Here is a 144179-nt window from a genome sequence, read left to right on the forward strand (position 1 = left end):
GTAGAATATTGCATATTCTATATGTTCCTTTTCAAATACATATTAAGGTGTGGCTGTCCAATGGGTTATACAGAACAGATGGTGTTTGCTATTCTATACCATGAGGTCTCTGGAATGTGCTGTAGAAGAGATTTGGGGTGGTCTTTATATGGAGAATTTCCTTATATGGCTAGTCTAAACTAAACGTTATGACGTAATTTGGGCTATAAAGGGCAGAGGACAAAGGACCACGTGCTCTTGCTCTCCCGGCTACGATTCGGTTTGCTCTCCTCTCTGATGTCCTGAGTTGCTGATACAAAGACGACTCTCTGTAACTTCGTTAAGAAATACCATCTGTTAAGTATATTCCATGTTTGCTATTGAAGAAGAATAAATGCTTATTTTTTATAAAGAACATCAGATTGTGTATTAGTACTTTTCAATAATATAGACATTATTGTGGCGAGCATTTGGCCCAAGACTATATATATAAAAGACTTATTCAACTAAATAAACACACAGCCAGATGTTACATCAAACATAACAGGTACTCGGTAACATTATACACAGCGACATGTTTATTATCAGCGTATAGATACTCGGTAACATTATACAGAGAGACATGTTTATTATCAGCGTATAGATACTCAGTATTATTATACAGAGCGACATGTTTATTATCACTTTATAGATACTCAGTATTATTATACAGAGCGACATGTTTATTATCAGCGTATAGATACTCAGTATTATTATACAGAGCGACATGTTTATTATCAGCGTATAGATACTCAGTATTATTATACAGAGCGACATGTTTATTATCACTTTATAGATACTCAGTATTATTATACAGAGCGACATGTTTATTATCAGCGTATAGATACTCAGTATTATACAGAGTGACATGTTTATTTTCACTTTATAGATACTCAGTATTATTATACAGAGCGACATGTATATTATCAGCGTATAGATACTCAGTATTATACAGAGTGACATGTTTATTATCAGCGTATAGATACTCCGTATTATTATACAGAGCGATATGTTTATTATCAGCATATAGATACTCAGTAATATTATACAGAGCGACATGTTTATTATCAGCATATAGATACTCAGTAATATTATACAGGGCGACATGTTTATTATCAGCATATAGATACTCAGTAATATTATACAGAGCCACAGGTTTATTATCAGGGTATAGATACTCAGTATTATTATACAGAGCGACATGTTTATTATCAGCATATAGATACTCAGGATTATTATACAGAGCGACATGTTTATTATCAGCATATAGATACTCAGTATTATTATACAGCTACATTTTTCTTATCAGGGTATAGATTCTCAGAGCAACATGTTTATTATCAGTGTATAAATACTCATTATTATTATTATACAGAGCGACATGTTTATTATCAGCCTATAGATACCCAGTATTATACAGAGCGACATGTTTATTATCAGCGTATAGATACTCAGTATTATTTTACAGAGCGACATGTTTCTTATCAGTGTATAGATACTCAATATTATTATACAGAACGACATGTTTATTATCAGCGTATAGATACTCGGTATTATTATACAGAGCGACATGTTTATTATCAGGGTATAGATACTCTGTATTATTATACATAGCGACATGTTTATTATCACTGTATAGATACTCAATATTATTATACCGAGCAACATGTTTATTATCAGCGTATAGCTACTCAGTATTATTATACAGAGCGACATGTTTATTATCAGCGTATAGATATTCAGTATTATTATACAGAGCGACATGTTTATTATTAGTGTATACTCAGTATTATTATACAGAGCGACATGTTTATTATCAGTGTATAGATACTCAGTATTATTATACAGAGTGACATGTTTATTATCAGCGTATAGATACTCAGTATTATTATACAGAGAGACATGTTTATTATCAGCATATAGATACTCAGTATTATTATACAGAGCGACATGTTTATTATCAGCGTATAGATACTCAGTATTATTATACAGAGCGACATGTTTATCATAAGCGTATAGATACTCAGTATTATTATACAGAGCGACATGTTTATTATCAGCGTATAGATACTTGGCATCATTATACAGAGCGACATGTTTATTATCAGTGTATAGATACTCAGTATTAATATTCAGAGCGACATGTTTATTATTAGTGTATAGATACTCAGTATTATTATGTGGATACTGTTGTGTATACCAGAAGTCCCCTCTAGGGGAGCTTTGCACAATGCACAGATTTTCCCTAACCAGCTCCTGTAGTAAGTGTGCAAGGCATGCTGGGATGGATACACCCCCTAGATTTGCTCTCTTCCCAGTGTGTGTATGGAGTTCGGTCATGTTGGGTGTATGTTACAGCTGGAAAGTGTATATCAACAAAGGGATCGAACATAATATGTGACTTGTGATCAATAAATCCTGGCTGATTAATAGACGGTATGTTATTGTAAGTCAGCTATCATCAAACATAACAGGTACTCGGTATTATTATACAGAGCGACATGTTTATTATCAGTGTATAGATACTCAGTATTATTATACAGAGCGACATGTTTATTATCAGCGTATAGATACTCAGTATTATTATACAGAGTGACATGTTTATTATCAGCGTATAGATACTCAGTATTCTTATACAGAGTGACATGTTTATTATCAGCGTATAGATACTCGGTATTATTATACAGAGCGACATGTTTATTATCACTGTATAGATACTGAATATTATTATACAGAGCGACATGTTTATTATCAGCGTATAGATACTCAGTATAATTATACAGAGTGACATGTTTATTATCAGTGTATAGATACTCAGTATTATTTTACAGAGCGACATGTTTATTATCAGCGTATAGATACTCGGTATTATTATACAGAGCGACATGTTTATTATCACTGTATAGATACTCAATATTATTATACAGAGCAACATGTTTATTATCAGCGTATAGATACTCTGTATTATTATACAGAGCGACATGTTTATTATCAGCGTATAGATATTCAGTATTATTATACAGAGCGACATGTTTATTATTAGTGTATACTCAGTATTATTATACAGAGCGACATGTTTATTATCAGCGTATAGATACTCAGTATTATTATACAGAGAGACATGTTTATTATCAGCATATAGATACTCAGTATTATTATACAGAGCGACAGGTTTATTATCAGGGTATAGATACTCAGTATTATTATACAGAGCGACATGTTTATTATCAGCATATAGATACTCAGTATTATACACAGCGGCATGTTTATTATCAGTGTAGAGATACTCAGTATTATTATACAGAGCGACATGTTTATCATAGGCGTATAGATACTCAGTATTATTATACAGAGCGACATGTTTATTATCAGCGTATAGATACTCAGTATTATTATACAGAGCGACATGTTTATTATCAGCATATAGATACTCAGTATTATACACAGCGGCATGTTTATTTTCAGTGTAGAGATACTCAGTATTATTATACAGAGCGACATGTTTATTATAGGCGTATAGATACTCAGTATTATTATACAGAGCGACATGTTTATCATAGGCGTATAGATACTCAGTATTATTATACAGAGCGACATGTTTATTATCAGTGTATAGATACACAGTATTATGTGGATACTGTGGTGTATACCAGCATTACCCTCTAGTGAAGCTTTGCACAATGCACAGATTTTCCCTAACCAGCTCCTGTAGTAAGTGTGCAAGGCATGCTGGGATGGATACACCCCCTAGATTTGCTCTCTTCCCAGTGTGTGTATGGAGTTCGGCCATGTTGGGTGTATGTTACAGCAGGAATGTGTAAATCAACAAAGGGATCGAACATACTATGTGACTTGTGATCAATAAATCCTGGCTGATTAATAGACAGCATGTTATTGTAAGTCAGCTATCATCAAATGTAGAATATTGCATATTCTATATGTTCCTTTTCAAATACATATTAAGGTGTGGCTGTCCAATGGGTTATACAGAACAGATGGTGTTTGCTATTCTATACCATGAGGTCTCTGGAATGTGCTGTAGAAGAGATTTGGGGTGGTCTTTATATGGAGAATTTCCTTATATGGCTAGTCTAAACTAAACGTTATGACGTAATTTGGGCTATAAAGGGCAGAGGACAAAGGACCACGTGCTCTTGCTCTCCCTGCTACGATTCGGTTTGCTCTCCTCTCTGATGTCCTGAGTTGCTGATACAAAGACGACTCTCTGTAACTTCGTTAAGAAATACCATCTGTTAAGTATATTCCATGTTTGCTATTGAAGAAGAATAAATGCTTATTTTTTATAAAGAACATCAGATTGTGTATTAGTACTTTTCAATAATATAGACATTATTGTGGCGAGCATTTGGCCCAAGACTATATATATATAAAAGACTTATTCAACTAAATAAACACACAGCCAGATATTACATCAAACATAACAGGTACTCGGTAACATTATACAGAGAGACATGTTTATTATCAGCGTATAGATACTCAGTATTATTATACAGAGCGACATGTTTATTATCACTTTATAGATACTCAGTATTATTATACAGAGCGACATGTTTATTATCAGCGTATAGATACTCAGTATTATTATACAGAGCGACATGTTTATTATCAGCGTATAGATACTCAGTATTATTATACAGAGTGACATGTTTATTATCAGCGTATAGATACTCGATATCATTATATAGAGCGACATGTTTATTATCAGCGTATAGATACTCAGTATTATTATACAGAGCGACATGTTTATTATCAGCGTATAGATACTCATTATTATTATACAGAGTGACATGTTTATTATCAGCGTATAGATACTCAGTATTATTATACAGAGCGACATGTTTATTATCAGTGTATAGATACTCTGTATTATTATAAAGAGCAACATGTTTATTATCAGTGTATAGATACTCAGTATTATTATACAGAGCAACATGTTTATTATCACTGTATAGATACTCTGTATTATTATAAAGAGCAACATGTTTATTATCAGTGTATAGATACTCTGTATTATTATAAAGAGCAACATGTTTATTATCAGTGTATAGATATTCAGTATTATTATACAGAGTGACATGTTTATTATCAGCGTATAGATACTCGGTATTATTATACAGAGCGACATGTTTATTATCAGTGTATAGATACTCAATATTATTATACAGAGCAACATGTTTATTATCAGCGTATAGATGCTCAGTATTATTATACAGAGCGACATGTTTATTATCAGCGTATAGATATTCAGTATTATTATACAGAGCGACATGTTTATTATTAGTGTATACTCAGTATTATTAAACAGAGCGACATGTTTATTATCAGGGTATAGATACTCAGTATTATTATACAGAGTGACATGTTTATTATCAGTGTATAGATACTCAATATTATTATACAGAGCAACATGTTTATTATCAGCGTATAGATGCTCAGTATTATTATACAGAGCGACATGTTTATTATCAGCGTATAGATATTCAGTATTATTATACAGAGCGACATGTTTATTATTAGTGTATACTCAGTATTATTATACAGAGCGACATGTTTATTATCAGCGTATAGATACTCAGTATTATTATACAGAGTGACATGTTTATTATCAGCGTATAGATACTCAGTATTATTATACAGAGAGACATGTTTATTATCAGCATATAGATACTCAGTATTATTATACAGAGCGACAGGTTTATTATCAGGGTATAGATACTCCGTATTATTATACAGAGCGACATGTTTATCATAGGCGTATAGATACTCAGTATTATTATACAGAGCGACATGTTTATTATCAGTGTATAGATACACAGTATTATGTGGATACTGTGGTGTATACCAGCATTACCCTCTAGTGAAGCTTTGCACAATGCACAGATTTTCCCTAACCAGCTCCTGTAGTAAGTGTGCAAGGCATGCTGGGATGGATACACCCCCTAGATTTGCTCTTTTCCCAGTGTGTGTATGGAGTTCGGCCATGTTGGGTGTATGTTACAGCAGGAATGTGTATATCAACAAAGGGATCGAACATACTATGTGACTTTTGATCAATAAATCCTGGCTGATTAATAGACGGTATGTTATTGTAAGTCAGCTATCATCAAACATAACAGGTACTCGGTATTATTATACAGAGCGACATGTTTATTATCAGTGTATAGATACTCAGTATTATTATACAGAGCGACATGGTTATTATCAGTGTATAGATACTCAGAATTATTATACAGAGCAACATGTTTATTATCAGAGTATAGATCAATTGTAGTCAACCTTTTTCTACCTACCGCCCACTAATGCATCTTTTTGGTTGAAAAAATTTCCTTACCGCCCACCAGTTTTCGCGCAAATGCAGAATATTTTTAAGAAAGGAGGGTGTTTTTTAAAAAAAATAAATGTACGTACATTTATCTTTTTATTTCTACTTAATGCAGGTTTATAAGGTTTTTAACTTTATAACGTTTAATGAGAAAACAATAAAGTAAATTGAAATTACCTTTACTATTGATTAATGAGATCCTTGAGGTTGATGCTGCAAGACTAAATATTTGATATCTGGTTCGATTTTCGTAAGGAACAAACGAAGGTCTCTTTCAGTGATATTCAGACGACTTCTCTGTTTGCGCATTTGTGCGTCAGCTCATCTCCTCTCCCTCCTCAATTCCCCTCCCCACCTTTTTCCCCCTTTTTTCTATTTTTTAACCGTCCTTATAGCAATGCCCAGTAGGAAGGCTGAGCTAGGTAGCCCACTTACTATAGTCCACTATAACAGACAGACACACACACACAAGACACACACAAGACACAAGACACACATACAGACACACAGATAGGCACACATACACACATACAGATACACAGACAGGCACACATACACACATACAGATACACAGGATACACATACAGACAGGCACACATACACACACACAAGACATATACATACAAACAGACAGGCACACATACAAACAGACATGCACACACACATGCAGACACACACATAAGACATACATAGACACACACATGCAGACACACAAGACACACATACAATGACACACACACACATATATATACAGACACATACAGACACATACGACACACACACACACACACAGAAATACACGACACACACAGAAATACACGACACACACAGAAATACACGACACACACAGAAATACACGACACACACAGACATACAAGACACACATACAGACACACATACATACACACACAAAGACACAGACAGGCACACATATACACACACACAAAGACACAGACAGGCACACATACACACACACACACACACACAAGACACATACATACAAACAGACAGGCACACATACACACAGACATGCACACACACATGCAGACACACAAGACACACATACAATGACACATACATACAAAGACAAGACACACATACATACAGACAGACACACACACATATATACACAGACAGACACATACACACACACAAGACATACATACAAACACATACAGACAGACACACACAAGACATACCTACAAATACACACACACACAAACAAACACATTATATTTAAGTCACCCTCCTGTTTCCTACCTTTAAGGTGCAGGAGGGTGACTTTCCCTGGCGTCCAGTGGTGGCTCAGGTGGATGGGAGTCAGAGTTCCCACTCTGGCTCCCTGGTGTTCCTCCCGCGCGGCTCTCAGTTCTAGCTGGGAGGAGTGACCGGGGAATCACTTCCTCCCAGCTCTGATGTCATCACAGGGGGCCCGATCGCGCTGTTAAAGCGCCCAGCGCTGACCAGGCCCCCTTACAATCCGCATCCATCGGGTGGCCCTGACAGCATGGGCCACCCGATGGACACTTTGGAAGGCGGCCCCGGTGGTTTACCGGGCGGGCCGGAGCCGCAAATGGTCACGGCGGTACCCAGTCGCACGGGTACCGCCGGCTCGCACCCGCCCGCCCGATCAACCTGGAAATCCCCACTGCCCACCTGGAATCCTGAAACGCCCACTAGTGGGCGGTAGGGACCTGGTTGACGAACCATGGTATAGATACTCAGTATTATTATACAGAGCGACATGTTTATTATCAGTGTCTAGATACTCAGTATTATTATACAGAGCGACATGTTTATTATCAGTGTATAGATACTCACTATTATTATACAGAGCGACATGTTTGTTATCAGTGTATAGATACTCAGGATTACTATACATAGCGACATGTTTTTCAGTGTGTAGATACTTACAGGTTATACTCAAAAAATTTGAATATTGTGCAAAAGTTCATTTATTTCAGAAATGCAACATAAAAAGGGAAACTAATATATGAGCTAGATGCATTACAAGCAAAGCAAGATAGTTGAAGCCGTGATTTGTCATAAGTGCGATGATTATGGCTTACAGCTTATGAAAACCCCAAATCCACAATCTCAGTAAATTAGAATATTGTGAAATGGGGCGATATTCTAGGCCCTGAGGAGTCAGCATAGCTAAACTCCTTATATTTATATTTAAAAGAAGAAAAACTACCACAACAAGAGGACATAGTCTTAAATTAGAGGGACAAAGGTTTAAAAATAATATCAGGAAGTATTACTTTACTGAGAGGGTAGTGGATGCATGGAATAGCCTTCCAGCTGAAGTGGTAGAGGTTAACACAGTAAAGGAGTTTAAGCATGCGTGGGATAGGCATAAGGCTATCCTAACTATAAGATAAGGCCAGGGACTAATGAAAGTATTTAGAAAACTGGGCAGACTAGATGGGCCGAATGGTTCTTATCTGCCGTCACATTCTATGTTTCTAAACGGACATGGGCACATGTATGAGTGTTGGGATGGTGCTAGTGATTGGCTGTATGTGTTTAGGGGAGTGGCTGTATGTGTTTAGTGGAGTGGCTGTATGTGTTTAGGGGAGTGGCTGTATGTGTTTAGGGGAGTGGCTGTATTTGTTTAGGGGAGTGGCTGTATGTGTTTAGGGGAGTGGCTGTATGTGTTTAGGGGAGTGGCTGTATGTGTTTAGGGGAGTGGCTGTATTTGTTTAGGGGAGTGGCTGTATGTGTTTAGGGGAGTGGCTGTATGTGTTTAGGGGAGTGGCTGTATGTGTTTAGGGGAGTGGCTGTATGTGTATATGGGGAGTGGCTGTATGTGTATATGGGGAGTGGCTGTATGTGTATATGGGGAGTGGCTGTATGTGTATATGGGGAGTGGCTGTATGTGTATATGGGGAGTGGCTGTATGTGTATATGGGGAGTGGCTGTATGTGTTTAGGGGGAGTGGCTGTATGTGTTTAGGGGGAGTGGTTATGGGGTTGTAGTGTTGCAGGGATCATCTTACCTCAGTGCCTTTTGGGATTCTGTCCAGCAAACAACTTCCCACCCACCATAATTTTCTGTTTTTGTTCCGTTTTTTTACTGTAAGAACAATCAGGATGTGGAATTCTCTGCCTGAAGAAGTGGTTTTATCAGAGTCCATACAGATGTTCAAACAGCTACTAGATGCATACTTGCAAAGACAGAATATTCAAGGATATAATCTTTCAATGTAGGGTAATAACTGCTTGATTCAAGGATAAATCTGACTGCCATTCTGGGGTCAAGAAGGAATTTTTTGTCCTAGCTTGTTGCAAAATTGTGCTTCAAACTGGGGTTTTTTTTTTTTCCTTTTGGATCAACAGCAAAAAACAGGTGTGAGGAAGGCTGAACTTGATGGACGCAAGTCTCTTTTCAGCTATCTAACTATGTAACTATGTAACAGCTAGCGGGGAGCGTGTCCTTGCCAAAAGGGTTGGGGAGCAGATGGAATGTCAGGAGATGGACATGGTGGGTCTCAACCTCCCCTGCTCTGTAAGGTAAACTTTTAAGTTACCGAATAGGACGTGCCCACCGAGCAAAAAGCCGGCTGTTGGTAAAGCATGTAAGATGATGGGAATTTTTGGTTTGGACGAGGGGGGAGGTGAGACACACTAGTGTTGGTGCATAGGCACCTGGTTAAGTTCGTTGGCAAGGATGGTTATTTAAGTTGGAGGCTGTAGGGCAATAAATGTAATTTATATGTTAATTTTGGTATGTGTATATATATTTATGTGTTTATTTATATTTGAATTAAAGAAAAAGAATAAAATTTGGATGAGTCCTACAGTTGTAAGTTTAAAAACTGCTGTGGCCTGTTTCATCCAATATTCGTTGTTTGTCATTATAATTGGGGTAGTCTCCTTACTCTTAGTCACACCACATTCCCCTCTCCGTGCATACAAGGCTCACAGTGTCCCTAATCAGCTAAGTAAGCCATAACACCTGCAAAGGGTTTCTGATCCTTTAAGTGGTCTCTGTCTGGTTCAGTGGGAATCACAATCATGGGGAAGACTGCTGACCTGACAGTTGTGCAGAAAACCATCATTGACACCCTCCATAAGGAGGGAAAGCCTCAAAAGGTAATTGCGAATGAAGTTGGATGTTCCCAAAGTGCTGTATCAAGCACCTTAATAGAAAGTTATGTGGAAGGGAAAAGTGTGGAAGAAAAAGGTGCACAAGCAGCAGGGATGACCGCAGCCTGGAGATTGTCAGGAAAAGGTCATTCAAATGTGTTGGTGACTTTCACAAGGAGTGGACTGAGGCTGGAATCAGTGCATCAAGAGCCACCACACAGACTGATCTTGGACATGGGCTTCAGATGTTGTATTCCTCATGTCAAGCCGCTCCTGAACAACAAAGAATGTCAGAAGCGTCTTACCTGGGCTAAAGAAAACCAGAGCTGGTCTAAAAGTCCTCTGTTCTGATGAGAACAACTTTTGCATCTCATTTGGAAACCAAGAACCCAGAGTCTGGAGGAAGAATGGAGAGGCACATACTGCAAGATGCTTCAAGTCCAGTGTGAAGTTTCCACAGTCTGTGTTGATTTGGGGATACATGTCATCTGCTGGTCAATTGTGCTTCATTAAGTCCAGTCCAGGCCTGGACTGACCTGACCTGAACCCCATAGAGAATCTATGGGGCATTGCCAAGAGAAAGATGAGACATGAGACCGAATAATGCAGAAGAGCTTACGGCCGCTATTGAAGCATCCTGGTCTTCCATAACACCTCGGCAGTGCCACGGGCTGATATCTTCCATGCCACATTGAGGCAGTAATGGCTGCAAAAAGGGCCCAAACCAAGTACTGAGTCCAAATGCATGCTTATACTTTTCAGAGGTCCGATATTGTTCTATGTACACTCCTTGTTTTATTGATCGCATGTAATATTCGTATTTACTGAGATTGTGGAATTGGTGTTTTCATGAGCTGTAAGCCATAATCATCGCGCTTATGACAAATCACGGCTTGAACTATCTCATATATTAGTTTCCCCTTTTACGTTGCATTACTGAAATAAATGGACTTTTGCACGCTATTCAAATCAACTGTATGTTGTTTCCCCAAATCGGGGCTATCAGGAGATATAACTTTTGTGGGGTTATGTGAGTTTTGGGGATACTCTCGGGTTACCTGTAAATTGTGTTCTTTTTCACCTAGAGATAATTAAGTTAGTACAGTATCAATCTCAATTGTCACTCAGGTAGAAGGGAGGGATTATGTGATTATGAGAGTGATAAACATCTGAACATCACTGTCATTGGTCTATGTCTGTATCTTGTAAGTTCCCCACAAGGTCCATGTGGGAGTACCCCTTGCATGGGGAATTGCATGAAAGGCCAGTGTGGCACCATTAAAATGAATTTCCTTGCTTACCCTCATCATAGAGTCTCATCTGTACAGAGCTATACTATCCTGGGAAATCGGAAAGCATCACTCTGGACAGGGGGAAAAGAACGTCTCAGGCGGCGAAACCCCTCATACTCTTGGGGTAGCCGCAACAGTAGATCTGCGTAGTCTTAAATGTGTGATATCTAGTATTATAGGGTAGTTATATGGCACACTTGTTTATATCACAGACGCTCATGTTGGTTGGAGCAACAGTTTGCACTTTTTTCACATCAAGCACTTTATATGTCATCATTTTTCATGCACTGTACAACTGTCCTTACTTATGATCCATGGCTGCGTTCCCCAGCCTTGATTATTTTCACATTGAAGATTTTTTCATATTTGCGAATAAGGTATATTCACCATATTTATTTTAAAATAGTAGAGTAGTAAAGTTAGGTCTTCAGCACTTTATGGTAGTGGTGTTATATAACATTACATTTAAACTATTTCAAACATTACACTCAAAACAAGGTAAAGTGAAAAGGTTTCCCTAAAATCTAATATATATATAAAAAAAACAGGTTTTACACAAACAACTCAGTGCAGCTAAGAAAAACACGCAAGTGCTTTGTCACTAAAAACACTTAATACATACGTAGGAATAGGAAAATGGATAAGGTTATTGCGCACACTGTGATGTAAGATGTTATTGATATACGGTAGCTGATATATCCTATGCAGTGTAAACATAAAAAACTATCAGGGCAATATGGACACCTAAAACAACAAGTAAAATAAATAAGAACACTCACAATTTTTACAGCCCTTATGAGTTGGCTCTAAACTGTGCAGGCATTTCATCGGTATAATGATGTAAAAGTGGAAGGTTTTTTATTTGTAATTTCTTGAATCCCTTTCCAACAAAGCCACATTGGTTTCAATGTGTTTCTTTACATAGAAACATAGAAACATAGAATGTGACGGCAGATAAGAGCCATTCGGCCCATCTAGTCTGCCCAATTTTCTAAATACTTTCATTAGTCCCTGGCCTTATCTTATAGTTAGGATAGCCTTATGCCTATCCCACGCATGCTTAAACTCCTTTACTGTGCTAACCTCTACCACTTCAGCTGGAAGGCTATTCCATGCATCCACTACCCTCTCAGTAAAGTAATACTTCCTGATATTATTTTTTTTTTTTTTGACAATCTTTATTTTGCGTTTTCACAGACAGGAAAATACAGAAAGAAGAGCACAATAGCTTTGAGTTAGTGTCACGTTCCAAGGGTACAATCAAGAACCAGCATAGAAATCACATTTATAATACAGTTCTATCTATAAAACAACTGTGAAATACAGCCCATCTGACTCCTTTATACCTTACTATTCTTATTGTTTGTTTTCGACATTCTTCAGTTATCTGTTATTTTCCAGGATAAATGGGGATGTAGGAGAGAATAGGGAAAGGAGATTAGTCAGGGGTAGGGGAGTCGCCTTAACCATAGCGAACACCAAGGGTCACAGGATCCGTACGTTCAATTCTGTCCCTCTTTTAGCTACTTGCGATTATCTAGATTATATCGGCATGAATAGAGTCTGTTTGCGTGTCGCCACTTTTTTTTTTTTTTAATTAGCGTTGTACGCGCATTTCGAATGTAGTGGTTCTCGTCAACGTTTGAGACGGTCGGCCGCTTTTGTATGGTCCCTGCGCCTGTCAAGTGTGTTCGTCCTGGTGGAGGGGTGTCAGTGCGTGGGTTATACGGGCAGGAGTGCCTATGCGTCTGGTCCTACTGCGATGTCCCCAATATGTGTAGTTATAAGTCTGTGGGCATCTAGGGGGACTTAGGCGTAAGCGGTATTATAGTCTGAGTATGTGGGTCTTTGTCTGTTAGCCCCCCCCATCGCCTGCTTAGGCTGTGGCGTCTGTGCGTTGATCTGTCAAGGCATGTATGTCCTGGTCCATATCTAGGAGTGAGTTAGGCTGGCCCAGCAATGGTCCGGTTGGGTGGGGGACGGGGATGAGGGAGAAGGGAAGGGTGTAGGGGAGGGGCGGGAGAGAAGAAGGGGGTATGTATATTCTAATAGGAAGAGGTGTGAGTATAGTAGCTGGGGGGAGGGAAGAAGAGGGGCAGGTTGAGGATGCTTTTGTTTTAGGGTACAGTTCTGTCCGCAGCAATGTACAGGAGCCAGGGGGTCCATGTCAGGTTATATTTTTCTGTGCGGCCCTGGATGGCTGCCGTCATGCTTTCCATGGAACGAATTTCTCCTACTCTATCTACCCACTGCTGGAAGGTGGGGGTTGCCATTTGTTTCCACAGTGTGGGTATCAGGGATTTTCATCAGGTGTTTCGTCAATGATTTCTTATAGGTCTTTAGTGTCATGCTCGTGTGGTGTAGTAGCATGGGGAGGGGCTGGAGCGGGAGTTCCGGGTCCGATATTTCGCGTATTTTGGCATTTACCATTTCCCAGAAGGGGGCGATGGATGAGCATGTCCACCAGATATGGAGCATAGTGCCTTTCTCCTCTCTGCACCGCCAACATGTATCTTCCATATCTGGGTTCATGCGGTGTAGCACGTCAGGTGTTCTGTACCAGGTAGTTAACAGCTTGTAGCTCATCTCTTGAAATTTTGAGCTAATAGAGCTTTTGTGTGTGAGTAAAAATATCTTGTCCCAGTCCTGGGCTGTCAGGGATTCTCCGGTTTCTCTTTCCCATCTGGCGATAAATTTCGGAGGCGGCTCATTTCTCCCACCTATAAGCATTGTGTATAGGGTCGAAATCCCCCGCTCCATGTGCCGCCTACTTGCGCAAAGTGTTTCAAAGTGCGTGAGATCACGGTGAAATTGTTGCTTGGCTACCGTGGTTGAGTAGTACGGCCTGACCTGCAGGTATCGGAACTGGTCTAGGACCGTGGGGATTGTGTCAGGGAGCAGATCCGTCAGGGTTTTGAGGGTGCCATTGTCGCACCATTGGCGCATGTAGATCCAGTCTGATCTGGAGAAATTTGTTAGGTCCCCTGGCATCATTACTCCTCCCACTTCTGGGTTACATGAGATGGGCGTTAGTGGGCTGGTATGGGTAGTCAGCTGCTGCGGATAGCGAAGAGTGCACCATAGCTTCACGGTTGCGTCAATGAGGGGGTTCCCCGTACGGAGGGCGTTGTGTGAGATTCCCGACCTCCATAGTTGCGCAGGGATCTTTCCCTCTGCCTGTGTTATCTCGGCCCGTACCCATAGTTTGTCAGTCGATTGGGTGTGCCAGTCTACAACTCTCAGCAGGTGCGCCGCTCGGTAATATCCCGTGATCGATGGGAGTCCGGCTCCTCCTCTGTGTTTAGGTTGCTCCAGTCGGTCTTTACTGATTCGTGGCGTTCCCCTCTTCCACACCAATCTCCGAATCGCCGTGGATATAGCGTGGAAGAAGTCTCGTGGTAGGGATATCGGGAGCGTCTGAAATAGATAGAGAAGACGCGGTAGGATGTTCATCTTAATCGCGTTTATGCGCCCAAACCACGAGATGTAGAGGTCTGTCCATCGTTGCATATCGGCCTGGATGGTGGTCAGGATAGGGACAACGTTTGCCTGGTAGAGGTGTGCGAGCTTTTTAGTCAACCAGATACAGAGGTATTTTAGTTTAGCCTCGCACCATTTGAACTTGAACTGGGATCGAAGGTGCAGCGCAGATTCGGCAGGGACCGAGATGTTAATGGCCTCTGACTTCTCTGTGTTGAGTTTCAAGTTCGAGACCCTCCCAAACTCTCGGAGGAGCCCCAGCAGGTTTGGCATGGAGATCAGCGGCCGCTCAAGGAAGAAGAGCATATCGTCGGCGTAAGCCGCAACCCTGTGCTCCGTTCTCCTTATTCTATGTCCCACGATTCCCCCGTCAGCTCTGACCGCCTCTAGGAGCGGCTCCGAAGAGAGGGCGAACAGAAGGGGGGACAAGGGGCACCCCTGTCTCGTGCCATTCCGAATGGGAAACGGGTCTGAGAGGGCGCCGTTAACTCGGATTCGCGCCGTCGGATTCGTGTATAATGCTGCTATCCAGGTCCTTATGTTGGGACCGAAGCCCATGTGCTGTAGCGTGGCTGCGAGGTATGCCCAATCCACTCGGTCAAAGGCCTTTTCCGCATCAGTGGATAGGAGGACCAGTCCCTCTCCCCGCTCTCCGGCCGAGTGGATGATGTTTAGCGCCCGGATAGTATTGTCCCGGGCTTCCCTGCCCGGGACAAAACTCACCTGGTCCGGGTGCACCAGGTCAGGGAGCACCCTGGCCAGGCGGAGAGCCATGGCTTTCGCAAATAGTTTCAGGTCTGCATTTAAGAGGGAGATGGGGCGGTAACTTGCACAGCATGCTGGGTCTTTCCCCTCTTTCAGCAAGACCGTTACCACTGCACGGAGCGAGTCGACCGGAAAATTCCGGCCCTCGAGGATCGAATTCAGGCCTGTCAGTAGGTGTGGCAGTAGTACCGTATATACTCGAGTATAAGCCGACCCGAATATAAGCCGAGGCCCCTAATTTTTCCCCAAAAAACTGGGAAAACTTATTGACTCGAGTATAAGACTAGGGTGGGAAATGCAGCAGCTACTGGTAAATTTCTAAATAAAATTAGATCCTAAAAAAAATATATTAATTGAATATTTATTTACAGTGTGTGTATAATGAATGCAGTGTGTGCGTATGAGTGCAGCGTGTGTGTGTATGAGTGCAGCGTGTGTGTGTATGAGTGCAGCGTGTGTGTGTATGAGTGCAGCGTGTGTGTGTATGAGTGCAGCGTGTGTGTATGAGTGCAGTGTGTGTATGAGTGCAGCGTGTGTGTGTGTGTGAATGCAGTGTGTGTGAGTGCAGTGTGTGTGTATGAGTGCAGAGTGTGTATGAATGCAGTGTGTGTATGAATGCAGTGTGTGCAGGGCCGGTGCAAGGATATTTGCCCCCCCCATATGTCCTGACCTCCCCTCCTCCTCCCTCAGTGGTCCTTAACTCCCCACCCCCGTGTTCCTTCACCCCCCTCCCCCAGTGGTCCTGACTCACCCCTCCCCTAGTGGTCCTTACTTCCCCCTCCCCTCCCCTAGTGGTCCTTACTTCCCCCTCCCCTTCCCTAGTGGTCCTTATCCCCCCCTCCCTCCCCTAGTGGTCCTTATCCCCCTCCCTCCCATAGTGGTCCTTATCCCCCTCCCTCCCATAGTGGTCCTTATCCCCCCCTCCCTTCCTCCCATAGTGGTCCTTATCCCCCCCTCCCTCCCATAGTGTTCCTTTTCTCCCCCCCCCTCCCTCCCATAGTGGTCCTTATCCCACCCCCCTCCCTCCGATAGTGGTCCTTATCCCCCCTCCCTTCCATAGTGGTATAGTGGTCCTTATCCCCCCCTCCCTCCCATAGTGGTCCTTATCCCACCCCCTCCCTCCCATAGTGGTCCTTATACCCCCCCCTCCCACAGTGGTCCTTATACCCCCTTTTTTTTTTTTTTTTTTTTTTTAATTATTATTATTTTTTTTTATTATTATTATTTCTTATTTTATTTTTTTTTCGTCCCCCCTCCCTGCTTGATACATGGCAGGGAGGGGGGCTCTCCTTCCCTGGTGGTCCAGTGGCAGTTCAGTGGGGGGGAGAGGGGGGCTGGCAGAGCTGTACTTACCTGTTCTGCAGCTCCTGTCAGCTCTCTCCTCCTCTGCGCCGTCCGTGCAGCTCCCTCTGTCAGCTCCCAGTGTAAGTCTCGCGAGAGCCGCGGCTCTCGCGAGACTTACACTGGGAGCTGACCGAGGTGCTGAACGGACGGCGCGGAGGAGGAGAGAGCTGACAGGAGCTGCAGGAAAGGTAAGTACAGCTCTGCCAGCCCCCCTCTCCCCCGGTCTGTATTATGGCAATGCAAATTGCCATAATACAGACTATGACTCGAGTATAAGCCGAGTTGGGGTTTTTCAGCCCAAAAAATGGGCTGAAAAACTCGGCTTATACTCGAGTATATACGGTATATCGTTAAAAGTGCGAAGGTAACTTGCGGGGAGGCCGTCTGGTCCCGGCGCTCTGTTGGATTTGGTCAGTTTGAGCGCCGCATATAGTTCCTCGCGAGACAAAGGTTGTTCCATGTCTGCAGCTTTCTCTGGGGTGATTTTCCGGGAGACATGTCTGGAAAGAGATTCTGTCAGGTCTCGGCCGTGTCTTGTTGGGTCGTGTGCGCTAGCCGTATCAGCCAGGTTATAGAGGTCCGTGTAATAGTTCCTGAACGCTTGCATAATCTCTGCCGGGAGTCGCGTTTCTTGCCGGTCTTTTGTGTTGATTTTGTGTATGTGGTTTTGCCTCTGCCTCTGTTGCAGGGTTCTGGCTAACATTCTACCGCATTTGTTGGAGTACTCATAAAAATAGCGGTTAGACCTGCGGATCACGTTAAGTAGTTTCTGGGAGAGTACGTCCTTGAGTTGTCTTCTTGCATCCGTCAGTTGCAGATATATGTCTGAATCCATGAACCAGTTTAGTAGCTCTTCTTTGAACTCTCTCTAAGGTATCAATATCCTTCTGAAGATAGGGTCTCCAGTACTGTGTACAGTACTCCAAGTGAGGTCTCACCAGTGTTCTGTACAATGGCATGAGCACTTCCCTCTTTCTACTGCTAATACCTCTCCCTATACAACCAAGTATTCTGCTAGCATTTCCTGCTGCTCGATTACATTGTCTGTCGACCTTTAAGTCATCAGAAACAATCACCCTTAAATCCCTTTCCTCAGATGTTGAGGTTAGGAACGTATCAAATATCCTGTACTCTGCCCTTGGGTTTTTACGTCCAAGATGCATTATCTTGCAGTCACCCACATTAAATGTCATATACCACAACTCTGACCATTTTTCTAGTTTACCTAAATCATTTTCCATTTGGCTTATCCCTCCTGGAACATCAACCCTGTTACATATCTTAGTATCATCCGCAAAAAGACACACCTTACCTTCAAGACCTTCTGCAATATCACTAATAAAAATATTAAAGAGAATGGGTCCAAGTACAGATCCCCGAGGTACCCCACTGGTGACAAGCCCAAGCTTCGAATATATTCCATTGACTACAACCCTCTGTTACCTGTCACTCAGCCACTGCCTTACCCATTCAACAATATTGGAATCCAAACTCAAAGATTGTAGTTTATTGATAAGCCTTCTATGTGCAACAGTGTCAAAAGCCTTACTGAAATCTAGGTAAGCAATGTCTACTGCACCACCCTGATCTATAATTTTAGTTACCCAATCAAAAAAATCACCCAATGGTACATACTGAGAAATGTACCTTTCTAATATTTGTTTGAAGATATTCCATTTATCCTCTGTGTTCTTTTCCCTAAAGAGTTTGTCAGTCAATATATTGTAAACCTGCCCTTAACTTTTTTTTTTACTGAAATTGGCCCTTTTAAAGTTATATGTTTTGGTATACCCCATGTGATTTTCCTTTTTTTTTTTTTAATTCTTTATTTTTGTTGTGCGTGGTATAACAATGGGCTTGGTCAGCCACAATAGCATTTCCAAGCAATAATGTAATAAACAGTTATAACAGAACGTGGCATAGGAGTATACAGCACATTTTTAGTTTTGGATGATTACATGTTAGGGTCCAGCGCTTCAACATTAAATATAGAGTTAAACAGGTTAAACAGAGGTATTGGTAGGTACACAGCTTTTTATATCAATTATGTTATTACGAAAGCATGCTTAGTACAACTAATGAGTTCCATGCAATTGTTCCAGCTTAGTAGGGTATTACAGGAGAACGTCTCGAGTTAAACAGGCTGGGTGTTTGTGTGTGAGTGGGTACCAGTCTTTTTAAGCCGGTCGACAAGTAACCTCATATGTTAATTCGCTTGGATAGTTTAAACCGCACTATATTTTAGTTTCAAAACATGGAGTTAACAAGTTAAACAAGGAGCGGTACTTTTCTGTGAGGTGCAACGCTCAGAACAAAGAGTGGTGAAAAAAAATGAGTGGTGCCTGTGGCTATGCGGCTATCTGGTATTGTTTTGATGCATACGCGGTAAGTTGCTACAGGTTGTAGAAGAGTTGATGTGTCTATTTGTGGTACATGTAGCGAGGGCTTTCCCTTCGAGCATAGGACATTGGAAGTGTCTTGTGGTGTCTAGCTTTGTGGCGTAGTGTCCCTTATGACTATGTCGTCTGAGGGTGTATGTGTCATTGTTAGGGCTTTTACAAGCGGCCGTAGGCTCTAAAGGGGTGGTTAAGTGTCCCCATTATGTGATGGTTGCAGCGGTGCTTCGGCTTAGAGCCTCTGAGGCCATATAATCCAGCGAGTACAGATAAAATGCAGGTAATAAGTAATAAAATCCTTAGCCCGTATATGATGAGCAGGAACAGTGTTTGCCAGACTGTTTGTTTTCTGGCCAGGGAGGTTTTTGGTTAAGATTGCGTGCATGTAACACCCTGTTCCCCATTTGTGAGATGCGCGTTTTAGGTATGTGCAGTAATGGTATGTTTAAGCTAGAGTAATGTCGGGCCCAGCGTTGAAGGCAGGTAGGCTAGTGGGTGCAGTAATGTTTTGAAGGGTATGGCAGGGCCTATGTGCGTGTCTGTCAGCATGTATGAGTTAATCGAGGGCCTAACTTCAGCCCTGCGTCAATAGCAGCGTGACCAATATAACAAGCCTATAGTAAACTGGACATCAAGCTGTCTGTAGTATAAACTTAGTAACACGCTAATCTAGCGCCAACATTAAAGTGAAACTGATGCAAGTTGTATGGTACATTTCTAACCAACGTTTTTATACCCCTAAACCCCGCCACCCCACGTTTTGGTGTGGTGTCGGGTCCAGCCATCGCTGCCCACTTCAGCGGAAAGTCACTGCTGTAGGTCACCATCCCAATTCGATCGGGGGGCCTCTGGTCCAGCCGTCCAAACTGGCTGTGCATGTCCTAGAGGGAAGAGCGGACATTGTCCCTGCTAGCCTCCCGACTCAGGAGGTAGACTGTCCCAATCGGGTTTTTTTCCAAAGTCAGTCTATTTGCTTTAAGGAGGCGTGGGGTTGGCCGAGAGTTCTGCTTCGGGTCTGTGTGGCCACTGTCGGTCGAAAGCAACAAAGTCACTAGTAGTGTCACCGTGGTTTTTATCTGCCACTATCTATTGTATTTGTAGGCTAATCAACCAGGGCAGTGGTTGTCACTCGGAAGTGGCTGGGCAATAAATTCGAGGGTACCTTCTTCGTCGGGGTCTCATTTGTGCGGCATGTCAAAAAGGCTATTGGGCAACCCGTTCTTCCATCCCATTTGTCGGGAAGCCTTAAGTGGTGACTGCCGCGTAGGAGTTTGGCGTAGAGCCGTGCGGTATGAATGGAGTGACCCTCGTCGGATCCCAGGTGCGGGTTGGGGAAATGTTGTTGGGTGGTCCCTCTTGGGGGAGAGGATCTTGCGGCAGGCCCAGAGATCGTAGTATGGCTGGGGCGTCTTGGATATCTTGGACGGTGTGTGTGTTGGTCCCCTCCAGCACTATCAGGGTTCGGGAGGACCGCCAGCGGTATGTGATCTTGTGCTGTTGTAGGATGGAAGTGAGAGGGCGCAGCGACCTCCGCCAGGCGAGGGTGCCGCTGGATAGATCTGCAAAGAAGGCCAGGTCCATGGCTTCGAAGCTGAAGGGGGTTTTGCCCCGAAGGGCTGAGAGGACCGCCACTTTATCCCTGTTGTTGCGGAAAGTGACTATTACGTCTCTTGTGCCGGTGGCCGGGGCCCTCTGTGGTTTGGGGACTCTGAAGGATTCCTCTGGGGTGATCGGCTTGCCCTGTTTGTGCGGCAGTATTGCTGTCAGCACGCGCCCCATAACTTTCGGCAGCTCAGCGTCCGGTATCCCCTCAGGTACCCCCCTAACCTTAAGATTGAGCCTGCGCCTGGAGTCCTCTTGGGCCGCCATGCGGCGTTCATGTTGTAGGGACTGCAATTGTAGGTTTCTGCACTGTTTGTTGTAGCGCAGCAATGTCCTGGGCTTGGGAGTGTGAAGTTCCCTCCAACTTTGTGATGCGGCCTGTCAGGCCTTTCAGGTCCGCCCGTATCGCCATGACATCCTCGTGGATGTGCTTTCGGAGGTCCGCCAACATCGCCTTTAGGGCTTCTGTAGTTACCGGTTCCGGGCTCGCTCCTGTGCCGCTTCGTTTTGCCCGTTGTACCGGGGTGGGAAGCGGTCGGTCTGCCTCCTCTAAGTCATCAGACATGTCTTCTGAGAAGTCGGAGCAGCCGCCATGCATCGCCGCCATGTTGGCTTCACTGGCGCCTCGTGCGTGGCTCCACATCTCCCCGATCGTGAGCCCCGGGGCAGGCTTGTTTGGTAATGTTTTTTTCCCCTTACGCCCCATGTATCGTCGTTATGACTTGTGGTCGTTTTTAAGGGGTGGCAGGGTAGGGTTATACGAGTTTTTCTCCGTTTGTTGCTCGGAGCGACCTGCTCGTGCGACCGTTCTCTCCTGCGGTCAGGCTCCGCCCCGTGATTTTCCTTTTTTAAATAAATTTCAAAAGACACTATATTATGATCACTATTTACCAAGTGCACACCTATTTTAATGTTGGTCATAAGATCAACAGTGTATTTTAGAAGCAGGTCCAGACTAGTTGGTGCTTGTACAAGTTTTAACATGAAGGTATCATTTTAACAAGTTAAAAAACCTAATTCCCTTTGCTAAACTACTAGTCCCAATTTGCCTCCAAATTCCCTAGATCTCAATGTGATTGAGCATCTGTGGGATGTGTTGGAACAACAAATCCGATCCATGGAGACCCAACCTTGCAACATGCAGGACTTACAGTGTTGTGGATCAAACCAAGTTTTTGTTTATTTGAATATCTGCCCCTGTCCAAATGATTTAAAATGGATGCGTGCACGCTCTGAAGTACCTCACACCAGACACAAGGTATCGGGCTAATGAAAAACCTCAGAATCTTTAATCAGGGAGGCAGGGAGCCCCTTATGAAGGCATAAATACATCATATGCAGAAAGCAAGATAATACATATTTAATTGGTCAAGTGTTAAGTGTCTTCTCTAAAGCCCAAGTGTGATGTCACCAGCATCCTGGATGTAGTCTCCTCTGGAGACGCCATCTTAGTACATGACATTCTTTACAACACAATGGGAGGGGTGCTTTGGCAGCCATTTTGAGCAGTTAATGAACACCGGATGCGAGGGGGTGCTCTAGCAGCAACCATTTTAAGTAACTACTGATTAAAGGTATACACAGTAAATAGACATTTTACTAACATTCATTTCTATCCATAACAGGCTCTGCTGCCAGAAGTGTCAGGTCCCCTGCCCCCGCACCGCTCACAGCTACCTTGCTTACCTCATCACAGCGAGCAGAGTCATCTTGTCCCTGTCTCCAGACTGGCCACGCTCCAGAGCAGCTTCCTTATATGTGTGCTGCACCCGGTCATGTGTGTATATAAGCTAACCTCTCCCTTGCCTCAGTGCCCTGTTGTGGTCTTTGGTTTACCATTAAGCGTTGCAATTGTTATTTGGATTTCCTGGTTTCTGATATTTGGCTTTGTCGTTTTTCCGTCTCTCTTTTTCTCATTCTAAGGATCGATATTGCAATTCTCTCTACGCTGTCCTGTCAGGACACGTTCAGAGGTCTTGTTGAGTCCATGCCTCAATGACACAGAGCTGTTTTGGCAGCATGAGGAGGACTTACAAGATATTAGGCAGATGGTTTTAATGTTGTTGCTGACAAGTGTATTTTGTATGGCAGTGTACTATAACATTATACATCTGAAGGCCATAAAATAAGTTCAAATGTTTCCAAGAGACCTGCAATTATAATTTCAGTACCCCTTATATAGTCCATTCATATCTTGCTCTATTAATTATTTGCTGGTAAAGGGGCATGCAACAAGGGCCAGATTAAGAGCCCATTGGACCTGGTGTTGACCATTATGATGGGCCTAATTACAAAATGTTAATGAGAGAAAACACTAACAGTCATATCCCAAGCATCATGTATCTGGCGGAGGTGGTAATGTAGGGAAACTCACAGAATGCAGCTATATGAAAACACATACATCTCTCGCTTTCATCTCTCAATTAAATCCTTACCCCCTAACAGCAGGTTTTGTGAAGCAGAATATCAGTGGGTGGGGTAAAAAGGTGGACCACTTACACAAGTCACGTAACTAGTACCAACATGCCCAAAAAAGGAGGCATGTCTGCCTGAAGAATTAGGTTAGCCAGGTGTGAATGCATGACTGGCTGCCTGCCAATCATGTATGCTGGCCAACAAAGGGCATACTATGCAAACCGCACCCTGAGCTTGGCATAAATGCGTCTAATGATGCACTTTCTCCATGCTTCCTAAGGATTGTCTCCTAGCACTCACTTGTCCACTCCTCTCCTTACCTTCTTACTAGCATGCAGAAGCTCTGTTTTACAGTCTGGAATATAGAAAAGGTGTATGTAGTGAGTGTAGAAGAAAGGGACCATGCCACAGTGTTGGAGAGACTGAAGCAGCATTTGTATAGTGCGCAAAGTCAGCTTTAACTTAACTAATTTCATTGTCAGCCAATCTACACAAGTGTTATTCCCTGATGAATGTGTGTCCAGGTTACATGAGCTGGTCCAGCAGGAATTGTGGCTTACCGGGCCTTACGGTGGTATGTGGTCCTGCAGTACCCATGGCTAGCAGATGCCTGTAGCGGAGAGCTGGACTCTCACAGACTTCTCTCGCTAGAAATCCAATTGTGGCTCACGAACAAGTAATAAAACCAAAGAGAATAGTATCCACAGCAAATACAAGAATATCCCATCACCTTTCCCAATGACTGGACTGAGGATTTATTCCATACATTTGCCTTCTAAACATTTCTCCCATGCAAGAGAGACACCCACAATAATTAGGACAGTAACCAATAGCATGTACGTTACCATCCACCTTCCTCCTCCCATATGCATGACACATCCCACTAAACAGGACACAGTTCTCCCCAGTTTCTAAATGTACCCCTTTTACTAGGCGTGAGCAACATACTCAAAAATCACCCAAATAGGACCAGGGGTTCGGGAAATCTGTGGAGGTATTAAAAAGACTTCCGCACCAGAGGTAGCAGCCGATGTTGGGTCCATACGTTTCTGCGCGTTCGTCTGCAAGATGGCCGCTGCCACATGTTCAGCTCCCGAACGGTGGCCACACAGGGAACAAAGCATACATTTACACTAATTGCCAATTATAGGGTTGAAACAGTGTTGTGAGAGGTAATAGGAGGCATACTTCACTCTGGGGTGGTCTGGTTGTTCGGTAGTCTGTTCGTATGCCGAACAACCAGACAAATGCTACATACACAGAAAATCTTGAAACACAATACATAGTAACCTTAATAACCTGGGACAGCCCAATGCAATTGTAGCGGATGGCCCTAGGCTGTCCTGAGAATTTCATGTATTTTAATGCATTCGTGTGAAAACCGCAAAGTTGTATGTATTTAATGTATTGTATTCGTCTGAATGTTAGGTAGTTTCATTCCCTTAGTTTGTTCGAATGAAACTACCGAACAGTCAGAACTCCCCTGTGTGAAGTGTGTCCTCAATTACCCGTTGCAACATTGCTGTGAACGGGTAATTGACAAGTTAAGTAGCCGTCCTTTGTTCTCGGGGGTGGCCGCCATTCGAAAAACGAACACGTGGCGGTGGCCATTTTAAAACTCCCGAACAGCGGTGTTTTGCCGTCGAGTGTCTGGAACTCAAATCGGACACTCGACTAGGCGAACACCGCTGAAACCTCCACAAGCCCGGTCCGTTCGGTTACTAACTACCGAACAGCCCCTCGTTCGGTAGATAGAAAGAACCGAACGAGGGGATTCAGGTGAACTCTCCCTAGCCTCTATAGCTAGAGGTTTTCGTGCCATTTATTCCCTGACTCCAGGACCGACCGCAGGGCCCATTCACATGGAACCGCATTCGGCTGTTTCACCCAGTGCGGTCTGTCATTTTATTCCCTCCATAAATTTCCCGAACCCCTGGTCTGATCTGGGTGATTTTTGGATATGTTGTTCACCCAGATCAGGGCTACCAGGGGATGTATGATTTAAAGGGGTACCCCTACGTTTAGGGGTACATCCAGAAACGGGGGGAATTGCTGTACTGGATAAGGGGATTATGATGCCGGCTGAGGGGAGGAGATGTGTGGGAGGTTACCAGGACAGGATTGACTACTGTATTAATGAATGTAATCCCTCCCTTGCATGGGAGCATGCTTTAAAAGGCCAGTGTGGAATAAAGCTTTCAGTTCTGCTCCTGAAACTGTGTGTCGTCCAGTTATTGGGGTTGCTGCTGGGATACTGCTGTTATTTTGCCTGCGGGAAACCTTGCCTGTGGATTCACAATTTACTTGTTCCTGAGCCTCACTTGGATTATAAGTGGAGATAACCTGGGGAATATTGCATCTCCGCTACAACGATTTGCTACAATGCTGACCCTCCAGAAGGTGATAACTATGATGACTGTTGTGGGATGTCTTTTGAGGATAATATTGTTTGAGAGTCCTGAGGAGTTTAGAATCTGGGACATCCATAACAATAGGGAAGAATTGCAGGATCCCTCAGAAGCTACCGAGCTTGGACCAGATCTATCCCATCTGGCTACCATAGAGAGTGAGCTTTAACAGGATTACAGGCATCTGTTTGACTCTGTAGAGCAGCGGGCCCCAGAGACTAGGGATCTAGTTGACTTAAAATCTGAGGATGTTGACCAGGTCAGTGTGGAAGGAACCTTGTTCCCACATCTAAATCACAGAGATGCTGGGCAGTCACATCTAAAACACAGGAATGCTGGGGACCCTTGTCGCCAGCAACAGAGCAATTACCAGGATTACCTGGGAGAGGAACACACAGCACACTCACTCTGTGGCAGAATAAGTACCAGGGAGGGAAGGGAGATCAGCAAGTTCACTCCCCAACAGAAGAAGATGTTCCATGGTGGAAAGGCCAGATTCTCTGAACTGGACGCCATTTCGACAGTGAGGGCGCTCAGTGACGAGCTATCTGGGGACATAAAAATGTCACCAAGGAGGAGGAGGTTGTCAATCTCCATCCTGAATAGCACATCATTGCTATAGGGGGGAGCTTTGTCCAAGAGACTGCTAGGGTTTATATACTTTTTTGTGTCTGGTTAAATGAATAACTTAGGCACAGACCGATTTGCGGTCTGGTAACTGGTTAGTCTACCCTTGGACGGGGGTGGGGAGCAATATGTGATGGAAGCTCCAATGCCTTGGCCTTTTGGAGACATGTGAAGGCCAGCCTCCTGTCCACAGACTATTGGCCTGGTCCCAAGAGCCACTAAAGTGCTATTGTCACTATTAGTAGGTTTTATGGTGATCCCATGGGTGCTTACTCTGCCTCTCAGCCTGAACTGAGGACCTCTAGGGATCGCCTGGATCCATTCTGCTCACCAATCATGTGACTGGGAGACAGACTGAAACACTCTGGAACTGTTCACTGGATAACAATCCTGACCCAGCAAACTGGTCGAGTGTTTCAGGGTATCTCCCAAAAATAGCACTTTTTGGGATCTTGGGACCACTTTTTTATAATTTCATGTGTGAAGTGTGCCTTCCATTACCAGTTGCAACAATGTTGCGAACTGGTAATTGGCAAGCTATGCAGTGGGTCCTTTGTTCTCGAGGCAGCGGCCATTTGAAACTCCCGAACAGCGTTGTTTTGCCGTTGACCTCCACACGCACGGTACGTTCGCTTCCAAACCACCGAACGGCCCCTCGTTCGGTAGAAGGAAACAACCGAATGAGGGGATTCAGGCGAACCCTCCCTGATCTCTGTAACCGTAGCATTTCGTGCTTTTTGTTCCCTTATATTGTGACCGACCGCAGGGCCCCATCGCATGGAATCAGATTCGGCTATTCTCTCCAGCGCGGTCGGTCTTCATTACCTCCACAAATTTCATGAACCCCTGGTCCGATCTGGGTGATTTTTGGATATGTTGCTCACCCAGATCAGGGCTACCAGGGCCATTTAAAGGGGTACCCCTAGGTTTAGTGGTACATCCAGAAACTTGGGGAATTTGTGTACTGTATAAGGGGATTATGAGTCAGACTGAGGGGAGGAGATGTGTGTGAGTTTACCAGAATATGATTGGACACTGTACTAATTATTGGAAATCCCTCCCTTGCATGGGAGCATGCTTTAAAAGGCCACTGTGGAAATAAGTTTAGTTCTGTTTCTGATGCTGTGTGTCATCCAGTTATTGGGATTGCTGTTGGGATATTGCTATATTGTTTTACCTGCTGGAAACCTTGCTTTATGGGTTTATGACTACTGTTCCTGAGCCTGTAAGGCCAGTCGGGGGGGTTGGGGGCTGCCCCACCGAGATTTGGGCAGCCCAGCTCTGTGCAATGCCACCACTGCCAGAAGTGGGGGCATTACAAGCGAGAATGCCCACAGCTAGGAGACTGGTCCACCTGGATGCGACAAGGACCACCACCACCACAGAGAACAGCCGCCCACTACTATCAGGAGGAAAGCACGACCCCATATGGTGCGGCAGTCCCCATCACAACTATAGAGCAATGGCAAGTACTTCACAAAGCCGATCCAGTACAGGCCAATGCTGACAATCGTCAACACCATAGACAAACTGTGTATTTGGAGGGTAAAGTGGTCCAAGGACTACGTGACTAAAGAGCCACTATCACCCTGGTAAAAAGTCACCTGGTCTCAGAGAAAGCCAAGACCAACAAAACTGTAGCCATCAGGGTAGCCGGGGGAGCTGTGTACCGGCTACATACAGCAAGGGTTCATTTGCATTGGGGAGCGGGGTCAGGAAACATGGACGTGGGGTTGATAACGCAGTTACCGGGGGAAGTTTTGTTGGGGAATGATCTGGGGAGGCTCACGTCTGCTTTTGAGCCCCAGATACCCACCACAGGGGAAGCTCATCCTGTGGTCACCCGACAGCAGGCCCGCACTCAGGACCACAACATACTCCCGGAGGTTCAGATAAGAGACCCTTCCCCTTCCTTAGAGTGTGTACCCTGGGCCCCCCTAATGAATTTGCAGCTGAAGTAATAACTGACCCTACGCTGCAAGTCTATAGGGACAAGGTTGTCACTGACTCACCCAGGGGGAGGGAGAGAGATTTGTCTGGGACAAGCAGCTTCTATACAGGGAGTCTGACAAGCAGATAGCTGGGTCAGAACCGATAGTGATGAGGCAGTTAGTGGTACCGCAGCGGTACCGTGCAGAGTTACTCCGGATAGCGTATGATATTCCGCTATCCGGACATTTAGGGGTCAGTCGCACTAGGTACAGACTGACCCAAAGTTTCTTCTGGCCAGGGATCAGCCAGGAAGTGCGCAAGTATTGCAGCACGTGCGACACCTGCCAGAGGGTAGGAAAAAGGGGAGACCGAAGAAAGGCGAAACTACATCCCCTACCCATAATTAAAAAACCCTTTAGCAGAATAGCCGTAGATTTGATAGGTCCCCTCAGGAAAGCTAGCCCGTCAGGCAAAAGATACATTTTGACTGTGGTAGATTATGCCACTAGATATCCAGAGGCGGTGGCTCTGACCAACATCCACGCAGAAACGGTCGCGGATGCCCTCATGCAGATCTTCTCCCGGATGGTGTTACTCAGGGAGATCATCTCGGATCAGGGTACCCAATTTACCGCAGAAGTCACCCAACACCTCTGGAGGATCTGCGGCATTAAGCCTATTATCAGTGCCCTTTACCATCCCCAGACTAATGGACTCTGCGACCGGTTCAATGGTACATTGAAGCAAATGCTCCGAACCTTCGCAGAGACCCACAAGGACTGGGAGCGATTCCTGCCACACCTCTTATTCGCTTACCGGGAGGTGCCACAAGGGTTTCCCCGTTTGAACGGTTATTTGGGAGGGGTAAAAATACAAAAATAAGTGCTCTCTAACTGTGAGTAAGCTGCAGTTCACCAACAAGGTGTTCCCTCAACCTTGTGAAAAACAAGACAAATATATAGAAAAAAGGTGAACAGCGCTAACAGTATACAAAATATATCTATTACATACGTTATAGAAGATACTTCTCGGTGGTATAGCTTAAAAAGAGAAACAAAGTGCGATAATAGTGCAATATATTTTGACAATACAGTGGATGATGGAGGAATATATAATTCTCACTCACACTTTGAAGAGCTTTATAAGCTCAATTTCAAGGGCCTGGACGCAATAATCCCCGTCTACGGATTTATTGGTGTGCAGTCTTCTAGGTAAGCTTATAGATATGGATTTTTTGTGGTATATAGAACGAAAAAAATAGAAAGAAACCAATGGTATAGATAGTAGGTATATATAAAACGCAAATAGAAAAGATCCTACTTACATATACTAGAGCAATGGACCTGCTCTAGTTTAAACAGCTTCAGGTGGAACAATCCCCACCTAGGGATGTGATGGACCCAAATGTAGCAGCAGCAAGATGGAGTAGGAAGTAGGACTAGGGTAGACTGGGTATATATAAAAATGTATATACTTTATTTTTTAACAAATATTTTAAAAGTGAAATAACAAATATATAAAATACCAGTCTGAGTAAAAAGGTCCGTGGTTCTTCCTCACTTAACGCGTTTCGCCGTGGCTTTTTCAAAAAATATTATCTGTTAAGAGCCTCAGGCGGCTGCAGCTGCTTCTCTTCTCTTCTCTCCTCCCCACCCCTCCATTCCCTTCCCCTGTAGCGTGGCCAAGCTGCTCTCCGGTCCGCGGTGCCCATCCGGAGTGATAGGAAGGTGCACACTCAATGTGCACTTCCTGTCAGTCCGGCCGGTTACAAGAAACAGAAACTCCTGTTCCGCGTGGAGTTTCTGTTTCCTGTACCCGGATGGACTGACAGGAAGTGCACACTGAGTGTGCACCTTCCTATCACTCTGGACGGGCACCGCGGACCGGAGAGCAGCTCTGCCACGCTACAGGGGAGAGAGAGTAAGTGAAAGGGGAGGGGGGAGAGTAAGTGAAGGAGGGGGGTAACAGAAGGAGTAGAAGGGGGTATGAAAAACGGGGGGTAAGAAGAACACAAGGAGGAGGGGGGAGAGAGGATGAGGAGAAGGGGGGGACTGAGGAACACAGGGAGGGTGGGTGGTGAGGAGGACACAGGGAGGAGAGGGGGTAAGAAGAACACAGGGAGGGGGGAGGTGAGGAGAGCATGGTGAGTGTGAGAAGAGACCACTAAGGGGCAGAGGAGAGCTCTAAGGGACAGAAGGGACAGCTCTATAGGACAACGGGCAAGACAGCGAGCTCTTTCACAGTAGGCGTACACACACACACACACACATACATACACAGAAACACACAATGCATCCCTACACACAGAGAAACATAACATGCTTCCCTTACACACAGAGAAACACACAATGCATCCATTACACACACACACAATGCAACCCTTACACACAAAGACAATGCATCCTTTGCACACATACACAGAAACACACACATGCAAACACACACACACTGCTTTTCTTACATACACACAGAAACACAATTCATCTCTTACACACACTCAATGCACACACTTACAGATACACACCTTGCATCCCTTATGCATACAAACACAGATTCATGCAATCCATCCAATATACACAAATACACACTGCTTCCACTACACACAAACACACTGCATCACCTGCACAAACTGGTATCCCTATACACTACATACAATATGCACACATTAGATTCTCTACAATAACACATAACACATCCCCTACACACTCCACTCCCTGTGAGCGTACTCGTGGGTGCAACATATAAGTGGACTTATGAGTGGGCCTTATTTGTTTAGAAAAAAAAAAGGAGAAAAAGAAACAACTACTTTTAAAAATACTTGAAACTTGAAAAAAGGGGATATAGTACCTAAACCAAAATTTTGCACATATTTCTATATGTAATAAGAAATTGCCTAAACAAATGAGCTGCCATGAAATGAGTGCTAAATACCCCCATTTATGTAGGGGTGTATATGTTTTTTTTTCCCTAATTAGGTTTTTAGACGGATTTTTAGTAGTATTATGAGAATGTGTGCTGCCACTTTAACCCCTTAAGGACACATGTCATGTGTGACATGTCATGATCCCCTTTTATTCCAGAAGTTTGGTCCTTAAGGGGTTAAGAAAATAAATTGTCTTTTTTTATTTAGAATTTGTGTGTGTAGTTACTTAAATTCATAATGCTAATTGAGTAAAATAAGTTTTTGTAGAGTTTCTTATTGCCCACAGAAATATGTGAAAAAAATCGATTTAGGCAATATACCCCATTTTGGTTCCACGTTTTAAATTTTTAAATATGTTTTTTATATATATATTCATAGTTTTAAATATCTGAGACCCCTTTTCTATCAGTTGGCACTGGGATCAGCAGTGCTACTAATAAGTAGAGATGTCGCAAACTATCCGCCGAACTGTTCGCGAACTGTCCGCCGGCAAACAATAGCGTGTTCGCGTTGGGCGAACATATACGATTTCCGGTCCGCCCCCTATACGTCATCAATGAGTAAACTTTGACCCGGAACCTCACAGTCAGCAGACACTTCCTGGGAGGGAGGGTCTGCTGCTGATTGGCTGTAATGTGTCTGCTGACTGTGAGGTTCCGGGTCAAAGTTTACTCATTGATGACGTATAGGGGGCGGACCGGAAATCGTAAATGTTCGCCCAATGCGAACACGCTATTGTTCGCCGGCGGACAGTTTGTGACATCTCTACTAATAAGAGACTTATTTTGGACTCTGAAATGTTGATGAGAATGTTTGTATTGATTTTAAAATGGTTGGTAACATGGACTGGGGTATATAAGACACAGGATAGTGGGAGGAAGCATCAGCCGTTTGACAAAGCCCTGTGGGTGGGGCGAAATGCATTACGGACCCGGAACCAGGAAGTGATTTGGAGACAGTCGGCAACAGCAACCAGGATAGCAGCTGGAAGATTTTTTTTTACATTACATAAGTATATGGAACTTTCTTTGCGTTTTCCTGAGGCTGGTGAGCGGACTAACTAACTCCACAACAAGTTTTGCTGTTTTTAAATTTAAATTAATAAAGTATACTTACCTGAGATCCGGATTGCAAGCTTTCTTTCCACGGATCCCACACACTCTAGGGGCTGATCCTCCCTGAGTGCTATAGCAACGAGTGGTGCTTTTACCACTCCAATCTTGTGAGTGTAACACCTAAAGGGCACCTCTGTTTGCTTTATTTTATATATTTATAAGTAAATTACTACGCTGCACTAGGAGCTCTCTTTCTGTTTTTGTCTCCTTAATAGGTGTCAGAGTGATTTCCATGTTTGCAAGTATACCTACAGATTGTGTTTTGTTTTACCACAACCACTGTTTGGTTTTAAAGTATTTATAATATTTCCACTCTGTAAACACCTAATTTTATGTACACAGGGTTACTTTCGCTTTCTAATAAATACCTTTTTAATGTAGACGAACCTTGTGTAATATAAATATATTAATTTGGTGATTTACCACAGTCTGGGTGAGAAGCAGAGAATGTACTTCAAGTTAGGTATTAAGTCCCAGGGTGAGTCTTCACCATTGTTTGTGGCTGTCTCTGTTAGTCCCAGGTTGTGGCTAGGAAGGGGCCGGAGCTGGATGCCGCCGGGTTACATGGCTGCCATTGCGGTCTGTGTACCGTTGTTTGGTGCCTGAGGGAGTGGATAAGGCCTCTTGCCTTCGCATGCCTTGGGACTTTCTTCTCCACTCCGTCTCCCCCAAGCCTACGTCCACTGTGTGGTTGCTGCCACTGACCTGTTCCACCACTCGTTCAGTCGTTGGTTTCCCTGGTGTGTGAGACCGTGTTGCTTGTGGGGTTCGTCATGTTATAGACCACCGCCATCTTAGGTAAGCAGGGTGTTGTTGCTTCCTCCTGCCTGTGGCCTTGTGAACATGCTGTGGTGGACTGCAATGACCCCCAACAGTCCAAGGGGGTTTTTGTATCTGCAGGACTTTGGGGCTGGTGGACCGGCCATGTCCCCAGCCCCACATCAACTTCTAGGCTGCAGGTCGGACCTGCCTCGGTTGATGCCTCTGGAGTGCCAATAGTGGCACAGTCCTGTTCCTTCCCAGGGCTCCGTGGGGTGGGTGGGTGCATGCGGAGCCTGTTTAGCCTGGTTGGATTGCGGCAAGGAAGGTTTAAATTTAGCCATTTGGTGGGAGCCTTGGGTGCTTGCGACCCTCTCTGCATGGCGTTAAAGCTCCGCCGCCTTGTATTCATTTTTTGTATCACACAGCTATGTTTCAATGCTGCCACCCATCCCATGTGTTCCCTATTAAAGCTTAATAAGTATGTAGGGGTGTATGTAAAAACAAAAATACCTCTCTGTCTCATTAGTGATATCTTTGCCAGAAGCTAAAGGAAGCAAGGTGAAAGGTCCGTGTAGGACCCACCTGCGAGGTTATGCCTTGACGTGGAAGGCGGGCATTCCCTCCAATGGCCATCGGAGTAACTAAATAACCTAAATTTGTTAAAAAATACATAGGGATTTAGGAGAGAGCTCAGGTAACTTTTTCCTTGTGTTTTACTGTATGTATTGGGGCTGATGTGTGCTATGGACGTTGCTGCCACCCAGGAGTGATGGGAGTAAGCGCAGGACTTATTTTTTTGTGTTTCTAAAAGATGTTTGCCTGATTATTTTTGGAAGGTTTTATAATGAGTAGCTGAGAAACCATCTGGGCCAGGACTTTTGTTGGATGGGGTTGTTTTAATGGCTAGTAACTTTTCAGCCATGGTGAAGGGTTCTTTGGTGAAAGAAACCTCGACACTGGTTCTTGGTGGAGCCTGTTTGCCAGCCTTATGCCCTGGGACTATGATAAACCTTGCTTACACTATTTGTGCCTTTTGCACTGTATGGTTCGGTATTTGGGGCTTGCTGAACTAATACTGTTCGTATAGCCACCGAACAAACCACCGAATAACTGGACAAGCCAGACAAGAAGTGTACCAACTATTAACATTATTCCCTCAGTAACTCAACCCAGTTCAAACCCATATGTCCAGTATTTTATATTCTACTTTGAATCCCTGAAGTAGACCAACCACACGGCCTGATTTCCTGGAACTCTTTTCGGACAGTAATTCTGTGTGCTGCCGGTTAAACTAAGACCTGCCTGGAGATAATTGAGTTAATAAAGAATCTGACTCAATTATCTCCCAGGCAGAGGGTAGGGGGTGTATATTTGTATATTGGAGTGTCATGCAGTTAAACATTGTTATTGGTCTGTGATTTTGTGTTGCATTCCCCCACAAGGTCCATGTGGGAGTGCCCCTTCCATGGGACTTGCATAAAAGGTCTTTGGAGAGCTATAATCACTTGCTCTTCTAAGAGCAGTCTGCTACACTCTCTGGAGTAGGAGCGGTTCACCCACTGGAAGCTGGATCCTGGTCTTGGGTTCAGGGTGGGTGAAGGATGGCGAGTTCCCGGCTGTAACGCTGGTGGAGTGCTGGAAGTACGCGGAGGCACCCAATCGGGGTGCCAGGCAGTCCACCACAGGTTCATCTAAGGAGCAAGTCCCTGATGGAGGGAGAATTGCCTCAGTACCGAAGGTGTCACTGCGCAAATTATACAGTGAGAGATTATACATCCAGAATGCCTCGGCTATGTCTTCCGTCATGTGTGCAAACGTGTTATCTGCTTTCTTAATTTTGGAATGTATGTAATTGCCTGCCTTTATGTTAGTGCTTTTGTCAACAGTATGCCACACTTCTTACTGTGGGCATAATAGAGGTGCCTCGTCCATAGCATAGCTTTCTTAGTCGAATTCTGCAATAACGAGGAGTTCTTTTTTTAGGGATAGTAGTTTGCGTTTGTACGTATCTGATATGGTGAGTTTGTGGGTGTTTTCAGTATGTTTTACATCACCTAGGATTTGAGTATTTTATTAGGTGCGTGGACCGGGACCCATGTATGCCTGATGTTCAGAGTAGGAGTCAAAGTGTGGAGGTGGATTAGCAGGGTCTTGGGCAGGGCAACCACACGCCCCCTGGTGTTGAGCACCAGTATTTGTGCAGCCACATACCAGAACCCTGATTCAGCTTATGCGGATCCCAGGAACTAGGAGCAAGTAATAGTGAGGCTCTGCAGCAGGGACGTATCCAGTACTGAAGCAAGGCAAGACTAGGAGAGCAGGGCAAGACTAGAAATAGGCACCATACATGAAAACAAGACAAAACTAGGAGAACCCAGAACCAGAGCAGGACAGAAAGCATAACCTAGAACATGTACACAAGACATGAGGAAAACAAGAACATAACATGGTCAAGACTGAACAGGACTGTACATGGACTTGGATTACAAGACAAAATAAACAAGACAAGAGATACAAGGTAAAACAAGAGGAAATATAACCAAGCACTATATATGAAAAGTATGGGGATTTAGTTACACTATATGATCATACATTGCATAAGCCTGCCACAACGCCAATGTACCCCATATCTGGCAGGTCCTACACTGCCTAATGCATACTAAAACAACCACACTATACCACAATAGCACTTACCTGCAAGAAAGGGCAGAGAGATTAAATACTGCTGCAGGTCCAAGCTGAAACAAAAGGAAAGTGGAAAACAAACGGGTGTGGCAACATGAAACAAACATTGAAATGAATCCAAAAGACTGGGAAATCCAGGGACAGACTATAAGAATGAACTCAGAAACCCAGCAATAAAGAAAACCAGACATAGACCAGAAAACCAGAAAAAACAAGAAAGAACAACAAAAAAGAGTACTGGATACCAGAAGCCATTGCCAGAATGATCCGCAGCGAGGAACAGGACATGACAGCTCCATGGCATAGCTATCTGTGGTAGCATGGTTTAAACAGTAAAGTACTTGATGGGCCGGTGTTCGGATAATTGACTGCAGGTAGGAGAAGGGAAGGGAGGTCGGCGGCTCAGCGGTGTTCATGACTTTAACAGTCCGCAGAAAGGCACGAATCAGCCTTTCTGCAGGGAAAAAGAACAGTGTTAAACATGGGGCCATAATCTAAAGGGAGCAGGCAAGCAACCAGGCTCCTCCAGTTTCATAGTCTTATTTCTTATCTTTCAAAAAATATTTTTGTCAGTTTTTCTAAGTATGGTAAACAATAAATAATTTATAGACCAATTTTCTTTAACTCCCAGTTAGAGTTGAGCGAACCCGAACTGAAAAGTTCGGGTTCGTACCGAACATTAAGATTTTTGAACCCCGGACCTGAACACTGTATGTTCGTGTTTGAGTTCGGTGTTCGGCGATTTAATGATGCATTTTGAAAGGCTGCAGGGCAGCCAATCAACAAGCAAAGGGAACGTCCTTTGTCGGGCCCCCTGGTCGTACCACTTTTTTTGTCTGCTTTGGGCCGCATGGAGGTGATCTCTGGTCATCCGGGCTAACTGTTCCATACGGTCCCGCATTTCCAGAACATATGGTACTAAAGGGACACCTTCCTGTTCCATTTCCCCTCCCAGTGCTCCCGGATGAGGTCGAGGGGTCCCCGTACCCTCCGTCCATAGAGCAGCTCAAAGGGGGAAAACCCAATGGATTCCTGGGGCACCTCTCGATAGGCGAATAAGAGGTGCGGCAGGAATCGCTCCCAGTCTCTATACTCGTCTGTAAATGTTCGGAGCAACTGCTTCAGGGTACCATTAAAACACTCACATAGACCGTTTGTCTGGGGGTGGTAAGGGGAGCTGAGAAGAGGTTTTATACCACAGACCTTCCATAGCTGTTGGGTTAGATCTGCAGTAAACTGCGCCCCCCTGTCAGGATTTCTTTCAGGAACCTCACTCTGGTGAATATTCCGACTAGGGCACTGGCAACAGTGTCAGCCTGAATATTCATCAAAACGACGGCCTCCAGATAACGGGTAGCGTAGTCCACCACGGTAAGAATGTATTTCCTACCGGATGGACTGGGGTTAGGTAGAGGTCCCACCAGGTCGACCGCTACCCCGCTAAAAGGTTCTTCGATCACTGGCATGGGCTGCAGTCGAGCTTTAGGGTGGTCCCCCCTCTTTCCTACTCTCTGGCATACGTCACATGTGCTGCACTAACGATGCACGTCCTTGGAGATCCCCGGCCAAAAGAAGGTCTGGGTGCAGTTGCCACCCAGGTGTCCTGCTAAGGGGATGTCGTGTCCAATACGAAGGAGTTCCAACCTGTATTTCCGGGGTACCACAAGTTGGCACTTCTGGGATGGGGCACATCCTCTCTTCCTACCTGTGGTTAGTCTATATAATCTATCTTTGTCCCAAATAAAGCTCTCCTCAGCTTTCTCCCTATATTTCTTATGGAACTGGTCCTCTCTAGTTTCCCTCCCAAATTCCTCAGGGTGTCCCAAGCTAGAGGTCTAGCAGTCAGGGGAAGGGGTGGTGAGGAACTTACCTGGGTCTCCCGTCCTGGTGCAGGATCCTCGTCACCACGGGTCTGGGAATGGGTGGTCACCGAGCAAGCAGTAGCAGGAGTGGTAGGCAAGTAGGCTGAAGTCAGTGGTCCAATATCGTTGCCTAGCAGGACTTCTGCAGGTAGATTTTCCATGATGCCCACGGTATTCTTTCCCAATCAGACTCCCCAGTCGAGGTGAACTCTGGCAGTGGGCAGACGGAATATAGCTCCTCCAGCCACCCGGACAGCTACGGTGCGGTTTGACAGGTGTTCTGGTTTGACCAAATGTCGTTGTACCAGAATGATGGTGATGCCTGTGTCCCTGAGGCCTTGAGCCACTTGGCAATTTACTTGTACCTCCTGACGGTGCTGCTGGCGATTGTCCGGGGAGGCAGCTTGAACTGGATCTGCCTTATATAGGATACCCAGGCATTCCTCAGTGCTCATCTCGGTGTCCATGCAGTGAACAGCTGGTGCCCGAGGGGTTGCAGTCTCGGTGGCGGGTGAGGGGCACCTCCAATTTGAGGCAGAGGACCCCAAAGGGCGTGGACCCCAAAGTGCGTACTCCTCAGCTAACCGGGCAGCGTCCTTTAAGGTGAGGGGGCGGCAGTCTCACACCCAGTCCTGTAAATCCCAGAAAAAGTGTTCCATGAGAAATAGCTGTAGCTTTTCTTCTCCAGTGTTGGAGTTGCATCCCTTTACCCAGTATGATGCAACTTGCTGCAGCCATGTGGGAATCCGCAACTCTTTTCTTGGATTCCCGGAACCGGCGGCGATAGGTCTTTGGAGTAACTGCATGCCTGGTGAGTCGGGCCTCCTTAACTTTAACTGGGCTTATTACTGGCACTCCACCCTTGGCTCTCCAGCAGATCCTTCAGTGTTGGTGTGGCAAAACCAACCTCGACACTGGGCATTGGAGAAGACTGCCAGCCTCCTGCCATGTGACTATGGCCCCTGGGTTGTATTGCCCTTTAAAGACATTATTTGGGCTTATTGGATGTTGAAACACTTTTTCTGCCCCTTTGAATACATGAGAAGGTGTGCCCCTCCCCCTTTTCCTGTCTTTTGTTCTCCAGCAGGGCGTTGTCCCAGGGACACTGCCAGACCAGTTGGAACTTGTTGCTATGGTTTAACCCCATGGCAATTTGACTGTGTTTTGTGGTATCTGAGCACTGTCCAGATGTAGTGAGTGCTCAGATCCAAGAAATCTGGGAATAGGTTGAATGTGGGGGTTCTGTTAAGTATAATAGGAATTATGTATTTTTGTGTTTTTACTGTTGTGAACAGAGCTATTTTCTGTATGCTGGAGGTAATTGGCTTACCACACCCAAGTCATGCTTGCAGGTGGTCACAAAGGGATTTCCAACTAACTTTTCCCACTGAACCAATTTGTATGAGTTTGACATGTTTGTACGCTGATTCTGAAATTGAATTTCATTATGTGAATGTGATGTATACTTTTAGAGTTATGAATATTGTGTAAAACTGTGTATTTTTGTGCCTATGATAATTACATTAGACCATTGTGTACAGTAATTATATCACAGTCAGAGGGGAGGATTTTGTGTGGGAGTGTCTGAGTGTATTGTATGTATTGATTTGGTTGTTCTGCAAAACCCTGTGGGCAGTACTATGTGTGTAAAATGTGCATAAAAGCAGAGTGTTTGATTAAAAGCTTCAGTTCTACTTCACCCTCAATTTGGAGTGCCGTCTCTTATTGGGGGAATCTGCTACAAGGAATTGCTATGCTCTGCATACTCTCTTGCTATATTCACCGCTAAGCTCTTGTAAGAGCTTGTTCCTGTTTTGCTCTTTGAAGGAGTCTACGGTGGTTATGGCGTCTGCTGCAGTGCTTGGAGTCCTCAGGAAGCACTAGGAGCATCCTTCAACGGAGGTACCCAGTCGGGGTGCCAGGTGATCCGTTACAGTCGGTCTTTTCAGTTTGGCATACTGATGCTCCATTCAACGCTTGCTCTGTGGATGAAAGGACCATCCCGCTGCTGCCAACAGTGTAACGGCTACCCAGGGTAGTAAGGGGTATCTGCCGTAGGTGCAAGATGCTGTGTTGTAGGGGAGAGGTGAAGTCCTATCTGTTGGATCCCTGGAGCAATAGAGAGGCAGAGCTCTGTAAACAGCTTGTGATTAAGCTGCAAATTCCCTTTCAACGAGACACAGCTATGTTTTGAAGGGTGAAGAAGAACTGACTACTGGCACGTACAGCCTCTTTTTTTTTAGCCTCTTTTAAACATAGTAATGCTCACAGGGTTTTGAAGAACAGCCAATCAACACATTACAACACAGCTAACACATTCATTACATCATAAATCCTCCCCTCTGCCTGTGATACAATTATCTCAACACAATAGACTAACTTAAGTATCACAGGCAGGAAAATGCAGGATTATCCTCGGAACCGGGGGGATCTGGGTGAACCACATATCCAAAATTCACCCAGATCCGTTCAGTAGTTTGGAAGATATGGTTCAATGCAGATTCCACAGAACATGTACAGGCTATATGAAAAATAATAGTCAAGCAAAATTCAGTTTTAATACAAAGTAAAATTGAAAAAGTGGAAATGGACACAAAACATATTAAAATAAAAAAATATGTAAGAGATAAACAAGACTACAGTAACAATCAAGTGAGGACTTACAATCTACACAAAAAATATACCACTGAAACATCCACCATAAGGAATAGGAACCAAGATTACGAACACACTCACCATACCAATTCTTATCGCTACAACAAATCACAATATCACTCTTCTCCACCACCACCATACCGTCACCGTCAAGTCAACTATTACCCCATAATAGACAAAGACCTTCCACTTACTCCCAAAAAAATCACGATAGAAAGTATCCATCACCAAACAGACAAAGAGTATCACACAATCACAAAGCATCTAACTATCAAACCCACAAATATCACAAATCACCAGACTATCAAAATTTTCCTCAACATACCACTACAAACAAATCGAGTTACACTCAACCTTCAACACCTACACCCAGACCACAAAGGTCTAGATTTGGTCACAAATACTTAGACCTCCCAAAGTCACCACCTAATTACACTCACAATAATGGATATCAATTACTGTCTATTGATTCTGAGATTGAGGAGAATTGTTTAGACATTCGTACACAGAATCTACCTCACACACAGACCCCATACTTACCCAGAGTAAGGAAAAGAAGCTTAAGTATAGAGGAAGGAGAGGTGGCAGAAGACTACAAAAGAGAAAGGAAGGAGAGACAATAAGTACGATAGATGAGAAAAAAATTGGAATTTTTAATCTTTCTCAAAAAGTTTTAACATCCACTCAGTTTCTAGTTTTAAGTAAAGGTCTTAAATACGCTCCCACCAATTCTTTTAAACCCTTTCAAGCATTTCTGGACATTAACAAATTTGTGAGGAAAGCTACAATAAAAAGATTTTTTACTCAAAAAAGCAACATTTCCACAGAATCAAATCCAGTCTCGCAACATCACAATTCTGACACCTCCATTGAACGCCCTACTACACACACTGTTTTAAAAAAATCCTTCCAAATTTTATCCTTATAATTTTAAATCAGGGCCTATAGAAGTCTTTGAAAAATTGGTCCTGAAGGATTTTGAAAAAATTAAACATAAGTATGATCAACAGAATCTTACTCCGAAGGAATGGAAAGCCCTCAAAGAACTCCAGAAAGACGAAGAAATCGTCATCAAACCCGCCGATAAAGGTGGTGGTTTAGTTATTCTATCAAAGTCTATGTATATAAAAGAAGCGAATCGTCAACTTAATGATCCTGAGGTATATAATAAATTACCCTATGACCCTACCTCTAATATTAAAGATATTTTAAGTGAATTTTTGATAAAAGGATTAGACATGGGTATTCTCAACAAACAAGAATTTGATTACCTTAATATTCTCTATCCTAAAATCCCAGTCATCTATTTTCTTCCAAAAATACACAAAAATGCAAAAGAACCCCCTGGAAGACCAATAGTATCTGGTATTAATTCTGTTTTATCCAATCTTTCCGAGTATATTGATATTTTATTACAACCTTTAGTCAAAGAAACTAGGTCATACCTGAAAGACTCCTTGACTCTTTTATCTTTTTTAAGTGATTTTAATTGGTGCCCTGATTATATACTAGTAACTTGTGATGTACAATCCCTGTACACCATAATCCCACACAATATTGGATGTCAGGCAGTAGAAAGGATTTTAAAACAAAACAGTTCAATTCCAGACTTTCAAATTGATTTTATTATACAAGGTATTTACACTATTCTTACAAATAACTATTTCTGGTTTTTAGATTAATTTTATATACAAAAGAAGGGCACAGCCATGGGTACCAGGTTTGCCCCCAGCTATGCCAACCTCTTCATGGCAGATTGGGAAGCCTCAGCTGTTTGGGGTGACCATGGCTGGCGGGCAAACCTGGTTTCTTATTTTCGTTACATTGATGATCTTTTTTTTATCTGGAAGGGTTCAGAAACGTCTCTTAAGCTGTTTTTAGATCATCTAAATGTAAATGATAGGGGCATTGTTTTATCGTCAGAATTTAGTAAGTTGTCAGTCAATTTTTTAGATTTAAATATTTTTATTCTAGATGGGCGTATCCAAACTAAAACTTTTTTTAAAGAGGTATGCACCAATGCGATAATAGACCAGACCAGCTGTCATTATAAACCTTGGTTGGAAGGCATTCCTAAAAAGCCAATTTCTCCGCCTCCATCGAAACTGCTCATCTACAGCTGATTTTAATGTTCAATCTACCTCATTGAAAAATATGTTTTTAGAAAAAAACTATGAGGTAGACAAATTAGATAGAGCTCTAGGGGTGGTTAAAGAAAAGGAGAGAAAGGAGCTCTTAAAATATAAAGTCAAAAAAGAAGACCCCCCACAATTACCCATTATCTTAGATTTTAAAAATAAAAATAAAACTTTAAAAAAAATCATAAATAAACACTGGCACATTTTAAAACGGCAAATGCAAAAGAATAATAAGCGCTCTCTTCTCAGGGGTGAGCAGCAGTTCACCAACAAGATGTTCCCTCTACCTTGTGATAAATGGACAGATAAAATAGAAAGGTGAACAGCGCTAAAAATCAGAAAATGTACATACGTTTAGTAGAAATACTGGCCAGCGGAGTAACTTAAAAAAAGAGAAACAAAAATACAAATAATGGTACAGTATGTATGAACGATATAATTCCACAAGAACAAAGGTGTTATATTCACACTCACACTTTGAGGAGCTATATCAGCTCGGTGTTAGGAGCCTGGACGGAATAATCCCCGTCTATGGATTTCTTGAGGTTCAAGACCGTTGGTGAATTTATAGGTGTAAGTATTCGTTATATGAAAAACAAGAGTAAAATACGCCACATGGTATAGTACGTAAATATAAAATATTGTAAAAAAAGTGGATGATCCTACTTACATATACTAGAGCAATGACCTGCTCTAGTTTGGAGAATTTCAGGTGGAATAATCCCCACCTTGGGATATAGTGGACCCAGGTATAGCAGCAAAGCAGTATTAGATAGGAAGGAGGACAAGAGAAGTGACTGGATAGTTTTAAAAAAAAATATCTATACTTTAATACAATAAGTAAAAAGTGAATAATAAACTATAGAACCAGTCCTGTATAAAAGTCCAAAATTCTTCCTCACTTGACGCGTTTCGCCGAAGCTTTCTAAAAGTGAATGCATTTTAAAACAGGACGATCTTTTAAAGGATCATATTCCAGATAGACCCAATGTTATATTTAGAGGAGCCCCCAATTTCAGAACTATCCTGACTAAGAACTACACTAAAAACAGTATACAACAAAGACATTTTTTTTTATCCAGGCCCAAAGGCTTCTTTAAGTGCAATAAATGTATTGTGTGTAAAACCACAAAAGGTACCACACATTCTAAAATTACTAATTTCTCCTCTACCATTACCAAAACCTCTTACCCGATTAAATACTTTATTGGGTGTAACACTAAAGGCGTTATATACCTATTAGAATGCCCATGTGGACTCCAGTACGTGGGCATGACTAAAAGATGTCTCAAAGTAAGATTGGCAGAACACTGCCGTAACATTAAAAGAGGCTACGACAATCACTCAGTCTCTAAACACTTCCTAATACACAATAAAGACCCGACACTCTTAAAAGTTATCGGGATAGAACAGGTTACCCTTCCATGGAGAGGTGGAGACATTACAAATATCTTAGGCAAAAGAGAAATGTATTGGGTCTTTCAACTTAAAACTCTCTTCCCAGAAGGACTCAATGCTGAATTTGATCTTTTTAATTTTTTATAATAATTTTTTAACAATAATTTTTTACAATTATTTTTTATTATTCCAATTTTTTTTAATAAGCTATTAAACATTTTACTATTCTTGTTTACATAAACTTTTTTACAATATTTTTATTTATATTTTTTCCTATTCTGCTCTACATCCTTACCCATTTTTTTTCTCACTCATAAATTAATATATTATTTTTATTATGTCCCTTATATAACATATTTTTTTATTGTTCTTATTCATCATATTTGTTTTTTACATATCCATCTCATATAACATTATTTGTTACTTATATTTTATGTTATATTTATTACATTTGTTTATTACATATCCATTCATTTTCATATTGTGAGAGGAATCATCTCTATTCATTAATTTTTTTGTCACTTTTACATTTTTCCTTTCCATAGATAAAAAAATTATTTTTTCCTCACTAGACACTCTCAAGTGTGGCATAGAGATCGCATTCTCTACGCCCACCTGCTCACATCAGACGGAGGCGTACCTTCTGAGGTTAAATGTGTTTAGAACTACTGAACGGTGTCTTTGTGCACCAAATACCGGCGCAAAGGCACAGTGTAGAAAAGTACACACACACACACACACACGCGCAGCCATTATACAGGTTAACTGGGGTGTTTTTGTTACACGTTTTGTCACAAAGCATTTGACTTGTGTGCCTACTAACAGTGGCTGCTCACTGTTTACTAGACATGGCCCTACTCGCGGTATAGCTAATCTTTACTTAATATTAGTAAATGTGGCTGAAAGACCAATTTAGGTCTTTCAGCTTTTTGGTAGATAGCTCTCTAATACTGTGGGAATTAAAGAGTTATCTACTAAGCGGCTGCTTATTTTGTTATTTTGAAGTGATTTCCCTATCCACATTTGTTTGCAGGGCACTTGTTCTACTCTTACCCGTATTTTACTTCCTTTTGCAGCCTTCTAGCCCTTTCCATGAGTTTTTTATAGGCATTTTTGTGCCCAAAAATTCGGGTCCCCATTGATTTTTTTCAAAGTTCTGCCGGACCCGAACAACCAGGTGTCTGCTCAACTCTAATCCCAGTACATTTCAACGGGCAGGTCAAACCAGGTATCTACTACAATTTCAATAGTATAAGTGCTAGAGGGTAGGAGTGATAGAAAAAGAGTAGTAGATACTTGGCACAGCCTTCCAGTGGCAGAGATAGAGGGGGGATAACAGTGAAATTATGTGCTGCATGTGTTTAGAATATATGTGATATACACAGTATGTGTAATTTGTTCCTCTAGCATAAATGCAGATATGTGAGGCTTTATGCGCTAAATCTAATTTTGCAAAGCAAATTAAAGTAAAAAGGAGTATACACAATTTTGCTAGTGAATGGGTAATGCACACAAAATACTTGATTTCTTCGCAATCACTATGACACCTGATGGTCATATCTCTTATAAATTATACAAATATTGTCTGTTTTTCTAAGTATAGCAATTTTCTTTAACGCCCAGTATATTTCTTTCAGGTGTATTTGTCAAGAGAGGTGACAAGAAAAGAAATACATGAAGCAAGGCTATGAAGAAATCTATTAAAAACAGAACCAAGTCTAACTCTGAAAAACCAAGTATTTTGTCAGATTCCTGTATGTTCTCAAAGGAGATGGTAAACATAAACCCCAAACATTTCTCGTGTTCTGAATGTGAGAAATGTTATGTCACAAAAACAGTGTTCGTTTGTCATCAGAGAACTCACACAGGAGAGAAACCATTCTCATGTTCTAAATGTGGAAAAAGTTTTGTCACAAATGCAGATCTCGTCCGTCGTCAGAGAACTCACACAGTAGAGAAACCGTTTCCATGTTCTGAATGTGGAAAATGTTTTAGGCAACATTCAACTCTTGTCAATCATCAGAGAACGCACACAGGAGAGAAACCGTTCGCGTGTTCTGAATGTGGAAAATGTTTTAGGCAACATTCAACTCTTGTCAATCATCAGAGAACTCACACAGGAGAGAAACCGTTCCCATGTTCTGAATGTGGAAAATGTTTTATCACAAAAGCAGATCTTGTGAGTCATCAGAGAACTCACACAGGAGAGAAACCATTCTCCTGTTCTGAATGTGGAAAATGTTTTGGGCTACAATCTCATCTTGTCCGTCATCAGAGAACTCACACAGGAGAGAAACCGTTCTCATGTTCAGAATGTGGAAAATGTTTTAGGCAACATTCAACTCTTGTCAGTCATCAGAGAACTCACACAGGAGAGAAACCGTTCCCATGTTCTGAATGTGGAAAATGTTTTATCACAAAAGCAGATCTTGTGAGTCATCAGAGAACTCACACAGGAGAGAAACCATTCTCCTGTTCTGAATGTGGAAAATGTTTTGGGCTACAATCTCATCTTGTCCGTCATCAGAGAACTCACACAGGAGAGAAACCGTTATCATGTTCAGAATGTGGAAAATGTTTTAGGCAACATTCAACTCTTGTCAATCATCAGAGAACTCACACAGGAGAAAAACGATTCTCGTGTTCTGAATGTGGAAAATGTTTTATCAAAAAAGCAGATCTTGTGAGTCATCAGAGAACTCACACAGGAGAGAAACCGTTCTCGTGTTCTGAATGTGGAAAATGTTTTGGGCGACATTCAACTCTTGTCTGTCATCAGAGAATTCACACAGGAGAGAAACCGTTCGCGTGTTCTGAATGTGGAAAATGTTTTAGGCAACATTCATCTCTTGTCAGTCATCAGAGAACTCACACAGGAGAGAAACCGTTCGCGTGTTCTGAATGTGGAAAGTGTTTTTGGCACCTTTCATCTCTTGTCAGTCATCAGAGAAAACACACAGCAGAGAAACGGTTCTCTTGTTCTGAATGTGGAAAGTGTTTTTGGCACCTTTCAACTCTTGTCTGTCATCAGAGAACACACACAGGAGAGAAACCGTTCTCATGTTCTGAATGTGGAAAATGTTTTAGGCAACTTTCACATCTTGTCAATCATCAGAGAACTCACACAGGAGAGAAACCGTTCCCATGTTCTGAATGTGGAAAATGTTTTATCACAAAAGCAGATCTTGTCAGTCATCAGAGAACTCACACAGGAGAGAAACCATTCTCATGTTCTGAATGTGGAAAAAGTTTTGTCACAAAAGCAGAGCTTGTCCGCCATCAGAGAATTCACACAGGAGAAAAACCGTTCCCATGTTCTGAATGTGGAAAATGTTTTGTCACAAAAGCAGAGCTTGTCAGTCATCAGAGAATTCACACAGGAGAGAAACCATTCTCATGTCCTGAATGTGGGAAATGTTTTGTCACAAAAGCAAATCTTGTCCGCCATCAGAGAACTCACACATGAGAGAAACCATATGTAGCGGATGGCACTAGGCTGTCCTGCAAATTTCATGTGAATAGCTGCATTCGTATAAACTGCTGGTTTTAGATGTGTGTAAAAGAAATGTATTCCTCTGATTGTTCGGTAGAATCATTCGAATAAACTAAGGGAATGAAACTACCGAACAATCAGACCTCCCCTGTGTGAAGTGTGTCCTCAATTACCCATTGCAACATTGTTGCAAACGGGTAATTGATAAGTTAAGTAGCCGTCCTTTGTTCTCGGGGGTGGCCGCCATTCGACAAATGAACACGTGGCGACAGCCATTTTAAAACTCCCGAACAGCGGTGTTTTGCCGTCGAGTGTCTGGAACTCAAATCGGACACTCGACTAGGCGAACACCGCTGAAACCTCCACAAGCCCGGTCCGTTCGGTTCCTAACTACCGAACAGCCCCTCGTTCGGTAGATAGACAGAACCAGACGAGGGGATTCAGGTGAACCCTCCCTAGCCTCTATAGCTAGAGGTTTTCATGCCATTTATTCCCTGACTCCAGGACCGACCGCAGGGCCTATTCACATGGAACCGCATTCGGCTGTTTCACTCAGTGCGGTCGGTCATTTTATTCCCTCCATAAATTTCCCGAACCCCTGGTCTGATCTGGGTGATTTTTGGATATGTTGTTCACCCAGATCAGGGCTACCAGGGGATGTATGATTTAAAGGGGTACCCCTACGTTTAGGGGTACATCCAGAAACAGGGGGAATTGCTGTACTGGATAAGGGGATTATGATGCCAGCTGAGGGGAGGAGATGTGTGGGAGGTTACCAGGACAGGATTGGCTACTGTATTAATGAATGTAATCCCTCCCTTGCATGGGAGCATGCTTTAAAAGGCCAGTGTGGAATAAAGCTTTCAGTTCTGCTCCTGAAACTGTGTGTCGTCCAGTTATTAAGTGTTCTTGCATAGCAAGACCACTTAATGTTATCTCACATATATATTATTAAGTGTTCTTGCATAGCAAGAAAATGGTTTTAGGCAACTTTCAAATCTTGTCAGTCATCAGAGAACTGACACAGGAGAGAAACCATTCTCATGGTCTGAATGTGAAAAATGTTTTTACACAAATGCAGAGCTAGTTCGTCATCAAAGAACACACACAATTGATGTAGATTAATTTAAGAATAAACAAATATGTTTAAATGTCTATCTGTTCCTGTCCAAATCTGAGATGATTAAATTGCGTATACGCAGAAGTAAATTCGCACTGACACACGGAGTTCAGGTTAAAAACACTTTGAGAAAATGTAATGGCATCTGATTAAAAGCGGGCTCGCAGACCCTTATAAGAGCAAAATTACATCATCATTGAATATCAGATAACAACAAATAAACATCATTAATTGGATTAGGTGTTAAGTGGTTATGTCAATGTCCACCCATCAATATTATTTATTGGCTCAAGTGCTAAGTGGCTGACTAGGTGTCCTCCCACCGGGAGGTGGCGTCATTCTGGACACGGGTGTGGACAGATGGTTCAAGCGCCATCTTACCCAGCACGAGGCTTACTCGGTGGGAAGGGGGGCTTGCGCATCATTTTTGGTAGTTAGTGATGTCAGACTCGTGGTCAGGTTCAGGGTCTTTTTTATGAAAGAACATTTCATTAGTGCAGCTTTCTCATGGCCTAGCTATAAAATACATTGTTTCATATTACAGGAACTTGATAATTCCGGTGTTAGTCATGTCCTTCTAGAAAATACAGTCTCTATTCATTATTCTAAATGCTGTTAGAAAATCTGTCATGTAATGAAGTTAAGATGGAGTTAGTACAAACATTCAATACAGGTTTAATAAAGGTTTTTAATAATTCTACATCAGTCCCCCCTATGAAATGTTAGATTCTAAAAAAGATAAACTTTATTTGTTAATACCAGAAGACGTGTTAGCCCAAAGGCACAGAAACCCAGTGACCGCTAGCTTGGTGTTATTGCAAAGTGCAATTCTGTCCCTTCCTTTCCCTGACAGGCTGCAGCACATCCGTCAATACGGTCAGGAAATCTCTTCACTCCGCTGGTGGCCCATGGTGGCTAGTCCACCACTTCTCCGCACGGCAGTCAGTTCCATAGAGACGGACGCTGTCCCTAAGCTGGTTCCCTACCTAGAACTCTTGCACTTTATCAGTAAAAGGGATAGTTTGCAGCGGTATACAGGGTGAGTTGAGATCTTGGAAATCTTGGTCATCAACTGTCAGATGTGCGAAAGTTGGTGTCGCTTGGTCTACAGTCTTCTGTAGAAATTTTCTCAGACAAGGGAGGACACAACAAACGAGAAGAGCAAAAATAAAAAGAGAAATTAGTATTGCCATACCAATATGCATTAAAGCTTTTTGCCATCCTGTCATCCAACCAAACCATCTTTACCAGGGATTTTTTATCCCAGAATTCCTTTTTAACTCTTCAGAGAGCTCATTTAATTTCTCTATGGCCAAGGTGACTTTACCATTAGGACCTGTGTTTTCTGGGATGTAAGTACAACAGGTCATGGTGTCGGGCAATATTTTACATACACCCCCTTTTTCAGCTAGAATCATGTCTAAGGCCATCCTATTCTGTAAGGACATTTGAGATGTAGCCTGCAGCTGTTCGGTTAAACCCTGGAGGGCATCTCTGGTGTAGTTAACAAAGCGTTGTTGGTTGTAATAAATGTAATTTATCCAATTTAAATTCTTGTTTGCAGTAACTATGGTAAAAAGTGATTCAAACCCCGCAGCAACTTCATCTCTTGCTTTAAATTCATTAGGCACCCCCCTGGGCACCCCAATGGCATCAATGTAAACGTGAGGGTCAAAACTGCCTCTTACTGGGGCTTCACGCTTAACCTTGGCTGGTGTGTGTATGGACTCATGTACGTCAGGGTGTGTGTCAGAGATAATATGTATAGGCATGATGGCTTTAGCCAGAGTACACTCCCCCCACCATTCCTTGTCCATCCTGGATCTTAGCTGTAAATCCCCACACAAGCAGTAAATATACCCCAATGACCTAGTATGGAATTGTAACAGGTACATAGGGACAGTTCTGTAGGTGGCACAATACCCTTTGGAGAAGTTACCCAAGAATTTACCAATTCCATCATAATTAGCATAACAGGTGTAGTTACCTTTATAAACTGTAACACCGTCTGGGGGTTTGACATCCTTGGTTAGGAGAGGGTATTCTACTGTCCATGCCTTGCAGAGGGACCTATTGAAGTTGTAGTGGTAGGCAAAAAGACTCAAAACATATTCTTCTATATCTACTGGCAAGGTTAATGGTACGGTGCCGAGGTGAGGCCGGGCACCACCACACACATAGCATGCAGTTCTGTTATGTTTGTTGGCATTATATTTCATCCATTCTAACCATAAATTAACATCATTAAAACCTGTTTCAGTGGCCATGGTATCTTCAAAGGTGGGGTTAGCAATGGCCATCATGTCTTTAAAGGACTGGATGGGTGGTCTTAATGGATTTGAGACCATATGGGTGGCCCCTTGCCACTCTGGGGAGTGGCACATATCTTTCAGGTAGAAGTGTCCTAATTTGTTATAGGAACCTTTCTTCCAATACATTCCCATTACATACTGGTCTGCATCTGTTGGGCTGGGATGCTCAATATTTAGGATTAATTTCATGGGTATACCCCCTCCAGGCTTCCTCAGAGTCATTCTTTGGAGAAGGGATCTACCGTGATCATCTACTTTAGACAAGGCACTTTTTGGTTTGTAACCCCAGGCAGGCCTGGCATTCCATCCCGCCGCCCCCCAATGGTTACAATTGTGCCCCCATTGTTTGTAAACTACACAAACATAGGGGTCTTTTACATGAGGGATATCTCTATAGATATTTTGAATTTGTGACGTAGGGAATGGGCAGTCTACAATGTCACAGTAATCAAAAGTGTATGTAGCCACACGGGTACATGAAGAATTGTACCAGAAGGTATACCCACTGGCATCTTTAGTAATGGCTACTTGTTGGGCGTTAATTAAGCTAATTAAGGAGATGATGTACCAGAGGTACATGGTTGTGCGGTATCTGCTTCCTCTGGGGCAGGAGTCTTCTTGCAATGGGAAGCGTGGATCCAATGTGGCCTGCCGGCCAACTTGACGGAGGTTGAAGTGATCAGGAGAACTTGGAATGGTCCGTCAAATCTTGGTTCCAGGGTATGTTTCCGCACAAATTTCTTGACCAGAACCCAATCTCCGGGAAGCAGGTTGTGGGTACCCATATCAAATTCAGGATCTGGAATTGAAGAGAAAACTTGGGCATGTATTTTGTTCAAGGCACTTGCAAGTTCAGTTACATAGTCTACTAAAACATCAGTTTGAAGCTGCAACTGTTGCGGGTAATAACAACCTAGTCTGGGTGCAGTTCCAAATAGAATCTCATATGGGGATAGTGAGTGCTTCCCTCTAGGTGTGTGCCTAACGCTGAATAAAGCTATTGACAAGCTTTCTGGCCAGGGCATCTTTGTTTCTTGTGACATTTTTAGCATTCTGGCTTTTAGGGTGCCATTCATGCGTTCCACTTTGCCACTACTTTGTGGGTGGTAAGGGGTGTGAAAAGCTAGGGTCACTCCTAGAGCAGTCCAAATCTCTTTAGTCACTGTTGCTGTAAAGGCTGGGCCCTGGTCACTTTCAATGACTTCTGGAAGTCCAAATCTACATACAATATCTGCAAGTAGACGTTTTGCTGTTGTCTTGGCAGTGATATTGGCCACTGGGTAGGCTTCTGGCCAGCCTGAAAACATGTCCACTATTACTAGTGCATATTCATGAGGCCCACTCTTGGGCATTTGTATGTGGTCAATCTGAATTCTCTGGAATGGGTACATAGGCTTAGCCAGGTGTTTCAAGGGCACTTTGGTTGGTTTTCCTGGGTTGCATTTTGCACAAATGACACAGGCCCTACAGAAGCTGTTGATCAATGTTGTGATTCCAGGTGCTTCATAATACTTTTGTATGAGGGCGGCCATTAAGTCTTTTGACAGATGTGCAGGTCCATGTGCCCATTGGACAACTGCTGGATATAAATTCTTAGGAAGGCAGAATCTAAAGTTGTTGTAGTATACTCCATCCTTTAGGACTGCTCCTTTCTTCTTCCATTTCTGTATTTCTTCGGGGGCAGTTGTAGCTTGCTGTTCCCGTAAGATTCTTAGGTCAGTAGGAAGAGTCTGCAAGGTAAAAATAGGAATTTCTTCGTGCCCGGACACTTCTTCATCCACTTCCTGCAATTTTCTTGCTGCTTGCTTAGCAGCCTGATCAGCTAAGTGGTTGCCCTTTGCTTCATCTGTGTCCAATTTCCCATGTGCCTTTACTTTCAAAATGGCCACTTCTTCAGGGAGTAGGAGGGCATCCATTAGTTCCTTGATTGCAGAACTGTGTTTGACTGGTGTGCCGGCAGTGGTAAGAAATCCTCTTGTTTTCCAAATTAGTCCGAAGTCATGTGCCACACCCAGAGCGTATCTTGAATCTGTATAGATGTTGGCACGTTTTCCTTTGGAGATCTTGCATGCTGAAGTCAGGGCTTGCAATTCAGCTTCCTGTGCAGACATTGCTGGTGGTAAAGATGATGATTTGATAACTTCATCTGTTGTGGTTACGGCATATCCTGTGTGGTATTTTCCTTCTTCATCAGCATACCTTGAACCGTCCACAAACAGAGTGAGATCAGGATCTGCTAATGGATTCTCATGTACAGTTGGTCGATGTATTGTCTCCATTTTCATTTGTTCAAAACAGTCATGAGGTGTATCTGGGTCATATTCATTCACTATGACTAGATCTTGAAATTCATTTTCCAGGAAGTGGCGTGGCCATGCTTCAAGGTGGTCAGTTGTTGGGTATTTGGCAATGCCATTTTCCTGTAGCTGTGGTTCATCCATGGTGGCCCATAATTTTGCCATGGGCCCAAGATCATTCCATGATTTTGTTTTCAACTTGGTGACAGGGACATGTGGAATAGCAGTATCCCAATGAAGGTACAAGTATTTGAGTTCTGAAGGTAGTTGAATCAAGACCATGCTGTTGCCTTCAGAGTCACAGTAGAAGTCTTGTGCAGTGAGTTTCACCTCCACCCAATGATAGAGTTCATCTTCATAGCAAGGTTCAGGAGTGATGTTTGGTTTGTACCACATGGTACAGAAGGCATATCCTGCTCCCTCGCAGAGAGGTGTTTGTCCATCATGAAAGGATAAATCAGGATGCATTTTCTTGATGGTACCAGTAAGAAGGTAGATGTAGGTTTCATCCATGATAAACCTATAGTGGATACCCCCCTCAGGTAGTGGGAGGAGAGTGGACGGATTGAGAACTTGACATCTTTGTATGGTGATGTTGTCAGGTAATAGGAGGTGACACTGGAGGCGTAGGTGTCTTGCAGGAATGTCATGGCAGAAATGTCATGGGGGGCCAAGACAACTAGAGGGTGGCCAAGGACCAGGTCTGCAGTTCTTTCAATGAGTTCTCTTGCTGCAAAAACGGCCCGAAGGCAAAAACGGCCCGAAGGGTCCCTCTGGCCACAATATCCAGCTGGCAGGAGAAAAATCCAATAGGCCTTTGACGGCCTCTTAGTTCATTTGTTTGAGTAAGGACTCCTGTAGCATGGCCTTGTCTTTCAGAGACCAATAACTTGAAGGGTTTGGTATAGTCTGGTAGGCCTAGAGCAGGAGCAGATGCAATGGCATGTTTTAGTGTACTGAAGTTGTCTAGTGCTTCATTGGTCAGGCAGAATGGGTCTGACTTGAGTGCATCATAGAGTGGTTGCATGAGCAGAGAGGCTTCTGGGATCCATGCTCGGCAGTAGGAAATGAGGCCTAAGAAGGCATGTAGAGATTTTGAAGTCCTTGGAGGTGGAATTTCCAGCACTGCTCTAACTCGGTCACGGGTGAGATGTCTAGTACCTTGGGATAGACAATGACCAAGGAAGATGACAGTGGGTTGACAAAATTGAAGCTTGAGGAGTGAAGCTTTGCATCCTTGGTCTGCTAAATAGCAAAGGAGATTAATTGAACATTCTTCTGTTGTGGGTATGTCATCTCCACAGAGCAGCAAATCATCCACATACTGGAGTAGGACAACTTCTGGATGGTCTGATTGCCATGGGTCAAGGATAGAGCACATGGCCTTTGCAAATTGACTTGGAGAATTTTGTGCCCCTTGGGGCATGACAGTCCATGTATACTGTTGCTTTTCATGTGTGAAGGCAAACAGGTATTGGCAAATTGGATCCAGTGGTACACTGAAGAAGGCATTGGCCAGATCAATGACTGTGAAGTATATTGCAGAAGGTGGGACCCCAGAGAGCAGAGTGTGTGGGTTTGGCACAATAGGGGTGTCCAGGACTGTAGCTTCATTCACTGCACGGAGATCCTGGACCATTCTGTATTTCTCTGGTTCACCTTTTGGAGTCTTCTTCTTCACAGGAAACAGTGGGGTGTTGCATTTTGATTCACATTTCACGAGAGCACCCTTCTCCAAGAGTGCTTTGATTTGAATTGAAATAGCTGCAGCTTGAGCTGGTTTTAAAGGATATTGTGGTTTCCTTGGTAGCTTTGCTCCTGGAATGAGTTTTACCACCACAGGAGGGACCTTTAGGTGTCCTATGTCCTCTGGGCCTGAGGACCACAGCTTTGCAGGTACTTGTGTCTTCAGTGAATCAGGGAAATTGGACCTCAGTTCCTTTGCCTCCCCATGGGGTTCTTCTAAATGGAGCATCAGAGGCAGGGAGCACAAGGCTGAGGTGTCTGACACAGATAGAGGGGTAGATAACTCTACTTGTCCATCTGGAGTGAAGATGATAGATGCCTGCAGGCGTGAGAGGACATCAGCGCCTAACAGGTTAATGGGGCATGTGGAGGATACTACAAAACGAGCAAGCAAGCTAGGGTAGTTGCCAACTCGTAATGGAGTTGTTAAAGGACTGTGTCTAGGTAGGCCATCCACTCCTACACAAGAGACATCAATATTTGACAGAAATGATGGGTCTGGCAGATCTTGTTCTCGTAGAACACTTCGGGCTGCACCTGTGTCAACAAGAAATGTAGTAGGTTGTCTTTCAACGGGTAGAGTCACAGTGGCAAGTGGCCCCCCCTTATCCCCTGTAGACACTGCCATGACAGGGGTTAAAGACACAGGCTTGCCAATTTCCTAATCATCTGGTTCCTCTACAATTGGAACTGTCTTTGAGGCCTTGGGGCCAGGAGCAGGCTTGGACACTTTCTTGGGTTCTGGGCAATCATTTTTGAAGTGTCCTTTAGCTTTGCAATTAAAGCAAAATCCATCCTCGGGTTTGGTGCCTTTTGGGACAGGTCCGGGGCGGGACACCATGAGAGGAGCTGAATTGGGTCTTCTAGGAGTTTGGGCAGATTCCAGACCCCTAGCAACTAGGAGTAAGGTATCCAGAGGGACTACTTTATATTCAGGGCGTGCAGCAATGATTCCCTTTCGTATGGAGTCTTTTACACCTTGGACAAATGCACCAGACAGCATTTGAGAATGGATCTTGTCTGTCAGATCAAATCCCAAATCTGTAAACAGTTGAAACAGTCTTGCATGAAACTTTTCCACTGATTCTCCTTTTTCCTGTACAATATCAGTAAGGCCAGCTGCCTGATCAGCAAGTTTGTCCTTAGCCCATTCCTTTAGTTGGTTGCTGTCAGGATCGGGACAGGGATCCAACACGCAGAGTACAAAGAGTGGAAAGGTACGTATACCGGGCCTTAGAATGGCCGGACTAACGTACCGAGAGTAATAGAGAATAGTCAGAGACAAGCCGAGGTCGAGGGAACGAGAAGACAGATAAGCGAGAGACAAGCCGGGTCAAGGGATAACAGAGATAAGCAGGGTAGTACAACAAGCCGAGTCAAAACCAATAGAGCAAACTAGAATACCAGAGCACTGAGTGACTAGACAAGCTAGAACCACGACAGGGCAATGAGCTGAAGAGAGAAGTAAGCTTAAATACCCTGGCTCCGGATGGTAGACACGCCTCTGACAAGTACCGATTGGATATCGGACACTTGAGTGGCAGGTCGCTCGTGATAGCGTCATGACGTCACGTATTGAGCGTCCCGCTAGAAAAGGACGTGGATTCCTCGCGGTCGGTGTTTAAGTGACTGGATGGACCGCGAGGAACGAAGGAAACAGCTCGTTTGGACGGATAAACTACTAAGTCTCTACCTCTTTTAGAGGTAGAGGCCTCAGGTACCCTGACAGTACCCCCCCTCTCAGATACGCCCACCGGGCGGAAGGAACCGGGACGAGATGGGAAGCGGAGGTGAAATGCTCTGCGAAGGCGAGAAGCATGAACGTCCTCCTGAGGTACCCAACTCCTCTCCTCAGGACCATATCCCCTCCAGTTGACCAGATATTGCAATTTTCCCCTTGAAATTCTGGAATCAATGATGGAGCTGACCTCGTACTCCTCCCGACCCTCCACCTGAACAGGACGAGGTGAGGAAACCTTAGAGGAGAATTTGTTGCAAATAAGAGGTTTCAACAAGGAGACATGAAAAGAGTTAGGAATGCGTAAGGCAGGTGGCAGAGCAAGACGATACGCAACCGGGTTGATACGAGTGAGAACCCTGTAAGGACCTATGTAGCGAGGAGCAAATTTCATAGATGGAACTTTTAGGCGAATATTCTTAGTACTCAACCACACCCTATCCCCAGGAACAAAGACAGGAGCCGCTCTTCTATGCTTGTCAGCGTGTTTCTTGAACAACGAGGAGTTATGTAACAGAATTTGCCGAGTCTGATCCCATAATTTCTTCAGGTTGGCGACATGATCATCAACCGACGGTATCCCCTGAGAAGAGGAAACCGAAGGAAATATCGAAGGATGAAAGCCATAGTTCATGAAGAAAGGGCTAGAGCGAGTTGAATCACAAACAAGGTTATTGTGTGCGAACTCCGCCCAAGGAATCAAACCGACCCAATCGTCCTGGTGTTCGGAAACAAAGCAACGTAGATACTGCTCGATCTTTTGATTGGTACGTTCAGCAGCTCCGTTAGACTGAGGGTGATAGGCAGAGGAGAAGTTCAATTTGATTCCCATTTGAGAACAAAAGGATCTCCAGAAACGTGAGACAAATTGAGAACCTCTATCAGAAACAATCTCCGAAGGAATCCCATGTAGGCGAAAAACTTCTCTCGCAAAAATCTCTGCCAATTCAGGAGAAGTCGGAAGTTTAGGTAATGGCACGAAATGGGCCATCTTAGTAAATCGATCCACCACCGTGAGAATAACAGTCTGTCTCTTGGAAGAAGGCAAATCTACGATAAAGTCTATGGACAAACAGGACCAAGGTTTCTCAGGAATGTCCAAGGGGTGTAACAGACCACAAGGAGATGTATGAGGTTGTTTAGTCTTGGCACAAGTCTCACAAGCTGCGACGAACTCCTCAATATCTTTTCGTAGTGAAGACCACCAGAAATCCTTGGATATCAGAGAGTATGTCTTGCGAATACCAGGATGGCCAGCTACTTTACTTTCGTGAAAACATTGTAAGAGCTCCAGTTGGAGTTCAGGAGGGACAAAGTTTCTTCCCTCAGGGGTGTTTCCGGGTGCCAGATGTTGTGATTTCAAGATCTGGTCAAGTAGCGGAGAATGGATTTTGAGACTGGTATTAGCAATAATATTGCATTTGGGTACAATGGAGGACAAAAGTGGTTCAACTGAGGCAGAAGGCTCATATTGGCGAGATAGCGCATCGGCTTTAGAATTTTTAGACCCAGGTCTGTAAGTCAGAACGTAATTGAAATGGGTAAGAAATAACGACCAACGAGCCTGCCTGGAGGACAAACGCTTGGCCTCTCCGATATAAGACAAATTTTTGTGGTCCGTTAGAATGGTAACAGGATGTAATGTACCCTCCAACAAATGTCTCCACTCTTTCAAAGCCTTGATAACCGCTAGTAATTCTCTGTCACCAATGTCATATCTGCTCTCTGTACCAGACAATTTTTTAGAGAAAAATCCACATGGATGTAATGGTTTATCAACACCCAACCTTTGAGATAGGACAGCACCTAAACCAGTCTCTGATGCGTCTACCTCAAGTAGAAAAGGCAGGGAAGTGTCGGGGTGAACTAAAATTGGAGCGGAAGCGAAAAGCTCCTTGAGAGTTTTGAACGCAAGAAGAGCTTCAGTAGTCCAATTCTTAGTATCAGCCCCCTGTTTGGTCATATTGGTGATAGGTGCGATAATTGAAGAATAACCCTTAATAAAGCGCCTATAATAATTAGAAAAACCAATAAATCTCTGTACGGCTTTAAGACCCTTGGGTAAAGGCCACTCTAGAATGGACTGAAGCTTATCCGGATCCATCTTAAATCCCTCCCCAGAGATCACATAGCCGAGAAAGGTTACCTGGGTTTGATCAAAGCTACATTTCTCCAACTTGCAGTACAAGCCATGCTGGAGAAGCTTGTGCAAAACCCTCCTGACTTGCTTGTGATGAGTCTCAATCTCACTAGAATGTATGAGTATATCATCTAGGTATACAATGACGCAATCTTGCTGAAATTCCCTAAGAACCTCATTTATCAGATCCTGGAATACAGCTGGTGCATTGCATAACCCAAAAGGCATAACTGTATATTCATAGTGGCCATATCGAGTATTGAATGCCGTCATCCACTCATGTCCCTGCTGGATTCTCACCAAGTTATATGCCCCTCTGAGATCTAACTTGGTGAAAATTGTAGAGCCCTTCAAACGATCGAAGAGTTCGATGATCAAGGGAATCGGGTAGGCATTTTTAATGGTTATCTTATTTAGGCCTCGATAATCAATACAAGGTCTTAAAGAACCATCCTTCTTTTTAACAAAAAAAAATCCAGCCCCGGCAGGAGAGGAGGACCTCCTAATGAATCCCTTGTCTAAATTTTCGTGAATATACTCCTCTAGAACTGAGTTCTCTTTCGTAGATAACGGGTATACATGACCTCTGGGCGGCATGGTACCAGGGAGTAGGTTAATTTTGCAATCAAAGGACCTGTGTGGGGGTAAGGTATCGGCTTTCTTTTTGTCAAATACTGCCTTTAAATCTAGATACTGAGACGGAATTTGTGTCTCTGTAGGATTGTCAGAGTTAGCCGAGGTGTTGGTTAAGCAGAGAGGTGAGACCTTCCGCAAGCATTTCTCTTGACAATTCTGTCCCCATGAAACTATCTCCCCTGACTCCCAATTAATAATAGGGTTATGTCTCCTCAACCAGGAGTACCCCAGGACTATGGGAATAGACGGAGAAGAAATGAGCAGTAAGGATATGTCCTCTCTATGTAGGATGCCAGCAGTTAAGTTAATCGGTATGGTCTCACGGAAAATAACAGGCTCAAGTAACGGTCTACCATCGATGGCCTCAACAGCCAGTGGTGTCTCTTTTAACTGGGATGGAATAGCATGCTTGGCAGCAAAACCCTGATCTATAAAGCTCTCAGCAGCTCCAGAATCGATTAGTGCCATAGTCTTTACTACTCCCTTTTCCCACTTTAAAGAAACGGGTAACAGAAGCCTGAGCTCTTTGTAGTTGTGAATAGAGGACAAAGTAGAAACACCCAAGGCCTGTCCTCTAGAGAAACTTAGGTGCGAGCGTTTCCCGAACGATTAGGACAATTTAGGCGTAAATGACCTCTGACTCCACAATACATACATAAACCCTCCCTTCTCCTGTACTGTCTCTCCCTCTCTGTGAGATGAGTACTGCCTATCTGCATAGGTTCAGAAATACGTAAGTCCTCGAACTCAGAATTTTGAAAGGTAGGCGCTAGTTTAAAGGAGGGTCTACGGGTCCTATCTCGAGTGTTCTGCCTCTCTCTTAGGCGTTCATCAATACGAGATATAAAAGAAATTAAATCCTCCAAATTCTCAGGGAGTTCTCTAGTAGCGACCTCGTCAAGAATTACATCTGATAACCCATTCAGAAACACATCTATATAAGCCTGTTCGTTCCACTTAACTTCTGCCGCCAAGGACCTGAACTCTAGTGCATAATCCACAAGTGTTCGATCGTCCTGTCTAAGGCGCAACAGTAATCTAGCTGCATTGACCTTTCTACCAGGAGGGTCAAAAGTTCTTCTAAACGCAGCTACAAAGGCATTATAATTATAGACTAGTGGATTATCATTCTCCCATAAAGGATTGGCCCATCTCAGAGCTTTCTCAATGAGTAAAGTAATAACAAATCCAACCTTCGCTCTATCTGTAGGATAAGAGCGGGGTTGTAATTCGAAATGGATGCTAATCTGGTTCAGAAAGCCACGACACTTCTCCGGTGACCCGCCATAACGTACTGGTGGGGTAATACGGGAAGAAGCACCTACAGTGGCTACCTCTAGACCTGAGACTGCAGGAGAAATAGAAGGAGTACGTGTCTCCTCAGGTGGGTTACTAGCACGAGACAAAAGTGCCTGTAGTGCTAGAGCCATCTGATCCATCCTATGCTCCATGGCGTCAAACCTGGGATCAGAAGAACCAAGCTGACTGTTTGTACCTGCAGGATCCATTGGCCCTGTCGTAATGTCAGGATCGGGACAGGGATCCAACACGCAGAGTACAAAGAGTGGAAAGGTACGTATACCGGGCCTTAGAATGGCCGGACTAACGTACCGAGAGTAATAGAGAATAGTCAGAGACAAGCCGAGGTCGAGGGAACGAGAAGACAGATAAGCGAGAGACAAGCCGGGTCAAGGGATAACAGAGATAAGCAGGGTAGTACAACAAGCCGAGTCAAAACCAATAGAGCAAACTAGAATACCAGAGCACTGAGTGACTAGACAAGCTAGAACCACGACAGGGCAATGAGCTGAAGAGAGAAGTAAGCTTAAATACCCTGGCTCCGGATGGTAGACACGCCTCTGACAAGTACCGATTGGATATCGGACACTTGAGTGGCAGGTCGCTCGTGATAGCGTCATGACGTCACGTATTGAGCGTCCCGCTAGAAAAGGACGTGGATTCCTCGCGGTCGGTGTTTAAGTGACTGGATGGACCGCGAGGAACGAAGGAAACAGCTCGTTTGGACGGATAAACTACTAAGTCTCTACCTCTTTTAGAGGTAGAGGCCTCAGGTACCCTGACAGTTGCAGAATGTTACTCCGGAGGGGTAATCAATGTCACTTATAAGCAAATCTGTGCTGAGGTGGCGGGCTATGCTGGGCCAGTATGCATCTCCGGCTTTAATAGCACAAATGCTCAGTAAATCACGCCATGCTGCGGAATAAGTCTTTTGAATCTGAACTATCTCTCGGTAAAAAGGCATAGGTTGCTTTTCTGGGTCAGGGAGTGATTTCATCAGAGCACTAGGATTAAAAGCTACATATTTAGGAGGGGCCTGATCCCCCCCGGCCCGTATGTCCGAAAGGATCATCGAGGGAACGGCGAGGCAGAGGCCCCGTGGCATCCTGTGAGCCCTGGGATCCCTCCTCATACTCATCTTCGTCTGTGACCTGGACTCCTCTGAGTAATGGGGCCGTTTGAGGTGTCAGAACCGGGGGAAATGCAGGAATCCCGGACGCTGGGGTGGCCAGTGGATTATGAGCGTGGGGTGAGTAGTCACCGGGAAGTACCGGCATTAAGGGCGCTGGGTGACTGGGGGCCGCCATATTGGAGGCGTGAAAGGAAGCTGCGTTAGGGTTAAGGGAGGAAGTGGCGGCCATATTGGATGTGGGCACATCCGGGGTGGACTGTACCGGATTGGGCGTGGACGGGGTCAGGGGAGTGGCTTGGGAAAGGAAGTAGGCTTGGTTTGGATAGGGCAGGGCCATGTGATAAGGGAAGGGGTATGGCCAGGCCATCTGGGCAGGGGCTGATGTGGAACCTGGGGAGGGCGGGTTAGTTGGGCAGGGATTAGGGAAGGAGGTGGGACATCCGGGGTACGGAAATGAAGCTGAAGGGGTGGGAACTTGGGCTGTGGGAGGAGTGGGAAGGAGAGAGAACGGAGAGGGATTAGCAGAGGCGGGTGTAGTAGGAGGGACCGGAGTGGGTGTAGTGGGATTGACAGTAGCGGGTGAGGAAGGGTTAGAGAACTGGGTGGATGCAAGTGGGAGGGTAGGATTATTGACGGAGAGAGAGCGTAGGGAAGGAATGGTGGATGAAATGTTTGGATTAGGCAGAGAAGGTAGTGCAGGGATGGATGAGGATGATGGGAATGTTAGGAATGATGATGGGAAAATAATGATCCATCAGAATTCAGGACCGGACAAACAGGGGAAATGACGGGATGGGTGATGGGAGGATTGGGAGTGGGGAACATGGTCAGCTGGCTGTCACTCATTGCTGACTGAACCTTGGGGATGGACATCCCCTGGGCGCCATTTTGGGGCGCTGGCTGAGGGAATGCCCCAGCAACATAATTATTATGATATACATACAATTTTACACCTTTGTGATCTATTTCTTCCTCAACCCAACCTTCCTGCTGAATAGCCTTTGCTACTCTATACCATGCTTCTGCAGTACGTAATAAATCATTATCTGTAAGCTTGCCTTTCTTCTCTGTCAGTAATCTACGCCAGCTTTCTGGCTGCAATCTACCACATGAAGGCACAGCAATTTAACACACCTTAGCAATCTTTTCAACTCCCTTAACCATCTCTTCACCCTCTCTATCTTCAACTAGATCACACGCTAGCCAGCCCTTACCGGGCTTTCCCAATCCCTGTCCCATTCCCCCCTATAAATGGCATCCCATATATAGAGTAAGGAAAATGAAACAGTGTCTACAATGCTCGACTGCCACTTGGAAGGGTGGGTCCCCCCAAGTGCGTCTTCCCAAAACGTAGACTAGTCACTAATTCCGCCTACCCGAGGTAGCCACGGATTGGAGCGAGGTGAGAAGTGTGTGACCAATCACTTCTCTCACAAGAGAAATAGGAGTGGAAAGTAGAGTAAAAAGTAAAAGTAAAGTGAAAGTAGAGACAGACACAGGAGTTTGAATGACTCCCAATTAAAACAACAATTCAATTGAAATACAGTGCATGCATCACAGTTCAAATAAATTCAACAGTAATCCCTTTCCTTTACTCATGTGACCAAAGCCACCTCCCTCAACCTCGTAGTGTCCCCGCTCGGAGAACGACTTTCGTAAGTCTCACTACCAGCGGCCAAGGATAACAGCTAACACCGGCCCGAAATCCATATGCTTACCTCGTTACAGCAGTCCACTAAGTGTGGCCACCACTATCCTCACCCTCGTAGTGCCCCTACGGACCCACCCGTAAGTCTCACTACCCCGTGGTGATGGAGACAGCAATGCCTGCCCGAATCCACGCACCACAAATACAATTGGAATGCCTCCAGCCTCAGCGCTCGAAGCTGGAGGGTACCACCTCTCTGCAAGCAGAGCTATGTGCACAATGAGGCTAGCTAGGCTATCAAAGTGACACCAGGGGGAATCCCCAGGAAACAGTGAGTCTACACCCCTCCACAGATCCCCCCACCTCTTTTTCCTTACTGCTGCAGCTACCCAGCACCTAAAAGAGGTAAACAGGCAAAGAAGACCCCCAGGAAAACTTCCACAGGTCCACCCCCCTTTTTCCCTACAGCCACAGCCACGTGGCTCCTAAAAGGGGTAGACAGGCAACAGAGGACCCCCAGGCAAACACCACAGGTCCACCCCCCTTTATCCCAAAGGGGCACACAGACAAACACTCCACCCGGGCACTTAAGCTAGAGACAGACTAATGCAAACACACCCAGGCAACAGATAGACTAAATGCAGGTAAACAGATGTGTAACTAAGGCACCGGGCAAGATATTACCTGTCTTTGATGTCCTCCCGGTAGCAGTCACAGACACTGGGACGGGTCAATCAAAGGGGCTGGAACATACCGGATAGGCTCTGCAGTAGTCTCTACCGTGTACTGGGAGGTGATCAGTCTCCTTTCCTTCCCCCAGGATTCCTCCGTCCAGCAGCGTCTTCCTTAGGACGGCTTACCGGCCAGAGGCCATAGCCCGATGCCCCACGTATGGGCGCCAAATTGATGTAGATTAATTTAAGAATAAACAAATATGTTTAAATGTCTATCTGTTCCTGTCCAAATCTGAGATGATTAAATTGCGTATACGCAGAAGTAAATTCGCACTGACACACGGAGTTCAGGTTAAAAACACTTCGAGAAAATTTAATGGCATCTGATTAAAAGCGGGCTCGCAGACCCTTATAAGAGCAAAATTACATCATCATTGAATATCAGATAACAACAAATAAACATCATTAATTGGATTAGGTGTTAAGTGGTTATGTCAATGTCCACCCATCAATATTATTTATTGGCTCAAGTGCTAAGTGGCTGACTAGGTGTCCTCCCACCGGGAGGTGGCGTCATTCTGGACACGGGTGTGGACAGATGGTTCAAGCGCCGGCTTACTCGGTGGGAAGGGGGGCTTGGGCGTCATTTTGGGTAGTTAGTAATGTCAGACTCGTGGTCAGCTTCAGGGTCTTTTTTATGAAAGAACATTTCATTAGTGCAGCTTTCTCATGGCCTAGCTATAAAATACATTGTTTCATATTACAGGAACTTGATAATTCCGGTGTTAGTCATGTCCTTCTAGAAAATACAGTCTCTATTCATTATTCTAAATGCTGTTAGAAAATCTGTCATGTAATGAAGTTAAGATGGAGTTAGTACAAAAATTCAATACAGGTTTAATAAAGGTTTTTAATAATTCTACATCACAGGAGAGAATCCGTTCTCATGTTCTGAATGTGGAAAATGTTTTATCACAAAGGCAGAGCTCATACGTCATCAGAGAATTCACACAGGAGAGAAACCATTCTTGTTTTCTGAATGTGGAAAATGTTTTATCACAAATGCAAAGCTTGTCCGTCATCAGAGAACTCACACAGCACAGAAGCCTTTCTTATGTAGTAAATGTGGGAAATGTTTTGCCAGTAAATCAGAGCATGTCATTCATTAGATAACTCACACAGGGGAGGTGATTGTAGAATGCAATTTGGATTAATATAGAAATAAAATATCTTCAATTGTGATTTATTTTTTTCCCTCAGGTTCACACAACAAATAGTAACTTTGATAGTAGCAGTCAATGTACATACAATGCATTGGTATTGTGGCACCCCCATGCTATTGTTCGTAGATGCCTAACCTGCACCGCAGACTCTGCTCCACTGGTTGCATGTTCTGGAAGTTAAAGAGTATACTAACTAGCCTGTCCCACTGTTAATACACTTCAATGAATATGGTTGTTTTAGCATGGCTTTAATTTGCATTATTACAGAAGCCCCTCTCTCCTACAAAAGAACTATCCCGTCCCTGTTTTATACCCTCTTTTGTTGCTACTATTGCCTTTCACTTGTATTGATGCCTGGATACGTTTCACACAAATAACAGATGAATGAACTTAGCCCCTCATTCATGCTCATGAACCACAAACAACCCAGTTTGTGTTCTCCTCAAATCGCAGCCTCGACTCGTTTTGTAGGGAAGGGTGTTATCCTAGCTGTACGGTAGCTATTGGGGTTATTACACACTTTCAGGATTTATTGCTGAATGCAGCTCGGAGCAGCGCTCTCACTCTCCAACATCGGGAACCAGGGTATCCCAGCGGTCCAACCTCCAGCTAGCTTGGAGGCAACCGCAACATGCATGATTCCAACCAAGACACATGCCTCTTGCTGACAACTTGTAGGATCACTATTTCTGGGCCCCAGATTAAAAAAAAAAAAAAAGGGGGGTGTGGCTAAATTTAGGTGAGAGCAGTTGCACAGACTCCCGCTTCCAAGCTGCTTGTCAAGCGAGGTCATCGTCAGATTCCATTACTTTGTCCATAAAGACACGCTTCTGGCAGCAGCTAGAAAATCTCCCATGCTTCCAGACCCCCATGAACACATCACTTTGTTTGTGGACTTGGCAGCAGCCACAATGGTGAGACGCAAAGAATTCATCACCATTACTAAAACACTATGCAACAATAATGTGTCCTACAGATGGGGCTACCCAACCAAACTGCTAATCTGGAGGCAGGGGAAAACCCAAATGGTGAATGACCCAATCGAGGGTATGAAGTTACTCACAGAATAGGGCCTGTGGAACAATTCGAATGCCCCCCCCCCCCCCCCCCCCCCAGCAAAGAGCGATCGGGGCTTCCCCAAGAAGAGCCCCAGCCAAAACATCATAAACTCTGGTGCAACGAATCTTGGTCTAACCAGGACGGCCACTTTGGGTATATTCTCCAAGTTAATATAATGCCATGTATTTATTAGCAACTGTTTCAGCCATATATAGGCCTCACCGCAATTTTACTGCTAATCTGGCTACTACCTGGTGTACCCAGGAAATTTTCTTGAACTACACGTAATCTTTACCACTATGCTTATATTACGTGTTAATCAAATACAGGCCAACTCCTATATAAGGGCCCCCATAGATTTGAATATACATTATATATCTAGTCATACGAACTACAGTGACCCACCCCCGTTAGGTGAATACGCCCAACATTAAGTACCGTTGCCGTCTGCATGACTATCCTCAATCCGGTACAATGTCCTACGTTACCAAACCTGCTGAAAGCAACAATAGCTCCACAGAGGAAACCCCCTTGGTGTCCATTGCATGCCTCTTTGACGTAAGATGCACCTGGTAGGCGCTGTCCATGACAAGGCCACTAAAGATAACCAAATGTATTCAATAAGGGTTTGATTTTTCGTAGTTATTAACAAAATTTGGGGCTGTTAGGAGTCTTTCTCCCCTTTCAAGTGATCTCTGGAGATCACCTTTCTGTGATCTCTATATGACCAGTATGTACCCCCCTGTCAAGGGAGATTTATGTTAATACCTTTGTTCCTGTTATTCTCCCCTTTCTTTTTCTATCCCCACAGGTAAATGTGTATATGGTTTGGAGCCGCAATGGCTGACAATTGTCACGTATAGAGAGAAACTTTATGCTGAGCTAAACTCCCAATGGGATCACATTCATGAGACTACAATACAGGTCTGTACAACTCTTCTCCCCCGAGAAGGTAAAAAAACACTACCACTCAGATACACGAGCTATACACCACAGGGCACTCACTATCCCCCATGATGTCTAATCTGATGAAAATACTATCTCTTAATGTTAAAGACCTTAACAGTTCATACAAGAGGCGACAAGTGTTAAATGATATGCATGCCGCAGATGCAGCAATAGTCTGCCTGCAAGAAACCCACTTTAACAATAAAAACCCACCCAACTGAGGTCGACCAGATACCCCATAGCATACCATGCGTATGCTCCTAATAAATCTAATAAATGATATTGGCTTCCAATATAATTTCTATGCAGATGACACGCAAATCTACCTGTCCTCTCCTAATCTCTCCCCGTCCCTCTTGACTAGTGTCTCTGACTGCCTCTCTGCTGTTTCTAACTGGATGGCTGCCCACTTCCTAAAACTCAACTTGACCAAAACTGAAATTCTGGTCTTTCCTCCCTCTTGTTACTCCTGTGTCTCTCTCCCTCCAAGTCAACGGTGCTACCATCAGCTCCACCACGCAGGCTCGCTGCCTAGGTGTTCTCTTTGACTCCAACCTCTCCTTCAAGCCTCATGTTCAATCTATCGCCAAATCCTGTCATTTCCATCTCAAAAACATTGCGCGCATCGGCCCCTACTTAACTCCAGATGTGACTGGTCCATTCCACTGTCCTTTCTCGCCTTTATTACTGTAATCCGCTTCTCAGTGGTCTTATGTGCTCCCAACTTGCGCCGTTACAGTCCATAATGAATGCGGCGGCGAGGCTCATCTTCCTGTCCGCCCGCACCTCCCATGCCTCACCCTTCTGTCAGTCCCTACATTGGCTTCCTATAAAATATAGAGCTCAATTTAAAATTCTGTTTTTTGCTTTCAAATCTCTACATAATGCTGCTCCCACCTATCTATCCTCACTTATACACAAGTATGTCCCGTCTAGGCCCTTACGATCTGCTGAAGACTTACGTCTATCTTCTGTCCGTACTCCCACCTCTGATGCTCGCCTTCAAGATTTCTCGAGGGCTGCACCGTTCCTGTGGAACTCGCTTCCCTCCTCCGTTAGATGCTCACTCAGTCTCCACTTCAAAAAATCGTTAAAAACCCACTTCTTCATAAAAGCGTATCAATTAAACTGTTAATAGCTCCTGACTGATTCCTCTTCTGCAACTGTCACTAGTCTAATACTATCCTTACCTTTTTGTGTAATTTTACCCCACTCCCTCTAGCATGTAAGCTCATTGAGCAGGGCCCTCAACCCCTCTGTTCCTGTGTGTCCAACTTGTCTGGTTACAACTACATGTCTGTTTGCCCACCCATTGTAAAGCGCTGCGGAATTTGACAGCACTCTATAATTATCATAATAATAATAATTAAAATAGTATTGCCACGCCTTTATTATTGTTCTCAGACTGGGCATTTACACTTCGTAAGCAATACACTGACCATGTAGGTAGATTACTAATTTAAGTGGGCGAATTGAATGGAATCCTAGTAACCGTTGCATCCTTCTACGCACCCAATGAAGCCCAATTTTCTTTTCTTAATAAAGCGATTAAAACAATCTCATTCATGAAACAAGGTTATGTGATAATCTGCAGGGACTGCAACTGCACCCTAGACCCCTCGCTCGATATACAACTTACACAGGGTAAACCACCCAGCAAATCCTCAGTCCATGCAAGCAAACTTTTCTCACACCTTCTTCACTCACATGATATTTACGATACATGGGGAAACCTATTCCTTACAGTGCACGATTACACCTACTTCTCACAGGTACACATGACATACACACGGATAGATCTCTGCATAGTGGACAAATCAACACTTCATCAAAAGCCACCTAATAGGCCAGAGAACATGGTCAGACCATGCACCAATTGTGATCACAATAGCAGTACCATACCCAGCCAAGGGCTGAGGCAAATGGAGATTGAATGAAACCATTCTTGACTGCCCCAATAATCTACAAAATGTAGCATCAGATATATCTATGTACTTCTCTTATAACTCAACAAAGGACACTACATCAGAAACCCAATGGTTAGCCCACAAAGCAGTGATCAGAGGGGAACTCATTAAAATAGGTTCGACCATTATAAAGAAATTCCACGACAAAAGAAACACGTTACTCCAACACCTTGCTTCACTAGAACAAACAAATAAGACCTCCCCTCCAAATCTACATCTAAACAAATAGCTAACACGCAGCCTGATCTCCAACAACTGTACACCCAAGAGTATACTAGGAACTTGCAAAAACTTCAACAAACCTATTACAGCATGGGAAAGAAAGCAGAGGAATTGTCAATGGTCAAAAGATATGATTCTTGTTCAGATAGATTGATGAAGACCCATTGTTATTATAACCTTTGACCCAGCATTCCAAGCCAGACTCCCATGTGTATTAAGAAGGGACTCTTTCTGAATGCATTCATTTAAACATATATAGTAAAAATCCTTTGTGTAAATTATATTTTCCATTCAAGTATAACCATTTTTATAAATACACAAAAACAAGTTCTGCGCTCAAACTCCCATTACTCTTTGGCGGCAGCAACGACCATGGTACACATCATCCCCAATGCGTACAGTAAAAACCAAAACAAAAAGTAACTATTTTCATAATGTATGGCTTTAATTCTAGATTGGATAGAATGGTTATTAAGCCACAACCCTTTTTACACATATTTTAAAGACTCAGATAGCCTGTGTCTCTTGGTTCCTATAAAATTGCCTATTTTTGGAATTCGTTGGAGTGCCTGGATTACTTCCTACAATTTACAATTTTATATGTGGTCCATATTGGTACTGGGACATGTCCAGTGGAGCACCCTGGATTCCTAGATGAAGGGTTGAGTGGACTTCCATTATTCCTTTTATCTATGTTGAGGGTAGGCAGAAACTAATTTTAATGCTTGACCTTTTATGACCATCCCCATGCAAAGGGTACGCCCACATGGACCTTGTGGGGTGCTACAAAATAAAGTCACAGACCAATAACAATAAGGTTTAAACGCATGACACTCCCATAGCAAACATACAATCCCTCCCCTCTGCTTAGGAGATAATTGAGTCAGATACTGCATGTAACGGATCCTCCGTCAATCGATGTTCCTAGTGTTTACCAAAGACCATCAGCACCACACCAAACACCATAAGCACTGCAGATCCCATGAACTGCCACAGCTTTGTTGGGATCTCGCTGTCCTCTACCCACCCTGGACCTATGACAAGGCTCCATTGGGTGAACCTCTCTTCCTTCAGAGAGCAAAGCAGGAACAAGTGATTATAGCCCATGGGCATATACAGAGTATAGCAATCCCCGAGTGTAGATGTAGCCTTTTCCGCCACACATGTGATGAGGCTCTATGTTGAGGATAAAACAGGAACTAAGCAGATCTGAGAGTTTATTGTCTTTTATACAGTTTTCCCCACAAGTGGAGCACTGGACACAAAGTCACCAAGCCAATCACAACAGTATTGTACAGTTAAACACTCCCAGATAATGTACACAAACCCTCCCTTCTGCTTGGGAGATAATTGAGTAAGATACTGTAATTAACTAAATTATCCCCAAGCAGAAAAAACACATTTTTCACAAAACACAGAAAACACCCCATAACACCACATATCCCCATAAATCCTACATCCCCGGATAGCCCCTGATCTGGGTGAACAACATATCCAAAAATCACCCAGATCAGAGCAGGGTTCCGGGAAATTCCTGAAAGTCATATTTGACCGAAGCACATTTTCATGCCCAAAACAGTTCCAGAGAATTAGGCTGTACGGCCGGTCTATTTCACATAGTTCCAATACAGTTAAAAAGCATGAACGGGGTCCGTTTGTGCAAATAGCCAATGTTAACGTGGCGTTGGAATTGTCGAATGCCGTTCGACTCCTGTTGAAGCGTTGAAGTTCCGGAGAAGGTTAAGTTCAGCGGTGTTTGTGCCGTCCGATTTGAGTTCCATGAACTCGACGGCAAAACACTGCTGACCGCTTTTGGCTAAACAAGATGGCCTCCGCCACGTGTACAACTATATGAACGGCGACGACCCAGCCATTTGTCAATTAGCTTGCGGTTAACCACCAGCCTGGGAGGTAAATTGGATACACACTCCACTTGCTTGTGGTCCGGCTGTTCAACAGTTTGTTCGGTAAACCCGATTTACCCAATGTGGCAAACCTAGCCACTTCTGAACTATATTTATTTTAGGTTGTCCATAGGCTGAATGCATACTGTGTGTCTTTAACTGTATATGTGCTGTATTATGGCCGTTCGCATGCTGGCAGCCGTACGCTGCCAGCATACAAAGCATTCGTTCGACGAAACACGGCTATCCCGGCCGTTCGCCGTACGAATGCGGGCTCCCCAGGTAGACCACCCATTCACAAGTCGTGTGGCACCAATTAACCGATTGCAACAATGTTGCAATCGGTAATTAAGGGCTCTCCTAGGTGGCCGCCGTTCGGCTACCGACCATGCGGCGGTCGGCCATCTTGGATCCTTTGTCTCTGCAGCGGTGTTTGGTCGTCGAGAGCCTGGAACTGAAAACGGCTACTCAATGATCCGAACACCGCTGGACTTCCAGAGCGTTCGGGAGTTCCGCGTTCGGTACATTCTGTTCCCCCTAGCTGTTCGGTACTTTTAAACCGAACTCAATGTTTTAATATGTTTTGTGCGGCGTTCGGTCAATTCAGCTGGGATCGGAGCGGTATTCCCACAAAGTGGGCGCTTCGACCCCAGCTATCTACCGAACGTTCAGTCATCTTAAAGTACCGAATATTGTGGAAAATATGTATTTTAAAGTAAATTGTCAGTTTTGCTGCACGAGGGGATAATCCACTTAATCGTCCATTTTAGTGGGAGTATCCTTCTCGTGCAGCAATGCCTGTTGGGAGAAGAACAATGCATGTTGGGAGAAATCCCCTGGATTATCTGTAAGGAAACCCCTTGCATGGGGAACTGCTTAAATATGCCAGCCTGTGAATAAACTGAGTTAGTTGACTCCCAAACTGTGTTTCGTCCGGTTATTGGGAGGATGGGGAATATTGCCGTGCTTCCTGTTCTGACTGTGGATTTCCTGAGGATACCAACGGATATCGTGGACTAATATACTGCATTCCGTTACAATTGGTGGCAAGCGACGGGATCCGAACCTTACAGCCGAAAAGCAGAGTTCGTATAACTGGAACTACCGAACAAGGAAAGCAAGGGCAATTCGTATGGAGATTGATTATACCATACTGAAACGACAGACTTTGAAAGAACTACTGGAAGCCAGAGGGAAAGTAGACAGCAGCAAAACCAAGGCGGTACTAATTGCCGAGCTGATGGAGGGAGACCAAGCCCGCAGCGCTACACTCCCAGCAGTTATGGAAGAAACGCTCTATGAAAGAGAGATGAGGACCAGGCTAGCATTTTTGCCGCAGCCTATATCGGATGCCATGTTGAATATGGTGATGGCAAATGTGCAGGAATACGTAATGGCACACAGCCCACAACACACCTTGACTCGAACCGAGTCCAACACAGGGTCCCTCTACAACCCGGTAAAGCCCAAGATCCCGTACCAGGCCTTCAGAGCCTTTTGCGAGGAAAAGGACGAGATCGATGGGTACTTGCAGGACTTTGAAAGACTGTGTGATCTACATGAGTTAGAATGGTCAGTATGGGTGCAACTGCTAGCAAGCAAACTAGCAGGTCGGGCAGCCGAAGCTTACCGTGCTGTGCCCAGTGAGGTCAGCAAAGATTACGAAAAAGTAAAGCGCGCAATCTTGGAGAGGTATGCCATTACCCCAGAGGCATACCGGCGCAAGTTCAGACACTTACGCAAACCAGAGCGAGATTCGCACGCAGAATGGGCACACAAACTAGATCAAGCCTCCCAAGGGTGGATACAGGCCAGCAACGCCACCACCATGGAGGAATTGCGTCAGATGATGTTGCTGGAGCAATTTTTTAATGGATTATCCCCGGAGACTCAAGAATGGGTGCGGGACAGGAAACCCCTCACCCTAACTGAAGCAGCTAGGTTGGCCGACCAACACTTTGATGCACGGAGGCACCAGGGACCTGTAGCCAAAAGCTACTCCCGACCCACAGGACTACCTAGCGCTACACCACCTCTAGCGCCCACAGCCGCCCCGTTCCGTCCTTCGCAAGGGCATGTACCGCCACCTTCCAGATACAACGGGCGGGCCAACATCCAGTGCCATTCCTGTAAACAATGGGGGCATATGGCCCGAGAATGCACCCAGAATCGTGGCAGACCCACCTGGAATCAGGGGCGTCCAAACCCCGTACCCCGGGCGGCTGCTCACCATTACCAGAGGGAACCAGCCACTCAGGAGTTGTGGAGTGTTCATGCGGAGGAACCCCTGGGTATCTTGCACGAGGTAATGTCGGTCCGACCCACCGATAACCGGCAGCTGGTAACGCTTGAGGGGAACGAGGTTCAGGGACTGTGGGATTCGGGAGCTACCTTAACCCTGATAGCACCCCATTTGGTATTGGAGGGCACGCATACTGGCGGATCTGTGGCCGTTCGGGTAGCCGGGGGAGCTGTATACCGACTACCCACGGCGAAAGTACATTTGAACTGGGGTGCGGGAGAGGGGACAGTAGAAGTGGGACTAATGCAGAACTTACCAGCAGATGTTGTTCTAGGGAATGATTTGGGCCAGATGACCTCTGCCTTTGTTCCACAGGCTCCCTACCAGGAAGCCCATCCAGTAACCACACGGCAACAGTCTCGCACCACGGCTACACCGATACACTCTGAGGCTCCGGTAAGAGACCATGACCCCCACCCGACTCCCATGTCCTGGGATACCCCGACTACCTTTGTCACTGAAGTACAGACCGATCCCACTTTACAAGTCTATAGGGACCGGGCACAAGCTGACCAGACCGGGCTAGAGGGGGAGCATTACACGTGGGAGAAAGGGTTATTATACCGTGTCACGGCCAAGGACGTGGGGGGGTCTGTCACCTTGACTAACAAACAGTTAGTGGTACCGCAGAAATATAGGCAGGAGCTGCTTAGAATTGCTCATGATATCCCCTTGTCAGGACACCTAGGGATGACCCGCACCCGATACCGCCTGACGCATGCGTTTTTCTGGCCCGGAATCTCTCAGGATGTGCGACAGTATTGCACCTCCTGCGACGTTTGCCAGCGAGTAGGTAAACGAGGGGATCGCCACAAGGCCAAGTTATGCCCCCTACCCATTATTGCCGAACCCTTCAGCAGGGTAGCGGTAGACATAGTAGGGCCCCTGCCAAAACCCAGTCCCTCTGGCAAAAAGTACATTTTAACCGTGGTGGACTACGCCACCAGGTACCCCGAAGCTGTGGCCCTCACTAACATTCATGCTGAAACCGTAGCTGAAGCCTTAATGAAAGTGTTTTCCAGGGTAGGGTTCCCCCAAGAAATAATATCGGACCGGGGCACCCAATTTACTGCCGAGGTCACCCAACATATGTGGAAGGTATGTGGCATTAAGCCAATAGTCAATTCCGCCTACCACCCCCAGTCCAATGGACTATGTGAGAGATTCAATGGGACGCTGAAGCAGATGCTTCGGACGTTCGGGGAAACCCACAAAGACTGGGAGAGGTTCCTGCCTCACCTGCTCTTTGCGTATAGAGAGGTCCCCCAAGAATCGACCGGTTTCTCCCCATTTGAACTATTGTTTGGGAGAAGGGTACGGGGACCCTTGAACTTGATTAGGGAACACTGGGAGGGAGAGAGTACGACTAGCGAAACCCCTATCGTATCATATGTACTGGAGTTCAGAGACCGTCTGGAGGCGCTAACTCAGGCTGTGCACACCAACCTCCAGGCGGCGCAGCAACGTCAGCGACGCTGGTACGATAGAGGAGCCAGGGACGAAGTGGGACAGAAGGTTTTGATTTTAAAACCTGTCCGCACAGACAAGCTGCAGGCCATCTGGCAAGGCCCATACCAGGTAGTAGAGCAGCGATGCGACACTACCTATGTGATTGGCCCCTGCTCAGGGGTAGGGAAGAGACGCATGCTCCACGTGAACATGCTCAAACCCTACCATGAGAGGATAGAGGATGTGACGGCAATCTGTGCCTCCGCCTTAGAAGATCAGGAGAACTTGCCCCTACCTGATCTACTAGAACCGGAAGAACCGATAGAGCCCTCCCGGGGAGTTCAGCTGGGGGAGCGGCTAAGCCCTCACGAGCGTGCCCAGGTACAGGCGCTGATCGTAGCTAAAGGGGCTACTTTCTCCAATTTACCTGGGTACACTCCGCTAGCCACCCACCGAGTCGAAACCCCGGGACAGCTACCTATGCGACAGGCTCCATATAGGGTTCCGGAATCAGTCCGGACCCATATGAAGGCCGAGTTGGATGAAATGTTGCAGCTAGGGGTTATCGAACCCTCAGATAGCCCCTGGGCATCGCCGGTAGTCCTGGTGCCTAAAAAGGACGGCACTACCCGATTCTGCGTTGACTACCGGAGGCTGAATGACAAGACAGTGTCTGATGCCTACCCGATGCCTCGGATAGACGAGCTGCTAGATAAGATGGCACGGGGTCAGTATCTCACTGCCATTGACTTGTGTAAGGGATACTGGCAAATTCCTCTAGCCGATGATGCCATCCCCAAGTCGGCGTTTGTCACTCCGTTTGGCCTGTACCAGTTTAAGGTCATGCCCTTCGGAATGAAAAACGCTCCGGCTACTTTTCAGCGGATGGTAGATCGGCTACTGGACGGCTTCCAGGAGTATGCCTGTGCCTATTTGGATGACATAGCCATCTTTAGCCAGACCTGGGAAGATCACCTACACCATATAGGGGCGATCTTAGACCGTATTGGGGAAGCCGGGTTAACTTTAAAACCTAGTAAGTGCCACGTAGGTATGGCCGAGGTGCAGTATCTGGGACACCGAGTAGGGTGTGGGCAACAGAGACCCGAGCCAGCCAAAATTGAGGCCGTAGCTAAGTGGCCTACCCCAAGGACCAAAACTCAGGTGCTAGCTTTTCTAGGGACTGCAGGGTATTATAGGAAATTTGTACCCGACTACAGCGCCCTGGCCAAACCCCTGACAGACCTGACCAAAAAGAACCTTCCCCGACTGGTTGTCTGGGCCCCAGAGTGTGAGCAGGCATTCCAACAACTCAAGACAGCCCTAACTAATGCGCCTGTGTTAACTGCTCCTGATCCAACTAAAAGATTTCTTGTCCACACAGACGCTTCAATGTTTGGATTGGGGGCAGTGCTGAGTCAAGTGGGAGCCGATGGCGGAGAGCATCCCGTAGTTGTTGCCCCGTGAAGTGAGCTACGCCGCCATTGAGAAAGAATGCCTGGCCGTGGTGTGGGCCCTTAAAAAGTTACAGCCGTATTTGTATGGACAACCTTTTTCATTACTCACAGATCACAACCCGTTGGTGTGGCTAAACCGTGTGTCTGGAGACAATGCCAGGCTGCTGCGCTGGAGTTTGGCGCTGCAGCCCTTTGACTTTACCATCCATTACCGGCCAGGAAAACAAAACGGTAACGCTGACGGGTTATCCAGACAGACTGAACTCGAGAAGTGATCTGTGAGTACTCTCCCGGACATCCCCAAGCCGATCCGTTGGGATCAGACTGTGTATGCCGGCTTGGTTCTGGGGGAGCATTGTGGCAAACCTAGCCACTTCTGAACTATATTTATTTTAGGTTGTCCATAGGCTGAATGCATACTGTGTGTCTTTAACTGTATATGTGCTGTATTATGGCCGTTCGCATGCTGGCAGCCGTACGCTGCCAGCATACAAAGCATTCGTTCGACGAAACACGGCTATCCCGGCCGTTCGCCGTACGAATGCGGGCTCCCCAGGTAGACCACCCATTCACAAGTCGTGTGGCACCAATTAACCGATTGCAACAATGTTGCAATCGGTAATTAAGGGCTCTCCTAGGTGGCCGCCGTTCGGCTACCGACCATGCGGCGGTCGGCCATCTTGGATCCTTTGTCTCTGCAGCGGTGTTCGGTCGTCGAGAGCCTGGAACTGAAAACGGCTACTCAATGATCCGAACACCGCTGGACTTCCAGAGCGTTCGGGAGTTCCGCGTTCGGTACATTCTGTTCCCCCTAGCTGTTCGGTACTTTTACACCGAACTCAATGTTTTAATATGTTTTGTGCGGCGTTCGGTCAATTCAGCTGGGATCGGAGCGGTATTCCCACAAAGTGGGCGCTTCGACCCCAGCTATCTACCGAACGTTCAGTCATCTTAAAGTACCGAATATTGTGGAAAATATGTATTTTAAAGTAAATTGTCAGTTTTGCTGCACGAGGGGATAATCCACTTAATCGTCCATTTTAGTGGGAGTATCCTTCTCGTGCAGCAATGCCTGTTGGGAGAAGAACAATGCATGTTGGGAGAAATCCCCTGGATTATCTGTAAGGAAACCCCTTGCATGGGGAACTGCTTAAATATGCCAGCCTGTGAATAAACTGAGTTAGTTGACTCCCAAACTGTGTTTCGTCCGGTTATTGGGAGGATGGGGAATATTGCCGTGCTTCCTGTTCTGACTGTGGATTTCCTGAGGATACCAACGGATATCGTGGACTAATATACTGCATTCCGTTACACCCAACATAATAGGGAAAAGGCACAAACAAGCCTTTTCACAGTCTAAAAACAAAGTTTTAGCGCATGGGCCATATTCCTGGGGCATAAAGGCCCCTCCAAAACCCAGTGGTGAGGTTACTTTTGCTACACTGCTTTAACTCAATTGTCCTCAAGCAGAAAAAAACATAATTTTATAGAACCCCAAAGTACCCCAAAATACACAAGATCTCCACAAATGTTACATTCCCTGATAGCCTTGATCCCAGTGACCAACATATCCAAAAATCACCCAGATCAGTTCAGAGGTTCAGTAATTTCATGGAAGTCACATTTTGACCGACCGCACGCATAGTGGCATGCCCAAAACAGTTCCACAGAATCGCGGCTAAGTGCCGCTGGGGGACCGACTGGGAAACGCAAGGTTTTCATGCCAAAAATAGTTATAGGGCATTCGTGGTTATGTCCCCCTGAAGTCTAGTTGTGGTTTTGGTCCATGCGAATGACTGCCAGTGAGCAAGTATCATGTTCTATGTAAAGGGCCGAACCAGTGGGGATAAAATATGGGTCTTTACCCATAAACCAAAAGCATGTGTCTGCATGTGAGTAGGCTTATTGTCATTACAATTATGCCCCCCCCCCCCAAAGCAAAGCAAATGGTTTAAAAAGGAAAGTCAAAAAGTTGCATTATTGTTAAAGTGCTTTTTTGAAACTAATGATTCTATGCAAGAATGGTGTCAACTTAAACAGGCAAGTAATTATGTTTGTAGTACATTGAAACAAAAATGAGATGTGTTGTTAAAGCAACTGAAAAATATGTGTTGTTGCAAAGTCTTATTAAGTTCCCTAATTATAGCAAAGGAAAAAATAGAGAAACAGCAAAAAAAATGTTGCTTTCACAGACACACTTTTCACTAGGGATACCCCAGCAGGACTGGCTCCTGTTAACTATGTGTCTAGTGACTAGGATAAACGGAGATATGAGGTTAATAATGGAAATGGTCATTTTAGAGGGCAGTCTATGGTTAGAATACAAAATTAACCAAATTACCAGGGTACTAGAAACTATCCGGCCCCACCCCAAGATATTTATTAGAGAGTTAATCAGAGTAATCCTATGGTATACTATAATTGTAACCAAGAAGGTCATATTAGGAGATACCTGTAGGAGGAATTACCTTACCCAGTGAAAGGGAAAGAAAATGGCATATTGCCACAGCATATGAATGGACACAGACTGGCAGCAGTAGAAACTGAGGATACACCTTCAGCTCCCCCTCACATATTAAACATATACGAAGAGTGCATACGTATGTTAAATGCCATTGAAAAAGGTGAAGGCAAGTCCACAAATTAAATCTGCCTACCGCACCAATAAGTAGGGATGTGTAACCCTATTTGATCTCTTATCTATCTTGCTGATATCACTCTGGGTGAAGATGGGCGACCATATATTTATGGAAGACTAGAAGGGACTATAACAGAGTTTTATTGACACAGGAGCAGCTCTGTCTATTAATAACACACGCTTACCTTTAAAAATGGAAGCACCAACACTATCCCTTATAAGTTTTAATGGAGCACATGCACATGCAACTCTATCCACTGATATTGGCATTGAGTTTGAAGGAGGACAAATCAATTGTGATTTATTGGTGGACCTGTACGATAATGTGAATGGATGTTATCAATGAAAAAGAGTTGTATGTGGATTTATTGGATTTGGTTTTGTGGCAAGCTCCAAGTGAGAGCAAAACAGGTGGAGTGGGTAAACCTAATGATTTATAATGGTATATCAAGGCTGTAAAACAGAGTGAAGTGTCACCTTCTATACAACAAGATGATAAGTTTGTAAAGTATCTTAAAGAAAAATACCTCACAGTCTAAACAAGATTGTGGGAGGATGAATTGGCAGGTTGTTATTGTAGGTGTAGACCCCCTGCATTAAATGTGCAATATTAGATTCCAAAAGAAAATTCATATTTGATATATGGATTAAAATATAGAATCATAGCACCATGGGTAATAACATATTCATATGACTGCATAAGTGGTAAAAACTTTGCATTGAAGAAATAAAACACGAACATGTCATTTTAAAATCGAAATAGAAAATACCATAACCACTTAAAGACCAGATGTAAGCAGCTAATACAAAAATACAGCAAATATAGAAACTGGAACCTCAACAGACATGTCTATCTATCAATGAAAATAACAAATATCATATCATTATTATTATTATTATCATTGCCATTTATATAGCGCCAACAGATTCCGTAGTGCTTTACAATATTATGAGAGGGGGGATTTAACTATACAAAGGAAAATTCCAAGAAAACGTAGTGGAGGTGAGATTAGAGAGCAAGCGACGGGTATATAAGGTAGAGGTTAGGTTTTAGTGTGTTTGTAGTGAGTGTAAAATGTGTATTGTGAATGTAGTGTGTATAGTGAATGCAGAGTGTGTATAATGAATGTAGTGTGCTTGTAGTGAATGCAAAGTGTGTATAGTAAATGTAGTGTGTGTAGTGAGTGCAGTGTGCTTGTAGTAAGTGCAGGGTGTGCATAGTGAATGTAGTGGGTTTGTACTGAATGCAAAGTGTGTATAGTGAGTGTAGTGTGCTGGTAGTGAGTGCAGAGTATGTATAGTGAATGTAGTGTGCTTGTAGTGAATGCAAAGTATCTATAGTAAAAGTAGTGTGTGTAGTGAGTGCAGAGTGTGTATAGTGAATGTAGTGTGCTGGTAGTGAGTGCAGAGTGTGTATAGTGAATTTCATGTGTTTGTACTGAATGCAACGTGTGTATTGTAAATTTAGTGTGTGTGTAGTGAGAACAGAGTGTGTATAGTGAATGTAGTGTGTTTAGTGAGTGCAGAGTGTGTGCTTGTAAGGATTCTGTCTGTGTGTAAAATAGGTGGGGGGGCATTATTTGACCTTTATTTTACATTTTATCATCTTTTATTGTATTCCCCCCTCCCTGCTTCTTTTCTTGCCAGGGAGGGGGAGACCTCATTCCCTGGTGGCACGGTGGAGTGAGGCAGCCGATATACATTGCAAAGCAAGGCCCAGCAGCACACTTCGTCTTCCCTTTCCAACTCCTCTCTGGCTAACTCTCCCGAGATCGGTCTACATGCTGTGCGGAGCGTTGCAATGGTAACCCATAGCAATGCTCTGATGGCTGTAGGGGTCAGGAAAGTTAGACAGAGATAATCTGGACCCCCCTTCTGCGATGTAAAGGTAGCTGGGGGCCTGCAGTTCACATATACATAAAAAAAAATCACATATACATACATATATGTGTGCACATAAAGAAAGTGGGGTTTGGAGTGCCAGAGCCAGAGCAGTTTAGGCTGTTATGCCCTGATGGCGGCCCTGGCCACCATCACTGAAAGCAACAAGAAATGAAACTTAACAGTGGGATGGGTTTTACCACATTCTCCACCCATGGGGCGGACAGTTTGTATCATAGGATTTAGCTTCCTGACTGTTAACTCTGATCTATCTTTTCTATAACATAATATTCATAGTGTAGTTAAATTTCTACATAGCTTCACAGGCTGAAAAGAGACATAGCCCATTAACCCTTTAAGGATGGCAGTTGTTCTATGCCGTTGTTAGGGACAGGGCTCTAAACGCCGGAGGGCGGCATAGATCGGCCAAACCGCCCTTTGTACTTACCCAGTCACTGGCGATCCCACAAGTAAAAATAAAAATAATGTGCCAATAAACTGATTTTTTTACTACTTCCACCGATCACAGAGTGAGTGCTTTCAGTATATCATCATTTGGATCCTACGACGACCAGGGGCTGATCCTCCCGGGGCCTGACAGTCTGGAGTGGTACTACAACCACTCCATGATTGTGAGTTTAAATTGTCCTTAATTTCTATTGCTTGTCTCCATATGGTATGGCGCTAGGTCTGTGTCATCTATGTTATTTTAGATTGGACCTCCTGAGAGACCTGTGCAAGTATGTGTTCAATTATTCTTTCCACACCTGTCTGTATGATCACAGTGTACATTTGATGCTAACTTATTGTATATACATATACTATTGCACATTGTTTTACTGATTGGGGTGATACTCTGCATGTTTTGTGAACAATATATCACTCATAATTCAGCCTTGAAGATGACCACATACGCTTAGTTTTTTTGCGCACCTACACTTCTTCCCCTTTATTTTTACTGCTTGGATCCCTGTAGGTTGTGGCATCTGTTCCATATTGCACTTTTTTAACTTACTCTGTGCCAACTTATCCTACTTGCACCTTTAATATAGACTCAGCAGTCTGTGTGTGTGTGTGTGTGTGTGTATGGAGTCAGCAGTCTGTGTGTGTATGGAGTCAGCAGTATGTCTGTCTCTTGCGTGTGTATGGAGTCAGCAGTATGTCTGTCTCTTGTGTGTGTGTGTGTATGGACTCAGCAGTCTGTGTGTGTATGGATTTAACAGTCTATGTGTCTGTGTGTGTATGGAGTCAGCAGTCTGTGTGTGTGTGTGTGTGTGTATGGAGTCAGCAGTCTGTGTGTGTATGGAGTCAGCAGTATGTCTGTCTCTTGTGTGTGTATGGACTCAGCAGTCTGTGTGTGTATGGATTTAACAGTCTATGTGTCTGTGTGTGTATGGAGTCTGTGTGTGTATGGAGTCAGCAGTCTGTGTGTGTATGGAGTCAGCAGTATGTCTGTCTCTTGTATGTGTATGGACTCAGCAGTATCTGTGTGTGTGTGTGTGTATATAGACTCATCAGTCTGTGTATCTGTGTGTGTGAATGGAGTCAGCAGTCTGTGTGTGTTTTCAGCAGCTTCCCCGGCTCAAAGACCTTGCTGATGTTGGAAAGGCCAGAGATGGCTGTCTGACCGCCCAGCAGCAGTCTCCAGTGACAGGTAGGCTTGATATGCTCAGGTATGTGTGTGTCTGTCTGCTAGTGAGGAAGCTTGTGTGTGTGTGTGTGTGTGTGTGTGTTAGTATGAACTCAGCAGTCTATGTGTGTATGGACTCAGCAGCGTGTGTGTGTATGGACTCAGCAGTCTGCGTGTGTGTGTGTGTGTGTATGGACTCAGCAGTCTGTGTGTGTGTGAGTAAGGACTCAGCATTCTGTGTGTATGTCTGTGTGTGTGTGTGTATGGACTTAGCAGTCTGTGTCTGTCTGTGTGTATGGACTCAGGAATCTGTGTGTGTGTATAGACGCAGCAGTCTGTGTGTGTATGGACGCAGCAGTCTGTGTGTGTATGGATGCAGCAGTCTTTGTGTGTGCATGGATGCAGCAGTCTGTGTTATGGGCTCAGCAGTCTGTGTGTGTGTGTGTGTGTATGGACTCAGCCGTCTGTGTGTGTGTGTTTATGGACTCATCAGTCTATGCGTGTGTGGCGAAACCGACCTCGCCACGTGTCCTTGGAGGGGGCTGCTTGCCCGCCTCTTGCCTTTGGACTATGGCCCTGCAGGTTAAACTGTTTATTTTCCCTGCAGAAAGGCTTATTCGTGTGATCTGAGTGCCATTCATCTAATAATGTGCAGTCAGATCAAAGCTATCTGGGGATATGTAGAAATGTGTGTTTTATGTACTAAATGTATCAGTATGTAATTTTATGTCTTTTACTGTCTTTTTGTCTGCCATGTGGGTAATGGAGTTTGGCTCTGTCTTTGGAGATAATTAGATTCCTTCTCCAATTATCTCCAGGGCAGAAGGGAGGAGGCCAGGATGCATTGTGGGGATGTTTTACTTTTACTGTTTGAGCCAGGGGGAACAAAAGATACTTTTACTAACTTTTGAACCCCTGGTCTGATTCATGCCATTTTTTTATATGTTATTCCCCTGAATGGATTGATTGTGAATATGTATTTTTATGCGAATGTGATGTATATTTTGGGAGTTATGAATGTTGTGTAAAAACTGTATTTTCCCTACCTATGATAATTGTATTTTCCTGTGTGTACAGATAATTAGTTTACAGGTAGAGGGGAGGGCTATGTGTGGGATGTAACTATTGTGTGATTGGTTAATGTACATTACTGTGTGTGTCCCTCCCCTTCATGGGAGCACCTAATAAAAAGGGCTGCAAGCTAGCAGCCAGAGAGTTCTATTTTTACCCTCAACTTGAGTCCTGTCTCTTATTGGGGGAACCTGCTACAAGGGATTGCTATGCTAGGCATATTCCCTTGCTATAATCACTGAGCTCTTGTAAGAGCTTGTTCCTGCTTCATTCTGAAGGGAGATAGCTGCAGCCTGCGGTGCTTATGGTGTCTGGTGGAGTGCTTGGAGTCCTCTGGAAGCGCTAGGAGCATCCTTTAACGGAGGTACACAGTCGGGGTGCCAGTGGATCCGTTACAGCGTGTGTGTGTATGGATTCAGCAGTCTATGTGTGTGTATGAACTCAGCAGTCTATGTGTGTGTGTATGGACTCAACAGTCTATGTGTCTCTGTGTGTGTATGGATTTAGCAGTCTGTGTGTGTGTGTATGGATTCAGCAATCTGTGTGTGTATGGATTCAGCAGTCTGTGTGTGTATGGAGTCAGCAGTATGTCTGTCTCTTGTGTGTGTATGGACTCAGCAGTCTGTGTATGTATGGATTCAACAGTCTATGTGTATGTGTGTGTATGGAGTCAGCAGTCTGTGTGTGTGTGTGTGTGTGTGTATGGAGTCAGCAGTCTGTGTGTGTGTATGGGCTCAGCAGTCTGTGTGTATGGACTCAGCAGTCTGTGTGCTTTTGTGTGTGTGTGTGTGTGTGTGTGTGTATGGACTCATCAGTCTATGCATGTGTATGGACTCAGCAGTCTATGTGTCTCTGTGTGTGTATGGATTTAGCAGTCTGTGTGTGTGTATTGACTCAGCAGTGTGTGTCTGTATGTGTATGGACTCAGCAGTTTGTGTTTTTGTGTATTAGGGATCAACTGATTGATTTTTTTTAGAGCAGATACCGATAATCTGTGAACTTTCAGGCCGATAGCCGATAACTTGCCGATATTCTGTACATTTACCATTTAAAAAAAACAAAAAACATTTCTAAAGGTAAATACACAAAATATACATGCCACATGTACGGGAGTGCAGTGCAGTGTATTTAGCCAGGAGAGCTGTCTGTATTTGTGTATTGTGTATATAATGAATGCAGGGTGTGTTTGTATAGTAAATGCAGTGAGTGTTTGTGTAATGTGTATATAATTAATGCAGACTGTGTTTGTGTAGTCTGTGTGTATAGTGAATGTAGTGTGTGGTGTGTATAGTGAATGCAGTGTGTGTATAGTGAATGCAGTGTGTTTGTATAGTGTGTGTATATAATGAATGCAGGGTGTGTTGTGTAGTGTGTATAGTGAATGCAGTGAGTGTTTGTTTAGTGTGTATATTATGAATGCAGAGTGTGTGTAGTCTGCATAAAGTGAATGCAGTGTGTATAGTGAATGTAGTGTGTGTTTGTAGTTTGTGTATATAATGCAGAGTGTGTTTCTGAAGGGATGTAATTTATATTTGTTTAATAACTTCCTCCACCTCTTGGGTCATTGTCCGAGCATTAAGGAGTGTTCTTTGAGAGTCTGAAATTGTCGGGAGGTCAATAGACTCCAGGTATTTGTCTATATCTTTTTCTTTTGTTGAAAGGGAATATAAGTCGCTATAATATGTATTAAAACATTTCCCAATAGACGTGTGAAATTTGGGTCTGGTTATTCATCTTTATTGTTGTTATTCTGCTTGAGACCCTTTTTGTCTCTAAGCTTCTTGGTTAGAAGTTTGTCTGCTCTATTCCCTGCACTATATTCTTTCAACCTATGTTTTCCCAAAATTTTAGCATTCTTTTCTATATTAATTTGATTAATTTGATCTTTGATCATCTTAATCGCTTCTGAATTATCTCTAGAGGGATTCGTCTTGTTCTTTTTCACTTTTTCAGCTAAATGATTATAAAGACTTTTGTTCCTATTGGAGTGCACTTCTAAGCTTATTAGGTTACCTCTCATGCTAGCTTTAAAGGAACACCAATTGTTAGGGTATGAGGTTTTGTTGGGCATGCTAATTTCAAAATAGCGTACAATCTGGGATCGAAGATAATCTAGATTTGGTTTATTATGGAGTAAGTAATCTTTTAGTCTCCATGTAGCTTTGTTTATAGCAGTGGTAGTCAACCTTTTTCTAACTACCGCCCACTAATGCATCTTTTTGGTTGAAAAATTTTCCTTACCGCCCACCAGTTTTCGCGCAAGTGCGGAATGTTTTTCGAAAGGAGCGTGTACGTTCATTTATCTTTTTATTTCCAATTAATGCATGTTTATAATGTTTTTAACTTTATAAAGTTTAATGAGAAAACAATAAAGTAAATTGAAATTACCTTTACTAGTGATTAATGAGATCCTTGAGGTTGATGCTGCAAGACTAAATATTTGATATCTGGTTCGATTTTCGTAAGGAACAAACAAAGGTCTCCTCTTTCGGTGATATTCAGACGACTTCTCTGTTTGCGCATAATAGGATTTCTCATCTGTGCGTCATCTCCCCTCTTATCCCTCCTCAATTCCCCTCCCCACTTTTTTTCCCCCCTTTTTTAACCTTCCTTATAGCAATGCCCAGAAGGAAGGCTGAGCTAGGTATCCCAGTATAACAGATTGGCACACAGGGCCGCCATCAGGGCATGACAACCGTGACAATTGTCACGGGCCTGGCGGCCCTGGGGGCCCCACGTGTATCAGCGGAACTGCCGCCGGTGCATCTGCACCGGGGCCCACACGCTTATGGGGCCCATCAGGTGGCCCAAGCATTTAGGGCCACCAAATGGGCCCTATTATCTTCAGGGGCCCGGTCAGCGCGACCGGGCCCCTTTAAAAATAAATAAATATGCAGCCGGAAGCAAGTGCTGCTGGGAGGAAGTGACGTCCGGTCACTTCCTCCCAGTTTACTCCGCGCGGGAAGGAGGAGAGAAAGGCCGCGAGGAGAGGCAGCCGACTCGCATCATCCCCAGCCTCCCTCCTGCGACGGTAAGGGGAGAGGAGGGTGGCTGAAAATGAGGTGTATGTGTGTATGCCAGTGTGTGTGTGTATGCCAGTGTGTGTGTGTATGCCAGTGTGTGTGTGTATGCCAGTGTGTGTATGTATGTATGCCAGTGTATGTGTATGCCAGTGTATGTGTGTGTGTATGTATGCCAGTGTATGTGTGTGTGTATGTATGCCAGTGTATGTGTATATGCCAGTGTATGTCAGTGTATGCGTATGCACTGTGTGTATGCATGTGTGTATGTATTTGTATCTGTTAGTGTGTGTGTGTGTATTCCTGTGGACAGGATTTGGAGGCGGGCTTGAAGGGGGGCCCAGACCTTGAGCTGTGTTAGGGGCCCCAAAATTTCTGATGGCGGACCTGCTGGCATACATACATACATACATACATACATACATACATACAGGCACACACACATACAGACAGGCACACATACATACAGACAGGCACACACACATACAGACAGACACAAGAAACATATACATACAAAGACAAGACACACATACATACACACATATATACAGACAGACACACGACACATACACAGACACACACACACACACACACACAAGACATACATACAAAAACAAGACACACACACACAGACACACACACAAGACATACATACAAAAACAAGACACACACACAGACACACACACAAGACATACATACAAAAACAAGACACACACACAAGACATACATACAAAAACAAGACACATATATACAGACACACACAAGACACATACAAAGACACATACACACACAAGACATACATACAAAAACAAGACACATATATACAGACACATACAAAGACACATACACACACAAGACATACATACAAAAACAAGACACACATACAGACACACACAAGACATACATACAAAGACACATACACAAACAAACACACATTATATTTAAGTCACCCTCCTGTTTCCTACCTTTAAGGTGCAGGAGGGTGACTTTCCCTGGGGTCCAGTGGTGGCTCAGGTGGATGGGAGTCAGAGTTCCCACTCTGACTCCCTCCTCTTCCTTCCTCCCGCGCGGGCTCTCAGTATGCTGGGAGGAGTGACCGGGGAATCACTTCCTCCCAGCAGAGATGATGTCATCAGAGGGGGCCGGTCGCGCTGTTAAAGCGCCCAGCGCTGACCGGGCCCCCTCACAATCCACATCCATCGGGTGGCCCTGACAGCATGGGCCACCCGATGGACCCCTCTATATGCGGCCCCGGCGGATTGCCGCCCGGGCCGGGGCCGCAAGTGGTGATGGCGGTACCCGATCGCAGGGGTACCGCCGGCTCACACCCGCCCGCCCGCTCACCCAATCCATAAAAAAATGTGAAAATCCATACCGCCCACCTGGAATCCCGAAACGCCCACTAGTGGGCGGTAGGGACCAGGTTGACGACCCATGGTTTATAGTATTCCACTGGTCTTTCATAGTCCAGGTGTTAATGCTATGGACCGACCAGGTATTGTCCCTGATTTCAATCTTCTCTACCTTTTCTAAAGCTGTTGCGTTGCCCCCACACCATGTCAATACGCGAGTATGAGAAGTTGCTCTAGAAAAGAAAGTATAGTCCTGTCTATGGTGGATCTCCATAGGAAAAAATAAAATTCATTTGAAAACCGAAACCAAAAATGACTTTTTTCCCCATATGATTTCAAAAAAGTTTTTTCATATAGTTTTTATATTAGACTTTAAACTAAATGTAATTAATCTAATATGAAAACCTTTCCTTCTCTTTTAGTGGTCATATTGCGTTAGGGCGAATAGAGGTGGTTTCTACTTGAATGTTTTAACTAGCGCATCGTTATCCCCCCTCCCCTGTCCCATACACCCCGTTCCAAATTATTATGCAAATTATATTTTTTCTCATTTAACTAAATAATTGATGTAAATAATAATCAGCATAATTCTCATGTTATCAACTATTAAGAGTGCAATTCAAATTTTATTGAACAAACCTCCTAATGATAACAGTATTTTTTTAAACATAAAAAACTTACAGTGCACTGTTCCGAATTACTAAGCACAGTAAGTTTCAAAACACTTTATAAGTTGTAAAGAACTTAAAATTGCCAATTGTTGTGTTTGCAGCATATTTACTGAAATCAAAAGCTATTGAATGTTAGATACTGAATATTATTATACAGAGCGACATGTTTATTATCAGCGTATAGATACTCGGTACTATTATACAGAGCGACATATTTATCAGTGTATAGATACTCAGTATTATTATACAGAGCGACATGTTTATTATCAGCGTATAGATACTCAGTATTATTATACAGAGCGACATGTTTATTATCAGCGTATAGATACTCAGTATTATTATACAGAGTGACTTGTTTATTATCAGCGTATAGATACTCAGTATTATTATACAGAGCGACATGTTTATTATCAGCGTATAGATACTCAGTATTATTATACAGAGCGACATGTTTATTATCAGCGTATAGATACTCAGTATTATTATACAGAGTGACTTGTTTATTATCAGCGTATAGATACTCAGTATTATTATACAGAGTGACATGTTTATTATCAGCGTATAGATACTCAGTATTATTATACAGAGTGACATGTTTATTATCAGCGTATAGATACTCAGTATTATTATACAGAGCGACATGTTTATTATCATCGTATAGATACTCTGTATTATAATACAGAGCGACATGTTTATTATCAGCATATAGATACTCAGTATTATTATACAGAGCGACAGGTTTATTATCAGCGTATAGATACTCAGTATAATTATACAGAGCGACATGTTTATTATCAGCGTATAGATACTCAGTATTATTATACAGAGCCACATGTTTATTATCAGTGTATAGATACTCAGTATTATTATACAGAGCGACATGTTTATTATTAGCGTATAGATACTCAGTATTATTATATAGAGCAGCAAGTTTATTATCAGCGTATAGATACTCAGTATTATTATACAGAGCGACATGTTTATTATAACTGTATAGATACTCAATATTATTATACAGAGCAACTTGTTTATTATCAGCGTATAAATACTCATTATTATTATACAGAGCGACATGTTTATTATCAGCGTATAGATATTCAGTATTATTATACAGAGCGACATGTTTATTATCAGCGTATAGATACTCAGTATTATTATACAGAGCCACATGTTTATTATTAGTGTATACTCAGTATTATTATACAGAGTGACATGTTTATTATCAGTGTATAGATACTCAGTATTATTTTACAGAGCGACATGTTTATTATCAGTGTATAGATACTCCGTATTATTATACAGAGCGACATGTTTATTATCAGCGTATAGATACTCAGTATTATTATACAGAGCCACATGTTTATTATCAGTGTATAGATACTCAGTATTATTATACAGAGCCACATGTTTATTATCAGTGTATAGATACTCAGTATTATTATACAGAGCGACATGTTTATTATTAGCGTATAGATACTCGGTATTATTATACAGAGCGACATGTTTATTATAACTGTATAGATACTCAATATTATTATACAGAGCAACTTGTTTATTATCAGCGTATAGATACTCATTATTATTATACAGAGCGACATGTTTATTATCAGCGTATAGATATTCAGTATTATTATACAGAGCGACATGTTTATTATTAGTGTATACTCAGTATTATTATACAGAGTGACATGTTTATTATCAGCGTATAGATACTCAGTATTATTATACAGAGAGACATGTTTATTATCAGCATATAGATACTCAGTATTATTATACAGAGCGACAGGTTTATTATCAGGGTATAGATACTCAGTATTATTATACAGAGCGACATGTTTATTATCAGCATATAGATACTCAGTATTATACACAGCGGCATGTTTATTTTCAGTGTAGAGATACTCAGTATTATTATACAGAGCGACATGTTTATCATAGGCGTATAGATACTCAGTATTATTATACAGAGCGACATGTTTATCATAGGCGTATAGATACTCAGTATTATTATACAGAGCGACATGTTTATTATCAGTGTATAGATACACAGTATTATGTGGATACTGTGGTGTATACCAGCAGTCTCCTCTAGTGAAGCTTTGCACAATGCACAGATTTTCCCTAACCAGCTCCTGTAGTAAGTGTGCAAGGCATGCTGGGATGGATACACCCCCTAGATTTGCTCTCTCTTCCCAGTGTGTGTATGGAGTTCGGCCATGTTGGGTGTATGTTACAGCAGGAATGTGTATATCAACAAAGGGATCGAACATACTATGTGACTTGTGATCAATAAATCCTGGCTGATTAATAGACGGTATGTTATTGTAAGTCAGCTATCATCAAATGTAGAATACTGCATATTCTATATGTTCCTTTTCAAATACATATTAAGGTGTGGCTGTCCAATGGGTTATACAGAACAGATGGTGTTTGCTATTCTATACCATGAGGTCTCTGGAATGTGCTGTAGAAGAGATTTGGGTGGTCTTTATATGGAGAATTTCCTTATATGGCTAGTCTAAACTAAACGTTATGACGTAATTTGGGCTATAAAGGGCAGAGGACAAAGGACCACGTGCTCTTGCTCTCCCGGCTACGATTCGGTTTGCTCTCCTCTCTGATGTCCTGAGTTGCTGATACAAAGACGACTCTCTGTAACTTCGTTAAGAAATACCATCTGTTAAGTATATTCCATGTTTGCTATTGAAGAAGAATAAATGCTTATTTTTTATAAAGAACATCAGATTGTGTATTAGTACTTTTCAATAATATAGACATTATTGTGGCGAGCATTTGGCCCAAGACTATATATATAAAAGACTTATTCAACTAAATAAACACACAGCCAGATATTACATCAAACATAACAGGTACTCGGTAACATTATACAGAGAGACATGTTTATTATCAGCGTATAGATACTCGATATCATTATATAGAGCGACATGTTTATTATCAGCGTATAGATACTCAGTATTATTATACAGAGCGACATGTTTATTATCAGCGTATAGATACTCATTATTATTATACAGAGTGACATGTTTATTATCAGCGTATAGATACTCAGTATTATTATACAGAGCGACATGTTTATTATCAGTGTATAGATACTCGATATCATTATATAGAGCGACATGTTTATTATCAGCGTATAGATACTCAGTATTATTATACAGAGCGACATGTTTATTATCGCGTATAGATACTCAGTATTATTATACAGAGCGACATGTTTATTATCAGCGTATAGATACTCAGTATTATTATACAGAGCGACATGTTTATTATCAGCGTATAGATACTCAGTATTATACAGAGTGACATGTTTATTATCAGCGTATAGATACTCAGTATTATTATACAGAGTGACATGTTATCAGCGTATAGATACTCAGTAATATTATACAGAGCGACATGTTTATTATCAGCATATAGATACTCAGTAATATTATACAGAGCCACAGGTTTATTATCAGGGTATAGATACTCAGTATTATTATACAGAGCGACATGTTTATTATCAGTGTATAGATACTCAATATTATTATACAGAGCGACATGTTTATTATCACTGTATAGATACTCTGTATTATTATACAGAGCGACATGTTTATTATCAGCGTATAGATACTTGGCATCATTATACAGAGCGACATGTTTATTATCAGTGTATAGATACTCAGTATTAATATACAGAGCGACATGTTTATTATCAGTGTATAGATACACAGTATTATGTGGATACTGTGGTGTATACCAGCATTACCCTCTAGTGAAGCTTTGCACAATGCACAGATTTTCCCTAACCAGCTCCTGTAGTAAGTGTGCAAGGCATGCTGGGATGGATACACCCCCTAGATTTGCTCTCTCTTCCCAGTGTGTGTATGGAGTTCGGCCATGTTGGGTGTATGTTACAGCAGGAATGTGTATATCAACAAAGGGATCGAACATAATATGTGACTTGTGATCAATAAATCCTGGCTGATTAATAGACGGTATGTTATTGTAAGTCAGCCATCATCAAACATAACAGGTACTCGGTATCATTCTACAGAGCGACATGTTTATTATCAGTGTATAGATACTCAGTATTATTATACAAAGAGACATGTTTATTATCAGCGTATAAATACTCAGTATTATTATACAGAGCAACATGTTTATTATCAGCGTATAGATACTCAGTATTATTATACAGAGCGACATGTTTATTATCAGCGTATAGATACTCGGAATCATTATACAGAGCGACATGTTTATTATCAGCGTATAGATACTCAGTATTATTATACAGAGCGACATGTTTATTATCAGTGTATAGATACTCAGTATTATTATACAAAGAGACATGTTTATTATCTGCGTATAGATACTCAGTATTATTATACAGAGCGACATGTTTATTATCAGCGTATAGATACTCAGTATTATTATACAGAGCAACATGTTTATTATCAGAGTATAGATCAGTGGTAGTCAACCTTTTTCTACCTACCGCCCACTAATGCATCTTTTTGGTTGAAAAAATTTCCTTACCGCCCACCAGTTTTCGCGCAAATGCAGAATATTTTTAAGAAAGGAGGGTGTTTTTAAAAAAAATAAATGTACGTACATTTATCTTTTTATTTCTACTTAATGCAGGTTTATAAGGTTTTTAACTTTATAACGTTTAATGAGAAAACAATAAAGTAAATTGAAATTACCTTTACTATTGATTAATGAGATCCTTGAGGTTGATGCTGCAAGACTAAATATTTGATATCTGGTTCGATTTTCGTAAGGAACAAACAAAGGTCTCTTTCAGTGATATTCAGATGACTTCTCTGTTTGCGCATTTGTGCGTCAGCTCATCTCCTCTCCCTCCTCAATTCCCCTCCCCACCTTTTTTCCCCCTTTTTTCTATTTTTTAACCGTCCTTATAGCAATGCCCAGTAGGAAGGCTGAGCTAGGTAGCCCACTTACTATAGTCCACTATAACAGACAGGCACACACACAAGACACACACACGACACACAAGACACACACACACAAGACACACACACACACGACACACAAGACACACGACACACAAGACACACGACACACAAGACACACGACACACAAGACACACGACACACAAGACACACGACACACAAGACACACGACACACAAGACACACGACACACGACACACAAGACACACGACACACAAGACACACGACACACAAGACACACGACACACAAGACACACACACACAAGACACACACACACAAGACACACAAGACACACGACACACAAGACACACGACACACAAGACACACGACACACACACACACAAGACACACACACACAAGACACGCACACAGACAGGCACACATACAGATACACAGGATACACATACATACACATACAAAGACACAGACTGGCACACATACACACACACACACGACATATACATACAAACAGACAGGCACACATACAAACAGACATGCACACACACATGCAGACACACATAAGACATACATAGACACACACACACATGCAGACACACAAGACACACATACAATGACACATACATACAAAGACGACACGACATATACATACAAACAGACAGGCACACATACAAACAGACATGCACACACACATGCAGACACACATAAGACATACATAGACACACACACACAGGCAGACACACAAGACACACATACAATGACACATACATACTGAGACAAGACACACACACACACATATATATATATATATATATATATATATATATACAGACACATACACACACACACATACAGACACATACGACACACACACAGAAATACACGACAGACACAGACAGGCACACATACAGACACAGACAGGCACACATACAGACACAGACAGGCACACATACAGACACAGACAGGCACACATACATACACACACAAAGACACAGACAGGCACACATACATACAAACAGACAGGCACACATACAAACAGACACACACAGACATGCGCACACACACATGCAGACACACAATGGCACATACATACAAAGACAAGACACACATACATAAAGACACACACACACACATATATACACAGACAGACACATACACACACAAGACATACATACAAACACATACAGACAGACACACACAAGACATACCTACAAAGACACACACACACAAACAAACACATTATATTTAAGTCACCCTCCTGTTTCCTACCTTTAAGGTGCAGGAGGGTGACTTTCCCTGGCGTCCAGTGGTGGCTCAGGTGGATGGGAGTCAGAGTTCCCACTCTGACTCCCTGGTGTTCCTCCCGCGCGGCTCTCAGTTCTAGCTGGGAGGAGTGAACGGGGAATCACTTCCTCCCAGCTCTGATGTCATCACAGGGGGCCCGGTCGCGCTGTTAAAGCGCCCAGCGCTGACCAGGCCCCCTTACAATCCGCATCCATCGGGTGGCCCTGACAGCATGGGCCACCCGATGGACACTTTGGAAGGCGGCCCCGGCGGTTTACCGGGCGGGCCGGAGCCGCAAATGGTCACGGCGGTACCCAGTCGCACGGGTACCGCTGGCTCGCACACGCCCGCCCGATCAACCTGGAAATCCCTACCGCCCACCTGGAATCCTGAAACGCCCACTAGTGGGCGGTAGGGACCAGGTTGACGAACCATGGTATAGATACTCAGTATTATTATACAGAGCGACATGTTTATTATCAGTGTCTAGATACTCAGTATTATTATACAGAGCGACATGTTTATTATCAGTGTATAGATACTCACTATTATACAGAGCGACATGTTTGTTATCAGTGTATAGATACTCAGGATTACTATACATAGCGACATGTTTTTCAGTGTATAGATACTTACAGGTTATACTCAAAAAATGTGAATATTGTGCAAAAGTTAATTTATTTCAGAAATGCAACATAAAAAGGGAAACTAATATATGAGCTAGATGCATTACAAGCAAAGCAAGATAGTTGAAGCCGTGATTTGTCATAAGTGCGATGATTATGGCTTACAGCTTATGAAAACCCCAAATCCACAATCTCAGTAAATTAGAATATTGTGAAATGGGGCGATATTCTAGGCCCTGGGGAGTCAGCATAGCTAAACGGACATGGGCACATGTATGAGTGTTGGGATGGTGCTAATGATTGGCTGTATGTGTTTAGGGGAGTGGCTGTATGTGTTTAGGGGAGTGGCTGTATGTGTTTAGGGGAGTGGCTGTATGTGTTTAGGGGAGTGGCTGTATGTGTATATGGGGAGTGGCTGTATGTGTATATGGGGAGTGGCTGTATGTGTATATGGGGAGTGGCTGTATGTGTATATGGGGAGTGGCTGTATGTGTTTAGGGGGAGTGGTTATGGGGTTGTAGTGTGGCAGGGATCATCTTACCTCAGTGCCTTTTGGGATTCTGTCCAGCAAACAACTTCCCACCCACCCACCCTCATTTTCTGTTTTTGTTCCGTCACAGCTAGCGGGGAGCGTGTCCTTGCCAAAAGGGTTGGGGAGCAGATGGAATGTCAGGAGATGGACATGGTGGGTCTCAACCTCCCCTGCTCTGTAAGGTAAACTTTTAAGTTACCGAATAGGACGTGCCCAACGAGCAAAAAGCCGGCTGTTGGTAAAGCATGTAAGATGATGGGAATTTTTGGTTTGGACGAGGGCGGAGGTGAGACATACCGGTGTTGGTGCATAGGCACCTGGTTAAGTTCGTTGGCAAGGACGGTTATTTAAGTTCGAGGCTGTAGGGCAATAAATGTAATTTATATGTTAATTTTGGTATGTGTATATATATTTATGTGTTTATTTATATTTGAATTAAAGAAAAAGAATAAAATTCGGATGAGTCCTACAGTTGTAAGTTTAAAAACTGCTGTGGCCTGTTTCATCCAATATTCGTTGTTTGTCATTATAATTGGGGTAGTCTCCTTACTCTTAGTCACACCACATTCCCCTCTCTGTGCATACAAGGCTCACAGTGTCCCTAATCAGCTAAGTAAGCCATAACACCTGCAAAGGGTTTCTGATCCTTTAAGTGGTCTCTGTCTGGTTCAGTGGGAATCACAATCATGGGGAAGACTGCTGACCTGACAGTTGTGCAGAAAACCATCATTGACACCCTCCATAAGGAGGGAAAGCCTCAAAAGGTAATTGCGAATGAAATTGGATGTTCCCAAAGTGCTGTATCAAGCACCTTAATAGAAAGTTATGTGGAAGGGAAAAGTGTGGAAGAAAAAGGTGCACAAGCAGCAGGGATGACCGCAGCCTGGAGATTGTCAGGAAAAGGTCATTCAAATGTGTTGGTGACTTTCACAAGGAGTGGACTGAGGCTGGAATCAGTGCATCAAGAGCCACCACACAGACTGATCTTGGACATGGGCTTCAGATGTCGTATTCCTCATGTCAAGCCGCTCCTGAACAACAAAGAATGTCAGAAGCTGTAACGGAATGCAATGTATCAGCATACGATATCCGTTGGTACATCTAGGAAATCCACAGTCAGAGTAGAAAGCAAGGCAATATTCCCAATCCTCCCAATAACCGGACGAAACACAGTTTGGGAGTCAACTAACTCGGTTTATTCACAGGCAGTATATTTATACAGTTCCCCATGCAAGGGGTTTCCAGACAGTAATTCCAGGGGATTTCTCCCACCATGCACTGTGACTTTCCCAACAGGCCTTGCTGCACGAGAGAGATACTCCCACTAAAATGGACGACTAAGTGGATTATCTCCTCGTGCAGCGAAACCGACAATTGACATTAAAATACAGAAATTACACAATATTCGGTACTTTGCAATAGTTGAACGTTCGGTAGATAGCTGGGGTCGGAGCGCACACTTTGTGAGAATACCGCTCCGATCCCAGCTGAATTGACCGAACGCCGCACATAATACAATAAAACATTAAAGTGAGTTTAAAAGTACCGAATAAGTACGGGACATACAATGGACCGAACGCGGGACTCCCGAACGTGCTGGAAGTCCAGCGGCGTTCAAATCATCGAGTAGCCGTTTTCAGTTCCAGGCTCTCGACGACCGAACACCGCTACAGGGACAAAGGATCCAAGATGGCCGACCGCCGCATGGTCGGTAGTGGATTGACGGCCACCTCGGAGAACCCTTAATTACCGATTGCAACAATGTTGCAATCGGTGAATTGGTACCACACGACTTGGGAATGTGTGGTCGACCTGGGGAGTCCGTATTCGTACGGCGAACGGCCAGGATAGCCGTGTTTCGTCGTATGAATGCTTGGTGCGCTGGCCGCATACGGCGGCCAGCATGCGAACGGCCACAATACGGTACATACACAGGTTAAAATACACAGTACATATTCAGCCTACGGACAACTACAGTCCAGAAGTGGCTAGTTTTGCCACAATGCTCCCCCAGAACCAAGCCGGCATACACAGTCTGATCCCAACGGATCGGCTTGGGGATGTCCGGGAGAGTACTCACAGATCACTTCTCGAGTTCAGTCTGTCTAGATAACCCATCAGCGTTACCGTTTTGTTTTCCTGGCCGGTAATGGATAGTAAAGTCAAAGGGCTGCAGCGCCAAGCTCCAGCGCAGCAGCCTGGCATTGTCTCCCGACACACGGTTTAGCCACACTAACGGGTTGTGATCTGTGAGTAAGGAAATAGGTTGTCCGTACAAATAGGGCTGTAACTTTTTAAGGGCCCACACCACGGCCAGGCATTCTTTCTCGATGGCGGCGTAGCTCACTTCACGAGGCAGCAATTTGCGGCTTAAATATGCTACGGGGTGTTCTCCGCCATCGGCTCCCACTTGGCTCAGTACTGCCCCCAATCCAAACATTGAAGCGTCTGTGTGAACAAGAAATCTTTTAGTTGGATCAGGAGCAGTTAACACAGGAGCATTGGTGAGAGCAGTCTTGAGTTGTTGGAATGCCTGCTCACACTCTGGGGCCCAGACAACCAGTCGGGGAAGGTTCTTTTTCGTCAGGTCGGTTAGGGGTTTGGCGAGGGTGCTATAGTCAGGGACAAATTTTCTGTAATAGCCGGCTGTCCCTAAGAACGCCAGCACCTGGGTCTTAGTCCTGGGGGTAGGCCACTTGGCTACGGCCTCAATCTTGGCTGGCTCGGGTCTCTGCTGCCCACACCCTACACGGTGGCCCAGATACTGCACCTCGGCCATACCTATGTGGCACTTGCTAGGTTTTAGGGTTAACCCAGCCTCCCCAATGCGATCTAGGATCGCCCCTATGTGGTGTATGTGGTCTTCCCAGGTCTGACTAAAAATGGCTATATCATCGAGATAGGCACAGGCATACTCCTGGAAACCATCCAGTAGCCGATCTACCATCCGTTGAAAGGTAGCCGGAGCGTTTTTCATTCCGAAAGGCATGACCTTGAACTGGTACAGGCCAAACGGAGTGACAAACGCCGACTTAGGGATGGCATCATCAGCTAGGGGAATTTGCCAGTATCCCTTACACAAGTCAATGGTAGTGAGATACTGGCCCCGTGCCATCTTGTCTAACAGCTCGTCTATCCGGGGCATCGGGTAGGCGTCAGACACCGTCTTGTCATTTAGCCTCCGGTAGTCAACACAGAATCGGGTGGTGCCATCCTTTTTAGGTACCAGGACTACCGGCGATGCCCAGGGGCTATCGGAGGGTTCGATAACCCCTAGCTGAAACATTTCGTCTAGCTCGGCTTTCATATGGGTACGGACGGATTCTGGAACCCGATATGGAGCCTGGCGCATAGGGAGCTGCCCCGGGGTCTCCACTCGGTGGGTGGCTAGCGGAGTGTATCCAGGTAAGTTGGAGAAGGTAGTCCCCTTGGCGACAATCAGCGCCTGTACCTGGGCACGCTCCTGGGGGCTTAGCCGCTCCCCCAGCTGAACTCCCCGGGAGGGCTCTATCTGCTCCTCGGGTTCTAGTAGGTCGGGTAAGGGTAAATTTTCCTGATCCTCTAAGGAGGAGGCACAGATTGCCGTCACATCCTCTATCCTCTCATGGTAGGGCTTGAGCATGTTCACGTGAAGCATGCGTCTCTTCCCTACCCCTGAGCAGGGGCCGATCACATAGGTAGTGTCGCATCGCTGCTCCACTACCTGGTATGGGCCTTGCCAGATGGCCTGCAGCTTATCTGTGCGGACGGGTTTTAAGATCAAAACCTTCTGTCCCACCTGAAAGCTGCGGTCCCTGGCTCCTCTATCGTACCAGCGTCGCTGGCGTTGCTGGGCCGCCTGGAGGTTGGTGTGTACAGCCTGAGTCAGCGCCTCCAGACGGTCCCGGAACTCCAGGACGTATGATACGATAGGGGTTTCGCTGGTGGTACTCTCTCCCTCCCAGTGTTCCCTAATTAAGTTCAAGGGTCCTCGCACCCTCCTCCCAAACAATAGCTCAAACGGGGAGAAGCCTGTCGACTCCTGGGGGACCTCTCTATAGGCAAAGAGTAGGTGAGGCAGAAACCTCTCCCAGTCCTTGTGGGTTTCCCCGAACGTCCGAAGCATCTGCTTCAGCGTCCCGTTGAACCGCTCACATAGTCCATTGGACTGGGGGTGGTAGGCGGAATTAACGATTGGCTTAATGCCACACACCTTCCACATATGTTGAGTAACTTCGGCCGTAAATTGGGTACCTCGGTCCGAGATTATCTCTTGGGGAAAACCTACTCGGGAAAATACCTTCATTAATGCTTCGGCTACGGTCTCAGCGTGAATATTAGAGAGGGCCACGGCTTCGGGGTATCTGGTGGCGTAGTCCACTACAGTTAGGATATACCTCTTGCCAGAGGGGCTGGGTTTTGGCAGGGGTCCTACGATATCCACTGCTACTCGGCTGAAGGGTTCGGCTATGATGGGCAGGGGGCATAGTCTGGCTTTGTGGCGATCCCCTCGTTTACCTACCCGCTGGCAGACGTCGCAGGAGGTGCAATATTGGCGCACGTCCTGAGAGATCCCGGGCCAGAAGAAGGCATGGGTCAAACGGTACCGGGTACGGGTCATCCCTAAGTGTCCTGACAAGGGGATGTCATGAGAAATTCGCAGCAGCTCCTGTCTATACTTCTGGGGTACCACTAGTTGCTTATTAGTTAAGGTGACAGACCCCCCCACATCTTTGGCCGTGACACGGTATAGCAGCTCTCTCTCCCAGATGAACCGCTCCCCCTCTAACCCTGCTTGGTCGGTTTGTGCCCGGTCCCTATATATTTGGAGAGTGGGATCGGTCTGGACTTCAGTCGCAAAGGTAGTCGGGGTATCCCAGGACATGTCAGTTGGGGAACATGGTCTCTTACCTGAGCCTCAGAGTGTGTTGGTGTAGCCGTGGTGCGAGCCTGTTGCCGGGTGGTTACGGGAAGGGCCTCCTGGTACGGAGTCTGGGGAATAAAAGCGGAAGTCATTTGGCCCAAGTCATTCCCCAGTACAACATCGGCAGGTAAATTCTGCATCAGCCCTACTTCTACGGTCCCCTCTCCCACACCCCAATCCAAATGAACTTTGGCAGTAGGCAGCCGGTATACTGCTCCCCCGGCCACCCGTACTGCCACGGAGCCGCCAGTGTGGGTTGCGCCTGGTACCAAATGTGGGGCAACCAAAGTTAGAGTGGCTCCCGAATCCCGGAGCCCTTGCACCTCCTTTCCCTCCAGGGTCACTAGCTGCCGATGGTGCTGTCGGTTGTCGGTGGCTCGGACTGACATTACTTCGTGCAGCACCCCTAAAGGCTCCTCACTTTGAGCGCTCAGTACGTCTTGGGTGGCGGGTGCTACCTGATAATGGTGCGCAGCAGCCCTGGGTGCCAAATTTTGTCGCACCTGATTCCAAGCTTGCCGGCTCCGGTTTTGGGTGCACTCTCGGGAAATGTGCCCCCACTGCTTGCAGGTGTGACACTGAATGTTAGCCCTGCCGTTGTATCGGGAGGGGGCTGGTGGAGTATTCAGTGCCGGCCTGTGCAGGGGTGCGGTGGGGCCGGTAGGGGTAAAATTATTGGGTGGCCCTGTAATCCGAGGGAGAGCCTTATTTTGGGCCCTGTGATGTCTCCTGGCATCAAAATGCTGATCCGCCAATTTAGCGGCTTCGGGTAGGGTGAGTGGTTTCCGGTCTCTCACCCATTCTTGTGCTTCTGGGGACAAACCATTAAAAAATTGTTCCAGCAGCATTAACTGCCTCAACTCCTCCATGTTAGTGGCGTTGCTGGCCTGTATCCAGCCTAGCGATGCTTGGTCCAGCTTGTGCGCCCATTCTGCATGAGAATCTTTCTCAGGCTTGCGCAAGCCCCGGAATTTCCGCCGGTATGCCTCTGGGGTAATAGCATACCTCTCCAAGATTGCCCTCTTTACTTTAGGGTAATCCTTACTGTCCTCTCGGGGTACGGCACGGTAGGCTTCAGCTGCCCTACCCGATAATTTGCCTGCCAGCAGCGGCACCCATACTGCGGGCTCCAAATCGTGCAGATCGCACAGCCGCTCAAAGTCCTGCAAATACCCATCGATTTCGTCCTTTTCTTCACAAAACGCTTTAAAGGCGTGATGTGGGACTTTGGGTTTGACCTGTCCGTAGGTGGAGGCAGTAACAGACTCTGCCCTAGGTGGGGTTGCTGGTGTGCTGGTCGCCATCAGATAATCCTGTACATCTGATACCATCACGGTCAGTATTTCCAGCGGTACTGGTTGCGGTAAAAACTCCAACCTGGTTCGCAGCTCTTTTTGGAATGGGGTCTCTTCCTTGGCTGGTGGGGGTGTAGCGCTGCGGGCTCGGTCTCCCTCCATCAGTTCAGCGATCAGCACAGCCTTAGACTTGTTGCTGGCTATCTTACCCCTGGCTTCCAGTAGCTCTTTTAAAGTTTGTCGTTTTAGTATGGTATAATCAATCTCCATACGAATTGCCCTTGCTTTCCTTGTTCGGTCGTTCCAGTTTCCACGAACGCTGCTTTTTCGGCTGTAAGGTTCGGATCCCGTCGCTTGCCACCAATTGTAACGGAATGCAATGTATCAGCATACGATATCCGTTGGTACATCTAGGAAATCCACAGTCAGAGTAGAAAGCAAGGCAATATTCCCAATCCTCCCAATAACCGGACGAAACACAGTTTGGGAGTCAACTAACTCGGTTTATTCACAGGCAGTATATTTATACAGTTCCCCATGCAAGGGGTTTCCAGACAGTAATTCCAGGGGATTTCTCCCACCATGCACTGTGACTTTCCCAACAGGCCTTGCTGCACGAGAGAGATACTCCCACTAAAATGGACGACTAAGTGGATTATCTCCTCGTGCAGCGAAACCGACAATTGACATTAAAATACAGAAATTACACAATATTCGGTACTTTGCAATAGTTGAACGTTCGGTAGATAGCTGGGGTCGGAGCGCACACTTTGTGAGAATACCGCTCCGATCCCAGCTGAATTGACCGAACGCCGCACATAATACAATAAAACATTAAAGTGAGTTTAAAAGTACCGAATAAGTACGGGACATACAATGGACCGAACGCGGGACTCCCGAACGTGCTGGAAGTCCAGCAGCGTTCAAATCATCGAGTAGCCGTTTTCAGTTCCAGGCTCTCGACGACCGAACACCGCTACAGGGACAAAGGATCCAAGATGGCCGACCGCCGCATGGTCGGTAGTGGATCGACGGCCACCTCGGAGAACCCTTAATTACCGATTGCAACAATGTTGCAATCGGTGAATTGGTACCACACGACTTGGGAATGTGTGGTCGACCTGGGGAGTCCGTATTCGTACGGCGAACGGCCAGGATAGCCGTGTTTCGTCGTATGAATGCTTGGTGCGCTGGCCGCATACGGCGGCCAGCATGCGAACGGCCACAATACGGTACATACACAGGTTAAAATACACAGTACATATTCAGCCTACGGACAACCTTTAATAACTACAGTCCAGAAGTGGCTAGTTTTGCCACAGAAGCGTCTTACCTGGGCTAAAGAAAACCAGAGCTGGTCTAAAAGTCCTCTGTTCTGATGAGAACAACTTTTGCATCTCATTTGGAAACCAAGAACCCAGAGTCTGGAGGAAGAATGGAGAGGCACATACTGCAAGATGCTTCAAGTCCAGTGTGAAGTTTCCACAGTCTGTGTCGATTTGGGGATACATGTCATCTGCTGGTCAATTGTGCTTCATTAAGTCCAGTCCAGGCCTGGACTGACCTGACCTGAACCCCATAGAGAATCTATGGGGCATTGCCAAGAGAAAGATGAGACATGAGACCGAATAATGCAGAAGAGCTTACGGCCGCTATTGAAGCATCCTGGTCTTCCATAACACCTCGGCAGTGCCACGGGCTGATATCTTCCATTCCACATTGAGGCAGTAATGGTTGCAAAAAGGGCCCAAACCAAGTACTGAGTCCAAATGCATGCTTATACTTTTCAGAGGTCCGATATTGTTCTATGTACACTCCTTGTTTTATTGATCGCATGTAATATTCGTATTTACTGAGATTGTGGAATTGGTGTTTTCATGAGCTGTAAGCCATAATCATCGCGCTTATGACAAATCACGGCTTGAACTATCTTGCTTTGCTTGTAATGCATCTATCTCATATATTAGTTTCCCCTTTTACGTTGCATTACTGAAATAAATGAACTTTTGCACGCTATTCAAATCAACTGTATGTTGTTTCCCCAAATCGGGGCTATCAGGAGATATAACTTTTGTGGGGTTATGTGAGTTTTGGGGATACTCTCGGGTTACCTGTAAATTGTGTTCTTTTTCACCTAGAGATAATTAAGTTAGTACAGTATCAATCTCAATTGTCACTCAGGTAGAAGGGAGGGATTATGTGATTATGAGAGTGATAAACATCTGAACATCACTGTCATTGGTCTATGTCTGTATCTTGTAAGTTCCCCACAAGGTCCATGTGGGAGTAACCCTTGCATGGGGAATTGCATGAAAGGCCAGTGTGGCACCATTAAAATGAATTTCCTTGCTTACCCTCATCATAGAGTCTCATCTGTACAGAGCTATACTATCCTGGGAAATCGGAAAGCATCACTCTGAACAGGGGGAAAAGAACGTCTCAGGCGGCGAAACCCCTCGTACTCTTGGGGTAGCCGCAACAGTAGATCTGCGTAGTCTTAAATGTGTGATATCTAGTATTATAGGGTAGTTATATGGCACACTTGTTTATATCACAGACGCTCATGTTGGTTGGAGCAACAGTTTGCACCTTTTTCACATCAAGCACTTTATATGTCATCATTTTTCATGCACTGTACAACTGTCCTTACTTATGATCCATGGCTGCGTTCCCCAGCCTTGATTATTTTCACATTGAAGATTTTTTCATATTTGCGAATAAGGTATATTCACCATATTTATTTTAAAATAGTAGAGTAGAGTAAAGTTAGGTCTTCAGCACTTTATGGTAGTGGTGTTATATAACATTACATTTAAACTATTTCAAACATTACACACAAAACAAGGTAAAGTGAAAAGGTTTCCCTAAAATCTAATATAAAAAAAAACAAGTTTTACATAAATAACTCAGTGCAGCTAAAAAACCACACAAGTGCTTTGTCACTAAAAACACTTAATACATACGTAGGAATAGGAAAATGGATAAGGTTATTGCGCACACGGTGATGTAAGATGTTATTGATATACGGTAGCTGATATATCCTATGCAGTGTAAACATAAAAAACTATCAGGGCAATATGGACACCTAAAACAACAAGTAAAATAAATAGGAACACTCACAATTTTTACAGCCCTTATGAGTTGGCTCTAAACTGTGCAGGCATTTCATCGGTATAATGATGTAAAAGTGGAAGGTTTTTTATTTGTAATTTCTTGAATCCCTTTCCAACAAAGCCACATTGGTTTCAATGTGTTTCTTTACATAGAAACATAGAAACATAGAATGTGACGGCAGATAAGAGCCATTCGGCCCATCTAGTCTGCCCAATTTTCTAAATACTTTCATTAGTCCCTGGCCTTATCTTATAGTTAGGATAGCCTTATGCCTATCCCACGCATGCTTAAACTCCTTTACTGTGTTAACCTCTACCACTTCAGCTGGAAGGCTATTCCATGCATCCACTACCCTCTCAGTAAAGTAATACTTCCTGATATTTTTTTTTTTTTTTTTGACAATCTTTATTTTGCGTTTTCACAGACAGGAAAATACAGAAAGAAGAGCACAATAGCTTTGAGTTAGTGTCACGTTCCAAGGGTACAATCAAGAACCAGCATAGAAATCACATTTATAATACAGTTCTATCTATAAAACAACTGTGAAATACAGCCCATCTGACTCCTTTATACCTTACTATTCTTATTGTTTGTTTTCGACATTCTTCAGTCATCTGTTATTTTCCAGGATAAATGGGGATGTAGGAGAGAATAGGGAAAGGAGATTAGTCAGGGGTAGGGGAGTCGCCTTAACTATAGCGAACACCAAGGGTCACAGGATCCGTACGTTCAATTCTGTCCCTCTTTTAGCTACTTGCGATTATCTAGATTATATCGGCATATCGGAGTCTGTTTGCGTGTCACCACTTTTTTTTTTTTTTTTTAAATTAGCGTTGTACGCGCATTTCGAATGTAGTGGTTCTCGTCAACGTTTGAGACGGTCGGCCGCTTTTGTATGGTCCCTGCGCCTGTCAAGTGTGTTCGTCCTGGTGGAGGGGTGTCAGTGCGTGGGTTATACGGGCAGGAGTGCCTATGCGTCTGGTCCTACTGCGATGTCCCCAATATGTGTAGTTATAAGTCTGTGGGCATCTAGGGGGACTTAGGCGTAAGCGGTATTATAGTCTGAGTATGTGGGTCTTTGTCTGTTAGCCCCCCCCATCGCCTGCTTAGGCTGTGGCGTCTGTGCGTTGATCTGTCAAGGCATGTATGTCCTGGTCCATATCTAGGAGTGAGTTAGGCTGGCCCAGCAATGGTCCGGTTGGGTGGGGGACGGGGATGAGGGAGAAGGGAAGGGTGTAGGGGAGGGGCGGGAGAGAAGAAGGGGGTATGTATATTCTAATAGGAAGAGGTGTGAGTATAGTAGCTGGGGGGAGGGAAGAAGAGGGGCAGGTTGAGGATGCTTTTGTTTTAGGGTACAGTTCTGTCCGCAGCAATGTACAGGAGCCAGGGGGTCCATGTCAGGTTATATTTTTCTGTGCGGCCCTGGATGGCTGCCGTCATGCTTTCCATGGAACGAATTTCTCCTACTCTATCTACCCACTGCTGGAAGGTGGGGGTTGCCGTTTGTTTCCACAGTGTGGGTATCAGGGATTTTCATCAGGTGTTTCGTCAATGATTTCTTATAGGTCTTTAGTGTCATGCTCGTGTGGTGTAGTAGCATGGGGAGGGGCTGGAGCGGGAGTTCCGGGTCCGATATTTCGCGTATTTTGGCATTTACCATTTCCCAGAAGGGGGCGATGGATGAGCATGTCCACCAGATATGGAGCATAGTGCCTTTCTCCTCTCTGCACCGCCAACATGTATCTTCCATATCTGGGTTCATGCGGTGTAGCACGTCAGGTGTTCTGTACCAGGTAGTTAACAGCTTGTAGCTCATCTCTTGAAATTTTGAGCTAATAGAGCTTTTGTGTGTGAGTAAAAATATCTTGTCCCAGTCCTGGGCTGTCAGGGATTCTCCGGTTTCTCTTTCCCATCTGGCGATAAATTTCGGAGGCGGCTCATTTCTCCCACCTATAAGCATTGTGTATAGGGTCGAAATCCCCCGCTCCATGTGCCGCCTACTTGCGCAAAGTGTTTCAAAGTGCGTGAGATCACGGTGAAATTGTTGCTTGGCTACCGTGGTTGAGTAGTACGGCCTGACCTGCAGGTATCGGAACCGGTCTAGGACCGTGGGGATTGTGTCAGGGAGCAGATCCGTCAGGGTTTTGAGGGTGCCATTGTCGCACCATTGGCGCATGTAGATCCAGTCTGATCTGGAGAAATTTGTTAGGTCCCCTGGCATCATTACTCCTCCCACTTCTGGGTTACATGAGATGGGCGTTAGTGGGCTGGTATGGGTAGTCAGCTGCTGCGGATAGCGAAGAGTGCACCATAGCTTCACGGTTGCGTCAATGAGGGGGTTCCCCGTACGGAGGGCGTTGTGTGAGATTCCCGACCTCCATAGTTGCGCAGGGATCTTCCCCTCTGCCTGTGTTATCTCGGCCCGTACCCATAGTTTGTCAGTCGATTGGGTGTGCCAGTCTACAACTCTCAGCAGGTGCGCCGCTCGGTAATATCCCGTGATCGATGGGAGTCCGGCTCCTCCTCTGTGTTTAGGTTGCTCCAGTCGGTCTTTACTGATTCGTGGCGTTCCCCTCTTCCACACCAATCTCCGAATCGCCGTGGATATAGCGTGGAAGAAGTCTCGTGGTAGGGATATCGGGAGCGTCTGAAATAGATAGAGAAGACGCGGTAGGATGTTCATCTTAATCGCGTTTATGCGCCCAAACCACGAGATGTAGAGGTCTGTCCATCGTTGCATATCGGCCTGGATGGTGGTCAGGATAGGGACAACGTTTGCCTGGTAGAGGTGTGCGAGCTTTTTAGTCAACCAGATACAGAGGTATTTTAGTTTAGCCTCGCACCATTTGAACTTGAACTGGGATCGAAGGTGCAGCGCAGATTCGGCAGGGACCGAGATGTTAATGGCCTCTGACTTCTCTGTGTTGAGTTTCAAGTTCGAGACCCTCCCAAACTCTCGGAGGAGCCCCAGCAGGTTTGGCATGGAGATCAGCGGCCGCTCAAGGAAGAAGAGCATATCGTCGGCGTAAGCCGCAACCCTGTGCTCCGTTCTCCCTATTCTATGTCCCACGATTCCCCCGTCAGCTCTGACCGCCTCTAGGAGCGGCTCCGAAGAGAGGGCGAACAGAAGGGGGGACAAGGGGCACCCCTGTCTCGTGCCATTCCGAATGGGAAACGGGTCTGAGAGGGCGCCGTTAACTCGGATTCGCGCCGTCGGATTCGTGTATAATGCTGCTATCCAGGTCCTTATGTTGGGACCGAAGCCCATGTGCTGTAGCGTGGCTGCGAGGTATGCCCAATCCACTCGGTCAAAGGCCTTTTCCGCATCAGTGGATAGGAGGACCAGTCCCTCTCCCCGCTCTCCGGCCGAGTGGATGATGTTTAGCGCCCGGATAGTATTGTCCCGGGCTTCCCTGCGGAGAGCCATGGCTTTCGCAAATAGTTTCAGGTCTGCATTTAAGAGGGAGATGGGGCGGTAACTTGCACAGCATGCTGGGTCTTTCCCCTCTTACAGCAAGACCGTTACCACTGCACGGAGCGAGTCGACCGGAAAATTCCGGCCCTCGAGGATCGAATTCAGGCCTGTCAGTAGGTGTGGCAGTAGTATATCCTTAAAAGTGCGAAGGTAACTTGCGGGGAGGCCGTCTGGTCCCGGCGCTCTGTTGGATTTGGTCAGTTTGAGAGCCGCATATAGTTCCTCGCGAGACAAAGGTTGTTCCATGTCTGCAGCTTTCTCTGGGGTGATTTTCCGGGAGACATGTCTGGAAAGATATTCTGTCAGGTCTCGCCCGTGTCTTGTTGGGTCGTGTGCGCTAGCCGTATCAGCCAGGTTATAGAGGTCCGTGTAATAGTTCCTGAACGCTTGCATAATCTCTGCCGGGAGTCGCGTTTCTTGCCGGTCTTTTGTGTTGATTTTGTGTATGTGGTTTTGCCTCTGCCTCTGTTGCAGGGTTCTGGCTAACATTCTACCGCATTTGTTGGAGTACTCATAAAAATAGCGGTTAGACCTGCGGATCACGTTAAGTAGTTTCTGGGAGAGTACGTCCTTGAGTTGTCTTCTCTCATCCGTCAGTTGCAGATATATGTCGTCTGTCAGTTCCTGTTTATGTAAGTTTTCCAGGTCGGCTATCCTCTTGACTAGGTCCAGGACCCGTCTGGAGCTCTCTCGTTTGCGTTGTGTGCAAAGGCTGATGTAGTGCCCTCTAATGGGCATGGTCGGAGTCTCTGTGGATCCCTATATCTGCGGACATGAGCAGATGGAGGTATTCCTGCGCCACGAAGACGTAGTCTATCCTGCTATACTGGTTATGGGGGGCCGAATAGCAGGTGTAATCCCTCCCGTCTGGGTGAGCCGCCCGCCAGCAGTCGACCAAGCCAAGTCTATTCAGGGCTTGTTTGGCCCTGCGCACACAGTGGTCTGGTATGGCGCTGGACCCCCGAGATGTGTCCACCCGAGGGTCTAGGGGGAGATTTATGTCCCCTGCCAATATCAGGAGCCCCTCCCTAAATTTCTCCAGGCGTGATAGCGTTCGGGCCAAGAATGTGTGTTGGCCGCGGTTGGGGCAATATACATTGGCCAGTGTGTATTGGCGATCCGCTATAGTTCCTTTCACGAAAAGGTACCTCCCTTGCGGGTCTATCTTGGTATCGGTGCACCGGAATGGAACACTTCCCGCTAAGAGGATGGCCACACCCGAACATTTGGTATCTCGGTGGTTTGCAAAGAATCCCTGGGGGAATCTTCCGTCTCGCATCACGGGGGCACTCCCCTCCTTGAAGTGTGTCTCCTGCAGGAATGCTACAGATACCCTGAGGGACCACAGCTTCCGCAGGAGGTGCTTGCGTTTCTCAGGGATGTTGAGGCCTCTAGTGTTGTTAGACCAGATCCTGAGTGGAGCCGGTAGGAATTCCTGTGACATTGCTGTGGAGAACGTGAATGTAGTGGGAGGGGAGGGATCAGGAGGGAAGCGTGAATGAGAAGTGTATTAGGGGAGGGGGGGAGGTGACAGAGACAGTCAGAAAGGATAATAGGGAGGGAAGGGGGGGTGTAAGGGTGGGGGTGGGTAGTAATGTATGTCACTCAGTGAGGGTCAGTCAGTTATGTCAGTCTGGGCAGGGGGGGGTGTTGGAGGGTGTCTAGTATGGGTAGACAACTATGACCCTAGATCGGTCCGGTGCACCAGGGTATACGTGCCCCTTCGGCGGGGTCCCTGGGCTCGATCAAATTTACAGGTAGGGTCCGCTGCGCAGGGCCGTAGCGGCCGGTATGAAGTATGAGGTGTCAAGAGTCGTGAGGCTACTGCTCACGGCCGGCTCAGTTGAATTGCTCATTGTCCCTGAGCCTAGGGGAAGTATGTACGTGACTGAACATCTCTTCTGTGGGCTGCACATTTATAAGACAGAACAAATAATTAAGTGAACAATTTATAACAGAAGTGTTTTTGCATGAGATGGCTTAACTGAAGTTACATTCTAAAAAAATCAACAGCTTAATTACTTTAAACAGATCAGCAATACCCTGAGGGCCAGCTAGAGGCCTCTCATTGCCCGTATCCCCTCCTGGGTACACACTCACTCCCAGACATCCGTCTGTCCCCTCCCTGTTGGCTCTTAACTGAAGCAATTTTGCATATGTGTGTTCTACTGAGGTGACAGTCAAACGATTTGACAGCTTAGTGACAGTAGGCTGATCAGTATGTCCCCGTGGGTCCGTCAGAAGCCTCCCAGAGCTCTGCATCCTCCCGTGGGCTGATATTATTTTTAAACCTTTGTCCCTCTAATTTAAGACTATGTCCTCTTGTTGTGGTAGTTTTTCTTCTTTTAAATAAAGTCTCCTCTTTTACTGTGTTGATTCCCTTTATGTATTTAAATGTTTCTATCATATCCCCCCTGTCTCGTCTTTCCTCCAAGCTATACATGTTAAGATCCTTTAACCTTTCCTGGTAAGTTTGAATCCATGAACCAGTTTAGTAGCTCTTCTTTGAACTCTCTCTAAGGTATCAATATCCTTCTGAAGATAGGGTCTCCAGTACTGTGTACAGTACTCCAAGTGAGGTCTCACCAGTGTTCTGTACAATGGCATGAGCACTTCCCTCTTTCTACTGCTAATACCTCTCCCTATACAACCAAGTATTCTGCTAGCATTTCCTGCTGCTCGATTACATTGTCTGTCGACCTTTAAGTCATCAGAAACAATCACCCTTAAATCCCTTTCCTCAGATGTTGAGGTTAGGAACGTATCAAATATCCTGTACTCTGCCCTTGGGTTTTTACGTCCAAGATGCATTATCTTGCAGTCACCCACATTAAATGTCATATGCCACAACTCTGACCATTTTTCTAGTTTACCTAAATCATTTTCCATTTGGCTTATCCCTCCTGGAACATCAACCCTGTTACATATCTTAGTATCATCCGCAAAAAGACACACCTTACCTTCAAGACCTTCTGCAATATCACTAATAAAAATATTAAAGAGAATGGGTCCAAGTACAGATCCCTGAGGTACCCCACTGGTGACAAGCCCAAGCTTCGAATATATTCCATTGACTACAACCCTCTGTTACCTGTCACTCAGCCACTGCCTTACCCATTCAACAATATTGGAATCCAAACTCAAAGATTGTAGTTTATTGATAAGCCTTCTATGTGCAACAGTGTCAAAAGCCTTACTGAAATCTAGGTAAGCAATGTCTACTGCACCACCCTGATCTATAATTTTAGTTACCCAATCAAAAAAATCACCCAATGGTACATACTGAGAAATGTACCTTTCTAATATTTGTTTGAAGATATTCCATTTATCCTCTGTGTTCTTTTCCCTAAAGAGTTTGTCAGTCAATATATTGTAAACCTGCCCTTAACTTTTTTTTTTACTGAAATTGGCCCTTTTAAAGTTATATGTTTTGGTATACCCCATGTGATTTTCCTTTTTTAAATAAATTTCAAAAGACACTATATTATGATCACTATTTACCAAGTGCACACCTATTTTAATGTTGGTCATAAGATCAACAGTGTATTTTAGAAGCAGGTCCAGACTAGTTGGTGCTTGTACAAGTTTTAACATGAAGGTATCATTTTAACAAGTTAAAAAACCTAATTCCCTTTGCTAAACTACTAGTCCCAATTTGCCTCCAAATTCCCTAGATCTCAATGTGATTGAGCATCTGTGGGATGTGTTGGAACAACAAATCCGATCCATGGAGACCCAACCTTGCAACATGCCGGACTTACAGTGTTGTGGATCAAACCAAGTTTTTGTTTATTTGAATATCTGCCCCTGTCCAAATGATTTAAAATGGATGCGTGCACGCTCTGAAGTACCTCACACCAGACACAAGGTATCGGGCTAATGAAAAACCTCAGAATCTTTAATCAGGGAGGCAGGGAGCCCCTTATGAAGGCATAAATACATCATATGCAGAAAGCAAGATAATACATATTTAATTGGTCAAGTGTTAAGTGTCTTCTCTAAAGCCCAAGTGTGATGTCACCAGCATCCTGGATGTAGTCTCCTCTGGAGACGCCATCTTAGTACATGACATTCTTTACAACACAATGGGAGGGGTGCTTTGGCAGCCATTTTGAGCAGTTAATGAACACCGGATGCGAGGGGGTGCTCTAGCAGCAACCATTTTAAGTAACTACTGATTAAAGGTATACACAGTAAATAGACATTTTACTAACATTCATTTCTATCCATAACAGGCTCTGCTGCCAGAAGTGTCAGGTCCCCTGCCCCCGCACCGCTCACAGCTACCTTGCTTACCTCATCACAGCGAGCAGAGTCATCTTGTCCCTGTCTCCAGACTGGCCACGCTCCAGAGCAGCTTCCTTATATGTGTGCTGCACCCGGTCATGTGTGTATATAAGCTAACCTCTCCCTTGCCTCAGTGCCCTGTTGTGGTCTTTGGTTTACCATTAAGCGTTGCAATTGTTATTTGGATTTCCTGGTTTCTGATATTTGGCTTTGTCGTTTTTCCGTCTCTCTTTTTCTCATTCTAAGGATCGATATTGCAATTCTCTCTACGCTGTCCTGTCAGGACACGTTCAGAGGTCTTGTTGAGTCCATGCCTCAATGACACAGAGCTGTTTTGGCAGCATGAGGAGGACTTACAAGATATTAGGCAGATGGTTTTAATGTTGTTGCTGACAAGTGTATTTTGTATGGCAGTGTACTATAACATTATACATCTGAAGGCCATAAAATAAGTTCAAATGTTTCCAAGAGACCTGCAATTATAATTTCAGTACCCCTTATATAGTCCATTCATATCTTGCTCTATTAATTATTTGCTGGTAAAGGGGCATGCAACAAGGGCCAGATTAAGAGCCCATTGGACCTGGTGTTGACCATTATGATGGGCCTAATTACAAAATGTTAATGAGAGAAAACACTAACAGTCATATCCCAAGCATCATGTATCTGGCGGAGGTGGTAATGTAGGGAAACTCACAGAATGCAGCTATATGAAAACACATACATCTCTCGCTTTCATCTCTCAATTAAATCCTTACCCCCTAACAGCAGGTTTTGTGAAGCAGAATATCAGTGGGTGGGGTAAAAAGGTGGACCACTTACACAAGTCACGTAACTAGTACCAACATGCCCAAAAAAGGAGGCATGTCTGCCTGAAGAATTAGGTTAGCCAGGTGTGAATGCATGACTGGCTGCCTGCCAATCATGTATGCTGGCCAACAAAGGGCATACTATGCAAACCGCACCCTGAGCTTGGCATAAATGCGTCTAATGATGCACTTTCTCCATGCTTCCTAAGGATTGTCTCCTAGCACTCACTTGTCCACTCCTCTCCTTACCTTCTTACTAGCATGCAGAAGCTCTGTTTTACAGTCTGGAATATAGAAAAGGTGTATGTAGTGAGTGTAGAAGAAAGGGACCATGCCACAGTGTTGGAGAGACTGAAGCAGCATTTGTATAGTGCGCAAAGTCAGCTTTAACTTAACTAATTTCATTGTCAGCCAATCTACACAAGTGTTATTCCCTGATGAATGTGTGTCCAGGTTACATGAGCTGGTCCAGCAGGAATTGTGGCTTACCGGGCCTTACGGTGGTATGTGGTCCTGCAGTACCCATGGCTAGCAGATGCCTGTAGCGGAGAGCTGGACTCTCACAGACTTCTCTCGCTAGAAATCCAATTGTGGCTCACGAACAAGTAATAAAACCAAAGAGAATAGTATCCACAGCAAATACAAGAATATCCCATCACCTTTCCCAATGACTGGACTGAGGATTTATTCCATACACTTGCCTTCTAAACATTTCTCCCATGCAAGAGAGACACCCACAATAATTAGGACAGTAACCAATAGCATGTACGTTACCATCCACCTTCCTCCTCCCATATGCATGACACATCCCACTAAACAGGACACAGTTCTCCCCAGTTTCTAAATGTACCCCTTTTACTAGGCGTGAGCAACATACTCAAAAATCACCCAAATAGGACCAGGGGTTCGGGAAATCTGTGGAGGTATTAAAAAGACTTCCGCACCAGAGGTAGCAGCCGATGTTGGGTCCATACGTTTCTGCGCGTTCGTCTGCAAGATGGCCGCTGCCACATGTTCAGCTCCCGAACGGTGGCCACACAGGGAACAAAGCATACATTTACACTAATTGCCAATTATAGGGTTGAAACAGTGTTGTGAGAGGTAATAGGAGGCATACTTCACTCTGGGGTGGTCTGGTTGTTCGGTAGTCTGTTCGTATGCCGAACAACCAGACAAATGCTACATACACAGAAAATCTTGAAACACAATACATAGTAACCTTAATAACCTGGGACAGCCCAATGCAATTGTAGCGGATGGCCCTAGGCTGTCCTGAGAATTTCATGTATTTTAATGCATTCGTGTGAAAACCGCAAAGTTGTATGTATTTAATGTATTGTTTTCGTCTGAATGTTAGGTAGTTTCATTCCCTTAGTTTGTTCGAATGAAACTACCGAACAGTCAGAACTCCCCTGTGTGAAGTGTGTCCTCAATTACCCGTTGCAACATTGCTGTGAACGGGTAATTGACAAGTTAAGTAGCCGTCCTTTGTTCTCGGGGGTGGCCGCCATTCGAAAAACGAACACGTGGCGGTGGCCATTTTAAAACTCCCGAACAGCGGTGTTTTGCCGTCGAGTGTCTGGAACTCAAATCGGACACTCGACTAGGCGAACACCGCTGAAACCTCCACAAGCCCGGTCCGTTCGGTTACTAACTACCGAACAGCCCCTCGTTCGGTAGATAGAAAGAACCGAACGAGGGGATTCAGGTGAACTCTCCCTAGCCTCTATAGCTAGAGGTTTTCGTGCCATTTATTCCCTGACTCCAGGACCGACCGCAGGGCCCATTCACATGGAACCGCATTCGGCTGTTTCACCCAGTGCGGTCTGTCATTTTATTCCCTCCATAAATTTCCCGAACCCCTGGTCTGATCTGGGTGATTTTTGGATATGTTGTTCACCCAGATCAGGGCTACCAGGGGATGTATGATTTAAAGGGGTACCCCTACGTTTAGGGGTACATCCAGAAACGGGGGGAATTGCTGTACTGGATAAGGGGATTATGATGCCGGCTGAGGGGAGGAGATGTGTGGGAGGTTACCAGGACAGGATTGACTACTGTATTAATGAATGTAATCCCTCCCTTGCATGGGAGCATGCTTTAAAAGGCCAGTGTGGAATAAAGCTTTCAGTTCTGCTCCTGAAACTGTGTGTCGTCCAGTTATTGGGGTTGCTGCTGGGATACTGCTGTTATTTTGCCTGCGGGAAACCTTGCCTGTGGATTCACAATTTACTTGTTCCTGAGCCTCACTTGGATTATAAGTGGAGATAACCTGGGGAATATTGCATCTCCGCTACAACGATTTGCTACAATGCTGACCCTCCAGAAGGTGATAACTATGATGACTGTTGTGGGATGTCTTTTGAGGATAATATTGTTTGAGAGTCCTGAGGAGTTTAGAATCTGGGACATCCATAACAATAGGGAAGAATTGCAGGATCCCTCAGAAGCTACCGAGCTTGGACCAGATCTATCCCATCTGGCTACCATAGAGAGTGAGCTTTAACAGGATTACAGGCATCTGTTTGACTCTGTAGAGCAGCGGGCCCCAGAGACTAGGGATCTAGTTGACTTAAAATCTGAGGATGTTGACCAGGTCAGTGTGGAAGGAACCTTGTTCCCACATCTAAATCACAGAGATGCTGGGCAGTCACATCTAAAACACAGGAATGCTGGGGACCCTTGTCGCCAGCAACAGAGCAATTACCAGGATTACCTGGGAGAGGAACACACAGCACACTCACTCTGTGGCAGAATAAGTACCAGGGAGGGAAGGGAGATCAGCAACTTCACTCCCCAACAGAAGAAGATGTTCCATGGTGGAAAGGCCAGATTCTCTGAACTGGACGCCATTTCGACAGTGAGGGCGCTCAGTGACGAGCTATCTGGGGACATAAAAATGTCACCAAGGAGGAGGAGGTTGTCAATCTCCATCCTGAATAGCACATCATTGCTATAGGGGGGAGCTTTGTCCAAGAGACTGCTAGGGTTTATATACTTTTTTGTGTCTGGTTAAATGAATAACTTAGGCACAGACCGATTTGCGGTCTGGTAACTGGTTAGTCTACCCTTGGACGGGGGTGGGGAGCAATATGTGATGGAAGCTCCAATGCCTTGGCCTTTTGGAGACATGTGAAGGCCAGCCTCCTGTCCACAGACTATTGGCCTGGTCCCAAGAGCCACTAAAGTGCTATTGTCACTATTAGTAGGTTTTATGGTGATCCCATGGGTGCTTACTCTGCCTCTCAGCCTGAACTGAGGACCTCTAGGGATCGCCTGGATCCATTCTGCTCACCAATCATGTGACTGGGAGACAGACTGAAACACTCTGGAACTGTTCACTGGATAACAATCCTGACCCAGCAAACTGGTCGAGTGTTTCAGAGTATCTCCCAAAAATAGCACTTTTTGGGATCTTGGGACCACTTTTTTATATTTTCATGTGTGAAGTGTGCCTTCCATTACCAGTTGCAACAATGTTGCGAACTGGTAATTGGCAAGCTATGCAGTGGGTCCTTTGTTCTCGAGGCAGCGGCCATTTGAAACTCCCGAACAGCGTTGTTTTGCCGTTGACCTCCACACGCACGGTACGTTCGCTTCCAAACCACCGAACGGCCCCTCGTTCGGTAGAAGGAAACAACCGAATGAGGGGATTCAGGCGAACCCTCCCTGATCTCTGTAACCGTAGCATTTCGTGCTTTTTGTTCCCTTATATTGTGACCGACCGCAGGGCCCCATCGCATGGAATCAGATTCGGCTATTCTCTCCAGCGCGGTCGGTCTTCATTACCTCCACAAATTTCATGAACCCCTGGTCCGATCTGGGTGATTTTTGGATATGTTGCTCACCCAGATCAGGGCTACCAGGGCCATTTAAAGGGGTACCCCTAGGTTTAGTGGTACATCCAGAAACTTGGGGAATTTGTGTACTGTATAAGGGGATTATGAGTCAGACTGAGGGGAGGAGATGTGTGTGAGTTTACCAGAATATGATTGGACACTGTACTAATTATTGGAAATCCCTCCCTTGCATGGGAGTATGCTTTAAAAGGCCACTGTGGAAATAAGTTTAGTTCTGTTTCTGATGCTGTGTGTCATCCAGTTATTGGGATTGCTGTTGGGATATTGCTATATTGTTTTACCTGCTGGAAACCTTGCTTTATGGGTTTATGACTACTGTTCCTGAGCCTGTAAGGCCAGTCGGGGGGGTTGGGGGCTGCCCCACCGAGATTTGGGCAGCCCAGCTCTGTGCAATGCCACCGCTGCCAGAAGTGGGGGCATTACAAGCGAGAATGCCCACAGCTAGGAGACTGGTCCACCTGGATCCGACAAGGACCACCACCACCACAGAGAACAGCCGCCCACTACTATCAGGAGGAAAGCACGACCCCATATGGCGCGGCAGTCCCCATCACAACTATAGAGCAATGGCAAGTACTTCACAAAGCCAATCCAGTACAGGCCAATGCTGACAATCGTCAACACCATAGACAAACTGTGTATTTGGAGGGTAAAGTGGTCCAAGGACTACGTGACTAAAGAGCCACTATCACCCTGGTAAAAAGTCACCTGGTCTCAGAGAAAGCCAAGACCAACAAAACTGTAGCCATCAGGGTAGCCGGGGGAGCTGTGTACCGGCTACATACAGCAAGGGTTCATTTGCATTGGGGAGCGGGGTCAGGAAACATGGACGTGGGGTTGATAACGCAGTTACCGGGGGAAGTTTTGTTGGGGAATGATCTGGGGAGGCTCACGTCTGCTTTTGAGCCCCAGATACCCACCACAGGGGAAGCTCATCCTGTGGTCACCCGACAGCAGGCCCGCACTCAGGACCACAACATACTCCCGGAGGTTCAGATAAGAGACCCTTCCCCTTCCTTAGAGTGTGTACCCTGGGCCCCCCTAATGAATTTGCAGCTGAAGTAATAACTGACCCTACGCTGCAAGTCTATAGGGACAAGGTTGTCACTGACTCACCCAGGGGGAGGGAGAGAGATTTGTCTGGGACAAGCAGCTTCTATACAGGGAGTCTGACAAGCAGATAGCTGGGTCAGAACCGATAGTGATGAGGCAGTTAGTGGTACCGCAGCGGTACCGTGCAGAGTTACTCCGGATAGCGTATGATATTCCGCTATCCGGACATTTAGGGGTCAGTCGCACTAGGTACAGACTGACCCAAAGTTTCTTCTGGCCAGGGATCAGCCAGGAAGTGCGCAAGTATTGCAGCACGTGCGACACCTGCCAGAGGGTAGGAAAAAGGGGAGACCGAAGAAAGGCGAAACTACATCCCCTACCCATAATTAAAAAACCCTTTAGCAGAATAGCCGTAGATTTGATAGGTCCCCTCAGGAAAGCTAGCCCGTCAGGCAAAAGATACATTTTGACTGTGGTAGATTATGCCACTAGATATCCAGAGGCGGTGGCTCTGACCAACATCCACGCAGAAACGGTCGCGGATGCCCTCATGCAGATCTTCTCCCGGATGGTGTTACTCAGGGAGATCATCTCGGATCAGGGTACCCAATTTACCGCAGAAGTCACCCAACACCTCTGGAGGATCTGCGGCATTAAGCCTATTATCAGTGCCCTTTACCATCCCCAGACTAATGGACTCTGCGACCGGTTCAATGGTACATTGAAGCAAATGCTCCGAACCTTCGCAGAGACCCACAAGGACTGGGAGCGATTCCTGCCACACCTCTTATTCGCTTACCGGGAGGTGCCACAGGGGTTTCCCCGTTTGAACGGTTATTTGGGAGGGGTAAAAATACAAAAATAAGTGCTCTCTAACTGTGAGTAAGCTGCAGTTCACCAACAAGGTGTTCCCTCAACCTTGTGAAAAACAAGACAAATATATAGAAAAAAGGTGAACAGCGCTAACAGTATACAAAATATATCTATTACATACGTTATAGAAGATACTTCTCGGTGGTATAGCTTAAAAAGAGAAACAAAGTGCGATAATAGTGCAATATATTTTGACAATACAGTGGATGATGGAGGAATATATAATTCTCACTCACACTTTGAAGAGCTTTATAAGCTCAATTTCAAGGGCCTGGACGCAATAATCCCCGTCTACGGATTTATTGGTGTGCAGTCTTCTAGGTAAGCTTATAGATATGGATTTTTTGTGGTATATAGAACGAAAAAAATAGAAAGAAACCAATGGTATAGATAGTAGGTATATATAAAACGCAAATAGAAAAGATCCTACTTACATATACTAGAGCAATGGACCTGCTCTAGTTTAAACAGCTTCAGGTGGAACAATCCCCACCTAGGGATGTGATGGACCCAAATGTAGCAGCAGCAAGATGGAGTAGGAAGTAGGACTAGGGTAGACTGGGTATATATAAAAATGTATATACTTTATTTTTTAACAAATATTTTAAAAGTGAAATAACAAATATATAAAATACCAGTCTGAGTAAAAAGGTCCGTGGTTCTTCCTCACTTAACGCGTTTCGCCGTGGCTTTTTCAAAAAATATTATCTGTTAAGAGCCTCAGGCGGCTGCAGCTGCTTCTCTTCTCTTCTCTCCTCCCCACCCCTCCATTCCCTTCCCCTGTAGCGTGGCCAAGCTGCTCTCCGGTCCGCGGTGCCCATCCGGAGTGATAGGAAGGTGCACACTCAATGTGCACTTCCTGTCAGTCCGGCCGGTTACAAGAAACAGAAACTCCTGTTCCGCGTGGAGTTTCTGTTTCCTGTACCCGGATGGACTGACAGGAAGTGCACACTGAGTGTGCACCTTCCTATCACTCTGGACGGGCACCGCGGACCGGAGAGCAGCTCTGCCACGCTACAGGGGAGAGAGAGTAAGTGAAAGGGGAGGGGGGAGAGTAAGTGAAGGAGGGGGGTAACAGAAGGAGTAGAAGGGGGTATGAAAAACGGGGGGTAAGAAGAACACAAGGAGGAGGGGGGAGAGAGGATGAGGAGAAGGGGGGGACTGAGGAACACAGGGAGGGTGGGTGGTGAGGAGGACACAGGGAGGAGAGGGGGTAAGAAGAACACAGGGAGGGGGGAGGTGAGGAGAGCATGGTGAGTGTGAGAAGAGACCACTAAGGGGCAGAGGAGAGCTCTAAGGGACAGAAGGGACAGCTCTATAGGACAACGGGCAAGACAGCGAGCTCTTTCACAGTAGGCGTACACACACACACACACACACACACACACACATACATACACAGAAACACACAATGCATCCCTACACACAGAGAAACATAACATGCTTCCCTTACACACAGAGAAACACACAATGCATCCATTACACACACACACAATGCAACCCTTACACACAAAGACAATGCATCCTTTGCACACATACACAGAAACACACACATGCAAACACACACACACTGCTTTTCTTACATACACACAGAAACACAATTCATCTCTTACACACACTCAATGCACACACTTACAGATACACACCTTGCATCCCTTATGCATACAAACACAGATTCACGCAATCCATCCAATATACACAAATACACACTGCTTCCACTACACACAAACACACTGCATCACCTGCACAAACTGGTATCCCTATACACTACATACAATATGCACACATTAGATTCTCTACAATAACACATAACACATCCCCTACACACTCCACTCCCTGTGAGCGTACTCGTGGGTGCAACATATAAGTGGACTTATGAGTGGGCCTTATTTGTTTAGAAAAAAAAAAGGAGAAAAAGAAACAACTACTTTTAAAAATACTTGAAACTTGAAAAAAGGGGATATAGTACCTAAACCAAAATTTTGCACATATTCTATATGTAATAAGAAATTGCCTAAACAAATGAGCTGCCATGAAATAAGTGCTAAATACCCCCATTTATGTAGGGGTGTATATGTTTTTTTTTTTTCCCTAATTAGGTTTTTAGACGGATTTTTAGTAGTATTATGAGAATGTGTGCTGCCACTTTAACCCCTTAAGGACACATGTCATGTGTGACATGTCATGATCCCCTTTTATTCCAGAAGTTTGGTCCTTGTCTTTTTTTATTTAGAATTTGTGTGTGTAGTTACTTAAATTCATAATGCTAATTGAGTAAAATAAGTTTTTGTAGAGTTTCTTATTGCCCACAGAAATATGTGAAAAAAATCGATTTAGGCAATATACCCCATTTTGGTTCCACGTTTTAAATTTTTAAATATGTTTTTTATATATATATTCATAGTTTTAAATATCTGAGACCCCTTTTCTATCAGTTGGCACTGGGATCAGCAGTGCTACTAATAAGTAGAGATGTCGCAAACTATCCGCCGAACTGTTCGCGAACTGTCCGCCGGCAAACAATAGCGTGTTCGCGTTGGGCGAACATACACGATTTCCGGTCCGCCCCCTATACGTCATCAATGAGTAAACTTTGACCCGGAACCTCACAGTCAGCAGACACTTCCTGGGAGGGAGGGTCTGCTGCTGATTGGCTGTAATGTGTCTGCTGACTGTGAGGTTCCGGGTCAAAGTTTACTCATTGATGACGTATAGGGGGCGGACCGGAAATCGTAAATGTTCGCCCAATGCGAACACGCTATTGTTCGCCGGCGGACAGTTTGTGACATCTCTACTAATAAGAGACTTATTTTGGACTCTGAAATGTTGATGAGAATGTTTGTATTGATTTTAAAATGGTTGGTAACATGGACTGGGGTATATAAGACACAGGATAGTGGGAGGAAGCATCAGCCGTTTGACAAAGCCCTGTGGGTGGGGCGAAATGCATTACGGACCCGGAACCAGGAAGTGATTTGGAGACAGTCGGCAACAGCAACCAGGATAGCAGCTGGAAGATTTTTTTTTACATTACATAAGTATATGGAACTTTCTTTGCGTTTTCCTGAGGCTGGTGAGCGGACTAACTAACTCCACAACAAGTTTTGCTGTTTTTAAATTTAAATTAATAAAGTATACTTACCTGAGATCCGGATTGCAAGCTTTCTTTCCACGGATCCCACACACTCTAGGGGCTGATCCTCCCTGAGTGCTATAGCAACGAGTGGTGCTTTTACCACTCCAATCTTGTGAGTGTAACACCTAAAGGGCACCTCTGTTTGCTTTATTTTATATATTTATAAGTAAATTACTACGCTGCACTAGGAGCTCTCTTTCTGTTTTTGTCTCCTTAATAGGTGTCAGAGTGATTTCCATGTTTGCAAGTATACCTACAGATTGTGTTTTGTTTTACCACAACCACTGTTTGGTTTTAAAGTATTTATAATATTTCCACTCTGTAAACACCTAATTTTATGTACACAGGGTTACTTTCGCTTTCTAATAAATACCTTTTTAATGTAGACGAACCTTGTGTAATATAAATATATTAATTTGGTGATTTACCACAGTCTGGGTGAGAAGCAGAGAATGTACTTCAAGTTAGGTATTAAGTCCCAGGGTGAGTCTTCACCATTGTTTGTGGCTGTCTCTGTTAGTCCCAGGTTGTGGCTAGGAAGGGGCCGGAGCTGGATGCCGCCGGGTTACATGGCTGCCATTGCGGTCTGTGTACCGTTGTTTGGTGCCTGAGGGAGTGGATAAGGCCTCTTGCCTTCGCATGCCTTGGGACTTTCTTCTCCACTCCGTCTCCCCCAAGCCTACGTCCACTGTGTGGTTGCTGCCACTGACCTGTTCCACCACTCGTTCAGTCGTTGGTTTCCCTGGTGTGTGAGACCGTGTTGCTTGTGGGGTTCGTCATGTTATAGACCACCGCCATCTTAGGTAAGCAGGGTGTTGTTGCTTCCTCCTGCCTGTGGCCTTGTGAACATGCTGTGGTGGACTGCAATGACCCCCAACAGTCCAAGGGGGTTTTTGTATCTGCAGGACTTTGGGGCTGGTGGACCGGCCATGTCCCCAGCCCCACATCAACTTCTAGGCTGCAGGTCGGACCTGCCTCGGTTGATGCCTCTGGAGTGCCAATAGTGGCACAGTCCTGTTCCTTCCCAGGGCTCCGTGGGGTGGGTGGGTGCATGGGGAGCCTGTTTAGCCTGGTTGGATTGCGGCAAGGAAGGTTTAAATTTAGCCATTTGGTGGGAGCCTTGGGTGCTTGCGACCTCTCTGCATGGCGTTAAAGCTCCGCCGCCTTGTATTCATTTTTTGTATCACACAGCTATGTTTCAATGCTGCCACCCATCCCATGTGTTCCCTATTAAAGCTTAATAAGTATGTAGGGGTGTATGTAAAAACAAAAATACCTCTCTGTCTCATTAGTGATATCTTTGCCAGAAGCTAAAGGAAGCAAGGTGAAAGGTCCGTGTAGGACCCACCTGCGAGGTTATGCCTTGACGTGGAAGGCGGGCATTCCCTCCAATGGCCATCGGAGTAACTAAATAACCTAAATTTGTTAAAAAATACATAGGGATTTAGGAGAGAGCTCAGGTAACTTTTTCCTTGTGTTTTACTGTATGTATTGGGGCTGATGTGTGCTATGGTAGTTGCTGCCACCCAGGAGTGATGGGAGTAAGCGCAGGACTTATTTTTTTGTGTTTCTAAAAGATGTTTGCCTGATTATTTTTGGAAATAATTTATAATGAGTAGCCGAGAAACCATCTGGGCCAGGACTTTTGTTGGATGGGGTTGTTTTAATGGCTAGTAACTTTTCAGCCATGGTGAAGGGTTCTTTGGTGAAAGAAACCTCGACACTGGTTCTTGGTGGAGCCTGTTTGCCAGCCTTCTGCCCTGGGACTATGATAAACCTTGCTTACACTGTTTGTGCCTTTTGCACTGTATGGTTCGGTATTTGGGGCTTGCTGAACTAATACTGTTCGTATAGCCACCGAACAAACCACCGAATAACTGGACAAGCCAGACAAGAAGTGTACCAACTATTAACATTATTCCCTCAGTAACTCAACCCAGTTCAAACCCATATGTCCAGTATTTTATATTCTACTTTGAATCCCTGAAGTAGACCAACCACACGGCCTGATTTCCTGGAACTCTTTTCGGACAGTAATTCTGTGTGCTGCCGGTTAAACTAAGACCTGCCTGGAGATAATTGAGTTAATAAAGAATCTGACTCAATTATCTCCCAGGCAGAGGGGAGGGGGTGTATATTTGTATATTGGAGTGTCATGCAGTTAAACATTGTTATTGGTCTGTGATTTTGTGTTGCATTCCCCCACAAGGTCCATGTGGGAGTGCCCCTTCCATGGGACTTGCATAAAAGGTCTTTGGAGAGCTATAATCACTTGCTCTTCTAAGAGCAGTCTGCTACACTCTCTGGAATAGGAGCGGTTCACCCACTGGAAGCTCGATCCTGGTCTTGGGTTCAGGGTGGGTGAAGGATGGCGAGTTCCCGGCTGTAACGCTGGTGGAGTGCTGGAAGTACGCGGAGGCACCCAATCGGGGTGCCAGGCGGTCCACCACAGGTTCATCTAAGGAGCAAGTCCCTGATGGAGGGAGAATTGCCTCAGTACCGAAGGTGTCACTGCGCAAATTATACAGTGAGAGATTATACATCCAGAATGCCTCGGCTATGTCTTCCGTCATGTGTGCAAACGTGTTATCTGCTTTCTTAATTTTGGGAATGTATGTAATTGCCTGCCTTTATGTTAGTGCTTTTGTCAACAGTATGCCACACTTCTTACTGTGGGCATAATAGAGGTGCCTCGTCCATAGCATAGCTTTCTTAGTCGAATTCTGCAATAACGAGGAGTTCTTTTTTTAGGGATAGTAGTTTGCGTTTGTACGTATCTGATATGGTGAGTTTGTGGGTGTTTTCAGTATGTTTTACATCACCTAGGATTTGAGTATTTTATTAGGTGCGTGGACCGGGACCCATGTATGCCTGATGTTCAGAGTAGGAGTCAAAGTGTGGAGGTGGATTAGCAGGGTCTGGGGCAGGGCAACCACACGCCCCCTGGTGTTGAGCACCAGTGTTTGTGCAGCCACATACCAGAACCCTGATTCAGCTTATGCGGATCCCAGGAACTAGGAGCAAGTAATAGTGAGGCTCTGCAGCAGGGACGTATCCAGTACTGAAGCAAGGCAAGACTAGGAGAGCAGGGCAAGACTAGAAATAGGCACCATACATGAAAACAAGACAAAACTAGGAGAACCCAGAACCAGAGCAGGACAGAAAGCATAACCTAGAACATGTACACAAGACATGAGGAAAACAAGAACATAACATGGTCAAGAATGAACAGGACTGTACATGGACTTGGATTACAAGACAAAATAAACAAGACAAGAGATACAAGGTAAAACAAGAGGAAACATAACCAAGCACTATATATGAAAAGTATGGGGATTTAGTTACACTATATGATCATACATTGCATAAGCCTGCCACAACGCCAATGTACCCCATATCTGGCAGGTCCTACACTGCCTAATGCATACTAAAACAACCACACTATACCACAATAGCACTTACCTGCAAGAAAGGGCAGATAGATTAAATACTGCTGCAGGTCCAAGCTGAAACAAAAGGAAAGTGGAAAACAAATGGGTGTGGCAACATGAAACAAACATTTAAATGAATCCAAAAGACTGGGAAATCCAGGGACAGACTATAAGAATGAACTCAGAAACCCAGCAATAAAGAAAACCAGACATAGACCAGAAAACCAGAAAAAACAAGAAAGAACAACAAAAAAGAGTACTGGATACCAGAAGCCATTGCCAGAATGATCCGCAGCGAGGAACAGGACATGACCGCTCCATGGCATAGCTATCTGTGGTAGCGTGGTTTAAACAGTAAAGTACTTGATGGGCCGGTGTTCGGATAATTGACTGCAGGTAGGAGAAGGGAAGGGAGGTCGGCGGCTCAGCGGTGTTCATGACTTTAACAGTCCGCAGAAAGGCACGAATCAGCCTTTCTGCAGGGAAAAAGAACAGTGTTAAACATGGGGCCATAATCTAAAGGGAGCAGGCAAGCAACCAGGCTCCTCCAGTTTCATAGTCTTATTTCTTATCTTTCAAAAAATATTTTTGTCAGTTTTTCTAAGTATGGTAAACAATAAATAATTTATAGACCAATTTTCTTTAACTCCCAGTTAGAGTTGAGCGAACCCGAACTGAAAAGTTCGGGTTCGTACCGAACATTAAGATTTTTGAACCCCGGACCTGAACACTGTATGTTCGTGTTTGAGTTCGGTGTTCGGCGATTTAATGATGCATTTTGAAAGGCTGCAGGGCAGCCAATCAACAAGCAAAGGGAACGTCCTTTGTCGGGCCCCCTGGTCGTACCACTTTTTTTGTCTGCTTTGGGCCGCATGGAGGTGATCTCTGGTCATCCGGGCTAACTGTTCCATACGGTCCCGCATTTCCAGAACATATGGTACTAAAGGGACACCTTCCTGTTCCATTTCCCCTCCCAGTGCTCCCGGATGAGGTCGAGGGGTCCCCGTACCCTCCGTCCATAGAGCAGCTCAAAGGGGGAAAACCCAATGGATTCCTGGGGCACCTCTCGATAGGCGAATAAGAGGTGCGGCAGGAATCGCTCCCAGTCTCTATACTCGTCTGTAAATGTTCGGAGCAACTGCTTCAGGGTACCATTAAAACACTCACATAGACCGTTTGTCTGGGGGTGGTAAGGGGAGCTGAGAAGAGGTTTTATACCACAGACCTTCCATAGCTGTTGGGTTAGATCTGCAGTAAACTGCGCCCCCCTGTCAGGATTTCTTTCAGGAACCTCACTCTGGTGAATATTCCGACTAGGGCACTGGCAACAGTGTCAGCCTGAATATTCATCAAAACGACGGCCTCCAGATAACGGGTAGCGTAGTCCACCACGGTAAGAATGTATTTCCTACCGGATGGACTGGGGTTAGGTAGAGGTCCCACCAGGTCGACCGCTACCCCGCTAAAAGGTTCTTCGATCACTGGCATGGGCTGCAGTCGAGCTTTAGGGTGGTCCCCCCTCTTTCCTACTCTCTGGCATACGTCACATGTGCTGCACTAACGATGCACGTCCTTGGAGATCCCCGGCCAAAAGAAGGTCTGGGTGCAGTTGCCACCCAGGTGTCCTGCTAAGGGGATGTCGTGTCCAATACGAAGGAGTTCCAACCTGTATTTCCGGGGTACCACAAGTTGGCACTTCTGGGATGGGGCACATCCTCTCTTCCTACCTGTGGTTAGTCTATATAATCTATCTTTGTCCCAAATAAAGCTCTCCTCAGCTTTCTCCCTATATTTCTTATGGAACTGGTCCTCTCTAGTTTCCCTCCCAAATTCCTCAGGGTGTCCCAAGCTAGAGGTCTAGCAGTCAGGGGAAGGGGTGGTGAGGAACTTACCTGGGTCTCCCGTCCTGGTGCAGGATCCTCGTCACCACGGGTCTGGGAATGGGTGGTCACCGAGCAAGCAGTAGCAGGAGTGGTAGGCAAGTAGGCTGAAGTCAGTGGTCCAATATCGTTGCCTAGCAGGACTTCTGCAGGTAGATTTTCCATGATGCCCACGGTATTCTTTCCCAATCAGACTCCCCAGTCGAGGTGAACTCTGGCAGTGGGCAGACGGAATATAGCTCCTCCAGCCACCCGGACAGCTACGGTGCGGTTTGACAGGTGTTCTGGTTTGACCAAATGTCGTTGTACCAGAATGATGGTGATGCCTGTGTCCCTGAGGCCTTGAGCCACTTGGCCATTTACTTGTACCTCCTGACGGTGCTGCTGGCGATTGTCCGGGGAGGCAGCTTGAACTGGATCTGCCTTATATAGGATACCCAGGCATTCCTCAGTGCTCATCTCGGTGTCCATGCAGTGAACAGCTGGTGCCCGAGGGGTTGCAGTCTCGGTGGCGGGTGAGGGGCACCTCCAATTTGAGGCGGAGGACCCCAAAGGGCGTGGACCCCAAAGTGCGTACTCCTCAGCTAACCGGGCAGCGTCCTTTAAGGTGAGGGGGCGGCAGTCTCACACCCAGTCCTGTAAATCCCAGAAAAAGTGTTCCATGAGAAATAGCTGTAGCTTTTCTTCTCCAGTGTTGGAGTTGCATCCCTTTACCCAGTATGATGCAACTTGCTGCAGCCATGTGGGAATCCGCAACTCTTTTCTTGGATTCCCGGAACCGGCGGCGATAGGTCTTTGGAGTAACTGCATGCCTGGTGAGTCGGGCCTCCTTAACTTTAACTGGGCTTATTACTGGCACTCCACCCTTGGCTCTCCAGCAGATCCTTCAGTGTTGGTGTGGCAAAACCAACCTCAACACTGGGCATTGGAGAAGACTGCCAGCCTCCTGCCATGTGACTATGGCCCCTGGGTTGTATTGCCCTTTAAAGACATTATTTGGGCTTATTGGATATTGAAACACTTTTTCTGCCCCTTTGAATACATGAGAAGGTGTGCCCCTCCCCCTTTTCCTGTCTTTTGTTCTCCAGCAGGGCGTTGTCCCAGGGACACTGCCAGACCAGTTGGAACTTGTTGCTATGGTTTAACCCCATGGCAATTTGACTGTGTTTTGTGGTATCTGAGCACTGTCCAGATGTAGTGAGTGCTCAGATCCAAGAAATCTGGGGATAGGTTGAATGTGGGGGTTCTGTTAAGTATAATAGGAATTATGTATTTTGGTGTTTTTACTGTTGTGAACAGAGCTATTTTCTGTATGCTGGAGGTAATTGGCTTACCACACCCAAGTCATGCTTGCAGGTGGTCACAAAGGGATTTCCAACTAACTTTTCCCACTGAACCAATTTGTATGAGTTTGACAAATGTTTGTACGCTGATTCTGAAATTGAATTTCATTATGTGAATGTGATGTATACTTTTAGAGTTATGAATATTGTGTAAAACTGTGTATTTTTGTGCCTATGATAATTACATTAGACCATTGTGTACAGTAATTATATCACAGTCAGAGGGGAGGATTTTGTGTGGGAGTGTCTGAGTGTATTGTATGTATTGATTTGGTTGTTCTGCAAAACCCTGTGGGCAGTACTATGTGTGTAAAATGTGCATAAAAGCAGAGTGTTTGATTAAAAGCTTCAGTTCTACTTCACCCTCAATTTGGAGTGCCGTCTCTTATTGGGGGAATCTGCTACAAGGAATTGCTATGCTCTGCATACTCTCTTGCTATATTCACCGCTAAGCTCTTGTAAGAGCTTGTTCCTGTTTTGCTCTTTGAAGGAGTCTACGGTGGTTATGGCGTCTGCTGCAGTGCTTGGAGTCCTCAGGAAGCACTAGGAGCATCCTTCAACGGAGGTACCCAGTCGGGGTGCCAGGTGATCCGTTACAGTCGGTCTTTTCAGTTTGGCATACTGATGCTCCATTCAACGCTTGCTCTGTGGATGAAAGGACCATCCCGCTGCTGCCAACAGTGTAACGGCTACCCAGGGTAGTAAGGGGTATCTGCCGTAGGTGCAAGATGCTGTGTTGTAGGGGAGAGGTGAAGTCCTATCTGTTGGATCCCTGGAGCAATAGAGAGGCAGAGCTCTGTAAACAGCTTGTGATTAAGCTGCAAATTCCCTTTCAACGAGACACAGCTATGTTTTGAAGGGTGAAGAAGAACTGACTACTGGCACATACAGCCTCTTTTTTTTAGCCTCTTTTAAACATAGTAATGCTCACAGGGTTTTGAAGAACAGCCAATCAACACATTACAACACAGCTAACACTCTCATTCATTACATCATAAATCCTCCCCTCTGCCTGTGATACAATTATCTCAACACAATAGACTAACTTAAGTATCACAGGCAGGAAAATACAGGATTATCCTCTGAACCGGGGGGATCTGGGTGAACCACATATCCAAAATTCACCCAGATCCGTTCAGTAGTTTGGAATATATGGTTCAATGCAGATTCCACAGAACATGTACAGGCTATATGAAAAATAAGTCAAGCAAAATTCAGTTTTAATACAAAGTAAAATTGAAAAAGTGGAAATGGACACAAAACATATTAAAATAAAAAAATATGTAAGAGATAAACAAGACTACAGTAACAATCAAGTGAGGACTTACAATCTACACAAAAAATATACCACTGAAACATCCACCATAAGGAATAGGAACCAAGATTACGAACACACTCACCATACCAATTCTTATCGCTACAACAAATCACAATATCACTCTTCTCCACCACCACCATACCGTCACCGTCAAGTCAACTATTACCCCCATAATAGACAAAGACCTTCCACTTACTCCCAAAAAAATCACGATAGAAAGTATCCATCACCAAACAGACAAAGAGTATCACACAATCACAAAGCATCTAACTATCAAACCCACAAATATCACAAATCACCAGACTATCAAAATTTTCCTCAACATACCACTACAAACAAATCGAGTTACACTCAACCTTCAACACCTACACCCAGACCACAAAGGTCTAGATTTGGTCACAAATACTTAGACCTCCCAAAGTCACCACCTAATTACACTCACAATAATGGATATCAATTACTGTCTATTGATTCTGAGATTGAGGAGAATTTTTTAGACATTCGTACACAGAATCTACCTCACACACAGACCCCATACTTACCCAGAGTAAGGAAAAGAAGCTTAAGTATAGAGGAAGGAGAGGTGGCAGAAGACTACAAAAGAGAAAGGAAGGAGAGACAATAAGTACGATAGATGAGAAAAAAATTTGAATTTTTAATCTTTCTCAAAAAGTTTTAACATCCACTCAGTTTCTAGTTTTAAGTAAAGGTCTTAAATACGCTCCCACCAATTCTTTTAAACCCTTTCAAGCATTTCTGGACATTAACAAATTTGTGAGGAAAGCTACAATAAAAAGATTTTTTACTCAAAAAAGCAACATTTCCACAGAATCAAATCCAGTCTCGCAACATCACAATTCTGACACCTCCATTGAACGCCCTACTACACACACTGTTTTAAAAAATCCTTCCAAATTTTATCCTTATTTTAAATCAGGGCCTATAGAAGTCTTTGAAAAATTGGTCCTGAAGGATTTTGAAAAAATTAAACATAACAAGTATGATCAACAGAAACTTACTCAGAAGGAATGGAAAGCCCTCAAAGAACTCCAGAAAGACGAAGAAATCGTCATCAAACCCACCGATAAAGGTGGTGGTTTAGTTATTCTATCAAAGTCTATGTATATAAAAGAAGCGAATCGTCAACTTAATGATCCTGAGGTATATAATAAATTACCCTATGACCCTACCTCTAATATTAAAGATATTTTAAGTGAATTTTTGATAAAAGGATTAGACATGGGTATTCTCAACAAACAAGAATTTGATTACCTTAATATTCTCTATCCTAAAATCCCAGTCATCTATTTTCTTCCAAAAATACACAAAAATGCAAAAGAACCCCCTGGAAGACCAATAGTATCTGGTATTAATTCTGTTTTATCCAATCTTTCCGAGTATATTGATATTTTATTACAACCTTTAGTCAAAGAAACTAGGTCATACCTGAAAGACTCCTTGACTCTTTTATCTTTTTTAAGTGATTTTAATTGGTGCCCTGATTATATACTAGTAACTTGTGATGTACAATCCCTGTACACCATAATCCCACACAATATTGGATGTCAGGCAGTAGAAAGGATTTTAAAACAAAACAGTTCAATTCCAGACTTTCAAATTGATTTTATTATACAAGGTATTTACACTATTCTTACAAATAACTATTTCTGTTTTTTAGATTAATTTTATATACAAAAGAAGGGCACAGCCATGGGTACCAGGTTTGCCCCCAGCTATGCCAACCTCTTCATGGCAGATTGGGAAGCCTCAGCTGTTTGGGGTGACCATGGCTGGCGGGCAAACCTGGTTTCTTATTTTCGTTACATTGATGATCTTTTTTTTATCTGGAAGGGTTCAGAAACGTCTCTTAAGCTGTTTTTAGATCATCTAAATGTAAATGATAGGGGCATTGTTTTATCGTCAGAATTTAGTAAGTTGTCAGTCAATTTTTTAGATTTAAATATTTTTATTCTAGATGGGCGTATCCAAACTAAAACTTTTTTTAAAGAGGTATGCACCAATGCGATAATAGACCAGACCAGCTGTCATTATAAACCTTGGTTGGAAGGCATTCCAAAAAAGCCAATTTCTCCGCCTCCATCGAAACTGCTCATCTACAGCTGATTTTAATGTTCAATCTACCTCATTGAAAAATATGTTTTTAGAAAAAAACTATGAGGTAGACAAATTAGATACAGCTCTAGGGGTGGTTAAAGAAAAGGAGAGAAAGGAGCTCTTAAAATATAAAGTCAAAAAAGAAGACCCCCCACAATTACCCATTATCTTAGATTTTAAAAATAAAAATAAAACTTTAAAAAAAATCATAAATAAACACTGGCACATTTTAAAACAGCAAATGCAAAAGAATAATAAGCGCTCTCTTCTCAGGGGTGAGCAGCAGTTCACCAACAAGATGTTCCCTCTACCTTGTGATAAATGGACAGATAAAATAGAAAGGTGAACAGCGCTAAAAATCAGAAAATGTACATACGTTTAGTAGAAATACTGGCCAGCGGAGTAACTTAAAAAAAGAGAAACAAAAATACAAATAATGGTACAGTATGTATGAACGATACAATTCCACAAGAACAAAGGTGTTATATTCACACTCACACTTTGAGGAGCTATATCAGCTCGGTGTTAGGAGCCTGGACGGAATAATCCCCGTCTATGGATTTCTTGAGGTTCAAGACCGTTGGTGAATTTATAGGTGTAAGTATTCGTTATATGAAAAACAAGAGTAAAATACGCCACATGGTATAGTACGTAAATATAAAATATTGTAAAAAAAGTGGATGATCCTACTTACATATACTAGAGCAATGACCTGCTCTAGTTTGGAGAATTTCAGGTGGAATAATCCCCACCTTGGGATATAGTGGACCCAGGTATAGCAGCAAAGCAGTATTAGATAGGAAGGAGGACAAGAGAAGTGACTGGATAGTTTAAAAAAAAATATCTATACTTTAATACAATAAGTAAAAAGTGAATAATAAACTATAGAACCAGTCCTGTATAAAAGTCCAAAATTCTTCCTCACTTGACGCGTTTCGCCGAAGCTTTCTAAAAGTGAATGCATTTTAAAACAGGACGATCTTTTAAAGGATCATATTCCAGATAGACCCAATGTTATATTTAGAGGAGCCCCCAATTTCAGAACTATCCTGACTAAGAACTACACTAAAAACAGTATACAACAAAGACATTTTTTTTTATCCAGGCCCAAAGGCTTCTTTAAGTGCAATAAATGTATTGTGTGTAAAACCACAAAAGGTACCACACATTCTAAAATTACTAATTTCTCCTCTACCATTACCAAAACCTCTTACCCGATTAAATACTTTATTGGGTGTAACACTAAAGGCGTTGTATACCTATTAGAATGCCCATGTGGACTCCAGTACGTGGGCATGACTAAAAGATGTCTCAAAGTAAGATTGGCAGAACACTGCCGTAACATTAAAAGAGGCTACGACAATCACTCAGTCTCTAAACACTTCCTAATACACAATAAAGACCCGACACTCTTAAAAGTTATCGGGATAGAACAGGTTACCCTTCCATGGAGAGGTGGAGACATTACAAATATCTTAGGCAAAAGAGAAATGTATTGGGTCTTTCAACTTAAAACTCTCTTCCCAGAAGGACTCAATGCTGAATTTGATCTTTTTAATTTTTTATAATAATTTTTTAACAATAATTTTTTACAATTATTTTTTATTATTCCAATTTTTTTTTTAATAAGCTATTAAACATTTTACTATTCTTGTTTACATAAACTTTTTTACAATATTTTTATTTATATTTTTTCCTATTCTGCTCTACATCCTTACCCATTTTTTTTCTCACTCATAAATTAATATATTATTTTTATTATGTCCCTTATATAACATATTTTTTTATTGTTCTTATTCATCATATTTGTTTTTTACATATCCATCTCATATAACATTATTTGTTACTTATATTTTATGTTATATTTATTACATTTGTTTATTACATATCCATTCATTTTCATATTGTGAGAGGAATCCTCTCTATTCATTCATTTTTTATGTCACTTTTACATTTTTCCTTTCCATAGATAAAACAATTATTTTTTCCTCACTAGACACTCTCAAGTGTGGCATAGAGATCGCATTCTCTACGCCCACCTGCTCACATCAGACGGAGGCGTACCTTCTGAGGTTAAATGTGTTTAGAACTACTGAACGGTGTCTTTGTGCACCAAATACCGGCGCAAAGGCACAGTGTAGAAAAGTACACACACACACACACACACGCGCAGCCATTATACAGGTTAACTGGGGTGTTTTTGTTACACGTTTTGTCACAAAGCATTTGACTTGTGTGCCTACTAACAGTGGCTGCTCACTGTTTACTAGACATGGCCCTACTCGCGGTATAGCTAATCTTTACTTAATATTAGTAAATGTGGCTGAAAGACCAATTTAGGTCTTTCAGCTTTTTGGTAGATAGCTCTCTAATACTGTGGGAATTAAAGAGTTATCTACTAAGCGGCTGCTTATTTTGTTATTTTGAAGTGATTTCCCTATCCACATTTGTTTGCAGGGCACTTGTTCTACTCTTACCCGTATTTTACTTCCTTTTGCAGCCTTCTAGCCCTTTCCATGAGTTTTTTATAGGCATTTTTGTGCCCAAAAATTCGGGTCCCCATTGATTTTTTTCAAAGTTCTGCCGGACCCGAACAACCAGGTGTCTGCTCAACTCTAATCCCAGTACATTTCCACGGGCAGGTCAAACCAGGTATCTACTACAATTTCAATAGTATAAGTGCTAGAGGGTAGGAGTGATAGAAAAAGAGTAGTAGATACTTGGCACAGCCTTCCAGTGGCAGAGATAGAGGGGGGATAACAGTGAAATTATGTGCTGCATGTGTTTAGAATATATGTGATTAGAATGTATGTGATATACACAGTATGTGTAATTTGTTCCTCTAGCATAAATGCAGATATGTGAGGCTTTATGCGCTAAATCTAATTTTGCAAAGCAAATTAAAGTAAAAAGGAGTATACACAATTTTGCTAGTGAATGGGTAATGCACACAAAATACTTGATTTCTTCGCAATCACTATGACACCTGATGGTCATATCTCTTATAAATTATACAAATATTGTCTGTTTTTCTAAGTATAGCAATTTTCTTTAACGCCCAGTATATTTCTTTCAGGTGTATTTGTCAAGAGAGGTGACAAGAAAAGAAATACATGAAGCAAGGCTATGAAGAAATCTATTAAAAACAGAACCAAGTCTAACTCTGAAAAACCAAGTATTTTGTCAGATTCCTGTATGTTCTCAAAGGAGATGGTAAACATAAACCCCAAACATTTCTCGTGTTCTGAATGTGAGAAATGTTATGTCACAAAAGCAGTGTTCGTTTGTCATCAGAGAACTCACACAGGAGAGAAACCATTCTCATGTTCTAAATGTGGAAAAAGTTTTGTCACAAATGCAGATCTCGTCCGTCGTCAGAGAACTCACACAGTAGAGAAACCGTTTCCATGTTCTGAATGTGGAAAATGTTTTAGGCAACATTCAACTCTTGTCAATCATCAGAGAACGCACACAGGAGAGAAACCGTTCGCGTGTTCTGAATGTGGAAAATGTTTTAGGCAACATTCAACTCTTGTCAATCATCAGAGAACTCACACAGGAGAGAAACCGTTCCCATGTTCTGAATGTGGAAAATGTTTTATCACAAAAGCAGATCTTGTGAGTCATCAGAGAACTCACACAGGAGAGAAACCATTCTCCTGTTCTGAATGTGGAAAATGTTTTGGGCTACAATCTCATCTTGTCCGTCATCAGAGAACTCACACAGGAGAGAAACCGTTCTCATGTTCAGAATGTGAAAAATGTTTTAGGCAACTTTCACATCTTGTCAATCATCAGAGAACTCACACAGGAGAAAAACGATTCTCGTGTTCTGAATGTGGAAAATGTTTTATCATAAAAGCAGATCTTGTAAATCATCAGAGAACTCACACAGGAGAGAAACCGTTCTCGTGTTCTGAATGTGGAAAATGTTTTGGGCGACATTCAACTCTTGTCAATCATCAGAGAATTCACACAGGAGAGAAACCGTTCGCGTGTTCTGAATGTGGAAAATGTTTTAGGCAACATTCATCTCTTGTCAGTCATCAGAGAACTCACACAGGAGAGAAACCGTTCGCGTGTTCTGAATGTGGAAAGTGTTTTTGGCACCTTTCATCTCTTGTCAGTCATCAGAGAAAACACACAGCAGAGAAACGGTTCTCTTGTTCTGAATGTGGAAAGTGTTTTTGGCACCTTTCAACTCTTGTCAGTCATCAGAGAAAACACACAGCAGAGAAACGGTTCTCTTGTTCTGAATGTGGAAAGTGTTTTTGGCACCTTTCAACTCTTGTCTGTCATCAGAGAACACACACAGGAGAGAAACCGTTCTCATGTTCTGAATGTGGAAAATGTTTTATCACAAAAGCAGAGCTTGTCCGCCATCAGAGAATTCACACAGGAGAAAAACCGTTCCCATGTTCTGAATGTGGAAAATGTTTTATCACAAAAGCAGATCTTGTCAGTCATCAGAGAACTCACACAGGAGAGAAACGATTCTCGTGTTCTGAATGTGGAAAAAGTTTTGTCACAAAAGCAGAGCTTGTCCGCCATCAGAGAATTCACACAGGAGAAAAACCGTTCCCATGTTCTGAATGTGGAAAATGTTTTGTCACAAAAGCAGAGCTTGTCAGTCATCAGAGAACTCACACAGGAGAGAAACGATTCTCGTGTTCTGAATGTGGAAAAAGTTTTGTCACAAAAGCAGAGCTTGTCCGCCATCAGAGAATTCACACAGGAGAAAAACCGTTCCCATGTTCTGAATGTGGAAAATGTTTTGTCACAAAAGCAGAGCTTGTCAGTCATCAGAGAACTCACACAGGAGAGAAACCATTCTCATGTTCTGAATGTGGAAAATGTTTTGTCACAAAGACAGTGCTCATCTGTCATCAGAGAATTCACACAGGAGAGAAACCATTCTCATGTCCTGAATGTGGAAAATGTTTTATCACAAAAGCAAATCGTGTCCGCCATCAGAGAACTCACACATGAGAGAAACCATATGTAGCGGATGGCACTAGGCTGTCCTGCAAATTTCATGTGAAGAGCTGCATTCGTATAAACTGCTGGTTTTAGATGTGTGTAAAAGAAATGTATTCCTCTGATTGTTCGGTAGAATCATTCGAATAAACTAAGGGAATGAAACTACCGAACAATCAGACCTCCCCTGTGTGAAGTGTGTCCTCAATTACCCATTGCAACATTGTTGCAAACGGGTAATTGATAAGTTAAGTAGCCGTCCTTTGTTCTCGGGGGTGGCCGCCATTCGACAAATGAACACGTGGCGACAGCCATTTTAAAACTCCCGAACAGCGGTGTTTTGCCGTCGAGTGTCTGGAACTCAAATCGGACACTCGACTAGGCGAACACCGCTGAAACCTCCACAAGCCCGGTCCGTTCGGTTCCTAACTACCGAACAGCCCCTCGTTCGGTAGATAGACAGAACCAGACGAGGGGATTCAGGCGAACCCTCCCTAGCCTCTATAGCTAGAGGTTTTCATGCCATTTATTCCCTGACTCCAGGACCGACCGCAGGGCCTATTCACATGGAACCGCATTCGGCTGTTTCACTCAGTGCGGTCGGTCATTTTATTCCCTCCATAAATTTCCCGAACCCCTGGTCTGATCTGGGTGATTTTTGGATATGTTGTTCACCCAGATCAGGGCTACCAGGGGATGTATGATTTAAAGGGGTACCCCTACGTTTAGGAGTACATCCAGAAACGGGGAATTGCTGTACTGGATAAGGGGATTATGATGCCGGCTGAGGGGAGGAGATGTGTGGGAGGTTACCAGGACAGGATTGACTACTGTATTAATGAATGTAATCCCTCCCTTGCATGGGAGCATGCTTTAAAAGGCCAGTGTGGAATAAAGCTTTCAGTTCTGCTCCTGAAACTGTGTGTCGTCCAGTTATTAAGTGTTCTTGCATAGCAAGACCACTTAATGTTATCTCACATATATATTATTATTATAGCAAAATTTGCCACCCTAACTCCTCCCACAGTTTTTACACTACATAGACAAAAATATACCAAAACGTGCAGATTGTTCCCGATCGGATTGCTATTACTTTGTAGAACGTTTCGCCGAATGGTTCACGGAATATCGTCGTTCTTGTGGCGAAATTTGTCCCATAGGAATGAATGGCAAAGCTAGAGTGGGAGCTGGCAAAAGCTGAAAAATCAGGACATGATTTCTAAACTGCCACCACTCCCTCATTTTCAGGCCCACCAACACAAATCTTATATCAAAACGTTCAGCTATCCCTGCTGCCACTAAAAATGTCCACGCCATTGACATTCATTGAAACTCCACTCTGCAAAGCTCACATTTGAAGGGCAATTTCTAAACTGCGACTGTGCCTTCATTGTTAATATCTCAGAGACATACTATACATCAAAATGTAGGTCTGGGTCTTGTGATTCTCACAATATAAAGCTTCACTGTAGGATTTATAGTTTTTAAAATATGACCGTTTGAAGATGGCAACCGCAAAAATACTCTGACCTGTGCAAGGCTGCAGCAGCAAGTGATGTCATAGACAGGGCCATTTGCACCTGCTAATGTATTTATAACTGTATGTTTTAATGTAGCTGTGAAGCACTTTGGGCAACAACGTTGCAATTAAATGTGCTATATAAATGATAACAGTTACTCCGCCCACTCCAGTTGTAGACTACTGGTGGAGGCAAGAACACTTCACACAATTTCCCCAGAAATTGTAGCTTTTCTAGTTATTAAGTGTTCTTGCATAGCAAGACCACTTAATGTTATCTCACATATATATTATTAAGTGTTCTTGCATAGCAAGACCACTTAATGTTATCTCACATATATATTATTATTATTATTCTCATTATAGCCAAATTTGCCACCCTAACTCCTCCCACAGTTTTTACACTACATAGACGAAAATGTACCAAAACGTGCAGATTGTTCCCGATCGGATTGCTATTACTTTGTGGAACGTTTCGCCAAATGGTTCTCGGAATATCGTCGTTCTTGTGGCGAAATTTGTCCCATAGGAATGAATGGCAAAGCTAGAGTGGGAGCTGGCAAAAGCTGAAAAATCAGGACATGATTTCTAAACTGCCACCACTCCCTCATTTTCAGGCCAAACTACACAAATCGTATATCAAAATGTTCAGCTATCCCTGCTGCCACTAAAAATGTCTACAGCTAAGTCATAGTCCTTATAGTTTTCACAATATGACCATTTGTTTGCAACTCACGCAGTCCATTGACATTCATTGAAACTCCACTCTGCAAAGCTCACATTTGAAGGGCAATTTCTAAACTGCGACTGTGCCTTCATTTTTAATATTGCAGAGACATACTATACATCAAAATGTAGGTCTGGGTCTTGTGATTCTCACAATATAAAGCTCTTCACTGTAGGAATTATAGTTTTTAAAATACGACCGTTTGAACATGGCAACCGCAAAAATACTCTGACCTGTGCCAGGCTGCAGCAGCAAGTGATGTCATAGACAGGGCCTTTTGCACCTGCTAATGTTTTTATAACTGTATGTTTTAATGTAACTGTGAAGCACTTTGGGCAACAACGTTGCAATTAAATGTGCTATATAAATAAATAATAAGTTACTCCACCCACCCCAGTTGTAGACTACTGGTGGAGGCAAGAACACTTCACAATTTCCCCAGAAATTGTAGCTTTTCTAGTTATTATTATTATTATTATAGCCAAATTTGCCACCCTAACTCCTCCCACAGTTTTTACACTACATAGACAAAAATATACCAAAACGTGCAGATTGTTCCCGATCGGATTGCTATTACTTTGTGGAACGTTTCTCCGAATGGTTCTCGGAATATCGTCGTTCTTGTGGCGAAATTTGTCCCATAGGAATGAATGGCAAAGCTAGAGTGGGAGCTGGCAAAAGCTGAAAAATCAGGACATGATTTCTAAACTGCCACCACTCCCTCATTTTCAGGCCAAACTACACAAATCGTATATCAAAATGTTCAGCTATCCCTGCTGCCACTAAAAATGTCTACAGCTAAGTCATAGTCCTTATAGTTTTCACAATATGACCATTTGTTTGCAACTCACGCAGTCCATTGACATTCATTGAAACTCCACTCTGCAAAGCTCACATTTGAAGGGCAATTTCTAAACTGCAACTGTGCCTTCATTGTTAATATCTCAGAGACATACTATACATCAAAATGTAGGTCTGGGTCTTGTGATTCTCACATTATAAAGCTCTTCACTGTAGGATTTATAGTTTTTTAAAAAACGACCATTTGAAGATGGCAACCGCAAAAATACTCTGACCTGTGCCAGGATGCAGCAGCAAGTGATGTCATAGACAAAGCCTTTTCTACACCTGCTAATGTTTTTATAAATGTATGGTTTAATGTAACTGTGCAACAACTTTGCAATTAAATGTGCTATATAAATGATAACAGTTACTCTGCCCACTCCTGTTGTAGACTACTGGTGGAGGCAAGAACACTTCACACAATTTCCCCAGAAATTATTCTTATTATAGCCAAATTTGCCACCCTAACTCCTCCCACAGTTTTTACACTACATAGACAAAAATATACCAAAACGTGCAGATTGTTCCCGATCGGATTGCTATTACTTTGTGGAACGTTTCGCCGAATGGTTCTCGGAATATCGTCGTTCTTGTGGCGAAATTTGTCCCATAGGAATGAATGGCAAAGCTAGAGTGGGAGCTGGCAAAAGCTGAAAAATCAGGACATGATTTCTAAACTGACACCACTCCCTCATTTTCAGGCCCACCAACACAAATCGTATATCAAAATGTTCAGCTATCCCCGCTGCCACTAAAAATGTCTACAGCTAAGTCATAGTCCTTATAGTTTTCACAATATGACCATTTGTTTGCAACTCACGCAGTCCATTGACATTCATTGAAACTCCACTCTGCAAAGCTCACATTTGAAGGGCAATTTCTAAACTGCAACTGTGTCTTCATTGTTAATATCTCAGAGACATACTATACATCAAAATGTAGGTCTGGGTCTTGTGATTCTCACATTATAAAGCTCTTCACTGTAGGATTTATAGTTTTTTAAAAAACGACCATTTGAAGATGGCAACCGCAAAAATACTCTGACCTGTGCCAGGCTGCAGCAGCAAGTGATGTCATAGACAGGGCCTTTTGCACCTGCTAATGTTTTTATAACTGTATGTTTTAATGTAACTGTGAAGCACTTTGGGCAACAACGTTGCAATTAAATGTGCTATATAACTAAATAACAGTTACTCTGCCCACTCCAGTTGTAGACTACTGGTGGAGGCAAGAACACTTCACACAATTTCCTCAGAAATTGTAGCTTTTCTAGTTATTATTATTCTCATTATAGCCAAATTTGCCACCCTAACTCCTCCCACAGTTTTTACACTACATAGACCAAAATTTACCAAAACGTGCAGATTGTTCCCGATCGGATTGCTATTACTTTGTGGAACGTTTCGCCGAATGGTTCACGGAATATCGTCGTTCTTGTGGCGAAATTTGTCCCATAGGAATGAATGGCAAAGCTAGAGTGGGAGCTGGCAAAAGCTGAAAAATCAGGACATGATTTCTAAACTGCCACCACTCCCTCATTTTCAGGCCAAACTACACAAATCGTATATCAAAATGTTCAGCTATCCCTGCTGCCACTAAAAATGTCTACAGCTAAGTCATAGTCCTGATAGTTTTCCAATATGACCATTTGTTTGCAACTCACGCCGTCCATTGACATTCATTGAAACTCCACTCTGCAAAGCTCACATTTGAAGGGCAATTTCTAAACTGCGACTGTGCCTTCATTGTTAATATTGCAGAGACATACTATGCATTATTTTTATAAATGTATGTTTTAACCCCTTAAGACCGCAGGACGTTCTATGCCGTCCCCATTTTAGTGGCTCTAAAATTTGCAGGACGGCATAGAACGTCCTGCGATCTTATGTACTTACCCGGTCGCCGGCGATCCCACGCCGGCGATCGCGGTATGGGGGACTTACCTGGGAGTCCAGGGAGTCCCCCTCCATCCTCTTCGGCCGCCCAGGGCCATGTGATCGTGAGGTCCTTGCGAGGATCCCGCGATCACATGGACGGCATAGCCGTCCTTGTCAATGCCAGCAGGGGGAGTGCCTGTAATGACAGGTACTCCCCCTGCTTTCTGAAAATAAAATAAAATAAGTTAAAACTGTGTAAAAATAAGATTATATATACTTAGATCATATATATATTTATTATATATATGATCTAAGTATATATATATACACATATACACGTACACTGTCTACGTGTATTTTAATATTAATATATACATAATTCTATATATATTAATATCAAAATACACGTACAATGATATTGATTAAATATATATATATAATTTTTATTATATATATTTATATATAATAAAAAATAAATATATAAATACGTTAAAAAATAAAATGAAAAAATAATAAAAAATAAATAGATAAAAAAATATATAGAAACATGCTTAATTTCGTTCTAACTGTATTTTAAAATTAATATATATATTGATATCAAAATACATGTAGAACGAAATAATATATATATCTATATACATAAGTATATACGTATATATCACTATATATATATATATATATACATATA

The 144179-nt window shown here is 44.1% G+C and overlaps 2 protein-coding genes across 6 annotated transcripts; both read left to right on the forward strand.

Moving 5' to 3' along the window:
* Positions 1–6091: 6091 nt before the first annotated feature.
* On the forward strand, positions 6092–48625 carry LOC134568453 (oocyte zinc finger protein XlCOF7.1-like). The gene is made up of 3 exons (XM_063427054.1): positions 6092–6117; positions 9783–9876; positions 45889–48625. Exon 3 carries the CDS (start codon positions 45939–45941, stop codon positions 47715–47717), a length of 1779 nt encoding a protein of 592 aa, XP_063283124.1. The 5' UTR covers positions 6092–6117; positions 9783–9876; positions 45889–45938; the 3' UTR covers positions 47718–48625.
* Positions 48626–91905: 43280 nt separating this feature from the next.
* LOC134568452 (oocyte zinc finger protein XlCOF7.1-like) lies at positions 91906–139445 on the forward strand. Of its 5 annotated transcripts, none has more exons than XM_063427051.1 (3): positions 93097–93278; positions 96745–96838; positions 136625–139445. In XM_063427051.1, the coding sequence occupies exon 3, from the start codon at positions 136675–136677 to the stop codon at positions 138535–138537; it is 1863 nt and encodes a 620-aa protein (XP_063283121.1). In that variant the 5' UTR covers positions 93097–93278; positions 96745–96838; positions 136625–136674; the 3' UTR covers positions 138538–139445. The 5 variants fall into 5 exon arrangements, 4 of the variants coding, with proteins under 4 accessions (XP_063283123.1, XP_063283121.1, XP_063283122.1 ...); XR_010084035.1 differs by lacking the exons at positions 93097–93278; positions 96745–96838 and adding an exon at positions 135883–136200 and having other exon boundaries at positions 136625–138826; positions 138859–139445; XM_063427050.1 differs by lacking the exons at positions 93097–93278; positions 96745–96838 and adding exons at positions 135883–136068; positions 136127–136200.
* Positions 139446–144179: the final 4734 nt, after the last annotated feature.

Source organism: Pelobates fuscus, chromosome 7, assembly GCF_036172605.1.
Source record: "Pelobates fuscus isolate aPelFus1 chromosome 7, aPelFus1.pri, whole genome shotgun sequence".
In the NCBI taxonomy this organism is placed as follows: Eukaryota; Metazoa; Chordata; class Amphibia; order Anura; family Pelobatidae; genus Pelobates; species Pelobates fuscus.

What these genes read in the sequence shown, in the direction of transcription:
- LOC134568452 (XM_063427053.1), top strand. Translation starts at nt 136,675, where the DNA reads ATGAAGAAATCTATTAAAAACAGAACCAAGTCTAACTCTGAAAAACCA.
- LOC134568453 (XM_063427054.1), top strand. Translation starts at nt 45,939, where the DNA reads ATGAAGAAATCTATTAAAAACAGAACCAAGTCTAACTCTGAAAAACCA.